This window comes from Aplidium turbinatum, chromosome 6 (assembly GCF_918807975.1).
Source record: "Aplidium turbinatum chromosome 6, kaAplTurb1.1, whole genome shotgun sequence".
NCBI classification, from domain to species: Eukaryota; Metazoa; Chordata; class Ascidiacea; order Aplousobranchia; family Polyclinidae; genus Aplidium; species Aplidium turbinatum.
Window position 1 is genome coordinate 9,885,848 of NC_137477.1, and position 114,301 is coordinate 10,000,148.

Genomic DNA, 114,301 nt, shown 5'->3' on the forward strand with positions numbered 1-114,301 from the left:
AATTATAATTCGAATAACAATAATTGTGTGGAAATTATTTCATGGAGTCAGATAGCCAAACTAGATAAATTAGATAGATAGAAATTTCGCCAAGCAGTTAGACAGCCTTCATTCTAATTCAACTTATAAACACACCATTCTCATACTTAAACTCATACTTAAATATAAACTATCCTTACACTTAATTAACCTAAATAAAATATTACCACATAACTACAAGTTGGTCAATAACGTTCAAGAGCACGCATCTCATTGATGCACGGTATAATCTGTTTTGGAACATTTTCTGCTGTTTTTTGTTTTTAAATCTATTTTGCAGTTTTTTTCTTGCATAAATAATTAATGGGCCATAAGAATTTTTGTGCAACGAAAATGGGCCACGAAAGAAAAAATGCTGAGAACCACTGTACTAGATAGACCGAACAACCTTCTATAAATAGTGGTGTAATTTGTGTAAATGATTATTGATGAATTATGAGTTTATTATGAGAGTTGTGTTATGAGTTGTGGATTGGTAACAGGTGCAGAGATTATTGTTAATTGAGAGTTGAAGTAATTGAAGACAAGTAGATGAGAATTGGTGCTGATATAAATTGTGTTCGAAATTAGAGTTATTTGAGAAGCCGTTCGTTAAAGTCCTTCAAGAATTTTCATTATCATTTCACCAGTAGAAATATTCGACATTTAATTGACTGCCTTTCGGTAATATCCCATTAAACTACGTCATTGAACCTTTCCAAGTCTCTTTCCTGGTAAGAGATAGAAAGAAACTGTGACATTCTGGGGGCTCGTCCGGAATACAAATATCGATTACAACCGAAAAAACAATATATCAACAACAAGCTGTCAAAATGACGAATACCGTCAAAAATAAGATGATCGAAAACTTACGGAGCATGGCTGAACGAATGGGGCTGAGTGGCAATGAGAGGTCTCAGTTTGTGATGGAAGAGTATCACAAGATAATGGACTAAAAGCTCAGCAAGAAGCTGACAAAAGAGAGGAAAGAAGAGCTGCTCGTGCAATAAGGAAAGCAGAAATTGAAGCTGAAGAGAAACGAGCACAACGAGAAGCAGAAGAGAAGAGAGCAGAGCGTGAAGCTGAAGAGAAGCAAACACAACGAGAAGCAGAAGAGAAGAGAGCAGTGTCTTAAACGTTTTCTGCCTAGACTGGATAAAGTGCAGGCCTTACTTATTAATGGTGTATTGAAAACGACAATATTAAAACGAAACAAACAGTTGCTTACCGAGTTCTTACATATTCCCTAGTCACTCCAAATCTCCAGTTCTCCAGATTTATAAAACAATGACCACTCCAGTCCATGCCAAAACGTAAAAGGAAGATAAACCAGCAAAAATTCTTAACCGTATCTGTTACTGGCGTAGACCTTATGGTCTCGCCCTCTGCTAATTCAGCAATTTCACACAGAAGCAGTGACGCTAGAAACCTGAGATTTCTTGACTTTTATTTTTTTTTCTTGCCCCAACTTTTAATCCCGATTATGTTGGTATCGGATAATTGTGAAGTTCACAATAAACCTTTTGTTACAGCCAGTTATAAAATGCAAGAAACTTCCTGATATTCAATAGCTTGATTGACTGTTTACTATTAGCGTGCGGTTTCATTGTGTGTTTGTTATTCATTACGCGACAGCGCTAAAATTCCATTCTCTACTCAGGCAGCAAAATTCGTCATTTTTACATTGATTCAATGTCGATTTTGCTGTCTGGGGAGGGAGTTGGTCTTTGACGCGATATGAGTCATTCTTTGCTGGCAGACAATGATTAGGAAGGTAATTTATTATTTGCGCAAATTGCTTTGTAGTGCAAAAAATGCATGGAATACTGTTTGCACAGAAACGAAAAAACAAATTTGATGAAATTCTGTGTTCTATGCAAGAGGACTTTCAAAATAAAATGTGAACTGAGAAATTTGACCAAGAAATAGCGAAAATAGGTCAAAAACCGAGTCTTTATCACCTTTTCTACCTAAAATACACAATCACGAATATATTTCGCGAAATAAATTGATTGAAGTGATAGATAAGGCTTTTGACCAACGGCATACTTTTTCCCGTTGTTATTTGATATAAGCCGACGGAGTAATTAGCAATAAGAGAGACGTAGACCTGATGGTCTCGGCCAGTAACTCTTGACGCCAAAAGGAAGCAGTGACAGATACGGTTAATGCATGGCCGGGTCACTCAAGCATGAAAAAATAGAATGGAACAGAGATACAGCAATAATATTAAATGGGCGGGGAATCGTTTCTAACAAGCAGAGCGTGAAGCTGAAGAGAAACGAGTACAGCTCGAAGCTGAAGAGAAACGGGCGCAACTTGAAGCTGAAGAGAAACGAGTACAGCTCGAAGCAGAAGCCGAAGAGAAACGAGCACAACGAGAAGCTGAAGAGACACGGGCGCAGCACAAAGCAGAAGCTGCAGAAAGAAGAGCGCAATATGAATTGGAAAAATTAAGACTTGATTTAGAAAGAACAAATACTTCCACAATCAATAAACCGTTACAAAAGTGCATCCTCGGCTAGGGCCGTTGAGGATAATTTAGGCCCGTTACCAACGAGATCCTCTGTCTCCAAATCAAGACAGTTTTGAGAAAAACGAACTACATTCAAAGAAAACGTGGTGATTTCTTCCAATTTCTGGAACCCCCTTGGAAGGTTTACAGGTTCTTTCATTCCGAACACGGTTGCAAAAGTAACCTCTGGACCGCACCCTGTCAACGCTCAGTTAGCTCAGTGGTTACGCGCCCGGCTCAAGATCACGCGGCGCTGGTTCGACTCTCGTGGTGTATAACTTGAGCAAGGACAAACATTTCAGGACTGCTCGGTAGGCATTTTAACATAGGACAGTTTTCCGTGCGAACCAGCATTGGTTAAGAAAGGTAGGACAATTTTCCTTTTAAACTCAATTAATTACAGTCATTAAGATCCTTCTTGCACTCAGTTCAGTTGCAGAAGAAAAAAGAACATTAGCAGAGGGTGGGAATCGAACCCACGCAATCGAAATGACTATTCCCTTGCCCTAACCTTAATCCATTAGGCCACGCTGCTTGTGGCGATACATTCACTTAATTTTCTTTGTACCAATAATCTTTCGAGTAGATAATCACGTGATTATCAGAATATCACGTGCTGAGTCGCATGACTGAAATCAGCTGATTCGCAAGGAAAACTGTCTTATGTCAAAGTTCCTACCGCCTTGCTCTCCGTTCAGCGCCACCTGGTGAATGGAATAATTTTCCGGCAAGCACACTTCAACAATCGGAAAACTTCACTCTATCTATCTCGGTAACCTGCCCTGCGTCAAGAGCCTCTACAAGTATGCGAAACTACCAGGAATAATCTATCAAGGCTTTGTCAGTCCGATGATAAAGATTCAAAACCAAACAAACATGCAAACGCTACTGCTCTCGGCTAATTTTTTGCTAGAGTTTTACATGTTGTTTGGGACGGTTTCTCCTAGATTTCTTCTTCTTTTCAGATGGAAAAACTTGAGGTTGTCGCCAGCAGAGGATGTAAAAACAGATTTTATAATTGCAATTATTTTAATTAGAAGCAATGACTCTCGACAAAGCGACAGCACGGCGGTTCAATTCTCATTAAAGTAAAAAGAAGTCCTATCTCATTACGCTATGGTGTTTTTACATTGTATAAACGGAATTATTGACATTGTGGTGAACCAACCAATTTATAAATCATCAAGTGGGAGACAACGGATTGTACGCTATCGATCGCTGTATTTACGACTTACTCTTCGGTTCTTGGGAGCTACAAGCAGGCTTGCAACGTTTTTGTATTTATGATCAGCTTAGCATAATACGCACCGAGCATTTCATTTGGCATTTGATATAAAATTCAAACGAGAAAAGCTCAAGTTGTCAATAGAGGAAAATGAACATTGACTCATAATATTTTCTCTATTTATACAAAAGTGATAAAAGCATTTCGAAACAGCGGTGTTGGCTTTCGGTTTTGTTAAAGCCAAGAAAAGACTTTGTCTTTTTGACTAAATATTTTTAGCTGTAAAGAGAAAGAAGGCAAAGAGCTGGAAGATCGTAGGCTAAAACTATTTTGGGGCTACTAACTTAGGCTTGAGCAAACTATGTTGGGGCAACTTCAATACAGAAATTTTGATGAATTTCTAAAACAAGAGTGTGGACCAAGCGAGCAAACGCAACGTCTAATTAACGTTACACCAATTTAAAATAAAATGATCTGCTGACTATGAATAGTCATTTTGAGATAAAGTTATGGCATATTCATATTTCTAAAATGTAAATACACATCATCTAGGGCAGGGGTCACCAAACTACGGCCCACGAGCCAGAACCGCCTGCGAACTAATTTCATCCGGCACGCCACGTGCTGCGGAAATAACAGCTGCACTACAACTGATAAGGAAAAAAGTGACCAAACTTTTTGTAAAGGACTGACGTTGCTGTTGAGCAACACGCAACCTGCTAATGATTTTTCGATATTGTTTCTTCTTATGACATCTCAACCTTTGTTGTTCAAAACACCAACGTTTCATCAGTGTAATGTTTTTTCAAAAACACGATGCCCTGCAGTGTATCACAGCAGTGCCGGTCTTAGGGTATTTCGGGCCCTGTGCGGAATATCCTTTGCGGGCCCCAATGACAATGATCCAATTCAGTAGCGTAGCTAGGTATTTTGAAAGGGAAGGGGGGGGGGGGAGTTGACGGCCAGCAGGCAAAATTTTTGAAAAGTTACATTGAATTTGTTGCATTCTGAGAGCATGTTCAACAAAAATTTGAGTATGAATATTACTGTAAAATGGTGCTGTTCCTGTTCGGTGGCATAGCAAAACGATAAGATCACGTTTTCTTTGGCATTTTTCGGAAATACAGCTGAAGCCGCAACTGACTTCAAGAATACCGGTACTTGCTTGTGAATCGAATTGAATTTTTTCCATCGGAAATCACAAAAATTACTGCATTTTCTGAGTAAATTGCGGGCCCCTTAATTTGCGGGGCCTGTTGCGTTGATCAACAACTTATCAACGCAACTGTAAATAATAATAATTGGAGGTCACTTAGATAGGTTTATAAACAGCTCAGAGGTAATTAGGCTACTCTCCGGCAATTCGTGAAATCAGTGCTCTATGGCAGTGGTTCTCAAGGTGAGGTACGCGGTCCTTTTAGGGCTCCGCGAAGCAATTTTTTGGGACCGCGAAGCACTTTCGAATAAAACACTGTAAGTTTTTGTTAAACAAACTTTTGGACGTACTTGCAATATCCAAGCTAGCAAACTCCATATTTTCTTTTTCTTGCACAAGACATTCGCATTTTTCACGTTCTCTTCATTACAGCAGATTGAGCAGTGGACAGCGTTTTTTTGGTGACTGATGACATATAGGCCGAACAGCAATTGGAATATGCTTTCCATTCTAGAAGACAAGCAACGCCACGCTTCCATTCTTGAAAATGAAATTTGTCGTTACTTTTCCAGCCAACAGGGTCTTCAAAAGTAGGCTACGATAACGTTGTTTTATAAACAACCCGTTCACAACGGCAGCCGTGGCCGAGTGGTTAGCGCGTTGGGCTCGCAGTCGAGAGCCTGCATGTTCGACTCCAGCCACCCGCACTTGCTGTTGTTTCTCTGGGCAAGAAACTTTACGATAATTGCCTCTACCTAGTGATCGATTTCGAGTAATGGGTAGTACCAAATTTAAGTCATAAGTTAAGTAGACAACCGGAAACAGACATTGCTGTCGGCTGCAGCGTGGGTCAGGTGTATGTCGGAAGGCGTACACCGATGCATAGCGCTCAAGTCCGCTTTCCCACAATGCAGGATAAAGATAAACAAACAAACAAACTCATGTTAGCAATCTGGCTTTGAAAAACAATTTAACTTTGAACAGTTTATTGATTTAATGATTTATAATTTAATAGGGGTGCAAAACGTATTTTCTGTGAAGTGTGTTGCACTGTTGCAGTGACTTAAAAGCTCAAAACAGTTGAGATGTGATGCATGATATAAAGGTCATCAGACCACTCGGCATGTGACAACTCAGCAAATGCTTCAATTCATCATTTACATTTCAGATACTTTTCAAGTAAGCAAATGGGATTTTCACCAAGCATCGGACTTTCCTGCTCATTTCTTGCTAAACTGAATATGCTGACTTGTGACATGCCAAGTTGCCGCTTGATCAGTTGTTACTTTTTCATTTTCATCACATACCAACTTCAGCCACTTGCTGAAATGTTGCTAGCTCAGTTGTCACTTGCTCAACTGCCATTGGCTCAATTCACAACTGCTGACTTGTAGGAAACTCTAATCAGTGCCGATCTTAGGGTATTTCGGGCCCTGTGCGAAATATGCTTTGCGGGCTCCAATGACAATGATCCAATTCAGTAGTGTAGCTAGGTATTTTGAAAGGGGAGGGGGTGGTGACGGCGTGATCGCCCAAGGCGACACTCAGAGGGGGTGTGGGGGGCCTCCCCGAGAAAATTTTGAAAAATTACTTTGAATTTGGGGCATTCTGAGAGCATGTTCAACAAAAATTTGGGTATGAATATTACTGTGAAATGGTGCTGTCCGGTGGCATAGCAAAACGATAAGATCATGCTTTCTTTGATATTTTTCGGAAATAAAGCTATGTCTCTATGTTGAGTCTGGATACAACCTATTTCGTCTCCTGAAAACTTCGTACCCTGAAATCGTGTAACAAAATCAAATTTCGACCTATTTCGTCCCCTGAAAAGATCGAGAAAAATTTTAAAATATTGGCGGCAAGTCCGATCAGCGACTTCAGCTCTGTTGTTTTTTTCTCGATCTTTTCAGGGTACGAAATGTTCAGGAGACGAAATAGGTTGCACTCGTTGAGTCTCTATGTTTTCTTGTTGGTAATTCCTTTGTTGAATTCACTTGTTGAATTTTTCTTTTAGAAATGACAAAATTACTGCATTTTCTGAGTAAATCGCGGCCCTGTGCGATCGCACGGTTTGCACACCCCAAAGACTGGCACTGCTCTAATAGGTGGCGTTGTGCAAAACACAACCACCGAAAAACTCGTAACAGCCAAGCAGGCAGTAGCGTACCCAGGAATTTTAAAAGGGGGGGGGGTTTGACCACCCAGCGGCGGGGGTCTGGGGGGCCTCCCCGAGAAAATTTTGAAAAATTACTTTGAAGTTGGTGCATTCTGAGAGCATTTTCAACAAAAATGTGGGTACGAATATTCCTGTAAAAGGGTGCTGTCCGGTGCCATAGCAAAAGGATAAGATCATGTTTTCTTCGGCATTTTTCGGAAATAAAGCTAAGTCTCTGTGTTTTCTTGTTGCGAATTCCTGGCTGAGATGTTTGAATGTTTGGTATTGGCATAACTCGCTCTTTTAATGCAATTTTGTTTAAAATTAGGCAATTTTTTTTTAGACTGAAAGCATCATTCTCAATATCGTGACGTCACACGCGTGCCAAAAGGGGGGTTGTAACCCCCAAAGCTCCCCCTTTGGCTACGCCACTGCAAGCAGGTGTACCAATCTCATTGACGTGAGAATTTTTTATTGCATGTGGGCCTAACAAATGGATGATCAATTAATTATTATTTACCGTTTCTGTGCAAAATTGCCTAAATTTATAATAGACCGTGAGTCATTGAAAAAATGGCAACGGGCCCGTTACACAAATATTTTGAAAAAGTTTGAAAACCACTGCTCTATAAGCTTAAAATGTCATTGGTACAATACTTGTCTCTTTAACAGTTGATGAAAATAAGAACTAAAGTGGCAAAAAATTAAGCTTGCCTCTTTACAAAATTAAAAAAAGCAATATGATCATCAGAAAAGTTGTATGAGTATTAAAAGATCGATTTTCTCGATTAATCTATATCCTTTGGCTGAACTAGCTTATTTCAATGCAGAAAGTAGGCGATTTCTTCAACATTTAAACACTATTTTGAGGTATAAGTTAAAGGTTACAACCTCATACAATAGCCTGATGTAAAATAAAATCAAACTATCTCTGCATTAAACACAGGTCACAGCCTTCAGTTATGTGCTACTGCACGAAAGTTTTTCAATCAAGCAAATAGCAAAGATTCACAAAACTTGTCATTATTAAAATAAGCTTTCCGATAGAAATAGCTCCAATCGGCAATAAGAAGCTTTTTCTAAAAGTGATCACAGAAAGACTAAGTTGCAGGATTGTCGTGACTCGTGATACATCATGTCCACTCCGATAGCTCAGTTGGTTAGCGCGTGGCTTCGTAGAAGAAGAAGCTTCAAGATCAAGCGGCGCTGGTTCGACTCTCAAGGTGTGCGCTTGAGCAACGCATTTCAGGACTCTCCATTCAGCGGCACCTTTTAGATGGAATAGGTCCCCAGCAACAACAATCGCAACTTTTCTCTGTCAATTTCGGTAACCGGCCCAGCGTGAAAGACTTTACAAGCATGCGAAACTACCAGGAATAACCTATCAAGGCTTTGTCAGTCCGAGGATAAAGATTCAAATCTAGCCAACATCATGACATCACAAGCCATAGCCTGCCGGTGTTTCTCGAACAGAGTGCCGTGAAACAGATTTGAATGCTCACGAGAAACTTTTTTCATTTGAAATGAGCTTTCGAAAATTAGTGTATTTGAGTAATACAAGATGCATTTCAAAATTGCTGGAATTACTTGTCTAAGGTTGCAAATAGATGATGTAAACTCTACCATCCTCTGAGACGTAGCCGATATGGTGTAACAGAGCTTGAGTCAATAACATGATAACACTATTTATTATAACTAATTGAATTGTCGTGACGTCACGAATAAGCGATGAAAAAGGAAGATCTTCAAAGTAAGACTCATAGCCTTCTTCATATATAATACTAACATTTTACGATAAAAATCTTCCACACAGTCAAACGTTTTGAAATCAAACTGAAGATGATAAGGCCACTAAAACAAAAACAGCATTGCAAGCAATATTTTAACGTTATCTTTACTGTAAAAATATATTTATCTAGGCAGTTTAGTATCGACACTAACTCAGGAAATGTAAAAATATTTCTTGCCTCCGGTTTAAATCCTACAAGTAGTTGTGGATTTAAAGCAAACTCACCTGACTCCAATTGTAGGCTAACTTGAAAACTTTTTAAGAAGTATTTCGAATTTAATCTCCGACTTCACAACTTCGTATTTAGCTCCAAGTTCATTCTATGGCAAATGTTGTAACTCCTTATGCCGAGCCGAGAGAGAAGTAACTTTATTCACCACTCAGATTCGATTATAGTACACAATAACTTAAATCACAATTACAGACAATCCACAAACGTAGAGAAACGCTTACGTTCAGTGATGAACAATTCAATCTGATTAGCCAGCAGCAGCGAAGGGCCATTTGGTCACACAGTGATCTGCTCCTAATTGGTCATACTAATAAAACAAAAAAGTGGAATGAAGAAAGCCCTCGGATTGGAAAAGTAGAAGAGGCAGTGACAAATGAAAAGTTTAATCAAACTGTTAGAAACAATCTGCAAAGTCTGCAAAATGTTTTAGATCAGGTATAGTATCGTGGCATGGCTGTGGTGACAAGAAACGTGGTTTTATTGTATGAAAGACCTGAAATAAAATTCTTCAGTGAGATATTCAGTTTAAAACAACAAAAACTACTGAGAAGGGGCGACAAAAAATTTTCCGCATTTTGCAAAAACATTTTTTCACTTCAAATCGTTACTGATGTAACAGGGTACTACAGTATTATAAGTCTCTATAGTTACATTATCATGCTCAATGCTGCAGCTGTTCCAATTTAGACCGTATAAACTTTTGTATGTTTTTGAATTGCACAGTTCGCCGCTTCTTTCTATTTGTTTAAAATTTATTGATTTTTTTCTACTGCTACGTCAAATGTTTACGTGCGTATCAAAACGTTTTTGTCAGCCTGGGAGAATGACTGGACTATTTCTTAAAACCTCTTTTTACATAGAAATGACTTAGTTTTCGACATTGATTTCAAACTGAACTGATGCTGTTAGCATGAGATTTTTTGATCATCCGTAAATGATGGTCTATTGTCGATGGTTTGATATTTCGATTTTGGAAGCATCTGTGTTGACAGCATAATTAGCAAGCAAATAGAATTGTAATCAGTTTTTGCGCGTTGTCCAAATAATGCTGGTTTATCGATAATGGGGCAGCAGCCTATTTGAAACGTTAGGTTGGCTTAGGGATCAGTTTAATAATGTTTATTGATTTTGAAAGGTGAGGCTATGGCTACTTAGCCTTATGATAATACGACGCAAAGAAACATGATAGACATTAGACAACGCAGACGCAACAGCAACCCTAAGCAGACTAACAACATCATGAGCCAATCCGACAGATGTTTGCAGATAGGCTACACCTCTCCTTTTCCTTACCATTTATATCCCTCAAAAGTTGTTATTTTATATCGATTTAACGTTGCAAGACTTAAAGTATAAGACAAGGTTTTTTTTAAATATCCATTCAGAAAAGTGTATTTTGTAATGTTTTAAAGACAACATTATGCTGCCAAGTGCCAATGACAAGATGTTGTTTTCTGATATTAGCCTGCTTATTTGTGCAAGATGCTGCTGTAGTTTCTTCATGTTCAACGACTCAATGCAAACAAGTTTACAGTCTGTCAACCACAGGTTTAGCATTCGTCTAAAATATTTGCGTTTTGCTTGAGTTCACTTACCGCAAAAGGAAAGCGAAACAAACGCGGTCAAAAGCCAGTTTTCTAATGTAAGCACATTTGGTGAACTTGAGTATGATGAAAAAGTTTATCTTGGGGAAGCATTGTCTGCTCGCTCTGTTTCGTCAAAACGTTGTTGGTAGGGTAATTCAATAAGCGAAAACAGTTTGATGTACTTACCATGTCTTGGTTTTATGAAGTGAAAAAGCTAAGAATGTATTGCAGACTACGTTGTCAAAAGAAAACAAATGTTTTTAATATAATCTTCGTTTAGACCCCCCGACTAGCTTAAATAAAATAAAGGTTGAGGTACAAAAACAACAACTAACATCCAGTCAGATTTTAAGCACAGAAGTGCCATCCAGATAAACAGAACAGTTTAGCCAGTCATGAATTCTAATGTAGATGTACATTCTTTGCGTTTGAACGAAAAATTGATGTAAAAAAATCTGCTTTTGATCAAGAAGAATGTGTAAATTTAGCTTTGTTTTCTTCTTTCAAAGGTTTTTAAGAAAAGTACTAATTTTTTCAATAGAATTATCATTTATTTCTATGCGATACGGTATACCTAATAAATCAAGTTTAAAAAAGAACTCAGATCCAATTTGTTCTTACTTTGGTGAAAATTGTGGAGTGTCACTACATTGAAATTGTGGAGTGTCATTTCATTGAAGGGGCATTTCATATAAGGCAACTTATGACGTTAATATGACGATTTTGTTAATTTTGTTCTCCCATAACAGTCGATTTGTTAAAAACTCGCTTCGATATGAACGTGTTCAAAGGCAAATTTTAATCAGTTATGGCGTTGATGGATAGCCGTAATATCGTAAAAATTGCGTTGTGTTTTTTGCAATACGTACTTGGCATTTACCCTCAGAAGATAATAAAGTTATTGGCGAGTTTCGAAGACAGGCGGCCAATGCCAAGCTATTCATCTCCATTCCTCAAAGCAAGGCCGGTTTGATGTCAACAAAGCAGGGTTGCTTATCAGCAGCTGCCACAATAATCTAAGCACAGCGCAGGCATTTACTTTAAGCCTGTTATCTTGGCTGCAAATTTATTTCCCAGTTTGTCACTGAATTATTCATGCAAAACAATGCGCCGAAGAAAAATATGAGACCTTTGTCGTGGAATTGCTCTTCCGTTGTTGTTGGCAGTAGTCCATTCAAAAAGTTTGATTAGCACAAAATATTTTTCAGTTATTCATATTTCTTTTTAATGTGGAACATCCCATATTATTTAATTTAATGCCTGGTGAACAGCCTCATTCAATTTTTTTGATAAAATTAAGTAATTAAACCAAACCTTTTTGCCTGATGTCAAGCAGAGGAAAAAATATTGAACAATGCCGTATTCGATATTAATGTTTCATGGGTTGTTGTCGTGTGTCAGCTATTGAGAAAACCGCTTTTTTTAATTCTCCAAGCAAGACTGATTTGAGTGAACTGCACAAGCTTTGGCTGTTCGCTGAAGCGGGCGGTTTTGGTCGTCTTGTCTAAATTCGTATTTTGTCGCTTCAAATTTTGCAGACCAGCTATTTTTGGCATGTATTGTTTTCGTTGTGATGGTCAGAAATAAGAACGAATAGAACTGATGTAAATAGGAAGTCACCACAAAGAGCAATCCTTCTTTTTTGATTGAAAGAAATCTTGTTTAGGTTGAGGTAAGTGCGACAACGGGGTATTAAGTGCACTATAGAACATTAATGTCAGGAGAGGAATGGATTTGATCGAGCTTAAAATAGTATTCCATCAGTTATTCAACGTAATTATATATTATCTATACTCAGTTGTATTTTTTTAGGTGTGTTAGATTATTTTTTCTGATGAGGGCAAAGATTTTTGTCGAAAACGTTTGAGTTTATTATATACCTTAGTTTATTATATTGGTTGAATGGTGCTTTTCGATCCCGTTAGTTTACCATCAATTAATCATTGTCTGTTTATTTAAAAAAAAAAAAAACAACAAAAAATGTCTGTGATATTGCAAAACTACTTCCTCTCCAAAGCTACTGTATATTATGCAAAGTTGTGATGTTGCTGAAGAAAAACTTCTGGCCTGCATTTGAAACTGAGAAAGCTGGAATCGACAATCTTCACATCAAACATTTAGTGGTTCATCTTTTTTGAATGTCATAGCTATAAATCCAAAGTTTCAGTGTAAAGCAAGTAAATTATTATAAACAATATTGAAGAATCGCAACAGAAAAGCACGAATCCGAAAAAATAAACTAATGTTTTAATATTTTAATCAGGTTTGACATTTATGAAGTTTCTGAAGATGGAGCTTAGCTATTCAAGACGTTTAATATCAGCCGGAACAAGCAGAAGTTTAACTCTTAACTGTTAAGTTGGGTCCGTCAGTTACCACATGTAGCCTATACCTTTTTGCTCAAAATGAATCTAAGATTGCATGTTCTACTTTTAGCGATTTCGGGAATGGATTACCCCTTGACCATGTCAGTTAAGTCTTTGGTTTCTGAAATTATAAATGTAACACTGGGCATAATTTAGCAAAAGTTTAACAAAAGTTTGATCTTTAAATATTTTTATAAGAAAAGTAAGAAACGCAAGAACGGGTGATAAAAAAACAACTTGAAATCATTTTTTTTAACAAAAAGTGCCAGCCCCTAAATGAAATCTTCTATTTATAATAAATTATTTATGTTTCATAATGATAAGTAAGCTAGCTCTTATTTCGATTTTAATTTTTAAATTATCAATGCAATGCAAGTCTTATTTTGCTGAATAGCATTGTTGACTTACTTGCCGGGTTGGCATAAAAAGTTTCATAATGATAAGTAAGCTAGCCCATATTTCGATTATAATTTTGAAATTATCAATAGGCCTACAATGGAAGTCTTATTTTGCTGAATAGCATTTTTGACTTACTTGCCGGGTTGGTATAAAGAGTTAGATTTTGGAATATGGTAGGTGCTCGTTCGATGTCTTGTCTGGTTAGTGGTTATTCGTAAAAATCTTATATTATGCAGTAGATTACTGATGTCATATCACAATTATCCAAACGACAAAAATTTAAAGTAAGTAATAACAAGCAGGAAATGTAGAAAAAATGACGACAATAGATATGGGCCTACCAAAATATCCACGGAGTGGACACTGAAAGATTTGATAAAAATTAGAGGGAGATCGAAAAGAAGATAGAGAGATGATGTCGAAAAAAAGATTAGTATCACCTAGATCAAAACTGCAAAAAATGGAATTGAAACGTATGTGTGGAGCCATCTGCCAGCAATGGTATAACCAACTGATGGTAGCATCAAAAATGAAGACTCGGCTTTGTAAGCAAAGAAACAAAAAGACCACGCAAGGATGGTTCAACCCTCACCGCGTGCAGATAAGCATCCAACTTAAAGATTTAATTAACTTCCTTTTTCTTTGTGTGAAGTTCTCAAATCTCTATATTCACCATTCAGCTGTTTGTATTTGATGGAATGGCAACAAAGTGAATCCTTAACGACAAGAGTTGCGTCCTTGATTCAAACCCTTCCAAGTAGGGTACTCCAAGCTAATAAGATTTTGTTTTATGAAACACTCCCTCAGTTCAAGGATAAATGTTATATCAATCCATAACACTGGATTTTGTTTTTGTTTGCTATCAGCATCACTCGCTTCAAATTAATTAAACCTAAGCATAATAAAACTATCTCGGCTGTTTTGTAAACTAATACTTCCCATGAAACTGAAGCCTATGTCAGTGGAAATGACAATGGAATAGCTTATAACACCAAGTTATTTTTGAAAACACATTATAGGCATACTTATTATAATCCATATGTAGTTACTGCACCACTAGTGTGAAATTGTAAAGAAAGGTCTACTGGGCCCAACAAAATTTTTAACTGAATTTGAAGTTAATTTTTACAGTTCAAGCAATGGAAGCAATCAATTAAAGCCGTTCTCAAGAGAATTTCTTTACAACACTGTAAAGAAATTTCTATTATAGATTTCTTAATTAAGTCAAGATTGCTAAAGGCACTGAATATTACTGAGAGTAATGAGTTTATTGATCAATATTGTATCAAGTTGCTTTCTTGAAAAAAAGATGCAGACATGCTCAACCAAAGCAGCAGAACATTATGGGTCTCTTTTAAGCTTTTGTTAGCTCTTTATTGAACCTATTTAGATTTAGTATAGATTTTTAATTTTAGGAGCAAAATGGTTGGAATGGCTAGCCAGTAGCCAATCTAATAAAAAAAATAAAGAGCCCTTCAGCCCATAGCGTAGATACCAAACTCATGTTCAACAAACGTTTCGAAAACAAAATCGTTTTCATCAGTTTCATTTGTTTTTATTTTTGACCATCATAACGAAAAACAACATATGCCAAATATAGCAGAAGTCTAGAAAAAGGTAAAAGCGATGAAACGCGAACGTTATGAAGTGTTTGATACCAAAACAGGACAATCAGTTCAATAGTACTGTCCATCATTTTACTTATTCGTTTTTTGCATCATCATTTTTCCTCATATCACTGTTTTTATCATTTCTTTTAATAGCGCTGAAGGTGAAAACAGTTTAGTTTTTGAAACGTTTATCGATCATACATTTAGCACTTACGTTTTGGGCTCTTTGTTTTTTGGTTAGATTTTTATTCAAACAATGTTTAACCTGCAAAAGTTCTGAGTTCAGAAAATTGATTTTAAGTGAATGTTGTGAACATATATTTGCTTGTCTCAATTTATCTTTTCTTTCCCTTCCGATGCTCGATTTTGGTTATTTTTCATCAATCCAACGTTATATGATTATCTTCTATCAGCCTTGACTAAATAGTTTTCACCTCAGTCCAGTGCCCATTCTAGCTTTTTCTGATGATAAGCCTATTTTTACTTTTGATGCCGTGGAAGAAAACTATTTTTTTTTTTGAAATTACTAAACTTGTGACCTTAAACCAATCAATTTTTTGGCTTCAAGACTTTTTATTTTCGAGTTTGGCAAGCAAGCCGCATTGAGTGACATGAATTAATAAAGGGAAAATGAAGACAGGCAATACACAACATTACAACAGGGTTGAGCATTATAACAAGATATTTTACATATTTACAAATAGTTTTAACGGTCGAACGTTTTCAGCTTAACGTAAGCCCTCATCAGAAATCTGGAATATTTTTAAACTGCAATAAATTTCAACTTCTTGAAGGTAACTAGCTAATTGGCTATGAGCATCAAGAAATATGCAGCGATTAAAAGCAAAAGTAATTAAAGCAATATAAAATCAAGAACCTGCGATACTTGCATGAAAGCTCTTTCTTATTACAATTAGGCTGCTCTTAATTTCAATAGTTATCCTATATTTTTGGTTTACAGCAATTTAGGGTGTGTGGTGCAGATATACAGTGCTTGTTCCTGATTAGGTTGTCTTTCTGAATGTAAAAGAAACAAGTTTGTTATTTCAAATAAAACTTCAGCGCTTAGGTTGGAGATTAGAAATCATGCCGATCAAGAGAGGACATGTTGCTCCTAGGAATGTCTGCCTTGATCGAATAATAAGAAAATGTGAAGGGAAAAGTAAGTGCTGTGCATTGCTTTGTGCTAATTAAGTGAGTGCAATTTTAAGTTTCCATAAGTCTATGCTGCAATGTGTCAGTTTTAAGAAAAACTACTTTAGAGATTCAAGTGAGAAATTAGGCTCGTGAAACGTATACTGCAATCATCAAGAAGTTTGCAAACTTTAATACTGGCAGGCCAAATGTAGTTAACGGGATGACACTACCGACCTCACCTCCATGTGACAAAGTGCTTAAGTTATCTATTTCCTGCCTGCACAGAAATAGGTATTGTTTTACTTCTTATTAACAACCAGAAACTAGCATAGAGAATCAATCCTCTACTTTAATCTACGATAATACGCTTTAATATCACCTGTGATTGAAAATGTAGAAAAAATGGGCGGGAAGGCAAGGGAGCCAGTTTTTGTGTCGACTTTCATGAATTATATTCAGTGTCTTGTAAATAGACAGCCGTGTGCTTTCGATAGATGCAAGCCGATGTTTTTTGAGCTTAGGTCATGTCGAGAAGACCCCCGCACCAGTTGGTCTCGGGGTTTTAGGTGAAAGGAAAGGGAGCTCGATTCACTTCGACGTTTTTTGCCACACTAAAGCAATTATCTTAAAGCCTCTTCCAATGTGATTTACAAAATGATATGTATGGTGGACCTTTGCACTATACATTGCAAACGCAACAGTTTGCATGAATTGGTCATGGTTTGGTTATTGCTTTTGTCATGAGTAAAGTTAAAACCTGGTTTTTAATATAATTCTTGTGGAAAGATGAGTCAGCCCCAAAAGCCAGGTTCAACGCAATTATTTGCGTGCATCATAATGTTTCTTTCAAGCGTGCTGAGGAATGTGATGTTTTGACGTTATGGCGTTTTTACGTTGTGATGTTTACTTTAGCCTTTATGGCCAACAGTAATAGATCTAAATGGTTCTGCTATAGTTTGCTTTGTCAAGTTGTATGACGGTGCGAACGCTTGACTGGAATCAGAATGATATCCACTTTTTGTGCTTCAGGCACGTAAAAAGCTAAAAGTAGACAACAAATGTACGTTGTCAATTCTCAAGTAATGATCTTTGAAAAAAAAACTGACTCAAAAGGTGACAAGGCTACGGAAAGAAATTGCCCTCAAAATTTACTCGCATCTACCAAATGACTGTTATCACCGATGCCGTGGTAAAACCTTACTTGGTGCTATTTTTCGGCCATGGTTAGAAATGTTTGCCCTATCAAATTGTCCAGCTGACTACATCACTGGATACGCGTCGATTGAAGACTCAAAAGCATAGCCTAAGCCCACGTATAGAAAACAATCGCTTTTTGTTTTGCAGCACTCTTATCGCTGTGTAATGCAGGCTGCAAAAAAACATTTTCTGTGTTATAAAAATGTGACGTCGTCTTTGATTTTTGATTCTCATGTAAACTACACTACAACTGTGGACAAAGCACAGTCATTTCAAATGTTCATTATAATAATTTTCATATTTCTATTTCCACAAGAGTTGAAATTTCGGAGCTGAATTACAAATCTCTTTGCCTTTAAATATCTAAATAATTTTGATTTTATCACTGACACGCTGGTTGATTTTTCCAAACTATTGTAGTTGGGTGGTGCAGTTGCCATTTATGTTGTAGGCCTATCCAGGCTTTCACCCAGTGGCTGAAGATATTTGAGATTAAGTGGGCCGGAAGGCAAGAAATCCAATCTTCGTATTCACCTTTATGCATGTCATTTAATGTCCTGCCAAAAACACGATCTTGTGCTCATGAGTGGTGTCGAACCAGTGCCCTATTGAGCATCACATCAGCGCCCTCACCAAACGGCAATGCAGCCGATCCAGATGTCATCAATTGTCAAATGTCATCGTTGCTTTAACAAGACGTGTCAAAGCTGTTGTATAGACAGATGTCTTTAATTTATATAACAGCTCTACAGAGAATACATCACCATTTTTTACTAGCTTAAATCAATTTTGGTCGTAGACTGTACTGTAAATAAACATAGCGTCTACTTTCAAGGAGATGTCAAAGCTGTTGTACAAAGGCAAATGTCATCAATTCAAACAAAAGCTTTATGAAGAACATATGAACATTTTTTACTGGCTCAAATCGATTTTAGCTGCAGACTTTCCTGAAAATAAACATAACGTCTACTTTTAAGAAAAATAAGAAAAAAATGAACGACTTTGCTCAGCACGAGAAACCAGATTCCAATGACGTTCTTTTGATTGAATGATAAACTATCGATCGACATGAACCCATTTTTCATGAGGCTAAAGGTAAAGAGACTTTTATCTTTTTCTCTCTTGGTGACCAGCGGTGACCGGTTGCAGTCGAGAAGACCTGTGCTGTTAGAAACAACCACCATATTAACAAAATTAATGTCCAGTAACGTTAAAATGATGTAAAAATAGCAAATTTTCCTCGCTTAGATGGCATTGTTTCCATTGTTATTCCATAATGTATCAAGTTAATGGAGGGTGCCCTTATTTTTCCTTGCGGCGATGTTGTGTACAAATCACGTGATGCGCGGAGATCACGGCAGGTCCATATCGGAAAATGAATGACTAAAAACTGTCAGCAATTTGTTGGTCAATGTTTAAACAAAGTTCTTTTTTTTTAAATTTTTTCGAATGTTTTGCTTTGAGTATCCAAAGACCCATCAGGTTTTACCAAGCTGAATGTGCAATAACAATAATAATTGGTAGTCGGACAACTCGGCATGCGACAACTCAGCAAGTGCTTCAAAGTCAGCAAATGAGATTTATGTGCTCACTGCTCACACCAGACGTGCTTGCTAATCGCTTGTCAAACTCATTTTGCTGACTTGTGACAAAGTGACATTCCAAGTTATGGCTTGCTCAATGCTCAGTTGTTACTTGCTCTGTTTCATCATTTACCAATTTCAGCCACTTGCTGAAATGTTGCTAGCTCAGTTGTCACTTGCTCAGTTGTCATTTGCTTAGTTCCCAACTGCTGACTTGTAGGAGACTACAATAATTTTATCAATAAATATATCTTTGTTTTATTTCAGATCAGATGTTTGTCATTGGCAACGCGCAAATTGAAAATTGCGCAATTATTTACTGTAACGACAGTTTTTGCTCCAAGAGTGGATACAGAAGAACAGAACTAATGGAGGTGCTGGCTGATCTTTCAAACATAAAACAATCTTTACAATATGTTGTCCAATGTTTATTGATGGAGTATATTCAATTTTCTAACAAATTTTATTTAGGAGACTTATTTTTTATTTAGGAGTAAAATTATTTAAAAAAAAGAAAAACGTTGAAAAAGATATAAATTGAAGTCAAAGAAGTCAACACGTTGAAAAAAAGCAAACGTTCTCATCCGTCTCCCTAACACTAATAAAAAAAAGTTGTAAAATTGACGTAAAAATTTCACAAATAAATTTGCCTTTTGTAAATTTTACATTTGAAATAACGCGTCAAAGGTAGGCTATGTTGTTTCTAACTGATTGAATAAAATCTTACCCCTTAACCTATTGAAAAGAACAGTTTAGGAGTGAGGAGATTCTGGGTTGGTAGGCCGGCACAGTGATCTTCGTCTTATTGATCTTGCAAAGGGAAAAGAAAAGTTAAAGTTTAATAATACTAGTTCTTACTTTGGGTAGCACTGACTCAGCCAGCAAATCAGCCGGCACTTATGTTGATTCAACACAGAAGTTTGAATGAATCAACGTTAAAAGAGCAGCTATTTCACTGGCTGGGTTTATTCACTACTGACCACACACAAAGCTGTTATCAGGTTGGTGATTATTTCATTTCAGTCACCATCCACTTGCAAGTTCCTGTACGGCGTTAAAACTGCTGCGAGCGACATCCAGTGCGTACACGAGGCAATCAGCAAAGAAACGGAGACTGAGATCAATGATATGTGCTTGTACAGTAAGAATGGTATGTGCAGTAGCAATTTCTTTATAAAAAGTAATAAATTTTAAATTCATAAATTCTGTAAGAGTTGAAAGAGTAAAATCATCGATTGAAAAAATATGTCTGTGTTCGCATAACTTACACTGTTTGCTTTGAAACAGTAGGCTACAATACGGTTGGGCTGTTTGCGACATAAGTTTTGGTCGACCGAAAATTTTACTCTACGACAAACGGTTCAAAATGAAATGAAACAAATTTTTCACAAAGAAAAGGTAATTTAAAGTAACATCAATAAACGTTGTGTTAAAACGAAATGTCGTCTCATTTCAAATTGTCATGTTTTTATTGTTAGTATAAACACTTATGAGCCTGAATAAATGGGAAATCCACGAAGAGTGTATGATCATCGAGCAAGATCCCCCAATAAGTTGTCAAGTGCTTTCTCGCTTTTTCTTGCATTTCATTGTTTCCTCCTGACAACGAAACAAAATTAGTTCTAGTTTGAAACCAAGGAAAACGAATTTTTGCAAATGAGTCTAACAGAGCAACAGTCATAATAAATTCAATAAGAAAGAATTGCAGTTATTTGTATGCATTTTTGAGACCTTCGTGGACTTTAGTTTAAAATTCAAGTTTCCCTCTAAATGTAATTACAAATTGCTTTACCGAAATGTTGTGGGCAGCTAAACAAGAAATATTTTAAGTTCTACAGCGACTAGTAAAAGCGCACAGAGCTACAATGTTTTAGTCGACAGTATCTTTGACAAAGTGTGGCTTGGAGTTCTGTGAACGAAAAATAGTCCTACATCATTATGTGTTACTATTACGTGTTACTATTAGAAAATCATGTAAAAACGTATAAGTCTGCAGTAAATATTGCAGAATACACCACGAAAAACTTGTTTATTCATTCGTGCGCAACACAATAGAATCATTAGCCAATAGAAGTCAGGCCCATTTTTTACTAAGGTTAACACGCCTACAATATTCGAGCGTATTGTTAGCAGGTGACAGTGGAGAGTTCGAAGTTGCTTCGTAATTTTGACAGTCAAATCGACAAAATGTTAAGTAAAGTAAAGTAGTTTTGCTTAGCTCTACTTCCTAATACTATTTTGATTCTCAGCGTTACTGTGGTGATGCAATGTAGCGTGGGACAATAAATAATTCCAGGACACTGAATAAAAACCTCATTGACCGAAACTGCTTCTCTACCAATCAACTGGCTTTGTTTTTAAGCCGCTAGAAGAGGCTACTGAGGCATCACGGAAGCAAAACATTTATAATGCCATACAGTGGCGTAGCCAGAAAAATTTTTTTGGGGGGGGCCAAATATTTGATGAAATGAGGAGAACGACAAAGTGTTTGATTAAGCCATCTCCACCTGATGTGCAGTAGCGTATCCTGGTGGGTTGAGCAAGGGAATCAATAGAAGTGGTGGGGGGTTAGAGCGTGCCGAAGGCACACATATTCTAGGGGAGACCGGGGGCATGCCCCCCCGGAAAATTTTTGCAAATTTACACTCAAATAATGGATTATAGCGCCTTCTGGAAACACTTTCAGGGTAATTTTTGTATGAAATTTATTACCAGATAAACAGCTATTAACTTATTAAAGGTAGCTCTTATACACGAACGGGCAAAAACTGCGCCTAAAATTAGAGAACACCAAAAACAGCTACACAAAAACTCAATAACTACACAAAAACCCAACAAAGTAAGCCATTCTGAAATTGCTCCACAAATTAGTTAAAAGAAACGTAAATCTTGCGCGATTTACGATTTGCAAAATTTTATTGGTGTCTTTCTGTGTGTCTAAAACAAATCCTTGGGGGTGTTAATAGCCAGATGTCTTAGAAAACGTTATAAATTTCTACAAATTTTATTATATTTTCAACAGAGGGCTCAACTTCGGAATCCAAAATTTAAAAATTTGGGGGGGGCCATGGCCCCTTTCGCCCCCCCCTGGCTACGCCTATGATGCCATACTAGTGAGCTTACATTAGATACCCACTTAACATGGGATTGCAACAGTGGCGTAGCCAGGGGGGGGTTGGGGGTTACAGCCCCCCCTTTGGCACGCGTGTGACGTCACGATATTGAGAATGATGCTTTTAGTCTTTATGTCTCTAAAACAAAGTTTGCCTAATTTTAAACGAAACTGCATTAAAAGAGCGAGTTTTGCCAATACCAAACATTCAAGTATCTCAGCCAGGAATTAGCAACAAGAAAACATAGAGACTTAGCTTTATTACCGAAAAATGCCGAAGAAAACATGATCTTATCCTTTTGCTATGCCACCGGACAGCACCATTTTACAGGAATATTCATACCCACATTTTTTGTTGAAAACGCTCTCAGAATGCACCAAATTCAAAGTAATATTTCAAAACTTTCTGGGGGGGGGGGCCCCAGACCCCCCGCCGCTGGATGTCGCCTTCGGCAAACACGCCGTCAGGTTTCGCTCACCCCCCCCCCCTTTCAAAATTCCTGGCTACGCTACTGGATTGCAAAACCACCAACCTAAAAAATCAAGGATTGAATTTCTTTTTTTGGATAAGACATTTTACGAATAATATTAATAATAATGTTATCAAATTTTTGAATTCATGGATAAACATGATTCAAAAATGAAAGCAATTCAACCAAGCAAAAGTTTGTTAAAAATTATGGAAAAAATTGATTTAAATATGCTATATTACAGCCATATACTGCGTTTCAAAAGCTAAAAGCTAACACTGTTAGGATACCAAACGAATTTTCTCCGAATATTTTACATCGAAAATTTTCGTGTCAAAAATTTTCTTGTATTAAAGTTTTTTAAGTTTTTTTTAAAGTTTTTTACGTGATTTTAAAAGTCAAGAATCCAGATAGTTGTATAAAAATTCTCTGTGATTAAAAATTTTATTAGCCTACTCCTTTTGTTTATTCTTGGCGACTTTTAGTTAGCTGAAAAAGTAAAGTCAAAAGTTTTGATGCGATAATTTTTTAACATTTATTGCAAACGGTATCATACTTTCTTTTAAGATATACTTTGTCATTGTTAAGCCATCATTAAAAGCCTTCGACATAAGTATAAGCTACTCGTTTATAAGGTATTAATAAAACAAACCCGGGGATGTTCATTCATAGAGCACTTGTAGAAACGACAACTTTTGCATAAGTTACACAAATATGGAAGTTGTCTGCAGAGCCGCGTGATGAAAGCCCTGGTACGACGCTCATAGGGTTCGACACCGCCCAAGAGCATGTGGCTTTGTCATTGGCAGAATACTTTAAATGACAAAGGTGAACAAGAAGGTTGGCTTCCTTGCCTTCCCGTTAATTAATCTAAATTTTCAATTACCAGGCGTAATTAAGCTTGATCACGACAAAACGTTTTCGATGTTATGTAATCTACAATATGTTCTATTCAGTGGCGTACGCAGGATTTTCTCAAGGGGGGGGCCATTGAGAGTAGCGTAGCCAGGAATTTTGAAAGGGGGGGTTTTACGACCGACACCCAGCGGCCGGGGATCTGGGGGACCTCCCCCAGAAAATTTTGAAAAATTACTTTGAATTTGGTGCATTCTGAGAGCATTTTCAACAAAAATGTGGGTATGAATATTCCTGTAAAATGGTGCTGTCAGGTGGCATAGCAAAAGGATAAGATCATGTTTTCTTCGGCATTTTTCGGAAATAAAGCTTTAATGCAGTTTTGTTTAAAATTAGGCAAGTTTTTTTTAGACTGAAAGCATTATTCCCAAGCATAAAGAGACTGAAAGCATCATTCTCAATATCGTGACGTCACACGCGTGCCAAAGTGGGGTTGTAACTCCCCCCCCCCCCCCCTTGGCTACGCCACTGGCCATTGATATCTCAGACGTCTTCATGATATCCCAGTATGGTTTAGGCTTACAGAACACTATTCTACTTTGGCATACCTGGGGTGGGGTAAGTGGATTGGGCCATGCATTTCGTATTGGCTTAGTCTATAAAACAACATTGTTACAGTGATTGCTTTGACAGAGCAATGCAAAACATATTAAATGCCTTAATCTACGTCGTTAACTACTAAACCATTTTTAAGGGGGGGCCATGGCCCAATGCCCCCCCCCCCCTGCGTACGCCACTGGTTCTATTTCACGCTTCACTTAGGTTTGCAATAAATTGTAGACTTGTCCAAGCAATCGTTTTGTTTGCCCTTTCTGCTTATCGAAAGCATCAATCACTCTTAAGGGTCATAAACCCCTTTGATGCTCCCCTGTCTAGTTAATAACTGTGTCTTTATCTGTCTTGATAAACCCAGCTGTTTGTTAAACGTTTCTTGTTCCTGTGCTCAAACTATTTGTGTCTCGAGAAATCGATCATTCTAGTTACCGATCAACATTTTAACGCATTTCTGTGATCTGGTTATCTGATAGTAGGCTAATCACCCGATATGGCTACAATTAGTTGAAAATGCTCTTCTTTAGTATGCATCAGCTGTTTTTTGTTCTGCCTATAAGCTATGCTTATAGCAAGCTAAGACGAGCTTAAGTAAATATGGATTTCTTAAACAGAATCTTAACACCAAAGGTTGTTAATCATGCATTATTTAGATTTTCTGCATGGAGTGTGTAATAAAAGGTCATCAAAGAATCAATCAAGCGTAAAGTATTTTCAACGAATTTTTCCCGCCACAGGGCCGCGTGTGACCATTTTCATAATAAAAATACAAACCTTGTGTGAAAAGTTTAGCTTTTTTTTTTATAAATAAAAGGACAGTTTTGGAGTAAAAACATCAGGGTAATGTTTTACATTTCTACCGCAATGTGTATGCCTATTAAGCAGGAAGAAGTAGGCTACTTTACTAGATGTAGGCTACTTTCTTTGTGTTGTAGTGATATAGACTCACTGCCACTGCAGCGCTGTTTTGCGAGTTAGACTACTAGATAAACTGATGTAGCCTATGCAAGTTATACAATGGATAGCTGAGAGCATGGAAATGTTGAAAAAAGTTTCTGAGAAAAGCATTACGCAGCTTTGAGCCGTATATATCGTTACAGTATATGCGTGCTTTATGCAGTGTTCTAAATAGCAAATACTTGTAGTTTTAAAATAGCACTGTAGCCTATCTATCGCAAAGATGCCATTAAGCACTGTTAAGAAGTGAAAAGTGTCAACGTTATAAGCTACGTACTGACCCGTTTTGTAGTAATACAAACCACTGAGTTTTAATTAAAGCATTTATTTTTAAAGCTTTGGCAGAGAGCTTGCTTTGTTGAAACATAGACAAACAAAACAAAGTAATCTTAGCGGGATTAACATGTTTTATTACACTAAGATATAACCTAATTTAAAAAATCAACTAAAACGTTTTCAACACGTAGGCTACGTATCATGGTGGCCTATATAAGAGGTCTTGACAACGCTCATGCTGCTGTCTGGACTGGAGGCTGATTGTCAGGATTTTGCTGTCTGGCGTTTATCTCGGATAATTTGATATCTTGAAGCAAAACCAAGCAGCACTGAGTTTCACACAAGCTGAAGTGTAATGTGGCCTTTCTACTAAGCTTTCTTGTACATAAACCACACTTCATCAGACAAAAGAAAGCATCTCAAAGCTGAATGATTTTACAATAATTATCAATTGAGAACCAGCCAAAAATAAATGCTGTTGACAGCGGTAGCACACAAACATCAATATTCATTAACAAGGCACAATTATCATCAACATAACGTTATTGTTGGATCTAATCTACCTTGCTTGAAAATCAACGAATATGTGAAGTTAACCTCATATGCTCCAACGTATACTTCGATTTTTCCAACTCACTCGGTGTATGTGCACTTGCAGCTACAGTATAATTACGCTTCCTAGTATATTTTTACACTTTTCAGACTTTAACAATCATTGAAATAAACTTTAGTTTTTTACTCAAATATATAGCACTGAAGCAAATTTAGCATCACTAGGCCAGTGCTATCTGCACACAACTGTATGCTTCATCACATTCAAGTTTGCTCGTGAGATAACTTTAATCCATTTAAGACGTTCCTGCTCATTTTTTGAAAACCTATAGACTGATAATTTTGATAAGCTTGAATCATAGTTTCCTTTACACAGTGGAACACAGCACTTTAATGGCATGATTAACTTGACACTAACAAGCAGCAACTGTAGCAGTGGTAGGCTCTTGTATTGTATCATAGTTAGCTGAACGAATATTATGATTATTATTTTATTATTTATTTGCTTCATATCTAAAAACAAAAACAACGAAATAATACACAAACTGCAAATGCACAAAGGTCACAGAGAGCCACTTTGGATGCCGTCGATTTAACATTTCACTAAATGGGCTATCTACTGTTACAAATTTACATACAATGAGCGTTGGAAGAATTGAAAGTATTCAGAACGATAAAAACAATCAGATGACATCAGGTCTGATATAAAGCGATTTGAGGAGAGAATGCAACGGTTGATAAACGAAAACATGATTTTCCTCAATAAAGCATCAAACGTTATATTATACATCACTTGATATTCACGGGCACTGATATAAGTGACATAACGAGGCAAGTTGTGCAATATTCTAAAAGAATCATTGTAAGCAACATGTAATCGTTTTATACTAGAAGATCTAAACTTGTTCCACAACTGGGATGTGTAAAAGGACATACAATAAGAGCGAAATACAATGTTTTTTACAGCGGGTGAGCATTTAGCGAAGTGAAATTTTGCATTATTTGCAGCACAGTACTGAGAGCGTACCTGCCTTGAAATATCATTTTCATCTGAGAGAGAACTCTCAATAAATACACCCAGGTATTTTACAGAATCCGTGAACACAATTTCAGATTTACCTAGATGTAGCAGAGGAGCACGTGAAAGATAAAAGTTTTTTGGGGAAAATAACATAGCCTACCAATATGTTTCTCGGCAGCCGATTTGTAGCAAGAATTGACAGCAAATGACTTTTTAGAATTGAAAGTAATTTCAGGTTCAACAGCATATTTGTGGCAAACATCTAACAAATTTTGTAAGCCACACATACTAGGCGAGATGCAGCAAATGTCATCAGCAAACATAATATGGTTTAGACAAGAGTTGCCAACATAGCAACCAACTTTTGTTTTATTGAGCTCATAAGAAAGCTGATCAATATAGCCTATACTGCAAAAAGGTAGGGGCTTAACACCCCACCTTGTCTGACTCCATTGGACACATTAAATGATTGGGACAGGTGACCTCCCCACCTCACTTGCTTGGTTTGTTTACTACACCAGTATTTCAATAAGCAAACAAAATACATAGGCACGTTGCGTGTGATAAGCGTTTTAAACAATAAATGATGATTGACTTTGTCGAAGGCTTTTGAAGCATCCAAAAAAAAAAAACAGCATATACAGGAGTGTCATGACTGATATAAGAGGACACTGCTTGTTTTAATAAGAAAACACTCATGTCAGTACTATGGCCAGACTTAAACCCAAATTGATTGTCACTAGTATTCAAAAAAGGCAATAAATGATTCAAAATAAAACGTTCAAACAGTTTTGAGATTACTGTAGCTACAGCAATAGGTCTAGTTACCTGAATCTTGAATGTCGCCATTCAAATTCTTTACAATTGGGACTAGAACAGTGTCCAAGCAAGAATTTGGTACAAACACCATGACTAAGACACATATTAAAAAGTACACTAATATAAAAACGAATAGAATAATCAGCATTAACAAGATGTTCAGCTAAAATTTTATCAGCACCAGCAGCTCGATTTAATGGCAGTTTGGCAAGCAAGGGACCAACTGTGTCCATGTTGCAACGAAATATTGAAAGATTATGATATTTATCCTTAGAAGAAATATACGAGTTAACAAATTCTTTTTCAGTGTTGCTTTTGCTGGAATTTAGCAAGGAGCTGAAATGATGCTTCCACATTTCAGCAATAGCTTCAGGACCTTTTGCTCCACCAACATTTATAGGAAGAGAACTATTTTTGCAAGTAGATTTTTTTACCTTCTGCCAAAATGACTTTTGTGAGCTGTCCAAGTTGAGTGCTGAGGCAAGTGCATTAGCTCTATGTTGTTCACAGGCATTTTTACAACGGCGTTTTAAACTCCTTTCGTTTATTCTGCATCAACTCATACAGATAACCATTCCGTTGTTTCCCATTTTTCACCCACATGATGTAAGTTTCTCTGGCAATGGAATGAGCCTGCTTAACTTCATTATTCCAACCAGGGACAGAAAATTTATTGCATTTCTTCTTATCAACTTATTATACTGTATTGGTTTTACTGTAGGTTTACAACTAAAGGTAAAACAGTCATTATAGGCCAACTACTGACATAGGTGTAGGTAGCAAACAAAATTTTGGAGAGAGACTCATTTACCTAGATTTTAGCATACAAGACAGTTATTCAAAACTGAACAATGCAGAAAGGAATACCATACAACATCATATAGTTGCTTCTGTGCATTTTATGGTGTAAACCAACCTATTTCATATCTAAAACTCCAAACAAACCAGCTTTTCTACAGTTTTAGTAGGGTGCAACTTAGACCTACCATTATGCTTGTGTAAGCTAGTATGTGAAACCTACTTGACTGCACACAAGGCTATTGGGGCAAATCATCATCTACAGAAATGTTTTTACACAACACTAGGACGCAATACTTTGTAAGCAACACTGCTTTTGCTTTACACAGTACCTTGTACTTGCACTGCTCACAAGTTTACTACGCTCTAAACGTACGATACTCGCACTACAGCTCCAGCCGTGATTTAAAATCAGCCGCCAGTCGAAGAAATCTCTCAAGCGTTGACATGACCTTTTACTAGAGGTCACCATGCTACGTATGTTCTCATCAGGAATTACTTAAATCTGCAATATAGGCTACATCAAATGAAAATTGTAAGATAAATCTGACAATGCACTACCGTGGCATACTGTAACGACACTCCGAACTAAAAGCTTGAACTGAACAAGTGATACAAGAATGATTGCGAGTAAATTGTATTTCGTGGAGTTCTTCGCGACGAAGCTCAGCTGGTTAGATGCTTGCAAAAACAAGGAGATTGTCCGATGGTGCAGGGTCGCAGACATCCAGTCACGATACGCAAGGCGACATTTATGGCAATGTCAACTTGATTGCAGTGGACACCTCGACTCCAGACAGATGCACAGTATTCTGCTGGAGCGTGGTGTCAACTCCGGGTCCCCAGCCTGAGCCGACAAGATGCCTTAGCAAAGCTGTGTGTGCTGAGATCTTTTTGCGTAGTAGGCTAACTCCAAATGTTGACGGTAAGCGAGCGACCTGTCCAGAACTACCCCTAGATATTTAGGATTTCGGCAGAAAGGTAGGGTTTTTCCATCAGTGTTGATCTTGAGCTCACGCTTCGCCTCCGGTTTTTAAATGGAAAGCTGTCGTCACTGTTTTGATTTTGCTGAGCTTCAATCTCTATTTTTGGAGGTATGCCGAAAGTGTTGAGATGTCTGGATATAGAGTCCCTTCTAATGTTTCACAAGTGATTGAACGACGACTGGTAACTCTTGTTGTAGGCCTATACCAAAAAACGCCACGGTTAGCCTACTGTGTTCTACCCTTAAGCAATAACAATTTATTTTACAACAATTGTGAGATAGCATCATAAAGAGTCACCATTTTTGGCTAATTCTGTCAGTGAATTCAATTATTTTAATAAATATTGTAGCAGGTCTTTTCCTTGTTGGTAATGTGATGACAGAATTTAATAGCCAATAGACTTTCCTTTTAACAAAGCACTTTTACTTAGCTGCGCTTGTCTTTTAAGAATGGAATTTTCAACTACATAGCCTAACTGTAAACTTGGTTGCAAATGTTTTTGTTTTAGGTTGAAAATATTTTTGTTTTAGTTTGTTTTGAAGTGAATGTAATGCTTGTGGGCCTATCTGGGAAAGTAAATTTAACGTATTATTGATGAAATTTGTAAATTTTCTGTGCCACGTGAAAAGGCGTTAATGGAGTGGATACCGTAGGCTACTTCAAAGTTTAATCCAAGTTAAAGCGCAACCAGAAATAGTAAAACTTTAATGGATAGTTGTGTGCAAGTGATGGTAGTCGTAGCCCACTACGACAGCAAAATTATCTGTTTTTTGTTTACTTGTATCTCGTATTGATTGACACGCCTAATTGAAATATCGCAGCAGAAGTTGAAGATCGCAAAACAAATTTTTCTTTTAACAAAAACATTGATTCAACTATGGAACTTATCACTGCTATTTTTTGCTCTGTGTAACCTTGTGTTGTGCTATACTGGTGTGAGAGTTGGATTATTAAGAAAAATTTGAAAAGAAAATTCTGTAGTTTAGCATGGAATAAGCAGCAGCAAGGAAGTAAAGTGGCAGAAGAGCCGTTGAGAGGACAATTTGGGCCTGGTACCAATGATTCCGATTCTTTTTTGTTTGGTTTAGCACTACAGCACGTATAGGCTACATTAATTAATGTACCCAAATATGGTTCCTTGCGTACCACATATGGAAAAACGACCACGCTGCGTTACTTATATAGTAACAAAGCGTTCAGCCCAGCATACGTTTTACTGCACTGAAGAGACCTTAAGGTTAAACCAGTGGCCTCCTGTCTGCAGTTAGATACATAAACGAATTCATTGAATGTGGTGCTAGTACTAGACTCAGCGTTTCTTAACCTTTTCTGACTCTAGCACCCCTGTAAACAGGCCTGACCAGTCTAGCACCCCTTAACTATTGTTGACATACGACTAACTACTGTACATTGCCGACCAAAAGTTTAGTAGAGGCCGAAATTTTGACATGCCTTCAGATCGCTGGCGATATATTTTGTAATGAAGTCTCTTGTTGTTTAACAAACTGTGAAGTTGTTTTAACGAAGTTGATTCAGGAATTTGGTATTTGACTTTCATTCACCAACAGAAATTCAATTATAATCATATGTAACCGTCAGCGATAAAAAAGCATGTCAAAATTTCGGCGCCGCCATTAAACTTTGGCCTGCACTATTGAAAGGAAAGCGGTGTACAAATTGATCATTTTGTTTATTCTTCAAAACCACTGTCGTCATTGGTGATAACGAAATAGGGAAACCCGAGAATAGTGAAAAAACATGGACAAACTTAAGCAACTTAAGTTACCCAGCTGGGTAACTAGTTAGACATATATCAATGGAATTTCTGTTATTGCTTATGTGTGACCAAGAAGGGCTGGTGTATCCACTCTGGATACGAGTGACTTGTGGGAATGTATTTTGCCATGGTAGTGTAGTCATATTAGGGTTTGACCCGGAAAAAATTCGTAACTTAACAAATTTGGTATCAAAAGAAGCGAAATTTTATGTAGATCATCATATCCAAAATCCTCTTCAATCGGTTTTGAGCAAATGGAATGGGGGGCATTTGAAATTTGCGTCTAGCGCCCACTAACGGAAATGAACTATAATCATCTTTTCTAATACTTCCATACTGATTTCTGATTTGTTTTTTCAAATATCGCGATCTGTAGCTTTGTGAGAACATTTTGGTAAAAAATCCTGGATGTGACGTCATGATGACGTCACAAGAATAATTGGAATATCGTAATTACTCTTCAATACTAGGGGATGAATGGAATGCAAGAATACTCCCAGTAAAGCCACTTTTTCTTTTCGTTTTTTACTTTGTTGAATACAATAAGTTTAATGGGGAGTGATGGGCTACTTAAAACACATGTTGCGCCATCTAGTGCAGAAAATGTAAATGTTGACAATCGAGAATTTCTAGTGAATGCAATCGTTGGTTTGTGCAATGTGCATATTGTTTTGTGTTCACTTACTTGAGTAAACCTTTCAGAGCATTTAGAAAATCAATGAAAAATTTTAATATTTGCAGTAGAAATGGCGTCACAATGCACTGGTTAAAAGGAATGTTTTATGGACGATCACGAATATCACTGTTATAGGGTAAATAGTAAAATTCAATATCAATCTTTACAAATACTTATGAACAATAATCTACATGTCAAACCAAACATATCATATCAGTAGAAGGCGTTTGAAATTAAGTAAAATTGTTTCAAAAGTTTTGTTTTCATGATTTTTTTTCCTGACTTGTAAATCGCTTCTTTTTTTTTTTGCAACCAACACTTCAAAAAAGCTAGATTTTGAATAATTTTGACCAAATTTGAATCTGATATTTATTTTTCAACATCAAATATGTTTCTATCCGCTTCCTCGTCACTTCCAACGCTGTCTTCGTCTGATGAAACTTCGTCTTTGTCATAATTTTCACAATCCACTCCATTGCAATTACTACACGCAGAAACACATGGTAGCCCGTGCCGCCTGCAGCTGCAAACGTTGGTACTGCAAGGACTTTTCTTGGTGACGTTACAGTTACATCGTACAAAGCGAAGAATGTTATCAGGAGCCGCACTCAAATCTGTCAGAATAGGATCGTAACTCCCATTGGATAATTTCCAGCCCCCATCGAGCGGATTTAGTTCAACGCTCATCAGTGTTTTCCATTCAATCACCTGCAGATGGATTCGAAGAAAATGATACTTTGCAGCATTTTTGGTTGGAGCGAGAGACTGTGGCTTGATTGTCGTTTTAGATGTTGCTGCTGCCTTCATAAACTGATGGTAGCGCCATGGTAGCGCAAATCTTCCATCGTCCAGTTTTCTTTACCACCATAGCTAAAAAGATAAAATTGTATATTAAAACTGAACACACTTCTTAAACTTTTATTGATGATTTGGTGGTAAGAACTTGCATTATCGTTATAATACTAATGTAACTTTTTAAGTTACCTGAACATTAACAATTTAAGTTCTGTGAAGAACCCACCCCAGGCACCCTCTTCACATAACCCACCCCAGGCACCTGCTGGTTTTGTTGGCTCTTTCTTTCCACAAAGATAAGAGTTAAACTGACTGGTAAAGCGGCGGTCGATTACTCAAGTGGCAAGAATACGGTGCGATACTGATGAGCCCAGCCTCATGGGCGAAACACGTGTCTATCGCTGTCTATTCGATGCTACAATCGGCTGCCAAAATAACTTAAAAATTTAAGTTCCTTTTGTTCTACTTCCTCTGCAGTGGTTGTTTCGTCTTCGAATACTTTAGCAGTTTCTTGGAACACCTCCCTTGTCCCAAACTTCTTCAGGGTACTGGTTTTTCCTGACATAAAAGATTATAGATATAAGTAGCCTGTGCATAGCTTAACCAAAAAATAAGTAAAGAACGAAGGCAATTCCGAATATGTTCATCGTGTACAATTATATTAAAAAGAATACGATAAGGCTTATCTAAATACAATATTTCGTAAAGTAACATTTACATCATTCAAGCAAGTAAAACCAAGTTTATCATGAAAGTTCCTAGTTGCCAAAAACAAATTGTAGGTTACCTTGTTCAAACAATGCACACGTAGTATCGCAACCCGACCAAGCATGGATGAACAAAATATGACTTGTAATGACATCTCCAGTTGATTTGACCAAATCTTCAATTTTCCAGATTTCTTTGTCACCTTTGTTGCTAGCATCAGAAAGCATGTAGAGATGCATACCATTTTTCTAGCGAAACATCAACAACGCTAGAATATCAGTGTCAGCCGCTACTACAACCACATCTTTGTTGTTATCTTCTGCATACTCTAATGCTGCTGAAACGATTTGAGTGTCCGCATCTCCCAAACTGTTTCGAACATCATGACCTTCTCTTCGCAGCTCGTCTGATAGGAAAGATATGAACTGTGATTTATTCAGCTCGCTCTTCAAAAATACTTCTTGGTTGAATGTTAGGATCATTTCTATGTTATCCAAACTTACAAAGGCACTCATTTTCCCTGTTCTTCGTTTGTGTTCATGATCTTTTACGTAGGGACCATGGAAAAAACTAGTAAAAACAGGAAAAACTAGTACCCTGAAGAAGTTTGGGACAAGGGAGGTGTTCCAAGAAACTGCTAAAGTATTCGAAGACGAAACAGCCACTGCAGAGGAAGTAGAACAAAAAGAACTTAAATTGTTAATGTTCAGGTAACTTAAAAAGTTACATTAGTATTATAACGGTAATGTCAAGTTCCTACCACCAAATCATCAACAAAAGTTTAAGAAGTGTGTTCAGTTTTAATATACAATTTTTATCTTTTTAGCTATGGTGGGAAAGAAAACTGGGCGATGGAAGATTTGCGCTACCATGGCGCTACCATCAGTTTATGAAGGCAGCAGCAACATCTAAAACGACAATCAAGCCACAGTCTCTCGCTCCAACCAAAAATGCTGCAAAGTATCATTTTCTTCGAATCCATCTGCAGGTGATTGAATGGAAAACACTGATGAGCGTTGAACTAAATCCGCTCGATGGGGGCTGGAAATTATCCAATGGGAGTTACGATCCTATTCTGACAGATTTGAGTGCGGCTCCTGATAACATTCTTCGCTTTGTACGATGTAACTGTAACGTCACCAAGAAAAGTCCTTGCAGTACCAACGTTTGCAGCTGCAGGCGGCACGGGCTACCATGTGTTTCTGCGTGTGGTAGGCTAATTGCAATAGAGTGGATTGTGAAAATTATGACAAAGGCGAAGTTTTATCAGACGAAGACAGCGTTGGAAGTGACGAGGAAGCGGATAGAAACATATTTGATTTTGAAAAATAAATATCAGATTCAAATTTGGTCAAAATTATTCAAAATCTAGCTTTTTTGAAGTGTTGGTTGCAAAAAAAAAAAGAAGCGATTTACAAGTCAGGAAAAAAAATCATGAAAACAAAACTTTTGAAACAATTTTAATTAATTTCAAACGCCTTCTACTGATATGATATGTTTGGTTTGACATGTACATTATCGTTCATAAGTATTTGCAAAGATTGATATTGAATTTTACTATTTACCCTATAACAGCGATATTCGTGATCGTCCATAAAACATTCCTTTTAACCAGTGCATAATGACGCCATTGCTACTGCGAGTATTAAAATTTTTCATTGATTTTCTAAATGCTCTGAAAGGTTTACTCAAGTAAGTGAACACAAAACAATATGCACATTGCACAAACCAACGATTGCATTCACTGGAAATTCTCGATTGTCAACATTTACATTTTCTGCACTAGATGGCGCAACATGTGTTTTAAGTAGCCCATCACTCCCCATTAAACTTATTGTATTCAACAAAGTAAAAAACGAAAAGAAAAAGTGGCTTTACTGGGAGTATTCTTGCATTCCATTCATCCCCTAGTATTGAAGAGTAATTACGATATTCCAATTATTCTTGTGACGTCATCATGACGTCACATCCAGGATTTTTTACCAAAATGTTCTCACAAAGCTACAGATCGCGATATTTGAAAAAACAAATCAGAAATCAGTATGGAAGTATTAGAAAAGATGATTATAGTTCATTTCCGTTAGGGGGCGCTAGACGCAAATTTCAAATGCCCCCCATTCCATTTGCTCAAAGCCGATTGAAGAGGATTTTGGATATGATGATCTACATAAAATTTCGCTTCTTTTGATACCAAATCCGTTAAGTTACGAATTTTTTCCGGGTTGGCCCTTTTTTTGAGCTTAGATGACTACACTATGGTGGTTTCTAGAAGCGAGAGGTGAGCAGCAATATTACAACAAAGGACCCACCAGGTAAGTTCGCACAATCTACTCAGGATCAATTTGTGTACTTGACTGGGAGATGACTACAATAACAGCAAATCATGTTATGAAAAAGTTCTGCTGATACTGGTAGAAAGACGAAAAAATGCAGAAAAGTAAAATGGCATTTTTTGGTATTATACTGCATGCATTTAGCACCCCCTACAGTCTATTCCAGCACCCCCGAGGGGTGCTAGCACCCCCGGTTAAGAAACTCTAGTAACTAGAGTGACAGCAAAATTCTCGGGCCCCAAATCAAGACATTTCATTTCTACGAAAAACTTACTACACTGGTACAAACGGTAATTTACAGGAAAACTTTATATCAAACCATAAAAATGCCATGTACAATTGTACATGATACACCAATTTTAGCAAGGGATGAATCAAGCGACATCATGAGGAGTGAAATGCCAAAATAGGCAAAATAATATGAAGGGTAGCAAACATACAGTAGACAAAAAGTCTAATTGCTTATTCAACTAGCTATTCTTGGGTTTGTTATGTACATAAAGCTTCAAAAAGTGTTGGATCAACGCTCAGACCAGTTTCTGGATAAAATCTTTTTAACTAATCTGTCGCAATGTCATTGTAATTATATATTGGGAATTACTGAAAACGCAGAACAATAGGTTGCTGAACTACTCACCAAGTGTTGTGAAAACAATAAGTTATCATGGTAGTTTTCTTTCGTGCGAAATCGCATAGTGGTTTACGTGTTTTTGGTTTCTATGTCGCCTGGCAGCATAAACAACGACAAATATAGTATCTTATGATAAATATTCATATACTTTTACGTATAAGCAGTTGAAATTGGTGCAGTAATGCGCTGAAGCAACTTATGTCTTTGACGTTTATGTAGATAAACTGTTTCCGCATTTTTGTATTTCCTGCCTACATTCAAACAATGTTAAAGAATTTATAAGAAAATAATCATTTGCTTATAATTTCAAGAGACTGCTTTGTAGTAGAAAAGTTGAAGTTGTTTCATTACTTCCAATTATGTGATATATTTTAAGTTGTTAAAAATGCCCATCTTCTTTGTGGTTCATTGTGGTTGGTCTCTGTTGTAAATAAATTTAAAAAATGAAAGCATACATTTTTAATGTCTTTTGTTTGTGGCTAACGCTGTCGCGAGGTTTTCGCCTTCAGAACGAAAGATAAACGTATTTGCATCATTCTCAAATGAATAAACTGCTCGTCGATCAATATCAAATGTTAACCAATAAAAATTGAATTATATGCAATATCTTTCAAGTTTTTTTTACGAAGATTAAGAAATGGAGTTTGACGACTCACCTATGTCGCGTATAGGCCTATTTGTTTGGTCAATATATACAGTAGCCTACTCAGTAGTCTACTGAGTGCCAAGGTATTGAAACAGCTAAAAATTGTTACAAAGGGAAGATTTTCACAAGATTAAGTTGTTACGGACAATCTCTGTACAAATCAAACGTCACATAAAACCGTTGTCTACTGAACCTGACGTCTTACGTCATGGACTGTTGCTAGAAATAAGCAAAGATTGCATCACCTTTGTCACACCTGTGAAACATTACATAATGGTTAAATCTTGAATTACGAGATATGGTGTAAGCTAAATTTAACAGGTGCTTAAATAGCTTCATAATGCTTATCATTATTACGTCACAGAAGATGGTTACGTGCGTTTGAAATATCGTAATTTATTCTCTCATTCTTAAAATTGTTGCTTGAAAAGTTGGTCGCATATTAAAACGGTTTTGCTTGTGCTTACCAACTAGACGAAATTTCCGTCTTTATCTCAGTAATTTGTATTGTTGTGACAAGTTTTAGTGGTTACGGTGTTTCCTCCATTCTTCGGCAGCCTTGAGGCTATTTTTACAGAAATACAATTCTTGAATAGACGTTTTCAGAAGAGTGTTTCTTTCGGTCATTGCATACAGACAAACGAATCCGGGAATCTTATGTTACAATTTCCCACGAAGAGATTATGGTTTACCGTTGTGACCATGAGTAGGCTATTTCTACCATGGATTTAGATTGAAATATAGAAGTTATCCTTGTAAGATTTAAATAGCCTGCAGCTTACATTCCAATACAACGATTACGTTTTATTTCTAATTTTATTTTACAATTGGGTATGGCCTACTTTACTATACAGTTAGTAAAAGTTTAGTTCCATGTGTTTGTTGTAACAAGATAACAATTCCACCTTTTTTGAAAGGCAACAGCCGACAAAAGCTAATCAGCATTCCTGATTTGCTTAGGTTTGTAGCCGTACCTGCTCCTTTACGCTGTGGTTCTATTTTTATTATTGGCTTTGATTTTATTATGCACTTGGCTTTTATTTTTGTTTTTCAATTTTTAAGCCCTGTGGAATAATACTTAGTAGCGCTGACATACGCCAGGTGGTTTAAAGATTTTGGATAACATCGAAGAAAAAATAAGGAAACCAAGTCTTTGTATCCACCTTCAAGCATGCTGTTAATGAGTCCTGTCAATTGTTGTTACTGTTGCAGCACCCAAGACGCCTGACGATGAACATCAGCAGCAGTAGGCTTGCTTTCCGGAGGCTATGGAGAGATTTTTAAAGGATGTAGGCCTACACAGTTGGCCATAATATCGTTTTGTCATCAGTGCTGAGCATAGAATCGAGGGATGTTCTAATGACTCTTATTCCTCATCGCACAGCCGACAAACCTGATTTGTGTTTCGATGAAAGTTTGAAGCAACACCTTGATCTCGTCATATCGTTTAGCACTGTTGCGTGATAAGCAGGGCCGCCTATGCAAAATAGGCTACTGTATACGCAGTGGCTTCAGCCTTCAATGCGCTCTTGCATATTGTACGACGTGCGTAGGCTATTGCGCTATTGGGCCCCGCCCTTCCCCTATCGTTTTTGTTGTTACAGTGTCCAGTTTGCGTATTTGTAATCTGTAGGTCGCTGCAGCAGGTAGGGTATTTTGGCCAGTAGCCACTTTAACATGGGACAATATTCTTTACGAACCAGCTGATTGCAGAATTGTGAGCTTTCTAGCACTCCGCCAGATACTTGATTCTTGCTTTGAACTGTGTTCGGTAATTACAAATAAAGAAAGAGTAATGGAAGAGGTGGGAATCTACCCACGCCATTGAAATGACTCCTCTCCAACCTTACCCCCTTAGACCAGGGCTTCCCAAACTTTTTTGCTCGCGACCCTTTTTAATCTCCTAAAAATTTTCGCGACTCCTTACGATTAAAATGATAAACAGTGCGAAATATACATTTGTGATATTTATTGAAAAGTTTAGATCAAACCAAAAACAATTTAGGTTACTGGCACTCAGTTCAGTTTGCTTTTTATTTATTTCTGACCATCACAATGAAGCCTATGGGTAAACTACTGGAAACAAAAAAGCAAACACATTTATTCGGTGTGATGGGTGTGACTGCTTTCTACCACAAAGCAAGTCCAGTCGTGGCTCGGTGTTTGTTAATGCAGGTGTCAAAGCGGTTTCGATGTTGCTTAGGTTAGAACGGTAGGTGAAGTGAGAACATTTCAGGTATATCTTTTTAAAATTTTTATTTCCAGATGTTCAATTTTTTATTGAACGCATCAATTTTAGATTTCAATGCAAAATATTGATGTTTTCTCCTAGGAGGTCTGAAGGGACAAATTAAATTCGTTCAGTTTTTCAAGCAAATCTGACATTTTGCATAATTCCAAAAACTAGATGTCATTGCGAAAATGGTGGACCAAGACTGAATTTATTCTGTATGAAAAATCACGATTTCGGTTTTCAACGTTAATTGGGTAGCAATTTTAAAGCTTTGACTTTTGAAAGCCACCTCACTTCACGATGCAGTAAAAGAGTTTTTAACTCCGATTCCATTTCACCTCTTAAATTTTCAAAAATACGGACAGCCTATTGACTGCGCGACTCTTAAAGTTAATAGCTGTCACAGCATCTTGCACATAAGTGTTTAATATGCAGTACCCTTGTGCAAATTGATATACTCTCTGCGACCCCTAAAGTTCATTACGCGACCCCTTGGGGGTCGCGATCCCAAGTTTGGGAAGCCATACCTTAGACCACCCTGGGGATGGCAAAACGTTCATTTATTTTTACTTTCCAGCGTGCATGAGTCGCATTGCTGCAATCAGCTGATTTAAATCTTGCCTTTGATTGGTTTATAAACCTCATCTGCAGCAGCGACTTGCGGATTACAAATACGCGTCTCGTCTTTGTTCCAGCGAGATATGATCTGCCTAATTGTAAGTAACTTACACACAATGGATATTAAGGCATTATGTATTTCAGGTTCACCGTTTATTTGTAGTATCTTGGTTACGCCCGTCAAAGTAGAGCATGATGGACCGGTGTCAATGTTAGTTCTAAACTTTCAGCTTGAGACAGAAGAAAAAAACCCTCCCAATTCACTACGTAAGTTCACAATGTTAAGAATACTGTGTTTATTTCTAATAAATCATTTCTGGATTCATTTTGATGTACGGGAGCTGGCTTCATATCTGTCGCAGTCTTTTGCTGTGTTCTGCCTGAACTTGAGGTCATTCGGTCACTAAACTATTGTACTATCTTATTGTAACAATTTAATATGTGTGTGCTTGTATAGTGACCAAGGATATCTATAACTACGGTACTGAATTAAAAACTCTTGGAACAGTGATCCCTTTCCGAGTAAACGTTTTCAAGACTTGTTTTTGAAATACAACACACCAGTAGCCTACCATTCAGCGCGGCTGTGGAACGCATGGTTTCACTTGGAAAGGACATTATGCGTCCCAAACGCAGCAGATTGTCAGACAAACGTTTTGAAATGCTTGTGTTTCTACAAGGAAATAACTAAGAAGCTAAGCAGCTAATTACAATACAGTCTCAAAACATAAAACCTGCTTTTTATTTATAGCCATTGTTAGCCTAAACGTGGTTGCAATACTTTCGTTTTGTGAAACCCTGGCTAAAATAGCGCTAGAACTTAGCGCTGACGCTAACGCCGTCAATTTCTTTAAGAGCTGACGCAGTACTTTACGCCGTAAAGTTTTTAGGCAACTCGCGCTGACGCTGACGCCGTCAATTTATTTCATTGACGCGTACAATACTGGCTACAAGTCTCTACTTTATAACCTTTTACATAATGAAACCAACGTTATTGTTAACGATTGATTTAGGTTAGATTGTTATAATATTGTGTAACATTTTCAGCATCTGTTCAAAGACTTAAATCCAAATTTCACTTCCGTCCTAGTTTTGCGTCACCAGCCAAAGCACTTTCCAAACGGTGGGTATATTAAAATGTTGTGTGGTTGCAAGGCTTTCTATTGCTACGTTTTGGTTCGCTGGAGGTGGTACTGAAGGGATAGAGCACTAGAATCTATTTGTTTTCCACTCGATCTACCCTTTCAAACGTACCAGACAACCACTTTATCTTCTACACATCTTCACCAGATCTGGTCAGATTCGCAGCCGACCTCATGAAGATACGTATCAGATAAAGTGGTTGTTTGAGGTGTGCCTTATGCATTTGCTTGATGTTTAAGCAGCAAAATGTTTGTTTGCTGCATATTTTGTAAGATCTTTTGAGTTGTTAATGTTGATATGATTGCTGTAGGTTATATGAACATGTCAAGCTTCAAGTGGTAGTTGAATTGTACAATTATGCTCTCTGTCACAATCAGTATGCGAAGTCCCACGACAGGGCCAGGCTACTGATTATGTGTCTTGAGTTGACCAAGTGTACTGTTTTAATTGTGTAATTCTTACGAAATGTTATTATCGGTTACTGTTCTATAGTGACCTTTCTTTGCGAAATCCTTATTATGCAATGTGCTTCTACTGTAGAAGAATTTGCTCTCCGACTTAATCGAGCAATTTGTCAGATAGTAGGTTGGTATGGCGTCAGAAAGATGTTTACGGGTAGTAAAACATGACCAGAATAATGAGTTCTTATGACGTAGCATTATCGTACCTTTTCGAAGTTACTGGTCAAAACAAACCGACTATAAATCGTGGCGTAATTTGCGTAATTGATTATTGAGATGATTATTGAGATTATTATTGAAATTGATAGAAATGGAAGTAGAAATTATTGAATAAGAGTAGGTGAGAGTTGGTGCTATTAGAAGTTGTAATCGAGATTAGAGTTGTATGAGAAATGAGAAAAAGTATATTGAAGTCATTTATCAGAGTTATAGATGTTTGAATCTAGTGCTGTTCACAGTTATTTTGATTATCTGTCGGAAGTGCTGAACCATTCGTTAAAGTCCTTCGAGAATTTTTATTTATCATCTCACAAGTATAACTATTCGACCATTATGTGACTGTTTTGCGTTGATATCCCAATAAACTAAGTCATTAAACTTTCCCAAGTTTATTCTTGATAAGAGATAAAACGAACTGTGACTCTCTCAAACATCATCTTGCTTTCACAATAAATGCAAGTCGAATCCATTTGTACAGTAAGCTTAATCATTATTCATTATGCATATTGTAAATTAATACTCAAATGTACCAGTAGCAAATCAAGTATTTTGCAATTGTCAGTGTAGCCTACAACTGTAGCTTACATGCTGCATTACGTACATTATTCTACTTTGCATTGACTTGGTTTGTTTAATTGCACAGCTCATTGTTTGAGAGACGTAAAACGGATAAGTTTGAAGATCACGACATTCCCAGTGTTAATATTTCTCTTTGTGACAATTTTGACGATTTTTCCTCTCGCAAAAACGAAGCATCAATAAATGAAAAGTTACTATTCTCTTCTGCAGAAGGTGAGTGCTCTTTGTGCTAACTCTCTACTTCGATTCATTTGGACTCTTGAGCAGGAGTTCCAAACTTGAATTTTGTAAAATCTCAAACGATTATGTTTTAGGAGGGTTGGTAAAAGCATTGATTTCTGGAAAATATATTAAAATTTGACCAGTAAAATTGATACATTTGCGAGAAGTTTTGCAAATTTTTGCTCTGAGCTACTCTTAGAAGTCCGGACCAAGTTGGGTGGTTGGGGGACACAGGCTTGATGATTCTTGGAAAAGAAAGTGCTACTGAAAAAAGATTGAGAATTACTGCTTTTGAGGCTCCATAAAACGTTTTAAAGGGGTCACACTGGGCAGTTAATGGGTCAGTTCGCGGCTTTTTTAACTCTTTAAAATGGATTCATCACCAAAAAGGTTAGAAAACACTCCTCTAGTGTCTAAAGTTTCATCATGCTTGTTTGACTACAAAGCCTTTCCTTGGCATTGGTAAGCACGATTTTTTTGTTTAAAACCTTCATTTGTTTGCTTGTAACCTTGCTGGTTGAATGGCCTGTTTTTGATAACTTGTTTTGATTAGATCAGCAGCCGACTAAGATTACAAGACTGCAAAGTAAAAGGAAACAGGTCTCGCAAAGCTTATCGTTGTAGATAAATTAAACTTTGAAAGTAATTTACAGAAAATCTTGATTTTTCGACTCAAGAAAACGGAACCTGCAATTCCGGTGTATTGAAGTTCGACACTGAGTTTGCAAGCAGCAAGTCACGGTCGGCTGAACTCACTTTGTCACGTGACGAGAATTACTTAGCAGTTCCCAATCCAGCTGGATTTGCTAATCTTCATGAGGATTCAATCATGAAAGATGAAACCAGTTTTATGTCATTCGGCTCTGGTAAGCTTTAGCCTACTAATCAAGCAATGCATAGAAATTCACCTTGTAATCGCCGTAGTGAAGTTCCACATTGCCATAGATAGAATTTTCCCAAATCTTGTCAAGACAATTCACTTTCACAAAAAGGTGAATTTAAAATAGTTTAATAGAGGTACACTCACGTCAAATGAATAGACTGACTTTCATTTTAAAGCTTTTATTTCATATTTTGTGTTAGGTGATAACACCATCTTTGATAATACTTAGGCTATAAGTTACACTATACAGTGTTCAACCTACAAGCAAAATCACAAAATTATGAAAGTTAGGTTTCATAACAAATGCAACAAAAGGAGAAAGGTCATCGAGTCAGTTGTTGTTTGTTATTTTTATTTTATTTATTTTTTGTTTATTTGAGGAATTATTTCTATTTTGCTTTCAGCGATAACTCTATGACCCAGTTGCCTCCTAGGAAAAATTGTATCATAAAATCAGCTGATATTGCTTTATTGCAATGATGTCCTAAGCATAACTTTCAAGAGAAAATATAAATATTTGAAGACCCTTCCTTACCTCCATTTTATCGACGTTTTCATACAATGTCTTTTTCACTTTGTTTATAACATATCAATCGATGTACAACGGAACCAGTGGTGTGTATTTTAATCCACTTTTGGTGCATAGCTCACCGCTGAGCAGTAACAATCAGATGATGTGTTTCAACGTAAATTTCACTTTCATTTTTTAGCAGTTTTAACAAGGATTGTAACATCTCCAGTTTTGTTTTGCGTATTTTAAACATTTTTAAAAACCTTACTTGAATTAATTATTAATGCAAGCATAACTAGGCTTGTCATAAAATATGCATGGCCACATTCTTTTTCCTTGGGTGTAAATTCACCTTAGCAAGTGACGATAAGTCTCAAGGTACCGTATATTTAACACTTTACAAACCTTAGTTTATGATATTTAACAATAGGCCTACCTAATTTTCCTGTTCTCAGTTATAGTTTTTCAAATTTTTGTTAGTTTTTCGTGTGATACGAATGGGTACATGATACAAAAAAAAAATAAACCCTGAAATATGACAATTATACTTCTACTTTTGGAAAACTTTAAATTAGCTCTTTGAAACTGATTCTCATGAAGCTATTTACACGCTGCTGGTCCACTACTACAGTAGTTGTTGAATACAATGATTTTGTACAGAAGTAGAAAATGTCTTCAATATAAAACGTTTTTCCATTTTCTAGCGCTACATTTTATGCCTTGCTGTTGCAAAGAAAAAAATTAAATAAAATATAACTACAGGCAACGCATCTAAAAACTTTGACAACGAATCTGGAAACCCTGTATTCATGCGGCAAGCCTCTTCGATGGTTGACTTGAACAACTCGCTATGTGAAGCTGAACTAAGTATGTCTTTTTTAGTTTATTTATTTATTTTTTTAACCTCGTAGAGTCTATAATAAAATTATATTTTTTTTAAGTTTAGTCCAACCAATACCGAATATTTAGCATCAGCTTTCAACTTGTTGTAAATTTGCAACATCGGGCTATAAAGGGACAATTAAAAGTTTTTTGTTTCATTTTTTTCCCAAAAATTCCTTCTACTCCCCTGAAGTCATGTTCTTTCCAATAATCTTTGTTGCATGTATGCAACATATAAAGCGCTGCGGAGTTTTAACTTCCTGAAAAAGTTAAAGCTCTAAGGCGAAATGAGCAAAAACGCTAAACCATGTTATTTCGCCAATTGATAGCAAATCTATTATTTGAATATAGGCTACTGTATCATTTTAACCAAATATAGCGGTAATTTGTGAAATATGATCGAACACAATAGATAGTCGACTTCTTTTGTATTTTAGAAGGAAAATCTTTGTCTTTTGCAAGTTCAACTTCTGATTCAGATTTGCTTAGGCAAAAGGTAAGCTCTTTCTTTTACTATATGATAGCGTTGGATTACTTTCATGCAACGTAGCAGTCTTCGTTTTTAAAATTTATTGTTATTTTACAAAATTTTTGCGCTGATTTTGAATTATTGACCAATGACCATATACATATGATACAATTCTGGTAGAGAGGTAACTTTTTTAAACCACAAACAGACATAACCCAGCAACAACACTACATTTAACATTTATTAGTTAATTTTTATTAATTATGTTATATTTCTTTGTGATAAAACATGTAATCCGCTAAATTTACTTTGTTTTGTTTGTTTATGCTTCAACAAAGCAAACTCTCTGCCAAAGCTTTATGCATATAATAAAACAACAAAAAATACAGGTAAATTTAAAGCAGATAAAATAAGTTTCTCAAAGTGTAATATTTTCATTCCGCCTGCAATAGATTTGAACTTACGGTTATAGGTAAATTGTTCGTAAACAGTTGTTTGTAAAACAATTGTTCGTAAACAGTTGTTCGTAAAACTAAATGTTCGTAAAACAATTCTTCGTAAAGCAGTTCTTCGTATACATCAATTGTTCGTATAGGTGAATTGTTCGTAAACAGGTGATAGATCAATTGTTCGTGAACAGTTTTTCGCAACAGCAAGGTTTGTCTTGAAATTTCCGATGAAGGTGCATAATGCCTGCCTGGCCACTGACATAATGTTCAATGCGAACCTCGTTTAGGTTTTGCTCTCGCTTGATTACAGATATGAACTTCCAAATATCTGGATGATTTGCAGATACCTGGAACATGAACCGTCTGTGCCATCCTTCAATGCTATTATTAGTTTTAGGAAGGCCACTGAGGACTCCATCATAGCAGTTCCACATTGGAATTGCAAATATGAGAGGACGGCGCTCTTAACGACGATCTGGGCACCCAACCCAAGTGTCCATCTCTGGATTGTACAATGGCTGCCATAGCAGTTGTTACTCGTGCAAGACATTTCTTTCGAAAATGCTCACATTTCCAATAAGTAGTTTCTTGCCCTTGTGCGTTATGTGCACTATAAAGTCTATAATCTTTGTAATAAAGCTGGCCACTATACAAAAGTTTTGGCTTTCCTTTTTCGCTGCGCACAAACTGTAATGCCATTCTGAATCAGGGACTCTACACTCTGTATGCTCGTCTGCACTCTACAGCACGTCTTAATTAAGCACAATTGTAACTGAAAAAAAAACTGTAGCCTAACTCTTTTACGAACAATTAGTATTACGGTCAATTGCATGCGCGAAGAACTGCTTTACGAAGAATTGTGTTTACGAAGAATTGATTTTACAAACAATTGTTTACAAACAATTGTTTTACGAACAACTGTTTACGAAAAAAACGTCGGACACCGAACTTACGATAAAGTAAAAAAGTGTCCTAAAACATAAATATTTTTACAAGTAGAATATTATGCAGTACATGTTTTCTTTACGTCCCTCGGCATATGGTGATACAAAAAGAATTACAAGTACCTCACTGGTCTCTATGTTTCCACGGACCCATAAAAGTTCCATGGACTCAGCTTAACAAACAATGGCCTTTTATATATTGTTCACGGCAGAAAACTCCCGCTAGACCGGCATCATTTCTTGAGGTCTCTGAGATGCTAAAAGCGGGAACCATGGTGCAGATGAAAGAGAGGGTTACCCCTGGAAGAGTAACTGAGGTATACAGAAACTAATTTACAGCAATGTGTATGATATAAAACCTGCGAGTCAGTAAACGCAATCATTGGTGTTTATTAATGCCATATTGTTCTTGTAAAAAGATTGTTAGCTCAGTGGTTAACCGCCAAATTCAAGATCAAGCAGCGGTGGTTCGGCTCTCGGGGCAAGCGCTGAGCGCTTGAGGAACGCATTTCAGGACTGTTTTCCACTCAGCGGCACCTAGTGGATGGAATATCACATAGACAACAACACTTTACAACTATGCAAACTTTATTCTGCCAATATCAGTAACCGACCTTGCATCAGTGGCTCAAAGCCTCTACAAGTATGCGAAAATGCCAAGAATAACCGATTGAAGGCTTTGTCAGTCCGAGTTTAAAGATTCAAGACCACATCAAATATTTATTTAAGTAGAATGTGAGTGGTTTACTTTATTGGTTTGCATGTTCGACTTTTGTGACCATCAGCAGTTTTACAATTAACGAAACCATGGAATCAGTTAATGTCTCTTATAAGTCTAATCTTCCTATAATTATGGCCATATTATCAAATATGGCTTCAACAATGAATAGTTTGCACAACCCTGATTTGCAACACGTCTATCTAAAATAAAGACAACTATTTGCAAATGTCACAGAACCCTTATAGTTATTATAGGAGATGTAGGTTTGTTGAATTTAGCACCAACAGGTGCTAAATTTGGCACCAAATCAGATTAATAACAGAGTGGTTGTCAGAACAGCAATATAGGCTATTAAAAACGTCACAGCAATGACAGCAACGTCGTAAAAAAACATGAATAATTACTTTGCTGATTTTGACGAAAGAAGTGCAAATCAGCGTTAGTTTTTTAAGTGTGGAGTGTGATTTACCGTATAGAAGGTTTTGCTTTTATGACATCTTTGGATCTATGAACGGGACCGTACGTTAAAATGGTAAAACAACATCAAAAAAGCGATAAACTATAAGTCATTCAAGTAGCGAAGTTACGATATGTGTGCTCTAAGGTTGTAAGACTATTCTAACAGTCAAAGCGTTTTAACTAATGCATCCAGACCAGAGGCGTAGTCACGGGGACAAAGGAGGAAATTGCCCGTCCCAGGAATATTTTGAAAAAAGTTTCTTTATTACAGCATCATTTGACAAAGTTTTACTGAAAGTACCCTCAGGGTACGCAGTTCAAAGTTGTTTTTTTTTCGGAATTTTATGGGGAAGGCCCACTGTAGGTCACATTGCGGGTGCTCTGTCTTCGGTCATTCGCTTTCGGTCACTCACATATGCAAAATTACATATTTGCTTCCCCCGAAATTTGTACTGGCTACGCACCTGGATGCATCTTTGTAGTTTTAAATGGATTGCAAAGTTTTTTAAATGTTTTTTTTCACAAACTACTTTTGTACATCAAAGATAAAAGATGGTTAGGTTTGATAGACGTAAATATCACATAGGCTGCATCAGAAGAAAGAAGAAACTTACTGCTGGCTACTTATCTCAAATAATAATTGTAGATTTTTATTATTTGCGGCTTAAGCTTGTAATATCAACTGTTATCACAATTATCGCAATGCATGCATTTAAATTTAAGGTGCTATCTCTTGGAGCTGAAGTACTCCCCGAATACAAAATACACATCCCAAAAATTCACAAATGGACAATTCTACATTACAGTTTGTTTAAGGTACGTTTTCAACACAGACATCTTCGACATTCTTACATCGTTTTTTAAATATAATTTCACAAACTTTGTTACTTTTTAAAATGTTCTTCTCTGCTACAGTTTGAATAAATGGACATCTTTTTATGCTTTTGATTCTAAAATAACATTTTTTCTGTTTTTTTTTGTAATCTTACAGGCAGTTTGGGACTGGTTGATATTACTGCTAGTTATTTATACTGCCGTATTTACTCCTTACACTGCTGCATTTGTTTTGAAGGTCAGTACTGCTTTTAATTGTATCCAAGTTTGTATACTAACGTTGAGAAATCTTAAACTCAATTATCGAACAAAAGGTATAGCCTACATAGCTTGAAATACTGCCAGATTTGCCAAATTTTTGCAGATTGTTGCTAACAGTTTTGCTAAATGGTAAAGGGAGATTGTTTAAAAGGTGAAGATAATTTAGTTCAGTGTGAAAATATTTACATACATTGTGAAATATTTTACAATCTGGTTGAAATTGTAGCAACAACAAAAACTAATTTTTTCAATCAGTAAACGTAATTTTATTTGGAGCTTTTATCTAAATTTTTGTCACCCAGGTATAAACAGTTTAGAAAATGTTCGTTCAAATAGAATATGTCATTACATTAGTTTCAGATTACAATACGCTAAGCATAAGATAAATACAATCGGTTAAAATCAAAACTGGTCAAAACTGTTCTCTATGTATTTAGCCGAGTTGTGAACAAGTCGTCTTAATGTTTATATCTGAACCTTCCACAGGTCCTTTTTTCCTTGTGCCAAAGGTTAAACTTGGGTACAGCGTGATATACAGTAAAAAGCTATTATATCAGCAGGAACTAGGCTACTTTCTTTTCATAAAATAAAATCTAACTCAAGATATCGTTGCTTAAATATTTAGGGGTTGCAACAGCTCATCGGTGTTCACGACTACGCTATAGTTGCAAACAAGTTTTAAGCTCAACCATTCGCAATCAATTTTTTAACGTTCCCGTTCACCAAATCTAAATACAAATTAACGATTTTTTTTAGCCCAAGTACGAAGCATCTAATGAAGACAGGGGAATTCGAACTGGCTATGATTTCAACTCTCCACTCAGTGTGATAGAACTTTTAGTAGATATTTTCTTCATTGTTGACATCATAATCAACTTCCGTACCACGTGAGTAACTCACATTTTCCCATAGTCCAGCATTTATCTCATAACTTGCCTTTACAGGATCGACATAAATGGAACGTTTCTTAGATGTAAATTTATTGTAAAACGACTGAAACCAAATGTATGAAAAGGAGAGAAAAGCCACAATTTTAATGTTAATGAACCAATATAATAAGTTCTTTTAATCTATTTGCCGTTATCAACGGTTGCTTGGGCTATTGCTTTGATAATAACAAATAGCTTGATAGCATTTGTATAATCTTAAACCCATACTACTGTAGAATACATGTATGTAGTCGTCTTTTAGTGTATAAAAATAAATAAAAATTTCATTTTCACATTTACCTTAAGGTTGAATCAAATAGAAATTAAGCAGCCCCATCCGAAACGATGTTTTGGTTAAAACTAAAATCGTTATGAAATAAAAAGAAAAACCATGGCACAAGAAACAATTGCAGTACTTTTTATCTTCGAAAAACCAAAACAACTATCACAGATTTAAACTACAGTGGGCCAGTAATATTTAAAGTTTATATTCGGTAGCCTAAACTTTACTTTTATTTCACACTGAATTCTTTGAATTAAATTTTTCAGATACGTTAACAAAAATGACGAAGTTGTATCGCAGCCTTACAAAATCGTCATTCATTATTTTAAGGGATGGTTTCTTATTGACCTTGTGGCAGCTGTGCCCTTTGACCTTATGGTAACTTTAAGAAGCCAACAAGAGGTAAGCTTTCCGGGCTAAGTTTACAATATTTAGTTCTAGACTAACGGCCTATAAGTTTTCTAATGTAGAAATTTATCCGAAAAAAGTTAAAAAATGGAACTACCTAATATATATAGGCTACTTGATTTTTGACTGAAAAAAAGTTTACCTCAGAACCCTGGTTTTCAAACCATGGGCCACGACCCAAATTAGGCCACAGAAGGATTGGGTTTTTGTCGTGAAGTCTTTCACTGCAAGGAAATTACACAAGAATTAAGAACAAGGTAAGTATTTAAATGGATCTCCAAAGTCATATCAGCAAAAATTAATAAATTTTAAGCAGCAACGAAAAATGATTTGAGAAACAATGTTATAATCTATAATATAGAACCATTGCGGTTCTATAATATGGAACCATTGCAACTTGTTTGTTCTAGACCACTCTTATTGGACTTTTAAAAACTGCTCGTCTGCTACGACTTGTTCGTGTGGCAAGGAAGCTTGATCGTTATAGCGAATTTGGAGCTGCCGTTTTGGTTTTATTGATGTGCAGTTTCATAATGATTGCGCATTGGTTGGCGTGCATATGGTATGCAATTGGAAATATGGAGAGACCTCACCTTGAGAACAATATTGGTAAGTTTATTGTTTGTGTAAAATAATTGTTTGTGTAGCCTACTTCTAATATGCCGCAATAGAATGGTCCATGCTCGAATTTGTTTTCTCACTAAAGTTGGTAAAGATGTTGCGACTGTGTCAGAAGGCATGACGACCGTGTAATATCGCTTGTTTTCATCTTATTTCAGTCTTAAGCATGTTTTAACGTTGGAGTGATGTTGCTTTTTCCGTTTATGTAAATCTCTGCTATTTTGGTATGCTCATGGAGGCTCGTTGAGAGGGTACTTAGGACTCAGTACCAATGAAACTTCCGGCCCAAATTAAGACACTTCTAAGTGAAACGCACTATATCCAAAGTATAGTATATTCGGTTTTTTTTTTTTAAGTTTTCGGGCCCCTTGAAAAGGTTACAGGTTTCTAAAATCATCTCAAGCCCGGGTCAAAAATGTTCATGAAGACAAACTGAACATGTAACCAATAGCCTACCAAAACAATGCCGATAGATTAGGCAGTGTATCAGTTCAACAAACCTGTCAATGCAACAAACAAACATGAAAAGGTTTATATTTGCAGTTTGGTTTGTTTGTTTGTTTGCAACTAAAAGTGTAGTCTACAACTTAGCCTATGTGTAGGTGACCTATTTCATAAATTTTCGTGTATGTTGCAGGTTGGCTTGACAATTTAGCGTATCAATTGCAATGTCCATACAACAACACATACATAAATGGCGAATTAGTGGTTAGTACTGGAGGACCTTCCACAAGAGACAAATATATCACAGCTCTATACTTTACGTTCAGTAGTTTAACCAGTGTTGGATTTGGAAATGTCTCTCCAAATACACACAACGAAAAGATATTTTCAATCTTTGTGATGTTGATTGGTGGTAAGTGGCGTATTACTGAATGCTAACTTATTCAGTGGTAACGGCTGAATCAGGGGCGGGTGCGGGTCCAGCAAGTATGTTTGTTTGTTTGTTTATCTTTATCCTGCATTGTGGGAAAGCGGACTTGAGCGCTATGCATCGGTGTACGCCTTCCGACATACACCTGACCCACGCTGCAGCCGACAGCAATGTCTGTTTCCGGTTGTCTACTCTACTTATGACTTAAATTTGGTACTACCCATTACTCAAAATCGATCACTAGGTAGAGGCAATTATCGTTAAGTTTCTTGCCCAGAGAAACAACAGCAAGTGCAGGTGGCTGGAGTCGAACATGCAGGCTCTCGACTGCGAGCCCAACGCGCTAACCACTCGGCCACGCTGCCGACTTTGTAGTAGTTTTAATGCAGAGGGATTCAACAAAACAATGATGTGTAGGCCTACATTAAACCGACCTTGCAAAAATACCGTAGATACAGTTAATTTTTCTTTAGTTTAGGTGGGAGATCGCCCCAATAGCCATGGCCCCCTTCTGTATCTGCCACTGGGCTGAATGTTTAAATATTAAAATAATTAAAGGTATAATCATAAGTTGGGAGATTCATGAGCAGATGCTCTTAGACAACTCGCTAGAGATTGTGTGAAAGCTCAACTTCTTTCCGCTATGCTTTTAAGCTTTTAATGGAAATCTCCTAATACCGAATCGATGTTGCCTATGACTTCCGACAAAGCTATGATGTAACAGAACCCAAGAGAGTTGACCTAAACAATGACTGTTTTTTGCAAAGCAAGCAGGATAATAGGATTTAACACAAGATCGCTTGGCAGTAGACTACTTGATCATTTGAAAGGTTTGATCGATACTGTATTTCAACGAACTCTGACTATGCCATCTTGGTGAAATTTAGTTTGTGTTGCCACCACTAGAGTTGATCAATTACACAGTTTACCGTTCAACTACATTGTTTTGAAACTTACAAATTACTATTACTTTCTATTGTAACCAGCCTAGCCGTAGGAGATGGGGGGGCAGGGGGGGCGGTCGCTCCCCCGTTGAAAAAAAAATGTCGCGAATTTGGGCAAAAATGTCAAGTTATTTGGGTAAATCAATCTTACCATGATGTTTCGAAGTCTCACCAGTTTATAGACTTTATATAATTATTATAATTTATGAGATGCATTGATATTTTTCAATGAATGTAAAATGCATTATCATCGATTTTGGAAACAATTGCATGTGGTATTGCAATCTGGGCATTTAAATGATAAATTTCGATTCTAAAACTGCAAAAAGTAACTGTAAAAGAGCACAGTTAGCAAACAAATGTAACTTTATCACTGATTTTCACTAAAACATAGGCTGCACCTGCATTAGATATATAAGATTTAAAGGCTTGCTGGGTAGCCTACTGGTAACTTTATGAGAGTTTTTTGGGTTTTTTCCTCAATATCTTACTACTGTGATGTAGTTGTTTGTAAAAATCATTTGGGCAAAAATATCTAGTTATTTGAATAAATTAATTCTTTGGTGTGGTTATATTTACACTATAATAGTGTAAATATAGCCGTAATAGCGTTGCCAGATAAGGAATTCTGCCCTAATTTGAGAAAAGTTAATCCCAACTCTGGCAACACCTTTCACAAGCAACCATGGCAACAAGTGTGTAAAAATAGCCACTTCGTTAATTCTTACCATGAGTTTTCAACATTTTACCAGTTTAGTGACTTTATTGTGTTGCACTTTGTATGAAATACATTAACGTTTTTCTTTGAATGTAAATGTAGCATCGACAATTTTGAAAGCTTTTGTATATGGTATAGAAATTTGGGCAGAATGTAACTTTCGATTCACTATCTGAAGAAAGTAAATGTAAAATAATGCATTTGGCGAGCTGAGGTAAGCTTATTACAGATATTTATTAGGATATACATTATACAGTAGGCTATACACACTAGCTTACATTTCTTCATTGGTAGAATTTTGAAACCCTACTGGATTCTTGTACTAATGTAGTTGTTAGTAAAATGTTTGAGCAAAATTATCTAGTTATTGGATAAATTAATCTTATCATGAGTTATGCTATGCTCACAAAACTTGACTTAAATACTACAAAGATAGCTTATCATTTTTAGATATGGCCAAACAAGTTAAGCATTTGTTATAAACTCTAAAAATCAACAGTTGTGAGGCCACATATACACCACTTTTGTGAGCATTTGATCTTGGCAACGAACTACCGTATAGGCCTGCACAAAGTGAAAAAGTATATTAAATGAAAACAATTTGTAAATTTTCCAGCATTTAGTTTCATGTAATTTGTAGGCTACGGTTTAACTGTTTCCTATATGTAAAGAAGTTTTTTGTTTAAACTGCTGTTTGTCTTTGCTAGTCCAGGGGTTGATATGCTCAGCTATTTAGCCTACTATCTATGATCAGTATTAGAGCAACAACAATCAAATATAAAAACACATGTTATGTTTTTCATGTTTTGTCATCCAATTCATGCAGTTGATGCATCAGGCAATGTAAATAGTGCTGTTGGTAATGTGGTCTGTAATATTTTGTGGCAAGGATTAAGCTTGAAGTTACTACCTGGGAGTCGCTTTTCTTCAGTGCTTGCAATTTGAGTAGCTGCTTCATTATGAAGTAAGAATATCATTCTAATGATGTTCTGTAAGAACATTGAGTATGATTTCATTGTAATATGATATCAATATTTGTGATATTAAAAGTAGTTTTGTTCAAAGGTGCAAGTTTGATGTGCATAGCATCATAAACTGTCAAATTCTTTTTAGGCTATAGTGTTTGAAGTAGCATGGATTAAGTAACTTAATGTTACTGGTTTGATAAGTAAATAGATTGTCATTCTAGAATTTTTTCAATGCAAATTTACAAATACACTACTGAGTCTTTGGACTATTTTTATATTGAAAAGATTGAGCTACTTTTTGTCTGGCCTTTAGTTTTAGTGAAGTTAGGCTGGAGATTTTCAAATAATCTGACAAGGATATTCATCAATTGTTACCCGGTTATTGCTGTAAGTCAGTTTAAATTGTTGTTGAATCCAGCTAGGCTTAATATATATTTTTGTGCCACATAAGAGTGCTTCAATTTGATCGTTTATTTAATTGGGACACAGACAGGTCTATAAATGCACGTTAAAGTTAAGTTAGCCTTGTTTTGCTGTTGTAGCCTATGTTATGTTGCCTGTGTTCTCGTACACGGCCAAGTTGATGCCTGTAGATCAGAGGTGGGCAGTAACTAGTTACAAAAGTAACTAGTTACTGTAACTAGTTACTTTTTGAGTAACTGTAACGGTAACTTCGTTACTATTTTCCAAAGGTAACGAAACGCGGTAACTAGTTCCTATTTTAGCACTTTTTCAACAGTTACAGTTACAAGTTACTTTTGTATTGAACTTTTTGTTTCTAATTGCCGTCCATTTCTCTGCACATGTTTGTGTCATGCTTTATGCGTGTTTACTGCGCGTTGCGCAATAATGCATTCTTCTCGCAGCTGTATCGGAGCAGCACTGCCCATGCGCGGCGCTCTTGTTTAGTCATCTTATGGAGCAGGATTGCCATATTGGCGAATTCATTGCTAAAATCCAGAAATCTAGCGATTTTTTAAGACGTTTGGCTTCATATTTATGGTTTGGCGATTTGGCTCTTTTTTTGGCGCTTTTTGAGAACTGATTTGGCTAAATTAATTGCTTTTGGTGATTGATCAATATGTGACTTTCTAAGCAATGTTTATGCAATGTTATAGCTCAGTTCATGCTTGTCGTATATAGCTGCCAGAGGTGTACAGGAGCCGTAGTTTTGGAATAATCTGAAAATATGTATAAATTGCAATAAATTTAAACTTCTTGAAAGTAACTAACTAACTGACTATAAGCATCAAGAAACACGCAACGATTATAAGCAATAGTGTGGAAAACAGACAGACGGAAAACCAATTACATTAGGAAAAGGCAACTGCGTAACTAGAAAAGAATTTGCACCACAGGGTGCGTGATACATCTAATAAATGTTGAGGAGAATGGAGGCGCCTCCCGCAAATAATTGTTTGTTTAAATTTGGATTGCAGCGTTTGATTAATAGCGCTTCCTGAATTTTTGTTTCAAATTGGGATTTGCTTTTGCGTAAAATTTTAAATGAGTCAGTAGAGAATTTATCGCCCGACAAAATTTCTGTGATGAGTGCATGGGTATTGCTACCCACGCTTGCAATGACTCTAAAAAGGTTGTCTGACATCAAAACCAGCAACAGCATTGCTGTGTGCTTGCCGTTGGTGGACGTTCTTGTGGAAGCAATACAAACCAGATTTGGTCATTGGTTCGAGGACAGCGACTTTCAGCTTGCGACTGCATTCCACCCACAATTTAGACTTACCTGTGTTTAATGCCTAACAATTAATCGACACTGCTGAATTAAAGACCACAATAAAACAGAACATGCTTCAAGCAATTGAAGAAGCAAACTGCTCTGCTGAAGAGGGGAGCAGAAGCGATATTGAAGTGGATAGTGATAGAGCCACAGAGGACTTTTTTGCACCACTTTATGCAAAAACCAAGAGAAAGCAATGCGCGTTGAATCTGTTGCAGGAGTATTTGGAAGCTGACCCTGAGCCCAAGTTAAGCGGTTCCAGATTCACAAGCGGACCGATGAAAAAACTGTTTTTAAAACATAACACTCCCATTCCGTCAAGTGCTGCAGTGGAAAGGTTGTTTTCATTGGGCAAGGATATTTTAAAGCCCTAAAGGGCAGGCCTAAGTGACGAGCACTTTGAAATGCTCGTATTTCTCAAAGGAAATAAGCATATTTATACTGAGTACTTTTTTAAATAAAACATTGTTGGTTTTGTACTTGTGCTGTTATGTTAGCATGGATGGCTCTAACACTAGCCTAATAGCCTATATATCAAAGATTGCGGTTAAACTGGACTTACATGCAGAGCTGGCCAGGTGCAGAACTTTATGTTGAGATTTATGAGTAACTGAAAGTAACTAGTAACTGTAACTAGTAACGGTAACTAGTTACTTTTTTGAAATCGGTAACTGTAACGGTAACTCAGTTACTATTTTGGCCAAGTAACTGTAACTGTAACTCAGTTACTTTTGAAAGTAACTTTGCCCACCTCTGTGTAGAGTTATTAAATGCACTACCTCAGAGATTGTGAGTAATTTTGTGCTTTTGAAATATATTATACGCAAAGATAAAATTTGGGCAAACTTTGAAAAATTTGGGCAAATTTTGTTCGCCCCCCCAAAATGTTTTACTCTCCTACGGCTATGGTAACCAGTTACATGTGTCAATTAAAAAAATGTTTCAAGATTTATATTCATCAATGATTTTTTTTACAATTTGATTTTATCAAAAGCAAGTAGGCCTGCAATTCTATTTGATAAAACTTAGATTGGAATGTATAAGTTCCTTTTGAACCCTAACTAATGGATCAAGAAAAGTACTGATAACGTGCGTGCAACTTACGAAATGTAGGCTATTGTTATTTGGACCACTTTTTTGAAATTACAGTTACACAACAACAGTCTCAATTGCAATGATAATTAAAATTACATAAAAATGTGCAATTAATTACATTCCATTGCAATTACAATCGCAATTGATCCAACCCAAGCCACAACTCTGTGTTTGGTACGCCTGGGTTCGATTCCAGGTCGAGTCATGACAGAGAGTTTGAAAATGGTTTTTGCATTGTGTTTTATGCTTGTGAAAACAACGATGAAAAATCCGGATAATAAATATTGCAAAAACTCCATAGATAGCCTATATCAGGGGTGTGCAACGTGCGGCCCGCGGGCCAAATGCGGCCCGCCAAGAAAAATTGTGCGGCCCGCAAAGATGTGTCAATTTTGAATTGTGTCCGGTGTAACGGTCCAGGAGTTACTGCGGTCTGAAAGTTACCGTAACTTCTGGACCGCGTATACGCGGTCTGAAAGTTACTGCCAGTCCAGAAGTTACTAAAATAGGGTTGTCAGATTTGACGCTTGCAACAGATTTGTATAAATGATTTCAACATTGGAAACATGTTGAACTTGAAGACTTTTCCACCATTGCATCTTAACAACATGGTTTACAGCAGAAACGTAATTGGAAATGAAGCGAAAATAAGATGAAAGTTAAAAGATGAGTTTTGTACTAGAAATTGTTGCTGTATCGGAATGAAATTTTAATTTGTAACCTAACAATTTACGTAGGCTATCATTTTAACCTGATTTGTTTGTATTATACCATTTGAAGTTGTGTCCATGCCTTACGTGCGTTGGCAAATAAATTTGCACTGGGAGGCGATTGACTAGATGACCACACAGTGATGGGCATTATCGGCGATAATTTATCGGCGATAATTATCGGCGATAAATTTTTATCGCTTATCGTTATCGCTTAATTATTTTTTCAGTTATCGTTTATCGTTATCGCCAAAGGCAATATTTGATTATCGCCGATAATTAATCGCCGATAAATTTTAGTGGAAAAGTGGAAAGACCAGGGGCGTATCCTCAATGGAAGCAAGGGAAGCATTGCTTCCCCTGTCAAAATTCAAAAAAGAGAAAATTATATTTTTCAATAAAACGGTTTCGTAATTTCTTGACCTGAATACAAATTAGAACGGTTTCTAACTCCTGTCCCCGTGTAATTTCAGCTCGGTTTTAATTTTAAAAAAGTTGGAAGCTTACGGAAGCAAAGATTCGTATCGCTTCTCTTGCTCTCGTTTTTGCTATACTAAGAAACAAGTGAGAGACTAAGGAAAAAAAGCAGAGCAAAGTTTGCGCGAGTTACGTTTCTTTTAACTAATCCACGGAAGCAATTTTTCAATCGCTTCCAGTGTTGTTCAGGATCCGGATTTTTGGAGTCTGATCCTGCCGGATTTGAAGAAATTTTTCGGATCCGGATTGGATTGGATTCAATTTTTTTCAAGAAGGATCCGGAGCCGGATTATCCGAATCCGAATTTGTTTAACTTTGTTTAGTTACGTTTTAATAAATTGAATGAAATAAATTCCATGTAGTTGCTGTTCTACGTTTCAGGCAAGCTAGCCTCCTTAGATCTGGCAGCACTAGTCTGATACCGATGTACGGGACTCGCACTCTCGCAGTCTGTCGCAGTCAAAGCAGCAGAGGCAAACCGGCAACTAAGCAAAGGCAGGCACGCCACGCTAAGAGGTTGATGAAAGTAGCCTACCTCGGTACTAGAAAGTGCTGGCCGGTGCCCAGCAGAAGCTAAAAAGTTTGCCATAGTAGATCTCCTGTTTCTGTGCAGTATACTATTATGCTTTTGACTTGACATTTTAGATTTTATTCACATTATCAACTGTTAATGCTTTACTTGTACTCAACTCTTTGTTTAGGTCTGAGGAAGAATAGTTTTCTGAACGACTTACATTTCTGTATGGTTCATGGAAGTGAGCATGTGATTAGTGACAATTTATTATACACTGATCTTATAATGACATAATTTGTATCATTTTATTCAAAAACAGTACGGTATGCTTTTGATAAGTGTGTGCAACTGTGCAAGTGTGCATGCTTACACTGCTATTTTCTTTGTTTTGTTATTGTCGTTTATTATTGTGTTTCAGATTGATTAGGGTAGGCTGAGTGCTACTTTAATATCAGTATAAATTCATTATGCTGCAATTGAGACAAGGATGGTAGGGACAGGGTAAGAAAAAAATGTTAGTGTAACATACCGGTATGTCTGCTATAAGTATAATGCTAGTTTTCGGATATTCGGATCTGGATTGGATATTGCTTTTCTTATTATTTTTGGATCTGGATTGGATTCGGATATTTCTAAAAAATTTCGGATTGGATTGGATTATCAAATTTCGATATCCGCACAACACTAATCGCTTCCCTGGCGCAGGGTTACCAGATTGGCCAAATTCCTCAAATTAGGGTGTTTTGTTAAATTAATTCTTCAAAATGCATAATAATAATGAATATTTCCCAAATATTGTAACCTTACCAGATGAAACCATGTTCACCATTGTTCAATATATGTTCTATACTTGTTTAATACTCGTAATGTGGCGGATTAAAACTCATCCACTACAGTCCTTTTATACTTGCTATTTTTCGGGCTATACTTGCAGAATTATTTTTGTTTCAATTTATTGAAATCCGCTAAAAGTCATAACATCTATGTGCATTTTATTATTTTTAATAGAAACAGGTAAATATATCCATTTTTCCTTTTTGTCTAATGTTTTCCTTATTTTTGGTCTTTTTTTGTATTATTTTAGTTTTTAGACCTTATCATAATCTGGCAACTCTGCTTTGTTGGATATTGCGCCCGTGAGTTGAAATTAAAAAATTTAAAGCGCTGTTATGGTTATAATATCGGCCTTGTAAGCAAAAGTTTGAGCCAAATGTTGGCTTTACACTGCTATCCTGGCTGGATAGACTTTGGCATAAGACAGGATATGTGACGTCTAGGCTAAACTTGACTGAAATAAATTCTGGCTTGAGCTACTACAGCAGTAGTTAGCTGTAGCTGAATTTTTGGTGTTTTCCAATTTTAGCCGCATTTTTTGCCCGTTCGTGTGTAAGAGCTACCTTTAATAAGTTAATAGCTGTTTATCTGCTTATAAATTTTATACAAACATTACCCTAAAAGTGTTTCCAGAAAGCACATTAATCCATTATTTGAGAGTAATTTTGCAAAAAGATTTCCGGGGGGGGGCATGCCCCGGACACCCTTAGAAAACACGTGCCTTCGGCACGCTCTGATTCCCCACGACTTTTATTGCTTCCCTTGCTCAACCAACCAGGATACGCCACTGGGAAAGACCATGAAAAGTAATATTTTTACTAGCCACCTAGTTCATGAAACTAAAATTAAAACCAGTTCTTCTTCAGTGCCTGAAGTGTGTGTGCACAGGTCGTTGTCATGGGAGGGGCACGCCCCCTGCAGCGACGGCCCTGACAACACAATAATTTTTAGAGTTGCAAATTGCAATGCAATGAAATGCATGCAACAAGTCTCTTGTTGTTTTGCTGCAATCGGTAATCGCGAGTGAATTTTACAATTAAAATGTAAGCGCACAGGCGGTACAGATTCCTTTGAAGCGAAGCGAAAGAAATTGGCAAGTGGTTTATGAAACTGTCGCAATACGAGGCCGCTTTTACATCGGAAACATGGTCTTTCACGCCCAGGGCCTCCGAGAGAAATCATGACTGGTTGGGAAACAATACAAAAAGTGGGCCCTAAAAAAACATTTTTTAGCAAAAATACAAGTGACGAATTTGTATCATGCCTCGCATCATGTGTCTTAAGTGGAACTTGGCTACTTTCCTCATCGCCTCATCGTGAAATTGAATTCCTTTAAAGTTTCGATTTTAAACAGCGTATATATTTATATGAAAAAACTGCTTTCAATCTGAAAATCAACAAAAATCACTCGACTACACTTGGAGCAAAATTGCCATTGTTGCTCAATATTTTCTCTTGAAAGAATTGCAGTGAAGTTATATGATGTTCACATGCACACCTCATACATGGTGCCTTTGGCCATGGCCGTTGGGAGGATAATTTAGGTCCCGTACCAAAACGATTCTGGCCCCAAATAAGGACACTTCCAAGAAAAATGCACCATATTCAAAGAATGCATTAGTTTGTGCAAACTCTCTGGTGTTTGGGCAGTGTGGGCGTATTTGCTGATGAATTCTTGTCTGTTTGTTGTGTGGAATCCTGGAAGAATCGCTTTTGGGTCGGCGATAACGTCTCCTCCTTTAACAAGTTTGCGTCACTGCATCTGCGTTGGCTTCAGTCAGGTTGTGAATCGAAATTGTTATAGGTGGTAATTTTAGTATAACTTACCGTAGATAGAGGAATAGGGATTGTAGATCATAGGGATGCGAAACTTCATCCACTTTTGGCTTATCCGCAACACTAGAAGGGTTACGTTTTTTTCTAATTTACAAAATATTTTACTTTTTTTGGGTTATATAAGAAGATTTAAGTTGGTTTTAAAGTAATTTAAGGTTTTTAGTTGAAAGCAAGCCTGCAGTAAAGCGTAAAAAAAATGTCAAATTGGCAATTGACCCTTCTAATGTTGAAGGAACAACGGAGTTGCGCGTCCCGTAATGTACCGCCCCTAATAGAGGAAGAATTGGAAACACACAGACACAGTGCGGGCAATGAAAATAGCTCAAAAAGCATTCAATCCATTTTGAACCTTTTGCAATGCAACGTTACGGATCACAGCATCAAATAATAAAGATTTTGAAAGGTCTAATTTGATGCACAACATGCATAAACTGTTCACTCGGTTTTAAGTCGTGGTGGAGCGTAAACAAATCTTACAAATTTCTGTGTGCTAAAACCGCGTTTTCAACCTGCAACCGTTGGAGGTACTGGTTTACGTAACAAATTTTCAGAGCAACAAAAATATTTGGAAAAGTGTTTCGAAAGTTGCAATCAATGATTTCCTTGAGCAGATATCATGAGCCTGAGGTGATGCGTTGCGGTTTGCAGTTCAAGTTTGCTGGGTAGCTTTCTTTTAAAAGTAGCCTACAAACTTATCCAAAATGTCATTGTTGTACAACTTGTTTAAATTTGCTCCACATGCTTGCAACTACACATCAGATATAAGCCTACAATGATATTTCCATAGGACTTCAAACCTATCGATATTTTTGAGTTTGTTGATACATTTGTGAATAAACTACCAACAGCTAGCGAATCCTTTGCAACATAGCGTGCAGTAGAATAAATTTCGTTTGTAAGATTGACCTGGTGAAGCGGAGTTGTTGTAGCGTTCCGTCCCCAGAAAAATAAATTTTTTTTTTTGAAATTCATAGTTCCCATAACAACTTAAGCTTGCGAGTAGTCAACTCTTTCCAGCTTTCTGTAACTTCAATTACATCTTCCTTTAACTTCATTAAATCCATCAGCTTATTGTCCATTCGTCGTCGTCGTGTGGGCCTCCTCTGGGGCCGAAAAAACATTGCACAGTTCTTTATCGCTGCATAAATAGGTTAGTAGAGTGAATCTCGCTTAGACCTGTGATCTACATAATGCAGAGAAGCACAGGTTTGAAACTGCTCAGGTAGGCTGCTTGGAAATGGGATAACTTTCTTTAAAATTTCCTATCTGGCTTGGCTGCAATTGAAGATGACATAAGCTTATAGTCGATTAATTAGACTACTCAAAACTGATATAATATTTGGACAACACTGCACACCATGAAGTCCAACTCTAGTGCATTTAAGCAATGACATCCTTAAGCAGAAAATAGGCAAGAAGGGTTTACTTCCTTCAATCTTGCTTGGACACTTTTCCAAATATGTTGGATTCATTATCATATGCCTGGCAAACGCAGTTTTTCATGTCAAGGTACAGTTGGTCAAGCAAACATAATACACGCTTAGCCAAAGCAGCACTAGTTTTCAAGTTAGAACAAGATAAAACGTTCAGTGATACTGAGATCAGCAGGCTTAACAGCAACAGATTTCACGTGTTGAAGCAGCAGGACTCAATACGAGAATGGTTTGTTCTTGATAAGAAACATCTAAAGTAGCATCTACAATGATCGAAAAGTACTTGTAACTACGCATTTTATTCAAAAATTTGTTTATTTTTAAGTTGATAAATTTTTATTTTAGTAGTAAAAATGGGCCCCCCTCAAAAGTGACAAAACGAAAAACTACTCGTTTTTCCTTTACAATGTTATGCTAGGGGGGAAAGTAGCCCGACTTCCCCCCCCTCTCGGAGCCACTGTTCACGCCACCATCACTAAAACAAGTCATTACAGAATATGATATTGATTCAAGCGTTTGACATGCAGACCGACATCATTGCATCTTGTAGCCTAGTAGTTTTTGCATGACAATAGGCGCATCGAGTTGCGTGGTAAAATTATGCTAAATACAGTATAACCTTTCATAGCCGAGTGGTGAGAGCGCTGGAACGGCAATCGAAAAGGCAGGACACTGTCTTTCGCAGGACACTTAAAGGCATGCCTGAAAGTGGACAAGAAGATTGGCTTCCTTGCCTTCCCGTCTACTTAATCTAAATCTTCAACCACCGGGCGTAAGCCTGGATACGACGACGATTTACCTATGCGACATAGCCAACGCTCAATTAAATATCTTTATTCCCACTAATAATACAGTGCCTATATTGTAATTCTTATCTCAACAACTCAGCGTTCTGCCATTGCTTTAATGATGGTGTTCACAAAAAAAACAGAAAAAATTAATCTGAAATTATCAGTAAATTACGACAATTATGTTATTGTTCTTGAACAAACACGACTAATTTGACAAGCTTGATGGATTTCACAGTATGCACATTTTTACTACCAATAACGCTTAAGATTACTGATAAATTTTCAAGCATTTTGCGTTTTTTGAAATTTTTTCAATTATTGCTGACTTTGCTGTAAACAGCCCGTAGAAAGCAAAATACAAAGTTTGGAATTTTTTATGGTATTTTCATTTGATTTAATTATTTTGCCTACTGCACGTAAGCGGTAGTGTAACTCAATTGATAAAAGCATCCAACTGGTATCTAAAGGTATAATTAAAAGCACGGCGGTTACCTCAGTGGTTTGATTCTGGATCAAGAGGTTGAAGATTCGATACCTACTGCCGCTGTTGCGATTCTATTCATGCATAACTTACAAAAAGTTTTGTCCCTTCACAGTATATTATGTTCGATTTTTCGTCATGTTGATGAAAACAGTTCGTGCTGCATGGGATGGGGCAGCGCTAATCAAGAAAAAAAAAAATTATCGTTATCGGACATTATCGGCGATAATTTATCGTTTATCGTTATCGCTTAACTTTTTTTTGATTTATCGTTTATCGTTATCGCTTTAGGCATTTTTGGTTTATCGATTATCGTTATCGCTTAACTGAAAAATGAGTTATCGCGCCCAACACTGACCACTTAGCCTATAGTCTTTTGCTGTCATCTTGATTGTGCTATGATGCAACCTACGATTCACAATGTAGTGTTATGAGTGTTTTATTGACTCGTTGTAGGCTATTATGGCGCTGTTGAAACAAATAATTTAATTGATCATCGCTCCAAACATTTCAAAGTTTGAATCGTCGCTATACGTGAATCGGTGGCATTTATTATGCTACAGGCCTTAATATATCGTGTAAAGTTTGCATTTGAAGGCTGACTTGTTAGCCGCTGGTCTTGAGTTGTAGCCTAGTTGACGACCATAGTCTTTGACTAGCCTATATTTTATGTATTTCATGAAAGTTAAAACCAAAGTTTTCTAGTAAATGAAGCACTGAGCCTATTTTTGGTCTGGTTTTTCATAACTACTATTTTGAAGAAATATAAAGTAACTTAGGCTACATGTAGGCCAACCGGTAGTCAAAACGCCATCAAACTTCAGTGAGTATAGGCTATCACAGTCTCACACGCGGGAAAGACTTTAACTTTTACAAAAGAGTTGAACACTTTGAGATTCCAAATTTCCAATGAATTTCCGTTGGACTCCCATCGAAAACACGTGGCACGAAACTTAAAGTCAAGAATAATGGTTTCGTGGTGAGAATATTTATCCTTGGGAGTAATCTTTTGCATACTTGCAGAGGGTTTAATCTACTGACCAAGTGAAGTTTAAAAATTTTCTGTCCATTTACAAGTTTTCCCAAACGAATTTCGAAAAAGCACACCCACTTGCAATAGCAGTAACTTTTGGACTGCTTCTGCAGCGTTGCAGTCTGGAAGTTCCTGTCAGTCCAAAAGTCACCAGGGGTGCCCGGCGTTTTCGCAGTCGACAGAAAAGCGAAAACTGTTTCAACTAAGTGTAATGAATTCATTGCTCTCAAACTAATGCAAGCTTTTCAGTTAACATTAAAAAATACTTATAATTATTAATCTGACCTTTTGAGAGGTTAAAAATTTAACTATTTTTCAAAACAAAATTTAAATGAAATATTTGGCAACCTTTGTAACTTTTGGCCTGCAGTAACTCTTGGACTGCTACACCGGTCCGCGAAACGTGTTTACAATTTAGTTTAGTCTGGTACGTACGAACAATTCATTGTGGAGCGGACTATTGTAGATTTCACACCCTTTGTTAACCATTTTAGAAATCTTCTACCGGCCACCGCTAATCCATTGTATTTAATTATTTAAAGCTTTGGTAGAGAGTTTGCTTTGTTGAACCATAGAGAAATAAAACAAAGTAACTTCAGCGGGTTTAACATGATGCATTACATACACAAATATAACATAATTAAAATAAACTCAAACGTTTTCGACACGTACATGTGTCCTCATCAAGAATTACATATCTGCAATATAAATAAAACGAAAATTGTAAGGTAAATTTGACTTTGCATTATAACTGTAACTGTATACTAACGACACTCCAGACCAGTGGCGTCGGCAATTAATTTTTTTATTTTTTATTATTACATATTAATATATATTTTTTTAATATTTGGATCCCAACCTCAAGTAAGTCAACTCAAGTTGCAAGGGGGGGGGGGGGGGGGGGGGAGGAGGTAAAAGCTCTCTCTTTAAAAAAAGTATGGAAAACCTTGATGACTAAATTGTACAGTAGATTAAACACATTGATGTAGAAAAATAACAACCTGTTAAAGTTTTGATACCTCACACTCCCATGACTTCTTCCGCGCGCATTTTGGCATTGGTTGCTTGCAGTGATTCTTTCACGTAAACAAAACGTTTTGTTTCAGCAGTTTTGAGTTGTTCGATTCTTAAGTTGTAAAGGAGACTCAATTTCTCCAATATTTATCATTTATGTTTCTTCTTTAATCTCAGCAGAATATAAAACTTGTAAAAGTTTTTCATCCATACGACGTCATGAATGAAATTATATCTCAAATCAGCGTAATGACGTGACATCATCTAAACATTTTACCGAATAATAAATTAACAAATTCGATCGTCAAAAGTGGTTTGGTGGTGGTAAATATAACGTAATGAAAAAAATGTGATAAGGTTGGAAGACATTACGTCATGTATTTTCAATACAAATATGAAGTTTAAAGTTTATTCTTTTGTTTATAGTCGTAATCCACCTTCAAAGCGGTACTACAAAGAACAATTTTCGACAAGGGGGGCATCAATAATAAGTCGACATGACTTTTAACCCTTAGAAGGTTGGGCTCCTGGAGTCTTGCTCAGTTTGGGGGGGAGGGGCTGTCAATTCTTCTTATGCTTTAGGAGTGATATCTCTGTTATTTTGGCACGGTTTCAAAATTTGGGATTCACTTTGTAAAATTATTCACGCTGAGCATATCCGAAAATTAAAACTATGTGAATTTTAGAACTGCTCATATACGTTGAAATGTTGAGGTCACTTATGAGTGTAATTTGTAGCGTGAGTTTACACATTATTTTTTGGTAGAGTAATGAAGAACATGCATAGTAATGTTGTGATTAATTTTTTTTTACATTATTTTACATACAGCCAATGCCCTTCACGCTGTGAAACAGTTAGGATTAACGAGACATGGGCCAAATTAATTAGGCTACTTTCATCCAGCTGGTGGGAAAATGTTTCACAATAGAATAGGAAATATTTCAGAGGATGTGCTGAGAAATGCCTTATATCTTCAATTTATAACCTTTATTCGCTCAAAATTTGAGCTCAATAGAGGTGAATAAAAGTTAGGCAAAGTCAAGAAATCTCGTAGTCGCAGCTTCAGTGGTTTCAGAGATACAACTGTTGATACAAAAAAGTTGAATTGACAGCCCCCCCCCCCCCCCCCCTAACCTTCAAAGGGTTTGCATTGAGTCAACAGATCTATGCCTGGTTTACGTCAGCTCCGGGGATCAGTGAAATATAAGGTTGTCATCTTCAGTGCAACAAGACCATTGATTGATTGGTTTAGTGAGGATTCGTAGTCCCATTGCTTTCATTTTGAGTGATCATACTGATTTTCAATTTATTTCTACAAGACGTTACGTAATGAAAAAATATATAACTAAGGTTGGAAGACATTACGTCATGTCTTTTCAATTCAAAATGAAGTTTAAAATTTATTCTTTTGTTCATAGTCGTAATCCTCCTTCAAAGCGGTATTACAAAGAACAATTTTCGATAAGGGGGGCATCAAGAATATGTCGACATGACTTTTAAGGTTTACATCAGCTCCGGAGATCAGTAAAATATAAGGTTCTCATTATCGTGATTGTAAGCCGCGGGAAATTTTTTCTCTAAAAAACAGATTCCCGGGAAGCTAAACATTTTTTCCAGCCCTGGTAGAAAACAAGAGAAATTAAATAATATACCACTGTCCTGCATGTCTTGCACCAGTGGCGTAGCCAAGGGAGGGGGGCTCGGAGGTTTCAACTTTTCAAATTGAATTTACGGATGTTAATACATTGTTTACAAGAAAAGTTGTAGCCTATGATGTAGTTTCTCGTAAAACTGTGCAAGGATGCAAGCCATCTGCAACTGCTGACATCGCTTGTTCGATCTAGATTAACATCTAAACAGCTTTTCGTTATACAAAACTTGAATATATCAGAAATAGCCTAAAGTAACTTCATTGTCTCAAAGCTTTTTGTTTGACACTCATCAAGATGTATGACCTCTATGACGTTACATTTTCTAAACTTTGGGTTGACTTCAGAGCATAAAAGTTAGTGACTTACCGGAATAAGATCAGTTCAGTTCAGTTGTTTTTTTATTTCTGACCATCATATCAAAACAATACACGTCAACATAGCAAAGGTCAAGAAAAAGGTAGAAGCGACAAAACGCGAACGTTAAAACGTGCTTGTGATCGAAGTAAGTTATTGAGTTGAAAAAAATTTGGCACGGTCGCAACACCTTCAGAAAAATTTAAGGTATAAAGGGAAAATAAAAAAATGAAAAATGTTACAAAACAAATAAACATATATAGGCTATAACTTTATTAGCCTACATAACTTTAGCTGATATCAGGGATATCTAGAGAAGGGGATATGAAGGCTCACAGCGATTGCCTTATTCTCATGACACTACCAGGGCGGTAGTTTGCAGTGCTTTAAACATGTGTTTTTTTTAAATCATAGAAAGTTTTGTAGTGCAGCTGGTATAATGAGCTACAGAAGACAGTTAGCAAATGTTACGTAGAGCATATTTAAAGAATACTTGTTTACAAAGACAGTTGAAAAGTTACCAGTAAGCTGTTTTTTTAAACAAAACCTTTGCAGTAGGCTGGATGTAAAGCAAATATATGGGTAGTTGAATTAACAAGCAACCATGAGCATGCAGTGAATATCCAGGCCTGATGCTAATAGCGCAATGCAAGTTATCATAACAAGATTTATTAAATTACTATCGGTGCCAATTGTCATTTTACGATAAACACAGATTATTTACGATAAACAAAAGCTCTTCTATTGTCAGACGTAATAAAAGCCTTCGTATCCCCTTCTTTAGATATCCCTGGCTGATATATTTAAGATTTGTATGGACAGTTGCTATGAAGATCGGCCATGGTGCGTTATCAAGAGTGCTGATGGTCGTAAGGGGAACACGTCTTGATGCGTTTAGCTCATAGCAAAGAGCAAGGCAGGCAAAGAAAACCCCACAAAGAAATCCTACCACGGGCAAAGCCATTTCAAGCGCAACGCACCAGGCCTTGCACGACTCACAAAATAGATAGGCTATAACTTGACGACATGAAACAATGACAAAAAACAAATAAATCAAACTAGCAAAAAACAACATCATCATCTTGCGGAAATTCAATTATACCCAGGGAAGTTATGTCTTAAACATATCAAGCGTGCTTTGATAAAAGTTGCGTTAATAAAGCGATAATTTTAGACCCCTGTCAGCTAAACTCGCCACTTCCACACCGATCCAACGTTGGCTAACGTTGAATTAATGCAAAAATGACAGTCATCGCCAGCTGGGATGTAGTAGTGGTATGTCCCAGTAATATGATAAATTTAGGTTACCGTATGTTTTACACGTACCATATTAAAGTGACAAAAAATATCCAATTTGGCATATTACGTTAAAAAAATAGATAAACAATCAGACAATAGCATGACGATCCAGTCCAAGATATTGAAATAAACAACTGGTTGGAGCACATGGCCACCGCTTCACCGAAAGATGGAGATTGGTCAAAAAGGATGGAAAAACTTCTGCAGACTCTGTAGAACTTCTGTGGACAAAAAACACAAGAACCAGAAGGCCAGTAGGAGTACTTACAATCTTACTATTTTGCTAATAAAAATTTACACACATTGGCTAATCATTGCTGGGCAATAAAAAAAAATATATATATATATATTAGTATGTTTGGTGCATGATGTAATACTTAGATGGGATTATTTCAAGGAAGATTTAGCTTGTTTATTTTTGATTTAAAGCCTTTTACAGTTTTACATTCATTTCTTATAGTAGTTGGAAGCTTGTTCCAAACTGTTGGCCCCATGTACCGTATTGATTGTTTGCAAGTGTTAATTCTGCAATATATCGGAATATAAGGAGAATTACTTCTTGTTGTTAGGCTACTTGATTGTTTACACATAATTATATCATTGAATGTTGTGGGAAGCAGCTTTTTTGAATATTTAAACATGAAAGTTGCAATCTCTGTAGTTTTCATGTGGTTAATTGATTTTAAATTATTGAGTTCCATTACACCTTTTATGCTTTCTCTGCGGTCAATGTCAAATACAGTACGAAGAAAGTTATTGCATGTACGTTGTAGCTTTTGCAATGTAGTTTTGTTTTCATGACACCACGTTGAGATACAATATAATATCTGACTCTCAACTAGAGAATGGTAAATGGAGAGAAGTGCTTGTTTGTTTAGGAAAGGCTTAATTTTTTTTGTCACGCAGAGTGTTGATCTTATTTTTTGAAGCAAGATTTCCATATGAGATTTCCATGACAAATGCTCGTTTACAATTATTCCCAGAAACTTTATTGAGGCAACTTGTTCTATGTTGCTTTTTCGAATATTCAAGGGTGGGTGGTATGATAGTGTCTTGCTTCCTTGACTTAAAATTAATATATGTTTGGTTTTGGTGACATTTAGAGACAATCGATTTGTTGATAGCCATTGATCTATGCATACAAGCTCTTGATTTGCCGTATCATATACCGTAGAAACGGTTTATTTTTATATATAATGGTGGTGTCATCTGCAAACATAATTGCAGTTCCGTGTTGAAGGCAGTTAGGAAAGTCATTTACATAAATCAGGAATAGAAGAGGGCCTAAGATAAACCCTTGTGGGACACCCAAAGATATGTTGTTAACATTAGAAGATAGTGTTTTTTGAATCAACCAAGGAGAAAATTGATAAATAATAAAACTGTAATAATGTCGCAAAAAAAAGCAATTAACCTATGTCTCTAAAACAAAATTTGCCTGATTTTAAACGAAACTGCATTAAAAGAGCGAGTTTTTGCCAATACCAAACATTCAAATATCTCAGTCTGGAATTAGCAACAAGAAAACATAGAGACTTAGCTTTATTTTCGAAAAATGCCGAAGAAAACATGATCTTATCCTTTTGCTATGCCACCGGACAGCACCATTTTACAGAAATATTCATACCCACAATTTTGTTGAAAATGCTCTCAGAATGCACCAAACTGAAAGTAATTTTTCAAAATTTTCTGGGGGAGGTCCCCCAGACCCCCCGCCGCTGGATGTCGCCTTCGGCGAACACGCCATCCGGCTTCGCCCACCGGCTGTCAACACCCTCCCTTTCAAATTTTTTGACTATGCTACTGTCTTGCACTGTCAATACTTTGCCCCCCCAATGTTGAAGGTCTGGCGGCGCCACTGCTCCAGACTGAAAAGCACAAACTGAACGAGTGACACAGGAATGATTACAAGTAAATTATACGGTGGAAACAGATCACATGAGGTGTAAACTACAGGCATTTGACAAACAATTAGAACACACACAAGAGGAACGATGAGCCACAGGCGAATAACTGCCGGTTGAGAGACGGATTATTACGTTTGATTCTTAAGGCTTCCATGATCTTAGTCTGAAATTCAGATCTGCCTCGAGAGATGATTTTAAATTGGTTGATCGAGACATTGTCAGTGCACGTGCACTGACAACACTGACACGTGCACTGACAATGTCTCGATCGACCAATTTAAAATCATCTCTCGAGGCAGATCTGAATTTCAGACTAAGATCATGGAAGCCTTAAGAATCAAACGTAATAATCCGTCTCTCAACCGGCAGTTATTCGCCTGTGGCTCATCGTTTCTCTTGTGTGTGTTCTAATTGTTTGTCAAATGCCTGTAGTTTGCACCTCATGTGATCTGTTTCCACCGTATAATTTACTTGTAATCATTCCTGTGTCACTCGTTCAGTTTGTGCTTTTCAGTCTGGAGTGTCGTTAGTATACAGTTACAGTTATAATGCAAAGTCAAATTTACCTTACAATTTTCATTTTATTTATATTGCAGATATGTAATTCCTGATGAGGACACATGTACGTGTCGAAAACGTTTGAGTTTATTTTAATTATGTTATATTTGTGTATGTAATACATCATGTTAAACCCGCTGAAGTTACTTTGTTTTATTTAATTATTTGTGGAAAGTAAAAATGTATAGTCACATAAAAGGCATTATGAACAATTTACGACTTTGGAAAGCTCACGTAGGCTACAGGCAGGAAATCTTTTTCACTTTCCAACTTTGAGAGACTATTATGGAATGCATCCTGAGAAGAAAACTGAATTTGCAGACCAACTTGAAAACTATGTATGAGTTTTGGCTCGTTTCAAGGCCTTCAAATCTCATGAACATTTGTTTGGTATGTTCTCTTCGCCATTCAACACTGACATTGACAAAAGCACCAGCAGATATAACTTGAACTTACTGATCTTCATGAAAAAAATGGATTTGAAAGTAAAGTATTTAGAAATAAATCTTGGCGGAAAACATCTCAACTAAGATGACTTTCCACATTTGAAAAAACCCCTGGCTTCAAAAATGGCTCTTTGTGGCTCAAAGTAGGCCTACTGTATTTTTGCGAACAATTTTTTTCTAAAATGGGCGTCATGACATCACCCTATCGATCGGTTCTGATAGACGAACACTTGGAAAATGGACTTCGAATTGCGAGCACTTCCATTAAAGTAAATTTGGAAAAAAGCCGTTGGGAAAAGAAGCCAGCTGCAAATTTCTCACTGAACTCGTTTAAAGACAGTGTGATAATAAATTTGAATAGCAGTTTTCTTCAGAAATTTATGCGTCTTAACTTATTTTTTCTAAAATGGATATTGCTCCTAATAACACCATAAGAATAACATGAATAACAAAAAAACTACTTTTTTGTGCCTGCAACTACTAGAAAGCATATGTTAAATAAACGTGCGGCCCGCGGTTTCACTCAGTTATTTATATCTGGCCCTCCTGTAATAAAGGTTGCACACCCCTGGCCTATATGATGCGAGAAGTGCAGTTCAAAAAATCTTTAGCTGTTGTTGGACAACAGAAGTAGGCTACATCATGACAGCATTATTGAACTCTGACAATGCTAGTATGTTTCAGCACTTATGTACGCATCAATTTTTGGAAATGTAAGCGCCATCATTCAGCGCCTATACAGTGGCACAGCAAGGTACCACACTCAAATGCTTCGAGTCAAAGAATTTATCCGATTTCATCAAATACCAAATCCACTTCGTCAGCGTCTTGAAGAGTATTTTCAGCACGCCTGGTCATATACAAATGGAATTGACATGGATATGGTAAATTTAACATTAAAGTTCTACAAATTGACAGTTTTCAAGTTTTTTCCATTTTAGTTAAAACAATAAGTCATAAAGCTTCAAAATATATTCAACGCAGGTATTGTTTTAAAGTTGTAAAACTACACTCAGCTTGTAAATTGATAACCGATGAAACCAAATAAAAATGCAATAAAAATCGAGTTATGAAACTAACTTAATTCTCTTTAAATTTCTTTTTCCGTGACACCAAGCCAATGTAAATTTACTGTTTGAAATAGCAAATAGATATTAGGAGAATTTTTTGTAGTTTTCCTGTTGCTTTGTTAAAAAGATCACTACTTCAGCCTTTGCATGGATGGCATGGCTACAAACTTGTGTTGAAAAATCCAACCTTAGTTGCAGTTACGTCAGAAATTTTCACAACCTTAAGCAATTTATTTTTACTTTATTTCAGGTTTTAAAGCGATTTCCTGAATGTTTGCAAGCTGATATCTGCTACCACCTCAACCGACAACTGCTTTTAAACTGTCCTGTGTTGAAGCAGGCCAGTCCAGGTTGTCAACGAATGCTTTTGATGAGGGTAAATTATTCTTCTCCATTAAGAATTAACGTTACTTTGTAAACTAGCAATGCACTTCCATGTAAAAACTAAGCTAACATTACATTGTACTAATGAATGTTTTATCAGTAAATTGATTATTTTTAGTTTCGGTATGGGCTTTTGAAAGGATAATTTGGGCCCAGTGCCAATAAAAGGACCAAGTTTACCTAATTTGAACGTTTTGTTGCCTCTGTTTTTGTACACTGCCAAGTTGATGACTGTCGTGTTATTAGACCAGGGGTTGGAAACCCATGGCTCGCGAGCCATATCTGGCTCTTCGTGACGGCATCTGGCTCACAGAAACTTTTTTATTAACTTTTCATTACAATTTTAAGCTGAAAATACGCTCAGAATGCACCAAATTAAATGCATTTTTTCAAAAATTTCTGAGAGGGGTTCCCATTAGACTATACACCATCTCAGAGATTGTGAGTAGTGTTGCGTTTTTGACAGTAGGCTATATTTGCAAAAATAAAATTTGAAAAAGTTTTATTTGCCCTCTCAAAATGTTTGCTTTCCTACGGCTATGTTTGTTGCCTACTTACTTTAGTTCAGTGGTTCCCAACCTTTTTTTAGCTGTTACCCTAATCTCCACCCTGAAGTGAGCAAATTACCCCCACGATCAATTTTCAAAAACAAAGGTGTTTATTGCTATGTATTTCAAAGGGCTAACTATGACAATCAAAATGTAATACAATATTGAATACAAGGTAAAAATGCGTGGTAAACATTCAATGCGAAGGTTGGGCCTGGACTTCAGCCGCCAGCTTTGTAATTCTGCGCTTTGTGGTACTGAGGGCGATTCTTGGGTCGCTTTTAACATCCAGGCGATTGCGCTTCTTTGTCTTTATTCCTAAGACAGTTGAAAATCCTTGTTCACAGCGATGCGTTGTTGAAAAAGATGTCAGGATATTTAATGCACGTGTTGCTAATTAATGTTGGTGCGTCCTGGTGTCTGCTAAACTAGAAGGGTTCCTACCTTTCACCTTGAAATCAAGTTTCAACACTTGGTTCATTCGGAGAATGATAAATTCTTCTTTGGCCGGAAATTCGTCATCATCCACCTGGCTGTCATCACATGTCAAGGGCTGAGTATTCCATTGGAGACTAGCCGTGTTCAAATTCGGAAAGTAGTTGTCCATCTTCTTGGCTAGCTGGCCTAAGTGGTCAGCTATGTCCTCCTTCAACGCCGTTGTCAACTCAAGTCCATTGACTTCGAGGTAGGTACATGTCAAGCGTATGAAACTGCGCCACTGTGCCTCTTCCAACTCGCTCGTTCCACAATTTAACCTTTACGATAAATGCTGCTACAATTACTTTGGTGTCGATCACACTTACACTCTTGCCTTGAATTAAAAGATTGCCTTTGTTCAATTCACCAAAGATATCAGCCAGATAGCACAGCTGGGAAATCCACTGTTGGTTAGAGAAGTATTCAGCCAAGTCGGACTTCTTTTCTATCAGAAAAACATGGACAGCCACACGAAGTTCGACCAGGCCGGTTATCACTTTGCCACGAGACAGCCATCGTACTTGTGTGGTACAGTAATGCTTTGTATCTTTCTCCCATCTTCTTGCACAGTTTCTTGAAGAGACGGTTGTTCAATTCCTTCGCTTTTATAAAGATCACAACCTTCACTTGCTTCGCTGTTTTTAAATCGGGTCTCGTTACCCCCCGAAAACAGGCAAATTGCCCCCCGGGGGTAATTTACCCCCAGGTTGGGAACCACTGCTTTAGTTGGTAGGCTACAGGTTAAAATTGAATATTTGCAAAACAAACCTAGAAATGTTGCTTAAGAAGAACGATGATTCACAAAAACATTATTATGCAACTGGAATACAGTTTCACACGAGCTTTCCCTTCTCAAAACAACTATATTTGAATCAATTAACCATGCAATAACAGGTAAACATTTAGATTTACAGTATATTTGACGTGTCCTCATCCGAACTAAAATGTTTTTACTTGACAGTTCAAAACAACTCATGCACCTCCTGGGGATACATTGGTTCACGCCGGAGACTTAATCCCTGCGCTTTATTTCATCACAAGAGGCACAATAGAAATCCTACAAAACAACGTCGTTAAAGCAGTCTTGAGTAACTTTAACTTTTGGTAGCCTAACAGTAACTAATTTGTGGAATTGTTTTAATTCCGAGTTTTAATAATTATGGTAGTCGGACACTAAGTCTGTGTGAAAAGCGTGATTGCAAATGTCATTGAAAATTGTGATTGCTTTAATTGATCTTATTTTGGGCTTTGTTTAATGGAAATATACGTTAAGCTTAAATTCAATCCTGAACTAATTGCAAATGACATATCATTGTTGTCTTAGTCAGAGGAGACATTTTTGGAGAAAATATGGGAAAGTATAAAAAGATGGGAAAAGCAAAGGCCACAGTACGGGCTCTTACATATTGTGATTTACATAAAATAAGCAGAGAAGATTTAACTCAAGTTCTGGACAATTACATGGATTTTAAAGAAGATTTTTGGAGTCATCTAGATATAATTTATAATTTAAGACAAGTGAGTTGTTGCAGTGATTAATCTGAAATAGATTCTACTTATTTAACACAACCACTTCGCTTAGCCCTGGTCTCTAAATGGTTGGGGAACCACCTTGAAAAACTGCACACATTTTTTTTCCGACTTCTTCCAGGTCCTTTATTAAGCTCCCGTATATAAAAAGTTGGAACCATGTAATAGTCCTCGCACCTCTTGGCTCAATTGTTTTAATAACTCAGCTTTTCCCAGTGCTTTTCATTTTGCATGACTGTATTCTGATTGATAAGAATAGGAACTACGTATGCTCAAAACACATTAATTGATATCATTCAGAGCTTTCTCATAACCCGATGTTTGCCCAATCTTGCTTTACAGTAGGCTACACTTGAGTTTAAAATAAATTGCTAAATGCGACATTCGTTCGTTTTACTCAATACGACGAAGTTGAGGCAATGTATAAATAAAAACTTTAACCAGGATGGCTGGTTTTGCTATATTTTATTTTTTTCCTCTCAACGTTTTATTTAGCTTCATAACTTCAACATTTGTCGTTTTTTGAGATAATATTGTCCAATGACTGCATGTAAACATTAAACCTGATGCACAAATCGTTTCAGGAAGATTCTGATGATGATGATGAACAAACGAATTGTGCAGGTAAACGTATTTATTTTAAAATCTTAGTTTCCATTGTTTATAATTTTTGCTCAGCATTAGCCTGCGCAAAAGAACTAAGAATGTGTCTTGAGTAACCGAAATAAACATTTAGTTCGTAAAGTTCAAATATGAATAAAGTTTGAAAAATACGAGAGCTAGTCAGTTTCACAGGCATAGCATTGAAATGCAATCGCTCAATATTGTTACTTATATGTTCCGTAAGCCAAGGGTCGGCTATAAAAACTGCGTCCTTGAAGCAAGATTAGTTATCAAACACTAGGTCTAATAGTTTATCTACAGAAAATTATGGAAAGTCACATAAAGTTTTCCATAACTGTTTTGAAGCTAGGAAATTTGGCTCGTCACCTAACAACCAGCAAGTTTCCTGTAATCCGTTTCGTTAGCTCAATGGTTAAGCACCCTACTTCAGATCAAGCGGCGCTGGCTCGACTCTTGGGGTGTACGCTTGGGAAACGCATTTCAAAATTGCTCTATTCCGTAGCATCTAGTCATTCTAGTGGAAGGAATGGCTCACAGACAACAACACTTCAACAACAAGCGGAAACTTTACTCTGTCAATCTCGATAACCGGCCCTGCATCAGTGATTCAAAGCCTCTACAATTATGCGAAACTGCCAGTACTGACCTACCATTAGCTTTGTCAGTCCGAGGATAAAGATCCATAACTAAACCAGACCAATAAAAACAAGCTTGTCGTAATATCTTCATTTATGAAAGGTTCCAAATCAGCAATGGTGATGATGCTAAAATATCTATCCAGACTTTAAAGGGTAAAGACATAGAAACAAATGGCACTAAACCAATAAATTTCAAATTTGATTCTCTAATTGTTTTTCACCTGCCTCTATATTGGCGCTTCGACTATCATTATATCGATTGGGCTTGTGATATTAGGGGTGGGCAAATAAAGGCATTTTGTTAATAGTATTTCCAGGACCCAATTTTTTCATGGCCATTTTTCTCTCTGAATAAGAATCCGATGAGTTCTTTTGTCTATGACGTCATTTTAGGTTGGTTCAGCGGCCATTTTCAAAACGGCCGCTGAAAAATTGATATTTTCCATCAATCAGATGAAGATTTGATCATATGGGTCATGTAATATGTCTAAATATAGGTTGTTTGGGGCGTAGATTCTAAAAATCAACTCAGTTTTGCGATTCACTGCATTGCTGTGGCGATATCATCTGAAAGTACAAAAAAAAAACGCTTTTTACATGAAAAATTAAAAATTTTTTGTGTGTTTCACCATCTAACAGAAAGTAATCATACGAATATCTCATTGACAATCATTCCCGCATAATTACACATGCCATTTCACATAATTCTGCTCAAAAGAGAGTCCAGAGTCATCGTAATGTTGGATACTGGCTTTAGTACATTTTTAATGGAGGACTTCAGTTCTTCTGCACCAAATTTTTCAACCCGGTATCGTCCGTCAGCCGCCTTAACTCGTCTCATTTGTCGAATTTCGGGTGCTACTGCTATAGTTAGTCGAAGATGGCTGACTTCGGCTAAAAGTTGTTTTCCACTCAAACATTCCAATAAATCAAGCGATGTACTTGTAACTGGACCGCCATGCAACTTGCACAAGTCGATCTGACGTAAGGTCTTCTGTGTCTTCTTGTTCTTTAGATCTGCTTTTTTAATCAGTGAAAGTTTTTTTGTTGCCTCGACAGTAGTCAGAAAGTCCGATTCCAGTTTTTTCACGCTGTTGACTTCTTCTGAGCATCTTGCCCATTTCCAGCGTGCTTTCTTTTCCAATACAGATTTTTGTTCAAAGCTGGAGTCCACCAGTTAGCCATTTGTGAAAACCACATTTTTCCGCGAGTGTGTAGTAACAGACGTACTCCCACCTGTAAGTTGCCTCTCCACAGAATCAATAACTTCCCCCATCACTGCAGCTTCCAACTTATCCAGACCACTTGGTTCGCCTTCTCGCTTGGCCTCCATCACTTCTTTTATCATTTTCAATTTTTGATAAAAAAAACCTTCACTCCATTCCAATTTCTGTCGTCATGCCGCACCTTGTTGTCAGTCTCATCACTACCCAAAAATTGCATCAGAGGGAATATGATTTCATTTCCCATTTTGGTGTAGATTTCTGAGCATCGAGTGAACCATTCATTCTGAACGTATGCGGCAACTGCAAGCACCAACTTATTACTGTTGATGTCGACCACTTGGTTAAAGAACGCATCTATGTGCACACGATGTTGCAAATACAACCGCGCTAAATCTGCAATACGCCCAAATCGGTTAGATACAAATCCTCTAAATCCTCGGTGATCAATATTATTATCTTCCATCCACTGTGTAGTGTGTATAGTCATTGTAAAGCGAAACACTGTGAGACGCATGACTTGGCGAAAACAACTTAGCGAGTGCTATGAGTCCTAAGGTATGAACTGATGTGCCATGGGAGCCGAAAACTTTCTCACCAACAGTTAGTGGTAAGAGATTTTGCAATCCAATTTTCTGCTCAGCATTTTTGTACACTATATCTATGCCGTGGTCAACACACAGTATTATGTGAGCACAACATTTTAATCGCTTGTTGGTGTCTATGTCCAGTAAAACATTACAATCAGCCGCGCGGTCAGACATCCAAAAGTCAATTTAACTCTTGATATCCTCCACAGTGCAATAGCCTACGCGAGGACAGCTACGGTTTTCAATTTGAAACTGTACGCTTTCGCTCTGTCTTCACCGGAATGACTCAAATTTTTTTAAATACAAGTTTTTTTCTCAAACTCAAGTTTTTTTCAGCTCAAGATACCGGTAACTTCCAATAAAGGTGGAGATCTACCTCTTTGACTCTGTTGCTCATTTTGTTTCACACAGAAAGAAAAAAGCTTGCAAACAAAAATGGAAAACATTATCGTTCTGGCTAAACCACCACAGTGTCAAAAAAATCTGAACGGCAGGATTTGCAGCACTAAAAGCCAACACCCACGGATAAGCCGCTAACCTCAAAACTCTCAATAGCCTAGCCTAAGAACCTGGACCCAGCGAAACAAAAAATCGGGATGTAAGTTTTCTTGAGCTGACGGAAGTTCGCGCGCCATTTTCGCTTCATGTGTGAAGTTCAGTGAACGAAGTTCGCGGCAGTTGACAACAGCCACGAACTAAAAGTACAAAAACGAATATCCGTGAACTTTCATGCAGTTTGAAAGTGCCTTCTCAATCTTCCTGGTAACATGGTTGCATATAACAAGAAGCTTAAACGATCATTGGCGTAATAAATAAACAAATAATAACCTAAAAATGATTTTTCTGCAGAAAAATACACGAAGGTGTCATGCCAGGTAGCTAAAAGTGCTTTTATTGTAATCTTTGACCCTCAAAACATATGTTTAGACATATTGCACAGGTATATTCGTCTCACTCGTATGTCCTGAGAGCAAAATAGCCATTTTTGGCCGCCATTTTGAAAATGGCCACTGAACCAACCTATTATGACGTCATAGAGCAAAATAATCAACGGATTCATATTTACCAGCCCAAATGGCATTAGAAAAAATGGGTCCTGAAAAATCGACCTAAATTTGCCCACCCCTAGTGATATGACAAATAGCTTAGAAAAAATCCTGGCTAACCTTGTTGCCACTATATAGGCTACGGGGATACTTCCGTCTTTTGGGCAATCTAATATCAGCAAAGCACCCAATTCTAGTCTGGACAGGGCGAGTCATAGGAAAACTTGATTTAAGTTTTGTGAGTGCTAGCAACGACAGCCCGCGTCAGGTTTCATAACCTTCCACTAGCACACCCACCTTTGCCTATTAGGCTAGTTGTGCCAGAAATAAATTTGATCTAATTTTTACCAATGCCCACAGCACTCACAGAGCTTTCAGACTTAAAAAATGTCTACTCCCACGCACCCACGGCTTTCTTTGCTTATCAGCAATATTTGAAACTACAAGAAGATTGCAAAAAAACGTAATTTAAATTGTTATGCGTCCTTCATGCTGGTAAGTCAAGTAACTACAAATTGTGTTTGATTAGCTACAGTCTACTCATTTATTTTCGAAAGGAATTTGATTTAGGCAGTTGTAAGTTAATTCATACATTATTCAGTTCCTTCCACGGACACTGATGGAGCTTCTTTTGGGATAGGTGACACAGCCCATCCATCTGGTCCATGTTGGCGCAATCATGAATACACTGAAGCTGAGGAAAAATGGGAAAGGAGAGGAATGGATGACCGTGCTCATATTGCGACAAATAAAAATGATGTCACAAAGAAGAGGTGTTTGTTTATTTTTAAAAGAATATGTTTTCTAAGCAGTTTTATAACGTAGCTCATCATAGATAAAAAAACAAAAAAACAACTACAATCACTAGGATAGGCTATACTGTACTTTAGGAGCATTAGCACTTGAATAGCTGAGCGAAACGATTTTGGCTTCATATCCCTTGTTATCATTGACATACCTTGGTTATTGCTAAAAAAACAAAATTAAATTTGTGAGGTCTCAATAACCATTACATGTTCTGAAGCAATAGTTGATAAACTATGACGTCATTTCAGAATGCAAGCACCACCCCAGCTAATAGTAACACAATATCCAGCATCAGCAGATGACGAGAGGAATAAGAAAGGAATATGCCAACCTTGCGAACAGTGAGTTGATCAGTGTGCAATATACTTATTGAAGACTTCTGATGAGTGGGTATGAGTGAGTATAAACTTCTTTAATATAAGGTGAGTCCCACGCTTGATCCAAGCATCGGGGAATAAGAACCAACGAGAGTAGGGTGGCCAGCTCTTTTCTCTCGGCCGCCTTTCCTTCACCAACTACGCTCATCTAATTTATTAGACCCTGATGGGTAGAGGTGAGCGGTGGTTTTCAGCAACCAGCTTCCGGGAGTCAAACCAGGATTGCTTTATTAAAAAAACTAGCGCCTTATTCGCTGCGCCATCCCACCGCCTACGGAACATTGATCTATCAAATTTGTGAATGTTTTTACTGTATGCATTGACAAACTTGAAAATATTTTTTGTTGCCAGATAGGCTAATAGATAATTTGCTTTACAGGTTTCGATCATTAATGCCATTTGTCTTATGGCAGTATAGCCTACTTTAAAGTAGGCTATACTACATAAAAATACACCTTAAAAATAAAAAACAAAAAAAACGTTTCAATCACTTTTACACCATTTCATCGGGGCAGTTCTATTGCAAGAATTGGTTTTGCAGAGCTGGCTACTATCAGCAGTATCATAATTATTATTATTATTATTTCAACATCATTCATGACTATTTTCTTTTCAGTTTTCAAACTAAAATTTCTCGACTTGAGAAAGAGATGGTAGAGATGAAAATCTCCGTTAAACAAGATCTGCGAAATATTATTTTTCTATTGCAAAAAGAAAGAAACGTTCAAGTAAGACGACCGTGTCATAATACAGTAGAATTCGCCTATAGTGACTTTGGCTATAGTGACACTTCGCCTATAGTGACACCTGTTGCAAAGTTCCGTTTGCATACGCAACAGTTGAGTAGAATTCGGCTATAGTGGCACTTCGGTTATGGTGACACTTTTTCCGCGGTCCCTTCAGGTGTCACTATAGGCGAATTCTACTGTATGTTAAACTGATTGTCCTGCTTTGGTATCATGCACGTTATAACGTCCGCGTTTTGTCGCTTTAAGCTTTTTCTAAACCTCTGTTATGTTTGGCATATAGCCTATGGTTTTTGATTGTGATGGTCAGAAATAAAAACAAACTGGAATTGAAACACCCATCAGCTGATTTAATTTTTAATTCATTAATTTTCAAAAGAAATTATGTTGATATTTTGTATCTACGCGGCAAAATTATCTCTAGCCCCAGCTATGGCAAAAATAAGCATTATGATAAAAATGCATCTTTTTTATTTTCTTATCCCACTCTACCATTTCAAGGGCCGAGGGTTGTGTCTTTCCTTTGCACCAAAACAGTACCTGGTGGGAGAACTAAATATCTGGGCAGTTTAATTGGTTGTAGAAGCTTTGAATCACTGACGCAGTTATCGAGCAATCACTGTGTTACTTTGTCATGAAGGCCTACTACAGCCAGGTTACCACTTTAGGCCGCGGCAGATCGTGCCTTTGATGATGTCATATGTTCCTTCTTTCGCGCTTTTTTTAACACAAGGTTGAAATCGATAAAAAAAATCATTGAAGTCAAATTTGCAAAAGATTAAAAATCGAGTAGAGTCGTTAGTTGATTAATAAAATGAATGAGTTGTCTGATGTGTTATTTTCAATGTTTTGCGATCTTTACACCATGGGTTCTTGCTATTATGTCTAACTAATGCAGTTAAAAACGTTATAAGTGTTGGAGGCTAGTGTTAATAGATGTGTCTACTACAACTAGCCTACCATACACTACGTCTTTTGGCTTAACGTTTTGGTCAGAGTTTTAGTTAACTATTGGACTGTAATGTTTTCAGCCTCATTTTTCCGAAAAAGATTCATCAGCAAGTTTGGAAGATTCGAATTTGTCCAAACTTCATCAAACCAATAATAAGGTCCTGTCGATGTCACACACAAGTCACGAAAACACGTCATCATGGAAAGAACAAAAAACAAATGTAGGTCATCAAGTTTCCTCCATCGACAATGCACTTCGAGAAGAAACTGATTTGACTCCAAATGCAACTGCTTCCGGTTTATTTTCGGAGCCAAGTTTTCACGATTTAGACAACCTAACTTATATTGATGAACATCGCCACCTTCTTGAATCCAGCAACAGTGACTCAGCAGTCTCAATGGTGGCTAAGCAATCTCTTTATTCGTCTGCAGATTAGTGAAATACTTTTGCTGCAAACTGATATATATATGATGTTCTATTTAGCGTGGGTCTCGAAATTGTGCATGAGTACGAGCCTGAATTTTAGTTTTCACTGTAATTGGTACTGTCTATGTCAAGCCAGGAAATAAAGATAAAAATGCCTCTCCAATATGATTCAAATGAAGTGCAGCGCTGTCGAATCAGACAAAAAGTATGCGGCTCTGACTGTTCGATTTTTTGACGGTCTGACGTCGGCTCAGAGGTGTACGGATCCAAGATTTTTGGATCCTGGTCCGATCCTCTTTTTGCGTTTTGAGATCCGGATCTGGTAATTTCTAGATATCTGGCAAAGCAATAACTAAAACATGTAGGCCGTAAGCTTAATAATGAAATACAGTCTATCATCATGTGTCAACTTAATGTGGACCAAGTAGCCTACCTTGTAACTCATGCATGTTTATCTCTCTACCATTAAACATTTTAAGCATACAAGTTACTGCAGTAAACATGCAACAAGCAAAATTAATGACTAGAATTCAGAAAAATTATGATCTCACAACATTAACTTTGACTTGACCAAATTTCAGTGTTGCCACAAACGCAATGGTTCAAAACTTTCTGTGGGTTTGGAAATGTTGCCAGGAGCAGATAAAAAATTTGTATCTTTGCACACAAAATTAAAAAAAATCATGAAAATTCAAGATCCGGATTCTGTTTCTTTTAGAAAACAAGATCCAGATTCGATTGGGATCCGATGAAAACAATAAGATCCGGGTCTAGATCCAGTCCGGATCCGGTTCCTACACCTCTGCTTCGGCTGCGACTCCAGAGTTGCCAGAATTTTTTAATCAAGTTTAGTTTATTTTGTATTATAACCAAAAAGCATCATTTTGTCCCGTGGTTGTGTGTTACTGATATTATGTTTGGCATATGTTCATATTATATTGTTTTTAAACTCAAAATGTCTTTCAAAGATGAATTGTTGTCAACATGTTTTTTTGAAATGCTTAGGCCCTAAGCATTAGGGCCTACAAAGCATATCAACGCATCATTTTGTCGCTTTTATAAGTTACTTTATTATCTACAACCAACATAACATAGTAAAATTATTTTGAGTCCATTGATTCCGTCGTAGCCACATACAGTGCCATCGCACATAGTCGTGAAAAAGTTAACTTTCGGTTATGTGCAATTGAGCATGTGAGCTGCCATTTGTACTTTTGGCGAGATTTTATTGCATGCTGTGCATGTATGAGCGTGTCTTGCTCCGATTTCGAATAATAAGTTTTATTGGTTGTTATACTCATAATACTAAATATGCATGATTCCAGAAAAACGTTACAGCTCAGAATGAGTTCCGGTGAAAGCCTAATGGGTTAATATTTCACTAATAAATATCATTAAAACTTGAAAGTCAGTTTTGAAAGATTTGTTGTTGCTAAGTTGCTCGCATTCATTTAATCATTTGAACACCTGGACTGATGATTTGCAACAGTCACACCTAAATCTTTTATGTTTGGAACTGTCTATTTTATGGGCTGTATGACAAGGTCTTGCCTAGGCCACAAATAAACCTCTTTGTTGATTGCGATTGCGATTAACAGTTCAAAAATAATTGGAAAATTATAATGTCTTAGAAAATGTCAAAACTTTGTGTCAATCTTATGGCAACTTTTATTATTTTTTTGATTAAAAATTTGGTTTGTGTACTCAGTAGTGCATTTTGAAAAGTTTTTGGAAGCAGCATATAGGCTAGCTTGTTTGAAAATGAGATAAAAAAAGGTGTAACGTTGTAGAACTGGTTTTCAACCACCAGGACTAATCAGTATACGCCTACAGGCTGCAACTATACCAAAACGAACGAAAAATGACATATGTAGGCATAGTAAATAAAACCTTAGTAGGTTGTCCAAGACCTTTTGTTTCTTTTTTTTCTTAATTTTTATTGAAATACTGTTGTGAGCAGGCGCGGATTTATGGGGGGGGGCCAGGGGGCCCGGGCCCCCCCCCGAAATGTTGCGAGGAATTATTGTTGAAATTCTATGTATCCGCATCAAATCGTTTGATATGCGTCTACACAACTGATATTAGTCCCACGGCAGACTTCACTTATCTGGGAGGGTGGGGGGGTAATTTTTTGTTATTATTATGGTTAAAATCATCCATCGATCACACTCCTTTATTCCGTTATACAACTGTAAATGCATTTTAATAGCAACATTTGTTGGAGCTGACTCAGCTGAAACCAATGCTGAACCAAATGACGTCAGTTGAAACAATCTGAAACCTTGAATGGCTGTTTTATAGTTTTTAGCCTTCATTATAATTTCAATCAATTGCCGTCTATGCTTGCAAACATACAAACATCCAATTGGTCATGGACACTGCATACAGGGTTTTAAACCAGATTTCAAGTTTACTTTGCATGCTTAGCAATTTTTATTCAAGCAAAATGTATTTTTCAAACATTCACAATTGATGAAATGGCTGTTTCTTTTAATGTATATTTTATTTTATGGCATATCGTATATGTCGTAGTATAGTGGCGTAGCCAAGGGGAGGGGGGGGGGTTACAACCCCCTCCCCCTTTGGCACGCGTGTGACATCACGATATTGAGAATAATGCTTTCAGTCTCTGTTTCTCTAAAATAAAGTTTTCCTAATTTTAAACGAAACTGCATTAAAAGAGCGAGTTTTGCCAATACCAAACATTCAAATATCTCAGCCAGGAATTAGCAACAAGAAAACATAGAGACTTAGGTTTATTACCGAAAAATCCGAAGAAAACATGATCTTATCACCATTTTACAGGAATATTTATACCCACATTTTTGTTGAAAATGCTCCCAGAATGCACCAAATTCAAAGCAATTTTTCAAAATTTTCTGGGGGCTGCCCCCCAGACCCCCGCCGCTGGGTGTCGCATTTGGCGAAGACGCCGACGGGCTTCGCCCGCCGGCCGTAAAAACCCCCCCTTTCAAAATTCCTGGCTACGCTACTGTCGTAGTATCATTGTTAATATCTGTTTTATCTTTTTCTTTCTGTTTAATTGATTTTCAAATTTTCTGGCCCCCCCCGAAAAAAACTCCTAGATCCGCGCCTGGTTGTGAGTGATTACCTTTTAAGGTTTAGACTTTAGATAAAAAAATGTTGATTTGTTTTCTATTAGGCTACGCTTTGACAACGCATTGTATTTTGGTGGTGATTTTTCAAATAGGCTTGCAGTAGCCTGTATTCTACCTTGTGTCAAGAGTTTCAGCACTTGGTCAACAAATACTCAAATAGCCTATACGCCTATACATTATACCTAAAATTTGCAGATGTAGGCTAAAATCCTTGAATTCACACTGCAGCTGCACATGACATTGACTGATTGCAAGCACACACGCACAGGCCATTTGATAAAAAATGTCAATTCGAGCTAATTATTTTCATTGTGGAATTACAGATACAAACACGATGTAATAATGAAGACACAACAAAACCGAGACAGCCTATTAGAACCAGTGAAATCAATTGTAGAGTGTTCTGTAGGTTCTTGATTCTTTCTCAAACTAATATAGGCCAACTGCTTGTTATATTAACGAGTACGATAGGTTGAACAAAATCAATCTGGAGACTACATGTTAATATAGGTCAACAAGTTTACATAGTTGCACGCAGTGATGTCAAGATATCCCTGGTTGCACGGTGCTGGAAGTTTACCAACTTTTCAAACTAAGATCAATTATGGTCCTTTAACGACAAAAATCAACAGCTCGTGTTATAGGATGTGTTATTTCTGATTATTTCACCTAAAGACGGGCTGAGGTGTGAAACAAATGAAATTTTAAGTCCGTTACCATAACCTTGTTTCTTAACTTTTAGATCCAAAAGTAATCTCTTCCATAGATATCCTCCCAAATTTAAACTATCATACTTGTATCCAAAAAGAGCTTGTGAAAAATAAGCGTTTTTTACTTTCCAAACTTCAGGGTTTGAAGTAATTGTTTCCAAGTTCATAGATTTGTTACAAAATGGAGAAATGGGCCACTCAAAGGCTTGCAAAATATCAACTCTGAATTTAAAGCCGTAATTCTAAAAATCAAAAACACATTAAATATTGTATAGCCTGCGTTTATCTATGTAGCTCACCGCATTCATAAACTACACATTATTCAAATCGGTCAATATTCTTTTAATACCAGGTTAAGATATTTTGATAGGCTATTATTTAGGTATTCATTTTCAGGTGGTAGTGTGACAGTGGTATAAAGTTACCTCCATATATGGTCTGATGAAACTATCCTCTGACCAATCTTGGTCACCGCTCTTGTCATGTAAAGTCTTGTATAACACAAACAGTCTGTCAACTTGACTGTGATGAAAGAAAAACATTGGATCAAAGGAGGCGTACTCAACGTTTCGCATGCTGTACTTGCAGTATTCGTGAGAAGTGTTGGAGAAGTGGCACATACAATCATGGATCTGGATATGATTATGTTTGTCACAGTTTAAAATTTCGGCAGTGTAATTAATGAGATTGAAATTTTGTTGACGGAATTTATGAATGTACATGAACAAGAACATGAAAAATTTCTTCAAAGTTAAAATGTCCCATAGTAAATATTTTCAAGTTATCCACCATAGGCCTTATTCAAATACTTCAACTAAAAATAGGCTACCTTTCCGCATAAAAAAGCACATTTTTACCCACCGCCGGAGTTTGCTACACAGGTCTAACCTATAGTAATTCACTGGCTTGGATAAAAATATGGTTAATTTAAACATAGCCTACTTTACCCTGTTGTGAGACTCTTCAAGAACTGAATCAAAACTGGCGTAGTTGGGCATATTAATTGCTCTTACTATCCCCTTTAAAAATTTCGAATGATAGGAGATGCCTTTTATGTTGACAAGTCTGTGATTGAATCTGAAAAGGATTTAAACGTAAGAGTCAATTTTCCAGCTATACTATCTTATTTACAGTAAAAACAGCGATGGTTAATGTTTAGCAACAACAACATTTCTAGCCTACTACAGCCAGGTTTAATGTCATGCATTCCTTAGGTTAGACTAGAGGCTTGGACGCCATTCCATGTCGATCTTTGTAGCCTATTTTGGACTGGTTGCGTTCCTCCACGCACAAGATAGAGCGAGGTTCGGCGATCGAGTTGCAACTCTCAAAGACAGTAGGGTTAACATGGGGGTTCAGGAGGTACTGTTGAACCCGGGCCCGGCATGATTTAGGGACCCGACATCTTTTCAAGGAGCTCGGGTGTTTGAAAAAACCACCTCGTATTCTTTCAATATGGTGCGTTTTTTTAGAAGTGTCTTGGATTGGAGCCACACGATCTCATTGGTACTAGGCCCAAGTTATCCTTTCAACAAACTTGCTCAAAGGTTACTACATTATGCATCCAATACAGTACCGGTAGGCATTTGTTACAATTGCATCTATGTTTTAAATGAAAGAACGTTAATAAACAACTAAAACAACTTGCAAGTATAATAGCCTATACGCATGATAAAAAGTTAAAAAAAATTATCATTTCAATTCAAATCCGCATAATTTGTTTTAATTGTATATTAAAAAAACGCAACTGCTGTTTAGGCTTACCGAATGTAAGACCTATTGGTCTGTGCTATTGGTCTGTTTGTTGTTGCTGAACCATAAGCAGATAAAACCAAGCAACGACATGGCATTTTACTTAATATACATCAATAAACTAAAAATAGCAAACGTTTTGGACTGTACTTATACACGTTAGCTTTTGTCAAGCATCTGGCCATCAAGCATCTGTCAAGCATCTCGATAGCTCAGTTGGTTAGCGCGTGACTTCATGAACGAAAAAGCTTCAAGACCAAGCGGCGCTGGTTCGGACTCTCGTTATGTGCGCTTGAGCAACGCACGTTAAGGACTGCTCTCCATTCAGGTGCATCTAATTCTAATGGATGGAATAATTCCCCGTTAACAATACTTCAACAATCGGAAACTTTACTCTGCCAATCACAGTAAACGACCCTGCGCCACGCCCTGCGTCGAAGGCCTCTACAAGTAGGCTATGCGAAACTACCAGGAGTAACCTATCAAGGCTTTGCCAATCCGAGGATGAAGATTCAAAACCAAAACCATCTGAACCAATGATATACCGTACATGAAATGAAATACGAAATACACAAGAATGAACTATGCACGGTATTTTTATTTCATTTTATGCATATCAGCGCTGTTTTTCTGTGCCTGAAATATTTTCTTTAGGCTGTTTAGTGAAAGTTGAATAAATTCTTGTGTACGAAGATAGAGCAACTTTCTATGGTTTAAAAACAGGCTATAGGTTATGTATTTTACTCACATGGTTTCATTTTCAGGCGGCAAAGGATCTTTGATAAACGTTCGATAAAATGGGTTGTTTACTTCTCTTTTTAGAATAGGGTCATAAATTGTTGGATTTGCAAAAAAGTTTGGGATCCCACTCCAGTTTTCCTCAGTCCAGTCCCAGTAAGGGATTCCTAGATTCTTGTTTTTCAAGTACCGGCCCAATGCTAAAAACATACAGTAACTAACAAATCTACTCTCTTTACATTGATTTAACGTCTACAGATGTTATCAATCTAAGAAGGACGAATCTTGCTATTTTGAAAAAAAATAAACTTAAGGCAAGTTTATAACGTATGTTACTTCGCAAAACAATTTACACAATTGAAAGACTGCCAATATCATTGACAAAAAGTTTAATCAATAATGTCTTGAAAGTTGACAAAATCGTTAAAATTCGCTTTCTGCTGAGGATATTGCATGACTGACTAGTAGGCTACAGACTATACAGTAGAACTGGATGCCATCTAGTTAAAGACAAACGCAATAACATGAAAAGCAAGCAGATAAATTATTCCAAATAAAATGGCTACGATTTTAGCAAAAAATCGTGAACCAAATAGTGTTTGCTGTACAGTAAATTCTCTGGTGAATAACTTGCATCAAACATGGCAAAAAGGTATTGAAAATTAACTTATAATGTGGATTCAGTTCAGTAGGTCAAGAAGGGCTGTAGGCATTTTTCTCTAGAGCAGCTTGTTGCTTATAATCATCAGAGAAACCAAGAAAACAAATCAATAGTTTTTTGTTTTTTTTGAAATGCTTTTGTGAGTGTTAACCTGGTCAAATGGCTTAAGGTTTAGAGTTGAAAAAAACTATTGATTTGTTTTCTTAATGATTGCTTTCTGTGTTAGGTTGATCGCCCATTTGAGGAAGTGTCATAGTAGGGGAAGGTATGGACCCATGACCATACCTGACCCATGAACCACCCCCTTCCAAATTTGAATAAAACCTTATAGTAGATCTTTTATCAACTAAATAAGTAGCATTTAGTTCAATAGTATTTCTTGGAAAGTATTAGATTGAATCTTTTAAAATTTTGCAAGTTAGAGGGCGGGGTGTGGTTTTGAGGTGTTTCAGTAAAATTTCTCATTTGCGTTTGGAGCTTTACAGAAACTTAAATACAGCTAGCATCGAGATATAAAATTCAGAAATTGTAATGGGCTATATAGTGCAGGATTTAGTACAGTTCATTTAGACTTTACTTCATTCTAATTAAGTAAAGCTAAGATGGAACTTTGTCACCAACAGTTCTGACCGATGATCCACCAAAAGTGTTTTCCCTTGAACCACATAGTTCATAGGTTAGCACAATGCCTAATTGAGGGACAATAAACATGTTTCATTTATTTTTTATTTTAGAAATTATTGTGTATTGTAAGTGGAGTGTAAAGTATTATAAAATGACTAGCGAAGTTGGTGATGCCTCATCAATTGTTTTTGTCCTCCCCCACCACTTGCAGGAACGACAAAACAAACAGTTGACATTAAAAAGTTTTGAACCGACTTTTTGCAGTTTAATATTGCTTAATCTATTTCTGCAAACTGTTAGCAGTGTGCGCATTTGACAGTGTATTTATTGTATTATAAAAGTCTGCTCTAAACATCTTTAAGGTCAAACTTATCAGAGTGGTTCAAGGGTCCATACCCGGTGGTTCAAGGGTCCAAACGCGTTTGCACCCTTGAACCACTCTGATCACCGTCAATGTTGTCAAAATTTTTGTTGATCCTATAATTATATGTGGTTGAATTTTTTACACAATATGTTGAAGTGATCTATGTTGTGTGGAAGTTTCGTCATCATAGAGTGATTAGTTAACGAACTATAGCTTTTAATGTGAAAAAGTAGCTCATCAGTCCATACCTTCCCCTACCAGACCACCTTTTCCAGTTAGTTTTTCTCATTTTTGATCAGAGAAACCAAGGGCTATAGACGTAGGAGAAGAAGCGCCACTCCGCAATCGACGGCATGCCTTCAAGTGTCTTGCTAAAGACACAGCCACATGCTCTTGAGCGGTGTCGAACCTGCGGCATATTGAAGGTCGAACCTAGAACCTGGACTGGACACGCAGTGGACAACATTAGGCCAAACAGTTGGTACAACAGTTGGCCAACAGTGGGCCAACAGCCAAGTAACTAACCCTGTTGGCCCACTGTTGGCCAACTGTTGTACCACCTGTTTGGCCTCATGTTGTCCACTGCGTGTCCAGTCCAGGTTCTACTATTTAGAAGTCCATGGTCGAACCATGGCTCTCACCCCTCGGCTATGCAACTGCTGGATTTCCGCTGGATCATGTGGATTGCCAGTTACCAAATACAGTTCAAAGAATTTCACACACACAAAAAAGCTTTCTATATCAACTAACGTGAATCGCTAGTTTTATATAGGCTTTTTCAACTTAAAATATCAAAAATTTCCATGGTGGCCTTATATAACTTTGTTAGGCTATTTTAACCGTTTCACTTTATGACTTCAAACATTTCTTACTATCATCTATTTGCAACTTCAACATTTTTTTCTTCTAAATTTTAATTTTTTTTTGTTTTTCACTTTCAATTCCTTACCAAGTTCCAGCTGCACAGTGATCAGACGATGCCAGGAGAGGAACAAAGGATGGTTGTGCCAGCTACAGTGACCTCTGGTTCCATTACGAAATTGCTTGTTCCAGGGACACATAAAGGGCCATCCATGCCATTTGGCGATCGACTAATCACAAGCAAGTTTTTTATTCCATTACTTTAAAAAATGTGAGACCAATAGGTCTTATAATTAATTTTGAAGACCGTCTAAATATTAGAGTGCAACTCAAATTTTCTCAGTCTATTTAAACTTTTTACATCATTAATAAAGGTTAATATCACATTATTATATAGTAGCCTACATAAAGTTACTTTACGTTTTGCTGATATCATAGTATTGGAAATCTTTTTGGAGAGAAATGTCTGCTAAAGTTTAACTAAACCTTTAAAGTTTAATGTTTTACTTGATATCCAAACGGTGACGATTGCTTTTTTAGTTGCGAGAAAGCTTGTATTAAATCATGTTTCTCCCAATTGTTAAGACGTCGAATATTTTTTCTGATCCGAAATCCTGTAAGGTACAAATACAGTCAAACTTGATTAAATTGGTTGTTTTGTTTTAAATCTTTATTCTCGAAACGATAAAGCCTTTGATAGGCTATTCTTGGCAGTTTTGCATACGGTACATGAGGAAGCTTTGAACCACTGACGCAGGACCGTTTACCGAGATTGACAAAACAAAATCTGCGCTCGTTGTTGCAGTGTTGCTGTCTGTGAACGATTCCACCCACTAGGTTCTGCTAAATGGAAAGCAGTCCTGAAATGCGTTATCGAGAACTGAACCAGCCCCGCTTGATCTTGAGTCGGGCTCTTAACCATTGAACTAACAGGAGCGTAAAATATGATTTAGTAAGAAGTCTTATAATACGAAATAAGTTAAAATAACAAAGAACAAAACTAAAACTGTAAAATGTTCCAGGATATACTTACAAATCATCATAGGTAACGCATTCATACCTGTTGTGATTTTTGTGCATCTTTTCTCTTGGCTTCCTTTTCCGATACATCTTCCAGTGGAAACTCTGTCGTCAGACACACAAATCCTCCATCTTTGTTGCAACCCTCCCCAAGGACTTTTGATACAAGAACTCCACAACGACCAGCTTTCCCAAGAAGCTGTAAAAGTCTCTAATAGATTATTGAAAATAATTATGTTGAATGTCAAAAGGTAACAGTGAATCCAAAACACCTTAAAAACCTTTTTCAAGTGAGCAACTAATTATTTGAAGCATATCTTAGAATTTTTTTTGTTCCTTATCAGTTTTTAGCCTATAGCCTACTTCACTACAAAACCTAACTCAGGCTTTGTTTTAGCTTGAGCTATACAGTAGGCTATAGACAAATTAGTGGGATGCAAGAGTTAGTATACAATCTCGATTCATACGCTAACTTAGGATTTTGTATCTGTTATTGTTAGGATAGACTTGAAGACGAAACACTACTTCAAAAACTAAACATTCTTCGAAAGGATGTAGCCTAGCTGTTTACCTTCAGAACAAGATTTCTTGTCAGCATTTATTGAATAGCCAAGGCGGCAATTGCAACGACAGCAACCACTGCTTTCTAGTAATTTAAAATGGGCACATCTGTTATGACAATAAACTCCATCTGAAAGACAAAATTAAAAGTGGTTGCACAATGCACACTCGCACTGGGACTATGAGAGGATAATTTGGATCCGCTACTAACGAGATCTTACAGTAGGCCTCAGATCAAGACTCTTTTAAGACAAACGCACTATATCCAAAGAATAGTTTACGAGGTTGTTTCGTCAAGTTCCAAGACCCTTTGGAAAGGTTACTGGCTCCTAAAGTCAGTCCAAGCCCGGATCCAAAAGTAGTCTACCCTCTGGATCTCCCCACTGTCAACGTTTCTGGTAGCACACTTATACGGAGATGTGTGGATAACAAATATATTCTTTAAAGTTTTTAGTGGTGTGTTAGCTGTAGACTACTGTGCGTTTCTTTTGAAGCCATAGAAATGAGATGGTTGACCTTATGATTTGGTTTTTCCGGACTCATTAACGAGCCACTGACAAAGCCAAACTTTACTTAGAACTAAATTAATTCATGACCCAGCTTGTAGCCCAGTTCAGTTGATTTGTTTATGTTGGCAAGGAAAAAAACTGTACAAACGCAGATGGTAAATAGTTCGCACAACGTTGATAGCAGAAAAAGACCACAAGTTAGCTGTCGCTCACACATTTAAAAAAGTCAGCTGCTCAAGTTGTACAGTAAAAGCTCACTTTTTACATGCGTGCTGCAATTCAAGCCCTTCAGAAAAGCAAGGAAGCCACGCAGTTTAGTCTGAAGGTTTGCTCGATCAAAATCCACGACTTGGCCCTTAATGTCGTCGTCACTCAGGCGTTGTGCTTCTATATGCAATATACAACCGAAATGACTTATTTTGCACCCTGACAAAGCAAACGCGTGCAACAAACCGGTAGCTGGCGCAAGCCTCAATATACCAAACATTACGACTCAAGATTCTGCAACTGAGGTGGGCACAAATTCATCCAAAGCTAGTATTGTTGTTGTTCAAAATGGCTTTTTATCATTAATACAAAGTTTTACCGCAGATAGACAAATCTATTTTAAGACGAAGTTAGTTACGATAGCCTACAAAGTAGGCTAAATTTAATTTAAAACGAAATTAAGACAAGAAATTTTGCGTCGATATAAAATGTTTTAAAATTTTGTTAATGACAAAAATAATTAGCAATCTATTATGATAGGCTTATTTGGTTTCTAGTTCTCAACAAAACGAAATTGATTTTTGTTTGAAGCTAAACCAAGACAATAAATTTGTCGAAGTCAAATCAAAGAGTTGATTTGAAATAAACTATTATGCTTCAAACGATCCTAAAGTTACTGGTGGTAAATTGCACGCTCAGTTAAATTAACTTATACCTTAGTTAGACCTACCTGTGGAAAAGTGTAACAAGGGTTCTGCTGTGGACGATTGCTGAAAGAACACTATACACTGAACGATAACAACAAACAAATTAACATTCATAGGGAGCATATTATAATTTTGTAACAGTTTCGTTGTAACTATTGATCTGCGGCCAGAACATCTCCATTAGGATGGTTACAATTTGCATAAAACTAGGAGTTGGCTGCCGCCATGAGCTGGCCTATATTCTAGACTATCCCAGTCCGTATAGTTATAGCCTAATGGATAAAAGTAGCCTAATGATAAAAAATAAACTAAAAATAAATATTCTTCACTGATATAAGTAAGTACAGTATAGCCTAACTTACTTATGGAACAATTTCATGAGTCTACTGGGGAGAGACGGGGTTAGATAGTAATTAGCGGGGTTAGTTGAAAAATCATCGTTTTCGTAACTCGCAATAAATTTTGTAGATATTTATTGAAAACACACAATTTATGTTAGTTTCGATTTGTTGAGTCAAAGTAGACCTTGGCTATGTCTGTTTGGCTGACAATTTTGTACTTTTTTACTTTCGAAGTAAAACTTTGGCGGTTTGGGAAACATCGTATTTCTACATTTTATGCGTCATGTCGTTAAAGATAAGCAGACATTTTGTTGTGAATCAGCTGGAGATACACAACAATAACGAATAAAGTTTTTTAACCAAATGAACCATGCCAGTTTAACATTTGTCTGGTCCAGCCAGTGGTCACAGCCACTTTATCTGGTCCAGATCGTTACCAGATCGGTTACGGATCTGGGTCAGATAAACAGGCTGTCTGGGATTAAATATTTTAGAAAAATTGGTTGTTGTATGGTAGCCTAGTGGGGCTAGTTAGAAAATGATAGATGTGGCTAAGCGGAAAATGTTTTAATAGCACAGTAGCAGTGGCGTAGCCAGAAAAAAAATTTGGGGGCCAAATATTTGATGAATTGAAGAGAACGACAAAGTGTTTAATTTAGACATCTGCAGTGGCGTATCCTGGTGGGTTAAGCATCATCATCATCATCATCCGTTCAGTCGTTTACGACTCTCGGTCACTCTATACGTCATCTTTCTCCACATCTCTCGATCCCACGCAGCCTCCTTCAATTCATGCACTCCCATGCCACTGTCATTTACAATCGTGTCAAGTCATCTTGTTTTCGGGCGCCCCCTTCCTCTTCCTCCGCTCACCAAACCAAGCATGATGTCTTTTTCCATTGATTTGCTTCTCATTATGTGGCCAAAATATGAAAGTTTCTGCCTGACGATTCTAGCTTCTAGGGATATGTCTGGTTTAATTTGTTCAAGAATTTTCTCGTTTGTTATTTTGGCTGTCCAAGGAACACGCAGTAACCTTCTCCAACACCACAATTCAAATGCGTCAATCTTTCTTCTGTCTGTTTTGTTCATTGTCCATGTTTCGCATCCGTAAGTTGCAATTGGGAATATTATAGTTTTGATCAGCTTCTTTTTTGTTTCTAATTTTATATCCTTGCTCTTCCAAATGCTATTCATTCCAACAAATGCATTTCTTCCCAGCGCTATTCTTCTCCTTATCTCTGGTGAGTTATTAGAATCCCAGCTTATTTTTGAGCCTAAAAATATGAATTCATTCACTGTTTCAATTTCTTGATTTTCGATCTTGATGTTTATGTTATCTGCTTTACCAGTTGTTATAATTTTTGTTTTTTTGATGTTGAGTTTCAATCCAGCCCTTTCACTTTCCTTTTTCACTTTGATGATTAAGTCTTCAAGATCTTGTGCGTTCTCGGCCAAAAGGGTAGTGTCATCTGCATATCTCAAGTTGTTTATAATTCTGCCACCGATTTTCACTCCTATATTGGAATTACTCAACCCTGCTCTCCTCATGACCATTTCTGTGTACATATTAAATAGAGAAGGAGATAAAATGCACCCTTGGCGTGTTCCTTTTTCAATTTTAAACCAAGCTGTATTTCCGTATGCTGTTCGAACTGTAGCTTCTTGATTTTCATACAATGACCTTATGAGTTCCAGCAGGTGCATTGGCGTTCCCATGTCTCTCAGACTACTCCAAAGAATGTTATGTTGGATAACATCAAAAGCTTTCGAATAATCAATAAAACACATGTACAGATCTTTTTTGTACTCCCTGCTGGTTTGCATAATCCATCTGAGATTTGCAATTTGGTCACGGGTACCTTTGCCTTTTCTAAAACCAGCCTGCTCATCTGGCATTTCTCTTTCAATAATTGAGCCCAGTCGTTTTTGGATGATTTTCAAAAGAATTTTGTTTGCATGAGGTATTAAGGCTATGGTTCGATAGTTTGAACATGTCCGTATGTCTCCTTTCTTTGGAATTGGAATAAATATTGATCTTTTCCAATCTTTTGGCCATTCTTGTGATTTCCAAATACATTGGCATAAGGCCAATAGTATTTGAATTGGCACATGTCTTAATAATTCTGCTGGAATTCCATCGACTCCTGGATCTTTTTGTTTAGATAGTTGGTCTCTTGCCCAGATAACTTCTTTTTCCAGTATGTCAGGTTCAAGGTCAAACTGTTGACTTTTATGTTCTTCAATCTGTGGTTGCAGTTGAGGGTCCTGATATAACTGCTCAACATACTCCTTCCACCGATTCAAAATTGCTTGTTTGTCATGCAGATCTTCTCCATTTTCTCCACGTACTGTAGCATTCTTGGCCTTGAAGGTTGATCTTGCTTTCTTTACTTGTGAGTAAAGCTCTCGCATGTTCCCAGTTTTACTTGCTGATTCCATCTTCCTACATTTTTCTTCTCAATATATGTTTTTATCTTTCCGAGCTTGTTTTTGGAATTCAGCATTTAGCTTTTTGAATTGTATTCTGTTTCCATTTGCTTTTGCTTTCCTTCTATGTTCTGCTAGTTTAATTGTTACAGGGGAAATCCATTGAGCAGATTTGGATGTCTTTTTACTCGGTACATTATTTGCAGCTGCGTCCAAGATCTTTTCCTTTATATTGTCCCATATCATATCAGCTTGCTTATTTTCAGTGTTAAGAAATTTCAAACTGTTTTCAAGTTCGGCTATATAATTTGGTCCAATCTGTTCTGTGTCATATATCATGTTTCTTTTTTCTTGTTTTGTACCGGCATTGCAAAAACGTACTTTTAGTTTGGTTACTAGCAACTGGTGATCTGTTCCACAGTCAGCTCCCGGATATGTCTTTGTCGCCAGAGTGGAGCTTGACCATTTTTGTTGGCATAAAATATAATCAATTTGATTTCTGTATTGTCCGTTTGGTGAAGTCCAAGTGTATAATCTTCTTTTAGGTTGTTTAAACATAGTGTTGGTTATTGAAAGTTGATGTTCTTGGCAAAATTGAAATAATCTTTCTCCCGATTCGTTTCGGTGACCCAAACCAAACCCGCCAGTAATTCCCGGTTCTAATGTACTTCCAATCTTAGCGTTGAAGTCTCCCATAATGTATATAATATCTTTTGTAGGTGTTTGCTTCAAAGTATTATGTAGATCCTCATAGAAGTTATCCAAATCTTGTTCTAGAGCATCTGCTGTGGGAGCGTATACCTGGATGATTGTAACACTGTAAGGTTTTCCTCGAATTCGTATGGTCATTATTCTGTCACTGAATACCTGATAGTTTTCGATGCATTTCGACACTTTCTTCGTTGTAATAAACCCAACCCCTCTTCGTCTTGTTGTATCATTGCCTGAGTAATAAACAATGTGTTCATCAGAGTTGAAAAAACCGTTGCTAATCCAATGCACTTCGCTTAACCCAAGGATGATAATATTGAGTCGATTCATTTCGTTTTTTATGATTTCCAGTTTTCCTGTACTTAGTCCATTGACATTCCATGTACCAATTTTGTATGGTTTAGTGAAGCGTAGAGTGGTAATTTCACTGCAAGCCGTTTCAGCAATTAGGGGTCCAAAAGGCTTTGCCCTATTCACGTCATTAGTACTTGAGTTCATTTGACCTTCTCTTTGCTCTTCTCCAGTAGCTTGATTGGTACTGTCCAGTCTGGAGGTTCCACTTTCTGGTACCATTTCGTCTCCACTTTTTTGTTTTGTCATCATAGAGTATTTTGGCAAAAGTTCTGGGGTAGGTTGCCAGGTCTTTCCCCAGGCCAGAGCCGTTTAGCCAACGTATATATCATACGTTGTTGCCACCTCTCCACCACGTTGAGTAGAACGGTTGGACTTAGGAAGAGGTTAAGCAAGGGAAGCAATAAAGCTGATGTGGGGTTAGAGCCTGCCGAAGGCACGCGTATCCTAGGGTGGTCCGGGGGCATGCTTCTCCGAAAAATTTTTGCAAAATTACACTCAAATAATGGATTATAGCGTTTTCTGGAAACAATTTCAGGGTAATATTTGTATGAAATTTATAGACAGATAAACAGCTATTAACTTATTAAAGGTAGCTGTTACACACGAACGGGCAAAAATTGCAGTTAAAATTAGAGAACACAAAAAAACTTAGCTACACAAAAACTACAAAAAAAAACCAACAGAGTAAGCGATTCTGAAATTGCTTTCACAGATTAGTTAAAAGAAGCGTAAATCGCGTAAACTTTGCGCGATTTACGATTTGCAAAATCTATTGGTGTCTTTCTGAGTGTCTAAAACAAGTCCCGGGGGGTGTTAATAATAGCCAGATGTCTTGAAAAACAATATAAATTTATACAAAGTATATTATATTTTCAACAAAGGGTTCAACTTCGGAATGCAAACTTTGAAAATTTGGGGGGCCTTGGCCCCTTTCGCCCCCCTGGCTACGTCTATGTACAGTAGTAGGCTATGACTATATAATAGGCTATGATAGTAACTTGAGTACCGGTAGGCTACTATATCAGGGATATCTAAAGAAGGGGATACGAAGGTTTTTAATACGCCTGACAGTAGAAGGGCTTCTGTTTATCGTAAATAATCTTTGTTTAGGCTATCGTAAAATGACAGTTGGCACCGATAGTAATTCAATAAATCTTGCTATGATAACCTGCATTGCGCTATAAGCATCAGGCCTGCATACTCACTGCATGCTCATGGTTAATAATTGTTAATTCAACTACTCGTATAGTTGCTTCACATTTAGCCTACCGTACTGCAAAGGCTTTGTTAAGAAAAACAGCTTAGGCCTACTGGTAACTTTTCAACTGTCTTTCCAACAGGGCCGTAGCCAGACCGCAGAGCAAGGGGGGCCAACTTTTTTTAGGGGGGGGCCGAATAATTTAAATGATTTTGGCATTTTAACCTCTTAAATACCGGTAGCGGTATCCACAAAAATTGCAATATATCAGATTAGTGTTAAGACCAACATTGGTCTCTTATTTTATCCGCTAGTTAAATCACGGCAACCATATTACAATGACCAACATAACACAGCAATTGTTGACTTATTGTATAAATAGCGGTAGGCTTCTTCATCATCATCATCATCATCATAATCCATCGTCGGTTTCTTCCCCACTAGTGGGGGTGGCCGATTGTTTCCGCGCAGCAATTGTTTTAATCCCTTTTCTCCATTTCACCCTGTCCCTTGCATCTTCCTCCTTCAGTCCGACTTTTTTAAATTCATCTTTTACTTGTTGTTTCCACGTTCTTCTTGAACGACCGCGTTTCCTCTTCCCATCCACCTTTAGATCTAGTGCCTTTCTAAGAAAACTTCCTTTCTCCCTCCTTATCACATGTCCATACCATCTTACTCCATTTGCCCTTGCCAGTTGGTCTATGGTCTCTCTCATCTCTAGCATATCCAACAATTCTTCAGTCCTTTTTTCCCTTCTCGTTTTCACCCCACACATTGCTCTCACCATTGACCTTTCCGTTCTTCTCAGGATTGCCAGTTCACTCTTTCTCAATACCCATGTCTCGCTACCATGTAGCATTGCAGGCACACACAGCTCCGATATACTTTTCCTTTCATCCTTAGTGAAAATTTTCTGCCATGCAACATTTCCCCACATTCCCTGAACTTTGCCCAGCCCAATCTTGCCCTTGTTGTCACCGCTGCTTCACATCCTTGTTATGAGCAAAAACTTTAACTGGTTCGAAGAAGCTAGTGCCGAAGATTTTGATATATATGATTACATTCCGCCTATTATACACCCGTGAGCTAGTCTATTGCAATTGCAGTAGCGGATGTTTGGATGCAAATCGTCTCACAAACAAGTCTAAATCGATAGATTTCGATACAGAATGATCAAAGGCCATAAGCACCAAGTTTGCCTGTCTTGGTTGTAACATGTTCCGTGAGTGGGAGCGTCAACCCTTGTTAACACTGAGAATCCACACTCACAAACGGCAGTGCTAGATCCAAATGTAGCAATATTTGCTGCAAGGTTGAACACTTCACAGATCAGAAAACTAGAAACAAAATTTATTTACACTGATTGGATTGAAGAGAAAAAATAAACACTGCTTAAAAGATTACGGGTTTATATTTTGTATGCGTTGTCTTCAAAAACCACTTGCTTTACCACTGCACATTTTGCGATTTATCACTGCACAAATTTGGTTTATCACTGCACAAATTGATTATCACTGACCCTTAGAATTAGGTAGGCCTATGTTACCGAGAATAGCGACAGCTGATATCAAATAGCCTAATTTGTACCGGTTTGTAGGCCTGCTGGAAAACCATTCCCTCTTTGTTAGGTGATCATTCTTTCCCTAAACATTTTCATTTTGCACAGTTTCTGACAATTTTTCTACCAACCTAACACGTGTTGGCCTTGGTTGAATTGAACATGTTGAGGTTGCCAAAGAAGGGGGTAGGGGGGGCGAAATTGTTTAATCATCTTAGCTGTTAACTAAACAAAACAATTGTAGTTAATTGGGCCTAGGTTGGAGCTCTGCAACGGGAAAAATGGGCAAAATCATTATAATTGTAGCTGTTGCTCCAGAATGTTGGGATTTTGCCAGGGGGGGGCGAAGCCCCCCTGGCCCCCGGCTGGCTACGGGCCTGCTTTCCAAACAAGTATTCTTTAAATATGCTTTATGTAACGTTTACCAACTGTCTTTGGTAGCTGACTGTACCGGCTACACTAAAAAACTTTCTGCAATTTTGAAAAGAACCTCATGTTTCACGCCCTACAAACTACCGCCCTGGTAGTGTCATAAGAATAATGCAATCGCTTTGAGCCTTCGCATCCCCTTCTTTAGATATCTCATGCTCTAATGCACTTGTTTTTAGCAGACATAGGCCTACTTGTAAAATTTTAGTTTGAATTACTTGGGAAGTGCTATATATGGGGTAGGCTATCACAAGTTTTAACAATAAGTTTATTAAAAAACATTGCTTTTACTGTAATTGGGTGTACAATTTATTGTATTTTGATTTCAAAGCAAGCTAACTTATTTTCTTATATAAATTTTTGGTGGTTAAAAAAGAGTATCCAGTTAATTGCAGGAAACTGACGATTTTCAAGTAATCCCAGGCATGAAGTTAATTGGAAAAACAATTGTATGTTTGTTTACTTAAAATTTGCATAATAATAACATCGACTCTTGTACGACACAAAAAGTTTATTTTTGAAGCAGTTCTAGCGCAGTGAAGGCAGGTAAAAGAATCACAAAATCAAATAAACTGTAACGTTACAATAACGTCGTTATTTGTTAAAACGCCACAGAATGATTTCAGTAGTAAATAGCACCAGACCTAATTGCAGTACCGTACATAATAATATTCTTAACTACACTGTGACTTACTTTGACGAGCCTGGCCTGTCTACAAATCTTCTAACTAAAATAAGTTTTTCACGAGTAGTTCTGTGGTTATATTTTTATTTAGGTTATTTAAGTATGAGTTTAAGTATGAGAATGGTTTGTTTATCAGTTGAATTAAGATGAAGGCTGTCTGACTGCCTGATGAAAGTTCTATTTATCTAATTTAGCTATCTGACTCCATGAACTAATTTCCACACAATTGTTATTCGAATTATAATTTTAAGTTATCAGAAGGTGTTCATATAATATTGTAGGTCTCTAACACAATTTGAATTTATACATTACAGAATAGTGAAATTACAGGATAGTGAAACATTATCACGAGTTATTACATTTTAATTAAACAATCAATTTAATGTTTTTCTGAGAGCTGAACTGGTCTAACTGAGCTGGTTTGATGTGAGCTAGTCCGATTTGATAGAGCTCTTTGTATAATTGAGCTGGTTTGATGTGATAGAGCTCGTCCGATTTGACAGAGCTGGTCCGATTCGATAGAGCTCTCGTCCGATTTGATAGAGCTGGTTTCGTGTGAGCTCTCGTCAAAGGGCGAACAAACCCTTTTATTTTCTGTTCCCTTTTTTCTATTTACTTCGGGAGCAGTTTACATGGAAAATTACAGAAACTTTAGTAAAAGGCAGGAAAACTTATATGTTGAAATAATGGATCGCTACAGTTCTACACTTTTAGTGAATAGTTTCTCCACTGACAAAACAATCTGATGGCTGACATCTCGATTACTTGAAAATGTGTCAAAGATACGCACCGCGCTGAGTGGGATATTGGATTTTTAATTCAATTTAATAACTATCTGAAATTTGCAAACATTTAGCTTCAGTATTTTATTAAGCACAAACCAGGTATTTGCCACAAAGTCATCTAAACGTAACAAAGTAAATTATTGAAAGCAATGTAAAGTTATTATACATAAACGATGGTAGTCTCCGGTATGCAATACAATCAGCAATTAGCCCGAGCTATTCAATGCCTCGCCACTGATTTGGGCTTTTAATCGTAAACAGAAATGAAACTAATCGATACGTGACATGAGATCACTTCCATTAGCGTCCGGCTACAGCAATGATACTTGCGTTAAGCCTACTCTCTACCCACATTACAGCTAAACAAAAATAAATGAAAAAAACAAAACATTAGGCTGTAGAATGTAGATACATATCAAGTTGGAGTATAAAATAATTCCCTCTCAAGCTCTTTTTCTTGCTTATGAGAGTTACATCATGCATAGAGCTCTGCGAGCTACAAAGGCTGTCTCGAGTTAACATAATCACACTTTTTACACATTATTTGGTAGCTTGTGAAGAAAGGGGCGTTCTTCCCGGCTATCAGCACAAAGCTGAGCACTCACTAGTTCAGCGAGCAGTTGCGATTCGCTAACCATAACGGTGTAGCTTCTACGCTAGCCATTCAGACTATCCAATCAACAATATGTTTCTCGGCAGCCGATTTGTAGCAAGAATTGACAGCGATAGACACCGTGTTTCGCCCATGAGGCTGGGCTCGTCAGTATCGCACCACTAGGTGTTAAACTGTTTTATTCGCATCAACAGCGCACGGGTACAAATAATTGACACGGCGAGAGAGCACAAACAAACATAGCCAGGTCGAAGACTTTCAGAAACCGGCCTGCCACACCCCGCGGCGGCGGGAAGCGGCGTGATTTAGGGGTGACGATGCACCCGGAGGGGTAAGTCCACCAGCTTAGGTCGCGGGGGCCAGGCTGGGGAGTCGAGGTACCTGTGGAGGGAGAGTGTGGATCGAAACACTATATGGCCCGTCCGCAAATTTAGAATGGCGGAGCGGGCCAGGGAGACAGGCTCTTTCTGCATTGCCCAGAAAAATGGCCTGCGACGGGCCGGGCGACCCGTCGCGTGTGGACGCTGGAACCGGCAGTAATTGACCGCCGGACGGCGCCCACGTCTCCCTCACGCAACCTCGGCGCAGGTACTTGACTCTTATACCCGGTCTGCCAGTAGGCAGAGCGGATAAAATTGGGGTCTACCACGAGGAAGAGAGTCAACTATTTAAGGATAATTTGGCTCTCGTGGCAGACGAAATTCAAATAAAAATGTGGAGCAGAGGCTCGATTAATCAATAGAAACAAAAAATATAGGTGGAATGTAATACATACTCACTGGAGAAGAGTAAGCTTTGATTCGGCGAGCACGGATGTGCACTGGCCAGACGTTGAGGCAGGTTCGCCCAGCTGGGTCGGGGAGGCTAGCGATCGAAACCAGAGGCACTGATAGGCTACATTACCAGGAAAAAGTAGAAAATTGGGGTGGAAATTTTGAGGCTGCGTCGAGTTGATCAGGGGATCGTGTTGATCAATGCGTTGAAAGCAGAGCGAGGTTGATCCGAGCGGGCAAGAACAGCGTTACAAGGCGAAGGCAGCGTAAGATAATTCGAAACAATTGATTGATTAATACATAGAGATATAGTGATGATTGAAGTTACTTAATTGCTGTTAAACCAGTCTCGATTCACAATGTACGTTAGACATTTTATTCCTTTCCTTTGTTCATTTCTGAATGCTTGGGTTTGATGAGACTGGAGCATTATAAAAAAGATGACACTGGTTTATAGACATAAGTTGATGATATAAAGTGATGAATTTTAAGACAATTGATATAAGGTTATGACGTCTAAACGGTTTGCTGTCTTGCGTGCTCGGATACTTACCCTACTGCAACGTTTCTGTTTTTGTGGAATAAGTTTCTGATCGCTGAAGTCGTCTTTTCTATGACGTATACCCTCCACAAGTGAGCCCGGCGTTCCAAGCTTTCCAGACGCGGAAGGATCCTTCGATTGAGAGGGAAGCCACTTTTCTAGCCACCTCTGCTACCCCACGAGCAGGAACGCCTAAGGCCGTCAGAGCTCGAGAGCTCGTCGGGGCATAGCTCCCGAGGGAGACTACGACGAACGGAAGTGACAGGACGTCCTTGCAAGGGCGCTTCCTGTCTTCCTTGATGTTGACACATAACTCGCCGTACTTGTCGTGTTTCCTGTCGGCGGCTTTTCGAAGAGAATCCGCGCCGTTGTCGAACGGACATGTGACGTCACATACGACCGTGACACCGTCAGGGCGTTGCAAGACGATGTCAGGACGCAGATCGGCACCGCCCGCTTCCACGTGCTGTGGAACCGTACTATCTATGGAAAGCCCGGGTTGCCATTCGGCAGGCACGTGCCCCACGATCTCCCTCAATACTGAATTGTGTCGTTCTGTGACGACAGACATCACGGTAGGGCAGTGATTCAATATGTGGGGGAGAGTCTCTTCCGCTTTCCCACACGCACGACACATGGCAGGTAGGTAACGGCGGCCATGGCTTGGTTTTGATTTAAGTGGCATTAGATTCAATCTAGCTTTGTACGCAAATACTCGGTCCGCGTGATCCAGGAGCTCCGGGCGCCGGGTCCATGAATTTGAAAATCCGGACAGACAGTGGGCACTGATGGTCTTGCCTTGGTCAGGTTTGGATTCCCACTGTCTCCTCCACCACAAGTTATTGTGTTGATGGAGGGTCGGCACCACTTTTTTCCTTATAGGAGGGGTGATTGTGGAGCTCCCCGCGGCCAACTCAAGGCCGCCATCCGGGCGGGCGGACCAACGTACGTTCAGGCGACGGGTGGCCGCCGGGACACGGCCCCACAGGCTCTCGCCTGTAGGGCACGGTCTAGAACGGGCGCCGTCAGGAGGGGGGTCACTATTCAGATAACTGGCCAAGTGGTCAGTCGTGGGATCTGGAGTGCCGAACCTCAGACAGGCATGACGCCTAAGCTGCTCGAGAGCGACGGCAGAGACAATGCTGTCAGGTGACGTCAGCATCTTGAAAGCATGAGCTACCGAAAGCGTGTCACTTTCGCGACACAAGTTCGTGATGCCCAAACCTCCCAATGCAGGCTTACAGTAAAAGAACGCGCTGCAGGCCCACCTGGGAAGACGCCACGCCACCTTCAAACACCGCAAAACCAGTCGGTCAAGCTTCAGAAGCTTATACTGTCTAAAGAGAGATCATCTGCTCGCGATCCGAAGAAACGAGACAGATGTCGTCCGCATAGGCCATACAACGTACTTTAATATCTTCTTTGGCAGGAAGGTTGTAGCCGCAATCCGTTTTGTCACGGACGCCCCTGAGGAGCACCTCGATGACCAAATTGAATATCAGCCCAGACAACGGGCAGCCCTGACGGACTCCCCGCCCCACAGGGATACGGTCGGTTTCACCATTGCCGCAGCGGACGGTGCAGGTGTTGTCGACGTATATGTCGGAGATGCACTCAATAAGGTCTGTGGGGGCGTTGAAATGACGCAGGACCTCGGCTATGCATTCGTGCCAGACACTGCCAAAGGCGTTTCGAATGTCCAGAAACGCAACCGACACAGGCCTTTTGCGTGACTGTGCATCCGAGAGGATGGTGTCGAGCATGAACACATGCTCATAGACGCCCTCTGTGGGCATGAATCCCTTTTGCTCTCGGCTGATAACATTCCCCTCCACCGCCCATCGCTGCAGGCGCCGGGCCAATACGGCGGCGTAAATTTTATAAATGTTTCGGCAGATGGAGATGGGCCGCCAGTTGCTGACATCGTGCAGGTCGCCCTCAGGGTCTTTACATATGAGTGTGATCCTGCTGGTTCTCCACTGGTCCGGTACACGACGGTTGATCCGGCAGGTCTCGAAAAGGCTGGCCAAGAGTCCCCCTCTTGGGTCCAGGGTCTTCCAGACACCGTAGGACAATCCGTCAGAACCAAGGGCGGAACCGACATCAAGCGACTGGAGGACCGCCTCCACCTCCCGGGCCGTAATGGGACCTTCACCGTCATCGACGGGGAAGAGGTTTACACTATCATGCTCGTAACGGTGGGAGTTCATCCACTTGGGCATCTGCGAGCAACTCCCAGCTTCAGTAGCGGTCATGTCGCGTCGAAATCTCTCCTCAATTTCTTGAGGTGGGATTTCGCAACGACGGTCACTGTTTTTTCCTTCAACGATTCGACGGACTGTTCCCTTTGCGTCCCGCGAGAAGGCGGCTCGCAACTCCACGCCCCTACGATATCGGACTCCGTTCCCGCGCGAACCCCCGCCGTCCGACCGAAGAGAACCCCCGTTCGAACGACGGCGAGCCGCGCGAGCCCGGGCGCCACGATTGAACCGTGGTTTGCGAGGACGTGTCCTCTTGGGCGGCGAAGTGCCAGCGGTCCACTCTTCCAATTCAATGCAGAACCGGTCGAAATTTATGCCACCCGCTAAAGTAAGGTTCACTAAACTGCAAAGAGCCCGCCTGGAGCTTTTCGTCTTACTTTCCCTGACTGGTTCAACAGGGTCTTGGATGGATCGTTGAATGTTGGGTGAGATGGACATCCCTGGGGTAGTCTGTGGGAGTCCGGAGTCAATCGTGGCTTGGTTGCATGTCATGGTGTCACTTCGGGGTCGAGTTTGGGAAGAGATAGTTGGCAGGAATTTAGAGTGGGTGGTTTGGGTAGGTGGGATAAAAGGTTGGGCTTCAGCAGACAGCGTCGAGGTACAAGGTTGTATAGGACAGATGGGAGCAGGATTAAAGGGTAAGGAGGAGTGAGATGAATAGCGCTGAAGAGCATTAGGAGAAAAAGTTTGCATGGGCGGCTTGGAGGAGCTGATGGGGTCCCCAGCTTCAGCTCCGGTGGTAGCCGTCAAAGGCAGAGAAGAAGAAGGGCGCGAAGTCGGCTTGGATAAACCGAGCGAGTCCACTGCCACGGCTCCGGTGGAGGTCGGCTTGCGCAGAGGTAGGGGAGACTCGGGTAAGTTGGCCCAGCAAAATGAAAAATTGAATTTGTGAGCTAATAACAAAACATATGTTAAAGCAAATGCTATTGAAGAGTAGAGAATTTATCACTCTAGAAGTGGACATATTCTTGCATCAAACAAACATTCTTAGGTATATAATTTTTCAAGTTTTCCGAAAAAAATAAAATGGACCATCTTGCCTTCCTGTGCGGGTAATTTGGCCCACCATGGAAGGTAAGTTGGCCACGTGGGCAACATGTCCATCTACGCCTTCTACGGTATATTAAACAGTGGAAAAGTTATCTTTCTCTCCAATTTTATTTTCTTTCTAATTATTCCTTGGTTTTATAGAGGCATACGTACATGGTATGCATTCATGTATCGTTTATAATATAATCTACTATTAGGCTATAAAGCTGTATTTTACCTTATTAAACTTTTTTTACATGAGTAGCCTACACCAAATAAGCTTTCGAAAATAACAAAGGTTGTATCAAACATCATGTAGTTGGAACGGCATGCCTTTATTCCTAACGATCTGGTCACCTTAACGATACTGATAGGTAGGACCTTGTTTGCAATAGGCTACAAACCCCATTTTTGCATGGGTACCAATATCGGAACATTTTTTAATGTATCTCCGAAACGAGGTACGTTTTAGACTATCGCTTGAGAAGTGGTTGATACACATTTCCGCGATTGTGTTTTTTGATTACTTACCATTATTGTATTATTACCATATGGGTTAGCAATAAGTTGTCGCAATTCGTGGCATAAAAACGATGTTAGGAAGTGTATTATTGCTATTGATCGTTTAAAGCCGATGTAAAACCGCGATTTACTTACTTTGGATACTTGATGATAGGCTACTTCAATCTTGCAAAAATAAGTCATCGTATTAATTAGTCAATTATTATCATTCTATATAATACCTCATAAAGGCAAGTTGGCCATGGTGGCCAACGTACCCACCCACGAAATGGGCCAACTTCCCTGCATGGCAACCATATTGTAAAAATTAAAAGTTATGTCAAACTATTGAGCTTCTAACAACGGTTTCACCGTCAATATGAGCCTTAATACCCACTCTAGAGCTGCACTCACTATATAATCCCCTTTCTTACATAGTAAGAAAAAACTCACTCGACATCTAAAAAATTCTAAAATCCAAAATTTTTAAAAATCTTAATTTTTCATACAAATATCGTGCTCACATGTTTATACTGCTTGCTAGAGCCTCCCAACCTGGTGATAAGGTAGTTTCAACAGCACTTTCTCAGTATGCGTACGATACGTAACAATAACTATTGTAGTTAAAAAAATATTTAGAGTGGGCCAACTTGCCTGTTGGGCCTACTTACCTGAGTCTCCCCTACATGTAGAAAAGGGTTCGCGCTAACAGTAAGGCCGTAACAGTCCGTGGTCGGGCTATCGGGCGAAGAATTGGAGGAAGAGGAAAGAGATTCGCTGTTCGACGAGTCAGACGACCCAGGTCCGGCCGAAGACAGACGAGGAAGAAACAACACATCTAGGTCAGGCAAGCTGTCAGTGTCAGCAGGGCTGAGCGAAGTCTTGCCTGGATGAGATAGAACAGTACGGAAAAGTTCAGGCATAAAGTCAGGCGGGGGGGGGGCAAAGTGGAAGTGCTGTCTAGGCCTTGGCGCCAGAAGACTTGAGAACGGATGACAGAGGAAGGAGGAAGAGGGGATGACCCCTCGACCGATGCGCCTGCAATTGAGGGCCGGCGCCTTCCACGCCTGACAACAGAGGCGTAGGAAAGCCCAGGCTTGGTCATCATAGGGGGTCTGGTTTGGCTCTCCGAGGGTGTTGGGTCATTGCTCGGCCAGGGAAGGCAGGTTGGCAATTGAAGGCCCTCGGGGCAGGATTGCCAGTGCTCTTGGGCCCCATCCAGCTTGTAAGCTCGAGGGAGAACACGGCAGCACCTGCTGCAGGTGATCACGAACTCGGCGCGCGAACCATGAAATGCTCGCATATGGTCCTGATACGCCTGCACATCTCGGTAAGGTTGAGTTGCCCTCCTGCAAGTGGAGAAAGGACAGAGAAGGGGGAATAGATTCGGGAGGGTAAGGTGAATAGGGCAGACGGACTGCAGTCCATTTGACCTCGGAAAGGGGGGCTCGAAATGGGTGGAGTAGCCACGATGTGGTGCGGAATTGCGGATCGGACACTCGCCACCATGACGAAGTGACGAGTAGTTCGCAAAAAGCAGTGAGTCTACCGGGGAGGCTTCACCATCTGGGTTGAGTGAGTGACCACTGACAGGAACCTGCTTCCTCGTCGGCCAGCCTAAGCTAGTGGACTGAGAAGGTGAGAAGGAGAAACCAACACCGGCCAGGTTATCTCTAGAAGTCTTCAAACCTGTAGGGGAGACTCGGGTAAGTTGGCCCAGCAAAATGAAAAATTGAATTTGTAAGCTAATAACAAAACATATGTTAAAGCGAATGCTATTGAAGAGTAGAGAATTCATCACTCTAGAAGTGGACATATTCTTGCATCAAACAAACATTCTTAGGTATATAATTTTTCAAGTTTTCCGAAAAAAATAAAATGGACCATCTTGCCTTCCTGTACGGGTAATTTGGCCCACCATGAAAGGTAAGTTGGCCACGAGGGCAACATGTCCATTTACGGTATATTAAACAGTGGAAAAGTTTTCTTTCTCCCCAATTTTATTTTCTTTCTAATTACTTCTTGGATTTACAGAGGCATACATACCGTACATAATTTATTCTATGTATGCTTTCATGTATGGTTTATAAGATAATTTACTATTAGGCTATAATGCTGTATTTTACCTCAGTAAACTTTTTTTTACATCAGTACCGTATCCTACACCAAATAAGCTTTCGAAAATAACAAAGGTTGTATCAAACATCATGTAGTTGGAACGGCATGCCTTTATTCCTAACGATCTGGTCACCTTAACGATACTGATAGGTAGGACCTTGTTTACAATAGGCTACAAACCCCCTTTTTGCATGGGTACCAATATCGAAACATTTTTTAATGTATCTCCGAAACGAGGTATACGTTTTAGACCGTTGCTTGAGAAGTGGTTGATACACATTTCCGCGATTGGTTTTCTTGATTACTTTCTATTTTCTGTTATCACCATATGGGTTAGGAATAAGGTGTCGCAATTTGTGGCATAAAAACGATGTTAGAAAGTACATTATTATTATTGATCGTTTAAAGCCGATGTAGGCTAAAGCTGCGATTTACTTACTTTGGATACTTGATGATAGGCTACTTCAATCTTGCAAAAATAAGTCATCGTATTAATTAGTCAATTATTATCATTCTATATAATCCCTCATGAAGGCAAGTTGGCCATGGTGGCCAACATACCCACCCACGAAATGGGCCAACTTCCCTGAATGGCAACCATATTGTAAAACTAAAATTTATGTCAAACAATCGAGCTTCTGACAACGGTTTCACCGTCAAAGTGAGCCTTGATAACCACACTAGCGCTGCACTCACTAAATAATAATCTTTCTTATACAGTAAGAAAAAACTCACTCGACATATAAAAAATTCTAAAATCCAAAAATTTTAAAAATCATAATTTTTCATACAAAAATCGTGCTCACATGTTTATTCTGCTTGCTAGAGCCTCCCAACCTGGTGATAAGGTAGTTTTAACAGCACTTTCTCAGTATGCGTACGATACGTAACAATAACTATTGTAGTTAAAAAATTATTTAGAGTGGGCCAACTTGCCTATTGGGCCAACTTACCTGAGTCTCCCCTACGACTTGAAAAGCGAGACATGGTTTAAATAAAATAGTTCTAAAAAGCTGGTTATTACAAATTGTTTAAAGTTTAAAGCGACGTTTCTATGTTTTGGAGAGTTAAATAACAAGTGACAGATTGCAATCGAATTAAGGGTTGAATCAGAGATTTGCTAAAAAATTGACAAAAAAAAAAAAACAATTAGCGATGGCGGTGGTCGAATACCTTTGTGGCAGAATTAGTGGTGCGATACTGACGAGCCCAGCCTCATGGGCGAAACACGGTGTCTATCGCTGTCAATTCTTGCTACAAATCGGCTGCCGAGAAACATATTGTTGATTGGATGGTCTGAATGGCTAGCGTGGAAGCTACACCGTTATGGTTAGCGAATCGCAACTGCTCGCTGTACTAGTGAGTGCTCAGCCTTGTGCTGATAGCCGGGAAGAACGCCCCTTTCTTCACAATGTCCTCTGCCCTGGCGCCTGCTGGTTTTGTTGGCTCTTTTCTTTCCACAAAGATAAGAGTTACACTGACTGGTAAAGCGGTGGTCGAAATTCACGGTCGTATGTGACGTCACATGTCCGTTCGACAACGGCGCGGATTCTCTTCGAAAAGCCGCCGACAGGAAACACGACAAGTACGGCGAGTTATGTGTCAACATAAAGGAAGACAGGAAGCGCCCTTGCAGGAACGTCCTGTCACTTCCGTTCGTCGTAGGCTCCCTCGGGAGCTATGCCCCGACGAGCTCTGACTGCCTTGGGCGTTCCTGCTCTTGGGGTGGCCTCCCTCTCAATCGAAGGATCCTTCCGCGTCTGGAAAGCTTGGAACGCCGGGCTCACTTGTGGAGGGGCTATGTCATAGAAAAGACGACATCAGCGATCAGAAACTTATTCCCTAATAACGTTGCAGTAAGTATCCGAGCGCGCAAGACAGCAAACCGTTTAGACGTTATAACCT

At 37.9% G+C, this 114,301-nt stretch overlaps 2 protein-coding genes and 1 pseudogene across 2 annotated transcripts; 1 reads left to right on the plus strand and 2 right to left on the minus strand.

Moving 5' to 3' along the window:
• The first annotated feature begins 16,137 nt into the window (after nucleotides 1-16,137).
• On the plus strand, nucleotides 16,138-85,933 carry LOC145771566 (voltage-gated inwardly rectifying potassium channel KCNH6-like). The gene is made up of 25 exons (XM_082583271.1): nucleotides 16,138-16,213; nucleotides 19,236-19,342; nucleotides 19,992-20,118; nucleotides 39,988-40,110; nucleotides 40,891-40,966; nucleotides 42,310-42,458; nucleotides 43,121-43,333; nucleotides 44,624-44,728; nucleotides 45,181-45,239; nucleotides 46,818-46,922; nucleotides 48,509-48,601; nucleotides 48,777-48,857; nucleotides 49,637-49,767; nucleotides 50,359-50,494; nucleotides 50,911-51,109; nucleotides 51,759-51,977; nucleotides 73,483-73,682; nucleotides 74,119-74,244; nucleotides 76,239-76,365; nucleotides 76,602-76,795; nucleotides 77,392-77,431; nucleotides 81,530-81,701; nucleotides 81,984-82,076; nucleotides 82,729-82,840; nucleotides 83,890-85,933. The coding sequence occupies exons 1-25, from the start codon at nucleotides 16,138-16,140 to the stop codon at nucleotides 84,244-84,246; spliced, it is 3,420 nt and encodes a 1,139-aa protein (XP_082439397.1). The 3' UTR covers nucleotides 84,247-85,933.
• Nucleotides 85,934-87,980: 2,047 nt separating this feature from the next.
• Nucleotides 87,981-95,642, minus strand: LOC145772390 (hemocyanin type 2 unit e-like). Its single transcript, XM_082584267.1, has 9 exons — nucleotides 95,414-95,642; nucleotides 94,657-94,776; nucleotides 94,126-94,284; nucleotides 93,573-93,679; nucleotides 93,154-93,295; nucleotides 90,566-90,755; nucleotides 89,013-89,142; nucleotides 88,491-88,697; nucleotides 87,981-88,307 (listed from the first exon to the last, which is right to left on the minus strand). Exons 1-9 carry the CDS (start codon nucleotides 95,640-95,642, stop codon nucleotides 87,981-87,983), a joined length of 1,611 nt encoding a protein of 536 aa, XP_082440393.1.
• Nucleotides 95,643-98,870: 3,228 nt separating this feature from the next.
• LOC145772391 (protein CFDP2 pseudogene) lies at nucleotides 98,871-100,124 on the minus strand (annotated as a pseudogene).
• Between the last annotated feature and the right edge of the window lie 14,177 nt (nucleotides 100,125-114,301).

Coding starts and splice junctions, on each gene's coding strand:
- LOC145771566 (XM_082583271.1), top strand. CDS start 16,138: ATGCCGATCAAGAGAGGACATGTTGCTCCTAGGAATGTCTGCCTTGAT. Junction 20,119..39,987: donor GTGCTTGTACAGTAAGAATG/GTATGTGCAGTA, acceptor TATGTATTTCAG/GTTCACCGTTTATTTGTAGT. Junction 42,459..43,120: donor ACTATTCTCTTCTGCAGAAG/GTGAGTGCTCTT, acceptor AGTAATTTACAG/AAAATCTTGATTTTTCGACT.
- LOC145772390 (XM_082584267.1), bottom strand. CDS start 95,642: ATGTTTGGTATATTGAGGCTTGCGCCAGCTACCGGTTTGTTGCACGCG. Junction 94,285..94,656: donor CAAGAAATCTTGTTCTGAAG/GTAAACAGCTAG, acceptor AGACTTTTACAG/CTTCTTGGGAAAGCTGGTCG. Junction 90,756..93,153: donor CACTGTGCAGCTGGAACTTG/GTAAGGAATTGA, acceptor GTATGTTTTTAG/CATTGGGCCGGTACTTGAAA.